Source organism: Pseudonaja textilis, chromosome Z, assembly GCF_049901715.1.
Source record: "Pseudonaja textilis isolate UNSWEBS1 chromosome Z, rPseTex1.2, whole genome shotgun sequence".
NCBI lineage: Eukaryota > Metazoa > Chordata > Lepidosauria > Squamata > Elapidae > Pseudonaja > Pseudonaja textilis.
Window position 1 is genome coordinate 96673099 of NC_142008.1, and position 144179 is coordinate 96817277.

General features: G+C 38.4%; 1 protein-coding gene across 4 annotated transcripts; it reads left to right on the forward strand.

Annotated features, from left to right (window-relative positions):
* Positions 1 to 14400: 14400 nt before the first annotated feature.
* TBKBP1 (TBK1 binding protein 1) lies at positions 14401 to 89710 on the forward strand. Of its 4 annotated transcripts, none has more exons than XM_026710845.2 (10): positions 14401 to 14820; positions 32331 to 32611; positions 33530 to 33652; positions 39601 to 39705; positions 48381 to 48522; positions 52087 to 52283; positions 55320 to 55381; positions 85288 to 85403; positions 86344 to 87065; positions 88790 to 89710. In XM_026710845.2, exons 2-10 carry the CDS (start codon positions 32390 to 32392, stop codon positions 88916 to 88918), a joined length of 1818 nt encoding a protein of 605 aa, XP_026566630.1. In that variant the 5' UTR covers positions 14401 to 14820; positions 32331 to 32389; the 3' UTR covers positions 88919 to 89710. The 4 variants fall into 4 exon arrangements, with proteins under 4 accessions (XP_026566630.1, XP_087773953.1, XP_087773951.1 ...); XM_087917827.1 differs by having other exon boundaries at positions 14411 to 14820; positions 86344 to 86759; XM_087917825.1 differs by having other exon boundaries at positions 14699 to 14820; positions 85261 to 85403; positions 88790 to 89058.
* Positions 89711 to 144179: the final 54469 nt, after the last annotated feature.

Consider the following 144179-nt stretch of genomic DNA (forward strand, 5'->3'; position numbering starts at 1 on the left):
AAGCTCCCGTCGTGACACTTTTTTCACAATCTTGTTTATTAAAAAGCGCCTTTCCTTCATGAATTTTGTTCAACTGTGAATGTAGAAACCCAGGGTTGGGTGGGGTGGGAGGTGGGTAGAGTGTCCAGAAGACTCCCACATGTTAGTGGAGAGATTAGGATCAGTTTTTCCAAATGGGATGTGAAGCTTTGAAACAATATAACTTTGCTTTTAATTCGTAATAATAAAAACAACCAAAAGGGACAAAACCCCTTTCGGTGTGAACAAAATAGCCCGAACCACACATAATTGTGCCAAAGAATTTTTAAAAAGCCTAAATAAAGAAGAAACCTTTCAGGAAATATTTTGGATTGCAAAAATGAGATTGACATTCAATGTTCAAACAAAGAAAAAAAAAAGATAAAAGTACAATTTGGAAACCGCTTGGCCTATTTGTTCTCTTTATTTGGTTCTGATATGGGGTTAGTCTTGCTACACTTCAAAAAAGGAAAAAATTATATAAATATATATATATATATACTGACTTGAGCTTACACAGGATGGCACTTGTAAAAGGTTATATTTTTCCACTGCAGTTGAAGATTAATAAAAAATGGTGTCAAACATTCCCCTAATAACTATTTTTTCTATTACTCTTTCCAGTAGTAGGAAATCCTCTTTTCACTCCCAAAAGCAATTCAGCTGTATGCTATCTATACTATATCAGTTAAAAACCTGTAGTTTCAAATATTTTTAAAAAATATTCTGTTGTGTTATAACAAATGAACAGAGACAACTGTTCTAGATATTAAGAATTCATAAAAGCAGAGAGAATGAGACACACCAGCTTCTATCTATGCAGCTATTGATGCTTAGGGGCTTTTAAAAGATGGGTGCTTTTCATGCTTGCCTTGTAAAATAGAGAATCTAATCCTTTCAACAAGCATTAAATTTTTTTTTTTTTAAAAAAAACCCTCACTTCCCTGTACTTTCTCAGGCTCATCATGGGATTCTCTTTGGTTGCCCATCATTGGAAAGCAGACAAGCCAGTTTCTTACACAGGGTATCTGATGTTGTGCCTTTCAGTGCCAGGTTCAGAATTGTAGCCCCAAGTGCCGATTTCTTGAACCAGTGTACAAAACAAAAACAAAATATAAGACCAAGTAGTTAAGCAGAAAGTTCCAGCATGTGTCTGAAAGAGGGGCTTTTATGAACTTGGGTCCACCTTTTTCTTAATGCCTTTTTTTCTTTGGGATAGAGTTTTCTTTGAAAGATGCCCACAAAACGAAAGCCATTCCTAAACTGGGGAAGGGGTGCGTGAAGGGAAATTCTCATCATTCCTCAGTGCTACTGAACTCTGTCCAGTGTTGGCTATCTAGCTGTAGGCTGCAGGCAAATAAAGTACACTGAGTTAGTAGTGGAAACCAAAAATGTGTGTCTTACTTTTTTTTTCCTCTTGGCATTCAGTGCTTATTTCTGAAAATGGTGAAGATCTATACTGAAGCAAACTTCTGTTTTTAATTTTTGCCTGAGCTTATGCATCAACCTGCATGTATTCACTGTATATTTGGAAAGGGGGAGAGTACCCTGTACCTATGCTTCAAGGAGGACTCTGATAAATGAATATTTTATTATGTCTCCTAATTACCATGTCAAATTTGTACAGTTATACATGAACAAATTGTTCCTACATTTGGAGGAAGGTACATGGCATCTCTGAGAAGCTTTAGAACTAATGGAATGTATTTTGGAGCATACTATTGTGGCCCTTACTGTGTGACTTACTTTAGTATGGGTAGAAAGTTTGAAGTTTTTAGAATCAGGGAAATACTCCTATAATCTGTCCACGATTTGCCATCAAATTGAAATTGTTGAAAAAGTGGAAGGAGAAAACCGTAAATATACAGAGAAATATTACTTGAATATAATTTCAAATGTTACATGTTTTGCCCTTATTTTTTGAAGTGTGGCCTTTAGCCAGAATTTACTTGTTCCTAGTGAAATAGGAATGTATTCCAGATAATCTTGGATGGCATTTTGCGTATCATCTAAAATACTTATTGTGAAGCCAATTAGCTGTGAATTATGGTCTGTCAGATGCTTTGAAATTACTCCTTATGAATGCATCTGACTCATAAGTCACATGTTGAATTTGTCTCAACATCTGTGAGGTATAACCATATGCCTACTTTCAAATTCTATATTGTCAGAAACTTTCAAAGATGTGAATTTCCAGATGTGTTGCTATTTAATAAAGAGTGTTGGAAGGAGAAAAGGAAAACTATACTTGGGAAGAATTTAAATTTAGCTGTTCTGTGTTCTGCAATTTGTGGAACATAAATTATTTTCTCAGCAAGTTTCCAAAGTGGCATTCAGTTAAAAAAAAAAAACAATTCAAATTGCCACCAGATACCAGACTATATATTAAAATCACCTTGTAGTCACAAAACTTCCATAACCTGTCAGAAAAGATTTGCAAACTAACACACAAATGGACTGAAACCTATATCTTGAGGATCTTGACACAAACCACTGTGTCACATTAGCTCTCAATAGGGTCCTCCAGCATGCCTAATTGTAAATTCAACTTTTTTTTGCAGCTACTCAGATTATAAATAGAATTATTTTATGGAATTAACTATTCAGTTATTAATTTGTTCCCTATTCATTAAATTTATATGCTGCCCATTTCATTATTCAAAGCAACTCACAGCAAGTTACAGTAAAAGCACAAATACAGTGGTACTTTGGTATTCAACTGCTTCAAAATTCATCAAATTCAGTACTCGATGTATTTTGAAGCAAAAATGTCCTGGTACTCGATGCACAAGGTAGAACTTCCTGGCATTGGCTGCCTCATGATTTGTTTCTCCTTCCAGCTAAAATAAAGGGTCATGTGGTAAGTCATGTGATTTATTCACTATTCAACTTTAGTACCTATCATACCTCCAGGAACAAATCCTGGACAAATCTGAAGTACTACTGTATAAAAAACATTAACAAGAATTAAATTAGGAACTAAGTACTGTTAAAGTTCTGTATACTTTCAAATTAATTTAGGAAAGTTTCCTTGTGATGCATTCTCAAAATGTAAGATAACATTAAGGAGAAAAAAATCCATCCTGTTTGTCAAATTATAAAATTGGTTGTAACAATGTAGCAATTATATAATATTGCATTAAAATATCTGACGTTCAAAAATTTGCTTCCAAACTGGTTAAAGTGTTATACTGAATAACCCAAGCATGAGAGCATCATAAAAATTTATGCAATTCAGTTTTATTTTTAAAAATAATGTTTCCTTTCAGCAGATAATTTATAGCTTATTTTTAAAAATAAACCAGTTTATTATTAGGCCTGTTATCTCTTCTCTGGTAGCCTGCAGTCACTTTATGATGTTAATGTTTTCAACTTCTTTCTTTGCAACTTCATGAATTTTTATGCCTATGCATTCTGCTTCTTGTAAAATTCATTCTTCCATTCTCATGCAGTGCATTTTAAAGATTATATGACTGCATAGTGAATGAGATTGCCACAATTTGTTTTGATTACAGGTTTTGGGGCAAAGATACAAAAAATACCAAAAATGATGCAGACCAAATAAGCCATTTGGTTTGCATTACTTTTTTCAGGCTTCCATTACCATCTGAAAAAACTTCTTGAAACTGTTGGAGAAGGTCTCAGCAGTGAGCAAATCAAAATATGATTGCTTCTGTTTTAGAAGTAGAAAGGAGGCATCTTTGAAAGAAATGTTTGTTTAACCTTTTGTAAAACAAACTCATTTGGAAATTTACACAGAAATGGCAGCAATATCATTGCAGGAATTAGTATGAAACCAGTAGTTAATGTGAGCATTTTAAATAATATACGGACAATATGCATGAGCAGACCGAGAAGGTCTGCTTTAGCCTTTAGAAAGTGAGAAGGCAGTGAGGCAAGATTTTAAAATACCAGTTTGTTTGAAAGGGTAGTGACTAAGATTACAAAGATTTTATTTATTGAGGCTTATCCCATGAATATTTTTTTTATAAAAAAAATCCATCGTTCCTTTCAGATCAAATGACACATTTGATCACCCATACTTAACATTCTTGTGAATAAACCCATTGAAAGCAATATTTTCAGGAGCTGTGTTTGAGTTGTGATTAAATCTGAACCAAGTTTGAAATTTAATATTTGGATGTGAATTATCCATCATTTCAAACTATGCCAGTTTTCAACCAGAAGTGCAACATGAACCATCCCCATATGGATGACATCATAGGATGCTAAACAATGAGTTGTATCAGGAGAGAAAGGTCAAGTTCACATGTGAAAGTTCAATTAAACTAATGTCTGCACAATTTTAATGAATGATTCTCACCTGCTTGAGGTTAGATAAAAGGTCAAGAGAATTCAAAGAAAGTTAAATTTAGTTTGTGGCTATGTAGAGATTCTAGGCTGATCGTTCTTTAACTTCCACCCCCAGGTTCTGCCATTCCTGTAAGTAGTTTTGTTGAAGCTGTAGGCTGAATAATTTGTGACATTAAACCATAAATTTTTACTTATTGTGATTGCTGGGTTCACATGACAAAACTCCGCCAAAGCAGTTCAGAATGATAACTAAATAATGTGTGCATGTTTGTCACCGAATGGCACTGTTAGAGGATCCATGTTCAGTCCACAGGACATCCAAAATCTAATGTGACGAATAAGTCAATAAAATAGTACTCAAATTCTTTAAAAAGCTTCATCAGTCTTCCATTGCGAATTTGAAACCTGATAAAAATTAAAATTGGCTCCCTGTGTACTCATTTTGTGTTAGAATATTTTTAACATTAGAATATAATTAACAATAGAACAGTATCCATAAAAATGGACAATTAACACATTTTTTTTATCAGAATGAAGCAGTATTGGGTCCAAAGCCAATCAAGTTGAGATTTTACAAGCTTCTCAAGTTTCTTAGTACTGATTTCAAGTTCAGTCTTCTCTAACCAGGATCCTCTTCATATCTGGATTTTCTAATCAACATGGCCATTGGTGATAATTCTGATAGTCCACACATCTAGATCATATCCAGTTAATAGTAATGACATGATTGTATGCAGGATTTTAAAAAAACTACAGAAGACACGGATGGATATGGTCATCATTCTTCCCCATCTTGTGGCTGTCAGAGAACCTCCAAATCATAACTAGCAAATGCAGAAGTAAAGTGGCCAATTTTCAATGATACTGTTTGTAATCTAAAATGAGTTTTGAAAAAGAATTAGACCTGCCATCAATGTAAACTGGGAAACCATCATTGTAAAGCTAGCTTTTCAATAACCAGATATTGGGATGTGTTGGTATCCATTCACAGAAGAGTAGCTGATAACTCTGACATACTAGAAAGAGGAAAACAAGTGACAGAAAAGGAAAGTGGCACAAATATTGCCAAAAGGTGTCAGGCTGTCCAACATCAAAACAAAATGTCCAAAATCCAAAACAAAATTCAGATTTACTCATCTGAATATACTGATGTGAATTATGCTAGTTTCATCACAAAAACATTAAAGAACAAACAGTTTCACTCATGAGCTGAAAACAACGACAATTGCATGGGAGGTGAACAACCTTGTGGTCTGCAGTACAAACACCCATTTCTCTCTTCGAACTTCAACTCTCCATCCTTATAATATCACCATATCAAAAATTGCCTTCAAAACACTAAACATGGGATGGAAACCAAAAAGCAAAACAAAAAAAATCCAGTTCTAGGTCACAGGAACGAGGCATATGAAATTGGATTATGCTAAGCTCTACAGGTTATTCTCCCTGCTTAAAGCACTATATGAACTGATCTCAGATTTGGTTAAGGCACTAGGCTATTTTTTAGTTTAATCTTAATATCCTTAACTGAGTTTTAAAATCCAAGAAAAATGGTCCAAAGCTTACCTTGGTACTTGGGGGGCGGGGAGGGGGATAAACAGTAAAATTAAAAGCATATATTTATAACATTTAAAACTAGAATGGCATCCACATATACTTAATATTACATAGCAAGGCAAATTATAAGCATTTAGAGTGTATGGCTTTTGAAGTGGGGGATTGCAAAGAGAAAACTAAATTAGTTGAAGTACAAGAGTTAAGGCACTAGTGAGAAACTGGGAGACTGAATTCAGGTCCAGCCTTATCAATGAGTGGGTGCAGTGGGTGACTAAGCCAGTTACACTCCACTTAACCCACTTCACAGGGTGGTTATTGTGGGGAAAATGGAAGATGTGTTGGATATGTTTGATGCCTTGAATTATTTGTAAAAATAAAACCAGAAGATGATAGAAAAAAGATAATATTTTAATATATTTTAGTTATTTTTCTTTTGTATTCTTTATTAACAATGATAATTTTGGCATTTATCTCAGATATTCACATTTTTTTCTGAAGTTAAAATAATTAAATGTACTTGTTTTTTTATGGTTAGTATGCAATCTCAATAATTCTTTTGTCCAGTTACTGATACCAGTATATTTTTGAATCGACTTTTTTCCTTTTTCCTTTTAAAAATTATCAATAGATCAAAAAGAAGGAGGGGTTAATACTCATAACAGCTGAAAATCTACATGCTTGAGTAGAATGTAATATAAAATATTTCTGCCACATATAGGCTAAAGCAGGATGGATAGGTTAGATCTTTCTCTACTATCTCAGTTGAACAGGGACACATCTATAAACATGTCCATTTCTAATTTGTTGATAAATGGCTGTTCATCTTTCTAACTTCAGTTCTGTTTTTCTTCTGAGTCACTTGTGTATTGTCACATAATAAAATTAGGCTGGCTGGGGAAACATGGAAAGAGATTGAATATGTAAATTTAATTTGCCATTCAGCAATCCATCCATCCTACTTCTAGTCATTCATTTTAGCCCCAGAGCTGATGGCATGTCTCAGTCTGAATGTCAAAATATTCTATAATAAACAAGGAAAGAAAAGATCCTTGTGAAAATAATGCCTGCCCTTTTGTCTTCTTGCTCCTTCTAAGTTCTTATCCCTCCCCATTTCTGTAAAGGCAGTTTAATTCTACAGTATGATTTTTTTTAAAATCTCCACACATCTTTGTTATTTAGCATGAGGGGGAAAAAAAGATTGGTTTAAAAATGCAAATGCCATGTAAAGTAGAGTAGGTCCTGTGATTATTTAAAGAAAAGCAGTCCTATGGAAACCAGCCATTGTCCAAAGAAAGACTGTCCAGGTTTGGTTGAAGTAGCTTCTAAAGATTCTTGGACATCATCAGGCTATGCAACCAGCCCAGAGATTACCAGAATTCCAACATCCTTTCCCTCTTACTATGTTGACGTTCACATTTTGAATTTGCATTTCATCTGAGTACAGCACTTTATTACCTAGAGCCAATACAGAAAATCTATAGGTTTAAATTACAGGCTAAATTTGCATATCCATTTACAAATCAATAAATACAAAACAAAGGACATACAGTAACTGTATCAAACTAGCAACTTCTGATCTGTAGGCCAGTTCCCTTTAACCAATGGTAAAAAGATTCAGATTTCCTGCAAGACTTCGTCATCAGGAGGTACCAGATTTCATATAACATTTTGTTTTGCTTGAAAAATCCCTCCATCTTCAGAACTTCTACCTTTTAACCTTTACTTTGTGCATATAATGTGGGAATATAAAGGTGCAGCCTAGAGGCCTACTATATAATAAGCATACAGTGCGATTGGTTTGATTTTGACAGCATGTTATGTGAACTAAGACAGTTTGGCTTTTAAGTCATGCTTACTGGCTAGCTTTATGGGTGCAGTTAATCATTAATGTTTATCAAAATATTTTTTACATGATGTGGATTCCAAGAATGTGGATTCATTCTTGGATTCCAACTGATATTTTGCAAATTATATTTTTTTTTTTTTTTTTTTGCAAAGCAGTATTCTAAATTGGTTGTGCCTGTAGCACAGAGTTTGAATTGCTTGCATAAACATGTCTAATAATTTCTTATATACAATCCTTTTGTATAAATCAGTGCTTCCCAAACTTTTTTCTTCATTACCCAAAGCCACATCAAAAATCCTCTACTCAATGTAAGTAAAACACTTCAAGTCAATTTAAATGTCCATATTGTGATTGGATAATGGGTTGTGTTACCCAAAGAAAAATCACTTTTATCCAATTTTGGATAATTCACTCAGGTTTGGGAAGCACTGTTGTAAGTAATCTCTACTGCATTCTGATACAGAGAATTGATGCTAAGGTGCTGATATCATGCTGTCTTTTGGCTCAAGAGTAAATAAATTGGTCCTCAGAATGTATCTTTACATCATCTGATGTTTCTGTGTTGCAGAGCTCTTAATCTTTACCAGCAAAACAGTAGTTATGAATACAAACTACATAATGAGCTGAGCTTAGTTGAGTAATGAATTCATTGGTTAGTTTGAGAGAAGTTCTCTCCGTTTCATTTTGTTTTCTGGAGTATGAAGATACTAGATCTTTTTTTTTAACAAGCTTATAAATATTTCTGTTCATAAATCAAATACGTTTTAATATACTGTTAGCTATTTACCTATGCAACATAGTTTTTATGGCTGTGTGTTATAAACACATATTTTGCAATGATTCTAAGGACAATGAGCAGCTTGTGTAAAAGTTTTTGCTGCAATTCTGCAACATTGTTTAGATTTTACTTGCCTCTTTGATCCTATCCTGACCAATATACCCTCTTTGTAAAAAGATTAAAAGATCTGATGTTGTAACTTCTGCCTTAAAGGTACTTTATGGTCAGTAGACTGGCATAAAAAGCAACTTACAGCATAAGCAGGAGAATGCTTTTGGGTAACCAAGACGGGGGCACATACTAAGGGAACTTTAACATTTTGGAGTCTTGAAATCTTAGCTACATTGAAATTGTGGGAGGAAAGAAAGTGCTTTGTATGTGTATCTGTATGTGTTCATAGATCTAGTTAGACATGTGTATATGTATGCTCTCTCCTAAACTGTCTGGCGTTGCAAGCAGATTTCAGGACTTTCTTCTGTCATGGATTTATATAAAACTATCACTTTAAAATGTCTACCAAAGGGAATAGACAAATTTAGCTAAACGGGTGGAATGGTTGCTAAAGAAGATAAAGATGTCATCCTGATGAATCTGGCATCTTCCTTGAGCCTTATGTACTGTTCGCCTGCTTCACTGTCTTTGCTGCAATTCCTGTGGGATTTCCATTGAGGCTGGATCAAATTTCAATGCTATCTTCTGATACAAATAGCTGTACTTGCATAGCCATTCCTGATATTTTTCTGAATTTGCACAACATGCTAAAATAACTTCAGCGCTGTGGTTGACTTGTTTGTGGCTTGCCAGTGCAATTATTTGAAGGTTTAATATGCAATATGAACTCAGACAGTTAGATAAATTCAATTCACTATGGTACAGAGGAGAAAAGGGGGAATTCTGCTTCTACGTGGCATACCACTTCTGAAACTGTACTTATCAAGTCCTATGAAAATTACTTGGTTTTTAGCAAAAAAAATAAATTAACAATTGTGTATCTTAATGCTGTCTTGCATCTTTTACAATAGATTATAGTTCTGCCAAGCTTATATTTAAGATACACATTACCATTCCATTAAAAATATATAAAGTGTTCCCAAGAGTGACATTATGTCATACTGTATTTCTAAAAGGTCTTAGATGCTTTTCAGTTACTTTGAAAATTAATATTCTGATAATTAACCCCCTGGATATTTGAGGTGTGAATTATTTTTATATTTAACATAAAACTTTAATAATGGCATTCCATTTTCTTTTCTTTTAATCTATGCTGAGAGATAGATTTTTATATGGCCCTGCTATAGATCCAGGGAACCACACAATTGGGCCAATATCAGAGGTTCTGACAAACTAGGAATAAAGATGGAACTGAAAAACTCCAGTTGCTAAAAATTTTGAAGAAACAAGATCAAAAACTGTAAGATCTTAGTACCTGTACAAATAATAAGCCTGGGGGAGGGGAATTCATGCTTAATGTCCAGCGTATTAGTATTGCTTAAAGATTGGACAGATGGACTGCAGTGACTCTGGGAGTTAGAGAAATTAAAGAAAAACTATTTCTTTCCTAGACTGATTTCTTGAAACTGCCTTAAAAACTGTTAAAACACAGTTTATAACTACATAACAGGTAGCAGACCTCCAAGAAATTGTGAGATTATCCCAACCCAGTGGTGGCTAACCTTTTTGGGATCCTGTGCCAATAATTGCTTGCGTGCTTGTCTGCTTGTCCTCGCATGCCATCACCTAGAAGGCAATATGTACAGCACCCCCCCCATGCCTCCTGCACATGCGCGTGGAACCTGCGCAACCCATGCTGCACGCTTCTGCGCATGTGCATGCAATCCGTGTGACCCCGCTACGTTCTTCTGCACATGCGTGTCTCCTGCATGCCGCCATGACCCCGCACATGCACGCCAGATACCTCACTATCAGCTGTTGGGCAGGCAGTGCGCACGCATGCGCAGTAGACCTTTTCTGGATGAGTGCTTGCGTGCCAGCAGTTATGGCTCTGCATGCCACTTCCAGCACGTGTGCCATAGGTTCACCGCCAAGGTCCCAGCCTGACTAAATAAGGACTGAGTTTGTTACCCTAAGTGTTTTTGTTTTACTGTATTGTGGGAAACCAGATGATTTTGAACTATTCAGTATATTATATTTGTAAAAATCATGTATGGTTATGTGAATCCGGACTTTTTTTCTTTTTTGTTTTGTTTTGTTATGCTTTACCAAATAGTCAAGTCTTTCCACTGTCACATGTTGTATGTAAATTGGCCACTTTCAGATGGGTGAACTTTTAACTCCTACAATGGATTGCAACTATCATATTGGCTATGAAATGTTGGGAATTGAAGTCCACCCATCTTAAAAGATTGAGAAATACTGGATAGATAAAAGAGTTTGGAAACCTGGTTTATTTGAATAAAGGAAAAATAATATCTAATTGTTTGTCTTGACTTTATTTCTGATTTGTGAGGAAAATATCAAGTTAAGGATCCCAATGTGGCAAAAATATGGCATTTTCCAGATTTTGTCTGATTGTTTCTCAGGAGCATCTGTACTTCAGTTTAATTCACTTTCCCAATTTAATCATGTTCAAGGTAGATTAGGAAGAAAGATTATGAGTTGTGCAAAGGGTCACATTTGACACAGGATAGTTCTACAACTATTCATTCTACATTCTACAGTTTCAGCAAAATTGTAATGGTGAAACCAGAAAAAAAAATGTTATTGTAAATATGTGTCATTTCCACCATCTTTGCAGAGATGTTTGCAGAAAAAGTCTTGTTTTACACTGTGAAATTACTTACTATAGTAATGAAGTCAAGAATGTGCCTCAATTTTCTCATGTGAATAAAGGGGAAAAAAAACACATTACACCATTCCTAGATGATGATTTTCCAGAGTTGATGTGAATATTTGATAAACCAATCTTTTTGCTGTTTGAGAAATACAGTAGAATAGAATTCTTTATTGACCAAGTGTGATTGGACACACAAGGAACTGTCTTAATGCAAAGGCTTTCAGTGTACATAAAAGAAAAAATACATTCAAATATAAATTTAAGTGAATCTGGCTTCCCCATTAATTTTGCTTGTCAGAAAGTCGTAAAAGGTGATCAGGTTGCCAAGTGTGTGAATTTTGATCATGCGACCAACAAGGATGCTGCAACAGGTGTAAGTGTGAAAATGATCGTGTCATTTTTTTCAGTGCCATTGGAACTTTTAAACAGTCACTAAATGAATGGTTGTAAGTTGAGGACTACTTATACACAGTTTTAATTATTGTTGTCATGTAGATAATTTTGTAGCATAGATGGTTTTGTACATTTCAGAAGCTTAAATAAAGAAGATGCATTTATGGTCTGCAAAATAACCATATGCTTTTGAAGACATATATTATGCCTGATAAAATGATTATGCATTGAGCTGTGAGGATCTTCATGTTACGTTATATCAAATAAAGTGTACAATATTTTTGTGACATAATTTGTAGATATCCTCTATGAATATTTTCTGTAATTCAAAGGTAGTGTCAGTTTTAAACATGATACATGGCAATGAAAATTAAGAATTGTCCATGTTGCATGTATTTAAATGAGGCAATTGGGCTTTGTGATGTAACTTATTTTCATTTTTAAAAGCCTTTTCTGATCTTGTCAGGTATAGGTCCCAAGAATTATTTCGCATCTGAAGTCTTATTGTGAATTCAAATCATGTTAATCAACTCATTGCTTTTGCATTTCCACCTCTCCAATCACAATATACACTGCTCAAAAAAAATAAAGGGAACACAAAAATAAGACATCGTAGATCTGAATGAATGAAATATTCTTATTAAATATTATTTCATTAATAAGAATGAAATATTCTTATTAGATATTCTTATTAAAATTCTTATTAAATATTCTTATTAAAAACAATTACATAGTTGAATGTGCTAACAACAAAATCACACAAAAATTATCAATGGAAATCAAATTTAGCAACCCATGGAGGTCTGGATTTGGAATTACACTCAAAATTAAAGTGGAAAAAAACACTACAGGCTGATCCAACTTTGATGTAATGTCCTGAAAACAAGTCAAAATGAGGCTCAGTAGTGTGTGTGGCCTCCACGTGCCTGTATGACCTCCCTACAATGCCTGGGCATGCTCCTGATGAGGTGGTGGATGGTCTCCTGAAGGATCTCCCACACCTGGACTAAAGCATTCCCCAACTCCTGGACAGTCTGTGGTGCAATGTGGCATTGGTGGATGGAGCGAGAGGTCTGGGGAATGGGTGGGCCAGTCCATAGCATCAATGCCTTCGTCTTGCAGGAACTGCTGACACATTCCAGCCACATGAGGTCTAGCATTGTCTTACATTAGGAGGAACCCAGGGCCAACTGCACCAGCATATGGTCTCATCTCGGTACCTAATGGCAGTCAGGCTACCTCTGGCGAGCACATGGAGGGCTGTGCGGCCCCCTAAAGAAATGCCACCCCACACCATTACTGACTCACTGCCAAACCGATCATGCTGGAGGATGTTGCAGGCAGCAGAACGTTCTCCACGGCGTCTCCAGATCCTGTCACGTCTGTCACATGTGCTCAGTGTGAACCTGCTTTCATCTGTGAAGAGCACAGGGCACCCGTGGCAAATTTGCCAATCTTGGTGTTCTCTGGAAAACACCAAACGTCCTGCACGATGTTAGGCTGTAAGCACACCCCCCACCTGTGGACGTAGGGCCCTCATACCACCCTCATGGAATCTGTTTCTGACCGTTTGAGCAGCCACATGCACAGTTGTGGCCCGCTGGAGGTCATTTTGCAGGCCTCTGGCAGTGCTTCTCTTGTCTCTCTTTGCACAAAGGCAGAGGTAGCGGTCCTGATGCTGGGTTGTTGTCCTATGGCCTCCTCCACGTCTCCTGATGTACTGGCCTGTCTCCTGGTAGCGCCTCCATGCTCTGGACACTACGCTGACAGACACAGCAAACCTTCTTGCCACAGCTCGCATTGATGTGCCATCCTGGATGAGCTGCACTACCTGAGCCACTTGTGTGGGTTGTAGACTCCGTCTCATGCTACCACTAGAGTGAAAGCACCACCAGCATTCAAAAGTGACCCAACCATCAGCCAGAAAGTATAGGAACTGAGAAGTGGTCTGTGGTCACCAGACCACTTTATTGGGGATGTCTCGCTAACTGCTTATGCTTTCCACCTGTTGTCTATTCCATTTGCACAACAGCATGTGAAATTGATTGTCAATCAGTGTTGCTACCTAAGTGGACAGTTTGATTTCACAGAAGGGTGATCGACTTGGAGTTACATTGTGTTGTTTAAGTGTTCCCTTTATTTTTTTGAGCAGTGTATATCCAACAATATCCAGCTTTGTGAGTAGAAAGTGGAAGTAAATGTATGGACAAGTTTTCAAGTAAAAACACTACTCTGGGTATGAAGGCATCAGAAAGTAGACTGTGATCCACAAAACCCTTGAGATAATTAGTCTAGTAAGTAAATCCTACTAAAGTAATCATTTGCTTGAAAAAAGACTTGAATATCCACGGAAGCTAGATCAGCATGCTTATGTGTGTGGTTTTTAAGAATTATCTGAAGAAAAGAAAACGTATTTGGATTTTTACCCTGATTAAAACTCTTGAGGCAACCTTTTTGGAAAGATTCTTAATGTTATGTAGTTCATGCTACGATCTGTTATATTTTAAGGGCAGGGGAAGGAAAAGTACTGTTTTTGAAGGTTCTCTTTAAAAAAAAAAACACCCATAGGTACTTCTTGCTCTGCGACTGTTTCCTGCGTGTGTGTGTGTGTGTGCGCGTGTTTCTGTGTACGCGCGCGTGTGTGTGTATGTTATCAGGAGCAGGAAATAGGAGCTGGAAGAGCGAGCGAGTACAGAGGCTATTCCAGGCTACCGAAGGAAGGCGGAGGCGGAAGGGGACCATTTTAAATCATTTTTTCCCCTGTAGCAATAGCGAAATCGCCCTTTCCCCTTAATTTTCGGCCACGGGGAGGTGTGGCAAAGCTGCCTTAGGCCACAAAAGGTGAAGCCACCACGTGGGATGCATTATGGTGTTGCCAGTCTGACGGCGGCACATTTTGTGGTGTTAGACTGGAGGAGGGGAAAAGGAGAGGGCCGCTGGAAACCGAAGAGGGATAAGAGCCCGAGGAAACAACAGCAAAAGAGGAAGAAAAGCACCGGAGAAGCTCCCCCCCCCCCTACCGCGCACCCATCTCCTGCAAGCACCTCCCCAAAACAGCCACTTCCATGGTCTACAGATGCTAAAGATGGATTTTCTTTGTCAAGCAAACTGGGAAGTGATGTAAGTCCAACCCCCATCTCCTAATCAGGATCAGCCGGGCGAACGGGGAGGGGGTTTCGTAACGGAGCAGGGGAATTTTTGAGGGGTCAGAGTGGTGCTGCCTCCCCGAGAATGCGCTCGCTTGGGCTGCTGCCGAGGATGATGCCGTTGCTCTCCCGGGAAAGGAACGGTCCATGATTCTTCCTAGGGGGTTGGGGGGACATCGCCGGGTAGCAAACTGTGCGCCCCGTAGCCTCGGCCCAGCGCCTCGAGTCTCCGGGGAAAGGGGGGGGTATGGGGGGATGATGCGCGATTGTTTAGGAGAGAAGCAAGCGCTTCCCCATGGTTATTTGTATCATTCCTCCTCCCTACCCCATCTATATTTCTGAACCCCATTATTCTCGCCCCTGGATTTCTTTCTTTTAGGATCAACTCCCCTCCCCCTGTCGTTTCTTCCTCCCCAAAAGCTAGAAGGCTAAAGCCCTCATCTAATATTTGTGTTGACTATCCCTTGCTAAATCAGTTCTCACCCCTTCCTCAATTTAATGTTACCCATTCAACTTTGCTTTCCATTTTATATCAGGTTGGGGCTCCTGTCTTCCACCCCCCTTTTCCCCAGAAGGGCCTGTGGTGTTCCATTTCTCCCCCCCATCTTATTGCTGACTAATCTAAATTAATATTGTGTTTTTCCCTCTCCCCAATTTGTAATTGCACATCTCTTCTCCATTAGACTGGGTTGTTCCTGTTAATTGCTTTCCTGATCCATAACCCCCCTTTTCCTTTCTATTTACCTTTCTAATCCTAGGACCTGTGTACCACTCTCCTAATCCAATTTTCCGTATTAAATTATGTCTAAAAAAGCTCAATAATTTGACAGCATCCAGGATTGGAAAGGTTGGAAATAAAGTAGGAGGGTAATCGGTAGGGATGGAGCACCCAACAAAGGGGCCAATGTCATTAAAGATATAATTGTTTTTTTTAATGGAAAACATAACTAAAATATCAGTGAGATGTATAATCTATTTTCTGGCCACTTTCCCCATTACTTGCCATACGGATGGTAGGGATTGTGCCTCTACATTCCCTACTGTATTTACTGCCCTTTCCATCTGCTGTTCCTTTACTTTCCCTGCATGCCATCTGGGCTTTGTGTTTTCTCCCCCCCACCACCACCACCTTTTCCTAGTTTGCCTGTCTTTTGTGAGCCTCCCTATATTTTTTAATGCAGACTGTACCCTCATTCTATCCCATACACAATTTTGGTCTGTATCTTGATACTTAATCTTGGATTTGTTCCCTGCCTAGACTTCTAATTAATCAAAGTCGGGATGTGAAACTAAGTAAGAACTCCAGATGAGTTGTGTTGAGTTCCATAATGGAAAAAAGGCAGAGCAGGAACATATTAAATAAGGAGTAAATCGACCTATATTGATCTTCTAGTTTGCAGTTAGGCTGCAATCCCATTAAATTCCAGGGGTGCTCTTCCCCCCCTCCCCCGATTCCACATCATGCAGCTAGAGGATGGATTGTTTGTTTGATTCCTCCCATTGCTGTCATAATACTTCCAGCAAGTTCCTTCTGCTTTTCCATTTGTTACATAACTTTTAAACCTATTCCCCATTCTACCTAATCAAATTCTACCTTATTAGGGTTCAGTCTTCAGACACTGATTCTGAAAAGATGCTGAGAATTTGCTGAGAGTTTTTGCTTGTCCTGAGGTATAAATGTGTGGCTTCCTTTCTATTTCATAACCCCAGAGGCATCTAATGCCCCTTATTTCATGGGTGGGAACTTGTAAGGAGGGACCAAGATGATGATGGGCGTTTGTTTTGAGTTCTTGCTCGTCTTTTTCCCTGAGCTTGATGTTGACTTTACTATGAGGCAATGGTAAAATTGTTGCCTCTGGAGGCCAACTTTAGATTTTGTGAATAGCAGAAGGTAAACAGCAAATCTCTAGGGCAGGGGTCTTTAACCATGGCAACTTTAAGACTTGTAGACTTCAACTCCCAGAGTTCCTCAGCCAGCAAAGGAACTCTGGGAGTTGAAGTCTACAAGTCTTAAAGTTGCCAAGGTTGGAGACCCCTGCTCTAGGATACAATCTGGTGGGACAGTCCCCTCTACAAGTTACGTTGATATGAATGGGGCACCTATTTAAGGCCATCTCGTGGTTCTGTTTTCAGTGTTGATTACTTCACACAATACTATGAGACATTCTTGCAATTTTGAATGCCCAAATAGGCACCATAGTTCGAGAAGTGATAAAACTGCATCCATGTACCTGACATTATGGAGCATTATGGAAATTACTTGGGTATGCCTTTCTCCAGTATGCCATCAATGGGATGAGTTTATGAAGGGTAGTTTTTTCTCTCACATTCTCCCTTTGTTTTGTTTTAGTTTTTCCTTTTAGTAATTCTTGGCCTTCTGTAGCTATCTATGGACACTAAATCTCTTTATTGTAGGTTTTTTAAATAGTAATCTTGTTAAATATTATAATTAAAAGGATAAAAACTAATACAAGAAAAAATAAGAACACAGTAAACAAGAAGAAAAAAACCATATAAACAAAAGACTTTCCCTTTATCACAACAAATATAAATAATTTTAGTAATTTATCAACTTTTAAAATACAGCAAATAATCTCTTCTTCCCCTATCTCTTCTGTTAACTATAAAAATATCCTACAAACCTCGTTATTCAGTCCTAGTTAGCAAATCTCAATTAAAGGAGATAAGAGAGATAACATCTATTTTAACCTTGATCAAATAAAACAATTTTATATTCCTTCCTTTACTTTTAGCAATCTTTAATCCCTTCAAACAATGTCCCAAAACTTTATTTCTTTTCATTTTTTCTTTGATCCGTCTCACAAAATCCTTTAAAAGTTTAACAAGTCCCTTTTGTAAATCCAGTGTAGAAAATTATCTTTTGGTTTGTTATTTACATATTCCTTTTAATTATTAAAACATCCAGTTTCATTTGTACATCCAATTTAGCATCTTTTTCTACATCATTGTTGTCGCCTATCATATTTAAATCCAGTTTTAGATCTGTCTCAGTCTTGTTCAGAAAAAGTTGTTCCTCTTCCATATTATTTTTTAAACACAGTATATCTATAAAGGCAGACACCGTTAAAATTAATTCCTGCGTCAATTATTCCCAGATATTCTTATTTCCCTCTAGTATCCAATTTTCAGAGTTCAAACCTATCATTTTTTTTAAACAATTAAAAACAACTGCTTTCCCATGGGAAGGATCTTTTTAATTAAATTCAGAGTCTTATTTCAAATCCATCTAGACCCTTAATCTGTTTGTAATTTTCAAAAAACAGTGTTCTCACCATTTTTTTTCCTGTTTATTCCAAAAAAGAGTAAGCGTGTTTTTTTTTAAAGTAAACTTTTATTTATTTATTTATTGTTGAAGGAAATGTATACAGTGCTGTAAAATCTGTCACTTCCAAAGTTCCTAATCGCTGAAAAATAGTTAATAAATTATTTCCAAAAGTTGCTAGAAAACAGAAGTTTATTAACCCTGGGCCAACTATGATTTGAGTGAAGCTGGCATTCTCCGCTCCCAGAACTCTAAACCTGCCAGATACCAGTGCTTTGTTACCTCCTTATGGGGAGCAACTCTCTGGAGCACTTGTGGGAGATCTCAAGTCTTCTCTTTTTCTGGAGAGGAATCCTAATGATTGATCTATTCACAAATTCTTGATTCCACTGGAGTTATTGGCTCCAGTCTCTGGACTGGAGCTGTTTTCAGTTCAACATTTCTTCTCCAGAGGTGATCTTTACTGTACACCTTGCCTTCTGGAGCAGAGGTTTCCCTCTAATTTCATTTTTTGTGTACTTCTCCAATATTTAATATTTCTACCTTTATTTTGATATCTTCTGATTTTTATTCCTGTTGGTTAGGAGATTAGGAGGAAGAAACAAAGCAGAGTCATGGTTCTAAGATAGTGAAGTTTAAAGAGGACTGACAGAAATTCATGAAAGTAGCCAACTATGACTCAGGCTTTTATGTCGCATCCTCCCCTCTCCAATGTCAAAGGGTAATCTCAAATGTTAACCTTTTGATTGTGTCACTTATGTGCTGGATGTGGAGAAAAGGATCATTTACAGCTTTATTTTTGCAGTTGGGAAATGGGTCATTTCAGAACATTTGCTGTGTGGATTTAGTGGGGAGACCTGACCAGTCTAGACTTTCCAATCTATATGGTTTAGATTGTCGAATGTGCATTTCTTATATGCCTATTTCCCACATTTAATATATAAATGGAAGGAATGGTCTTTGAACACAATCTTTGGAAGTGTTCCTGGATTTTATCTGGATTTTTCCATCACATCATGTGGATTTTTATATTGGCTATAAATCTTGGCTTTCCTTTTCTTTTATTCACTTATGCAAAATTTCTTGTACTTAGAATATCAAAAATAAACTCGAATGTACCATGTAGTAAATTATTTGAAGTATACAAAGAAGACAGGTGGTTACTTACTGGACGTTTATAGTACTTTGAGAAGATTTGTTATAAAATGCTTCTTTATAAGAAAATCCCCTCTCTTAGTCAACAGTGCCCTCTGTATATATGATGTATACATTATACTATAGATGTTTTTGTAGATTTTCACGGGTATAGGTATGTAGGTCTAGGTGTGTTTGGGTCTTTTCCCATGTAAGATTAAGAGTATCTTGGCAATGTTTCGGCAAGGTCCCACTCACCATCCTCAGGCTGGTGCTTTCGACTTCATGCCAGTGCAAGCAGTGTGTGATCGGAGCTGCTGTCTCTCTATAAATACTGGCGGGTGGTGGTGGTTTGCTGGTCTGGTTGGCTGTGCTGTTGCCTCTTGATTGGTTGATGGAGTTGATGTTGGTGTAATGGGCTATGTGATGGTCTTGTGAATTTTGTTGTGGAGATATCCTGGATCTTGTGCTTTAAGCTCCTGGGTCATTTGTCACCACACAACCCATTACCCAAGCCGTTACAACACAGGAGGCTAATGGAAAAGAGATCAAAACACAACGACCCAGGAGCTTAAAACACAAGATCCAGGATATCTACACAACAAAACTCACAAGGCCATCACACAGCCCATTACACTAACATCAACTTCATCAACCAATCAAGAGGCAACAGCACAGCCAACCAGACCAGCACACCAGCCCCCCCACCAGTATTTATAGAGAGATGGCAGCTCCGATCACATACTGCTTGCACTGGCATGAAGTCGAAAGCACCAGCCTGAGGATGGCAAGTGGGACCTCGCCGAAACGTCGCCAAGATACTCTTAATCTTACACGGGAAAAGACCAGAACACACCTAGACCTATATACTATAGATGTGTCTAGCAAGGCATTTATATATTTTAACACATGATATTCTCCCATCATTTGTCTGTCTGCAGACTCCTACATTCTACCTAAGTGTGTAACCTGATGTTGTCATGTCTTAAACACCAGCTGTTTCCCTTTCCTCTCCCATTTTTTTTTCATCATGTCTGGTGAAGCGCTTTTAGCTTGCATGTTATTTTAGAAACTTCAGTTGGCCTAATAAGAATGTTACCTTAAGATGGCGTAGGTGTTTTTATTTTTACTTCATTACTTTTATTTTGCTTTGCTTTATATATTTATAAATGCAGCTTTCCTAAGGATACATTTTTGTATATGGCTGCCATTTTTTCTGTTTCAATGTTGGAGATCAGAAATCTAAGATTTACTCTGATCCAAAGATTAATCTGAGGAATGGGTTCAAAGCTACTCATATTGAAAAATGCAACCTACACATGAATATACATGTATTATAGGGATACAAGTCTTTTCTCTCTTCTAGGTTTAAAATAAACCATTGTTTTACTTAGATTTGTACTTTTGCCATTTTTTAAAAAATATATTATTCTCCAGACATTCTCCCCCACCCCCTACCCCAAGCTCTCCGATTCTCAATTATGTGTTCCTAGCAGGTATGGGTAGGCTTTTCTTTAACTGAATGTCTTTAAATACAGATCCCTATAGTAACTGCAAAACTCCTTTACAAAGCACAATTTTAAAAATAAATGATTGAATGGTAAAAGAAAATGACATTTACCTGCAGCAGAAAATAGCACATGTGCATGTGCATGCATTTGTGCCAATACCTGGAATGACCTTGAAACTGTAGCATATTGAATTAGCTGGTTGGGTGTGCAAATCTAAATAGCTGTTGACTGCCAGTAAATTTAATTTGGACAGCTTCAGTTTTTAGAATTAACTCTTTTCCCTTCCATTACTATCTCACCTCTATTGCCGTCTGCAAATGCAACCAAGATAGCTCTGTGCAATGTAGTTTTAGCCAGGTTACCGGAGCTGAAACCTGGAGGGTTAATATTCAACACACACACACACACACACACACACACACACACACACGGTGGCAGGGAAAGGGCACTTGGGAGTTCTGAGCACTGAGTAGTTCCTTTATTGTTGCTTCTCTCCTACAAACAGAATCTTGCCAGACTAAAGCAATTATCTGTTATAACTAGTATACTAATATATAAGGTATATTCTGTGACTTATAAGGGAGGGTTCAATTGCCCTCTGGGAATTGGCCAATCTCTCCTATGTCTCCTGATTACATTCCACTACATCAAGGATGTCAAACACGCGGCCTATGGGCTGGATGTGTCACGCGCTGGTAATGCCCATCCCCATTTTAACAAAGGGGGGGAAAGTCACGATACATCACGTGACAACGCCATGATGATGTGAGTTTGACGCCCCTCACTATTTCTATTTTTTTAAAAAAAGTTGTGATAATGAACCTCAATAAATATATAGCATGGGCTATTCAACCATCTGATCTTTAATTAATAAGAATGAATTGTTAAGAATGGTTAAAAAAAGTTGTTGGTAAATTTACAAGGAATAAGAAAAAAAAAAAGTAGTCAAATTCAACATTTTGTAAGAATCAAAAGGTAGAGGTAAGTCTTGCTCTTCCAAACTATATTACAGGACAAAATGTTTGTCATTGCTAATAAAATGATAAAATCTTCAAATAGTACCCATGTCTTCCCCAAAGTACGCCTACCCCAAAAGTAAGCCCTTCCTAATCTTTTGGGGTGGGCCTAATATAAGGTTGGTATGGCCAGCCCAAGAGGCAGCCCTTCCCTTCCCTGCTCACCTTGGCTGCTTAGCTGCGGCCCGCAGATCAGCTGATCCAGCAAGGGATCTGTCTCTTCAGGTGCCTGGAGATGTTTCTGGCAATAAGGCAGAAAGCCATGTGGCCTGTCAGAATTGGCTGCTCCCGCTGCCTTCACCCAGCTGCTGCTGCTTGAGAAAAGGACGACAAGGCAGACAGTTCTAAAAGACTGTGGGATGCATGTGCTTATGTAGAAGCAAAGTGCAGCCTGTCCCTTTCAAGCAATCAAGTGTGTGTGTGTGTGTGTATGTGTGAGAGAGAGAGACAGAGAGACAGAGAGAGAGAGATGACGGAGGGGAGTAACAAGAATCGCAGGCAATGCTGTTTGAAAGGGTTTCCTCTCTTATTTTTCTCACACACACAAACACAAACACACACAGAGAGACATTTGTGGAGAAACGGCGGAGGGCAGGCAACTAGGGTGGCGAGGCTCAGCGTTTGGGCTCCGGCACACTCTTGTATCCCCGGGCAGCGGCTGCACATACATGGTGCCTCCAGCTCACTGAGTGTGGCCTGCTGATCTCGGCTGATGGCAGCTCTGACCCAACCCTGGATGCCAATGTTGCAGGCAGGAACCAGCTATGCCGATCCTGCTTCATGGCCGCACAGACGGAACCCACACTGGCCACTGCTTCACATGCGAAAGGAGGCACTATGAGGGAGCCCATTTGTTGCATTGGCTGGGTGGGTGTTGCCCATACAGGTGCTGGGCCTTGGGGTGCCACCCTGAGGAGGTGCCAAGCTAGAGGCAGGGGTGGATCAGTCCCCTTACCTGGTTGCCTTCCCTCAACCGTTTCTTTATGTGTGTGTGTGGGGGGGGGGATGGCAGAGAGGAAACCCTTTCAAACAGTGTTGCCTGCAATTCTTGTTACTCCCCTCCATCGTTTCTCTTCTCTGTCTCTCTGTCTCACACATACAGACATTTGATTGCTTGAAAGGGACAGGCTGCGCTTTGCTTCTACCATAAGGCTCCGCTCCAAGCCTTCAGCATATCCCAGGATTACAACACTGAAGGCTCACCAGGAAAACGGGTAGAGGGATTTTTCTGCTTGTCCTCCTTTTCTCAGTCTGTGCTGAGCTTAAGAAAAGGAGCACAGGCAGGAAAATCCCCCTACCCGTTTTCCTGCCAATCGCCAAAAAAAGCTTCCCCCCAAGCCTTCAGCGTATCCCAGGATTGCAACCCTGAAGGCTCGGCAAGAAAATGCTGTTTCGAGAAAACATGCAGAAACAGATCAGCAGAGCTGCTGCCCTTTTCTGAGCCTGAACGTCCTCCGCAAAACAGCTGAGCTGAGCTGAGCCTGCGTGGCTTCACTAAACAGCTGATTTTGTTTTGCGGAACTGTTTAACAAAGACTTGCAAGCTCAGCACAGCTTTTTTGTGGAGGACATTCAGATTCTGAAAATGATTCAGGTCAGCTGGTTTGGTAAGGCCATGGAGGTGCTTCCTGGTACTGGAAAAAAAATGGGAAAAATATAAGACTTCCCCAAAACTAAGACCTGCTGTCTTTTCTGGCGGTCTAAAAAATAAGACTCAGTCTTATTTTCAAAGAAACACAGTAGGACAGTGGTGGCTAACGTTTTTGGGCTCCTGTGCTAAAAATTGCACACACGTTAGTGCGCACACACTTGCGTGCTAGCACTCAGAATGCAATTTGCACCCCCCACGCCTCCTGCGTATGCACATGCAATCCCCACCCCCATGTCAACCCCTGCCACCGCCTTACCTGCACTGTGCCTCACAGCTGATTTTTCGGTTGGTTTGAGGCCTTTTTTGGCCTCCCAGAGGCTTGGAAAAAGCCACTACAAGGCTTCTCAGGCCATATAATATGCCTGTTTTGTCACTTCCGGTATTATAGGAAGTGATAAAACAGGCCTATTCATCCTGAAAAGCCTTGCAGAGGTTTTTTCAAAGCCTCTGGGAGGCCAAAAAAGACCTGAAACTAGCAAAAAAATCAGCTATTCACCATCATGCTGGTAGAACATAACACTGAGAGGAGCAATGTGCACCCCCAACGCCTCCTACGTATGCACACGCAATCCCCCCGTCATGTCACCCCCTGCCGCCGCCTTACCTGCACTGTGCCTCACAGCTTATTTTTCGGTTGGTTTGAGGCCTTTTTCGGCCTCCCAGAGGCTTGGAAAAAGCTGTTACAAGGCTTCTCGGGCCATATAATATGCCTGTTTTGTCACTTCCGGTATTATAGGAAGTGATAAAACAGGCCTATTCATCCTGAAAAGCCTTGCAGAGGCTTTTTCAAAGCCTCTGGGAGGCCAAAAAAGACCTGAAACTAGTAGAAAAATCAGCTATTCGCCATCATGCTGGTAGAACATAACATTGAGAGGAGCTGGTGCAACTAAGGGGTTTAACAGATACTTATGATACAGGGACAACAAAAAGTACAAAAATGTTAAAAAAACATAATGCAAAGTTTGATAAAAAAAGTATGAAATCTTATGAGAAAAATAATAATTCAAACAATCTCACTGGTAGCCTCTCCTTTAAAATTTGCTTTAATTTTGGAAACAACTATAGTAAGAAAAATGCAACTACAGTACCATCCATTTATACTCCATGAACAGATCAAAGACATACCAAGAACTATTTGGTGAAGCTGGAACATGCCATTGTTGATGTCTCTACAGGGGAAAATAAAAACTGACCTCAAGAATAAGGGACAGACTCTTTAAAAATGCTAAGAATTTGGAATGCTCATGCATAATCAAGAGCATATATTAGAGCATATAAATATAGGTTAGTCCTCAACTTATGACCACAATTGGAACCAGAATTTCCATTACTGAGCGAAGTCATTTTAAGATTTTACAAACTTTTCTGCTTCGATTGTTAAGCAAATTACTAAAGTTAAGAGCATCATGTGGTTGTTAAGCAAATCCAACTTCCCCCATTGACTCTGCTTGTCAGAAACTAGCTGGAAAGGTGACAAATGGTGATCCTATGGCTTTGGGATGCTGCAACACTTCTAAATACACACTGGTTGCTAAAGTGCCCAAAGTTTGATCATGTGTCCATCGGGATGCTGTAACAGTTGTAAATGCAAGGATCAGACCTAAGTCTTTATTTTCACTGCTGTTGCTAAACAAATGGCTTTAAGCTGATGACTACCTGTATATAAACTGTTACTCAGCTGTCACACTGAGACAGAACAAATAAAAAAACCTGCATAATAAATTGGTTGAAAAATTTTAAAGAAACAGTTACAAAAAAACAATGAGAAAAATTATGAAACAAATGTATAAAATTTGCTCCAAGTAATAACTTATGACAAACTTTGCATAAAATATATTATAGGTGTTATACAACTGTGTCAATAATTCCTAAGATAGATAAATCATATATTAATTAAAGTTGAAAATGCTATAAAATAGAAAGAACATAATTGTGTGGCAGACATGTAACCCTCAGGCCCACCCTGAAAAGTATGACAGAAATATACAGCAATATTCAGAGAAATCAAATATAAAATAAAACTGCAATCCTCACTAGGCATAATTCCAAAACATATAACAACATATAATTTACTAAGATGTGTTTAAAGTGGAAGGATAAATTTACCACATTAGAAAAGAGATATGTTACCAAAGACATCAGACTGGGACATTAAACTTGGAGAATATGCACTAAGGGCAAAATTAACAGCATATATTCACAACAGAAGTTTAATTAAATTTAAGCAAGAATGGCTTCCATTTATACTATATATCCGTGATGGTGAACCTGTGGCACGTGTGCCGGAAGTGGCATGCAGAGCCATTTCTGCCGGCACGCGAGAGGTCACCCGCATGTGTGTGCGCGCCCCTGCCAGCCAGCTGATTGTTGGTTATCTGCTGCACATGCACGGAGGGGGGAGTCTCACGCACATGCACAGAGGTGCAAGGCATGTGGGGGTCACACATGTATGTGCAAGGGGGCAGGGAGGTCACGTGCACATTGCATTATGAGTGGAAGCATGTGTGTGCATGCATGCATGCTCGTTTGCAGACTTTCAGCACGTGATGAGAAAAAGGTTAGCCATCCCTGCTATATATTATGCAACAAGGCAAATATCAGTATCAATAAATGTAGTTTTCAATAGGAAAAGGAACTGTTTAAAGATTTGAAATCAGAGACGCACAAAAAATTTAAACATCTATAAGTTTTGTACATTATTTATTTATCAAACAAATAATGTCATATTGAAAGGAGGACTATTTTGAACTAATTATTTAGCATTCCTCTTTAACTGTATTCTTATAATAGGACTAGTTACACAGACCAGACCGGACTTTTATTTTAGCAATAAATTGGAAAGCCATTGAAAGGAACCTTTCTTGTTCTTTTTCCCCCCTGCAAATGATATCCCTGCCACTGCTGTCCTTCATCTAAAGCTGTTATTAGCGATAAACCAGATGTGTGCCTTTAGTTCACAGCCATTGTAAGGGTGAGACTAAAATAACATGCATTTATCTTTAACTGCAGGGCTATAAAAAATAGCCACCTATTCTTCCTCTGGCCTCTTTTGTCTTCTTCTCATGCAATGAGCAGTTGCTTTAGAGGACATATGTTGAAATATGTCCACAAGGTATTGAAAGAAAAGGCCTTCAGTGCCCCTTAGGCGGGCAGCCATCTGCACATGTAATGGGAATACCACCTTACCAGTAGGCTTGAAGGAAACTTCAGTCACTGCTCTAAATAGTTTTTATCCATGGGACAAGAATAGGAAGAGGCTCCATCTTGTTTTCCTGTTCAGACAACAAACATTCTTGGACCAGCTAAAGATATTGGGTTGTGCATCTGCATTTGTTTTTAAAATTTGCATTGTAAGCCAAATGATTAGGAAAGGAGCAAACACAATCACTCCCCATACCATTATATGCATGTAAAGATACATATGGGCTGCCTACATTATAATCTGAAGAAGTAATTTAAGTCCTATTATGGTTAAAATGTTCAATATGTGTCATCTCTGATAGTATATGCATAATCTCTCAGAATAAAAGAAAAATCATTTGGTTTTAAAGGCTGTCTCACAATGACTGTATTTACATAGTTTTGAAAAAAATCATATTGTCTGGTCCTCTCTTGCAATTGTGACCACTGAAACTGGCTAATCTAGATCAGAGGCCACATAGGGCATCTATCAAAACCATGCCTTCCACTTTCAAGGTCAAGAAATGAATGACAAGAAATTTGCTATCACATAAATGCAAGAGAAAGAGATATAGGTAAAACTTAAAGCCAGTGTGATATTTAAAAAATAATAAAAGAAATTCTGTGATGTGGACTTTGTGATGTTAATTATCCTTTGCCAACCATTTTATTCTCCTCAAGAGTTTTCCTCATTCTATTTGAAATGTATATTCCTCTGCAAACTTTCATAAACTCTAGCTGAAGAGAAATTCCCAGATTCACTCCTCATTGTGTTAGGAGATTTCAGCAGTGCTAACTTAAGCCAAGAACTACCAAGATACTTTCAGCATGTCAAATATCTTATTAGAGGCAAGAATACTTTAGACCACTGCTACACAACATTAAAAGATGCTTATCGGTCTTTACCATGAGCATCGGTGGGACACTCTGATCATTGTATGATTCATCTTGCACCTGCTTATAAACAAAGGCTTAAAACCATAAAACCAACAATTTAATCAATGAAGTCTTGGACTGAGGAGCCAGAGTTAAAGCTACAGGCTTGCCTTGATTGCACAGATTGCAACGTTTTACAACATACCTCTGTAGACTTGGATGGACTCACAGATACTGTAACATCATATGTTAGTTTTTCTGACAACCTATGTGTGCTGACCAGAAACCTGTAAATATATAGTAACAACAGACTTTGGTTCACAGCTGAACTCAAGCAGGTACATCGTGCCAAAGAGGAAGCCTACAGGAAAGGAGATAGAATGCTGTACAATCAGGCCACAAATGTATTAACAAGGGAGACCAGAGTAGCAAAAAGAAACTGCAAGCTGAAAAGCAGAGGAATCAGCCCTTAACAAATGAACCAGCAAATGTGTCGAAAACTCTTAAAAATATCACTGGTTCCATGCTGAAGGGAATCAACAACTGATAAATGATCTGAATGTGTTTTACTGTAGGTTAGAGAGGAAATCACTGTCACCTATCACCATCATCTCCTTCTCAGATACACCAACAACAGCCAAGCCTCCTACAATTGACTCCATCCCTTTGAACCCCCTACCTCTGGTGATCACAGAAAATGATGTGCAAGGTCTATTTCACAGACAAAAGCCTGAAAAAGCACTAGGTCCAAAGTAACTCCTTCTTGCTTGAAATTTTGTGCTGACCAATTGGCTCCCATCTTCACCCTTATCTAGAGATGTGTTATGTTCCTTCTTGCTTCAAACACTCTACTGTCATCCCAGTGCTGAAGAAACCCCCCATCAAGGAGCTAATGACTACAGGCCGGTTGCTCTGACATCCATAGTTATGAAAACCTTTCAAAGATTACTGCTGGCCCACCTGAAAACCATCATGGATTCTCTATTAAGATCCCTTGCAATTTGCCTACTGAGCAAATAGATCAGCAGATTATGCTGTTAGTACGGCATCCTACAACTACATCCTACAACATCTTGAATCTCCAAGGACTTATGCAAGGGTTCTTTTTGCAGACTTTAGCTCGGCATTCAATACCATCATTCCAGATATTCTAGTAACTGAACTGATTCAGCTTGTATGTGAAACACAAGCTTTCTAACAGACAGAAAGCAGCAGATGCGGCTTGCAAGGCACATGCAGCTCTTTCATCCCTCTGCTGTGACTCCCTGTCAGGTGAGCCCACCAGCGTCATCACGGCAGGAAAGGTTTGTCTGCTGCCTGCTTCGCTCTCTGCCCTGCCACCTCCTAGCTGGAGAGCTACATTTGCTTGCTTGCTGGCCACCTCCGAGGAGGGAGCTGCACTCAGGCTGCTTGGGTCCCTGCTGTGGGAGCGGGGAGAGGGAGTGGGAAGGGGGTGTGTGTCTCCCCAACAGGATCCAGGTTGAAGTTGCCTTATTTTCCATGGTTCTCCACTCCCCCACCACAGCCCAAGTGGTTTGATTCACACAACACATGAAGCTGGGCAGGAGAGGACGGAGAGATGGATGGGAGGATGGTTGGAGGGATAGATAGGTAGATGGATGCAGGGATGGATAGATAGATGGAGGGAGGGAGGGATAGATAAATAGAGGGGAGGAGGAATGCAGAGATGGATGCACAGATGGAGGGATGGATGGCGGGATAGATGGAGGGATAGATGGGATAGATGAAGAAATAGAGAGGTAGAGGGAGGGATTGATAGAGGGATAGATATTTGGAGGGATGGATGGATGGGGGATGCAGGGATGGAGGGATAGATGGAGGGATAGATGGGGGATAGATGGATGGATTCAGGTATGCAGGGATGGATGGAGGGATAGATATAGATTAATAGGAGGGGAGGGGGATGGAAGGATAGATGAGGGAGGGAGGGATGATGGATAGATAGATGGAAGGATAGATGGGACAGAGAGAGAGAGAAAGATAGAGGAAGTAAGAGAGATGGAGACAGAGAGCAGAGAAGAGAAAACTGGGAACCACAAAACCTGGGTAGGCATGGCTGGGGGGTGGAATGAGTGGGAGTGACGTCAGGTTGGCTACACCCACTCAGGTTTTCTTTTCTGTGGGAAACTGTCCAAATGGCTCTTTTGAGTGTTTAAGGTTGCAGACCCCTGAGCTAGGCAAAATCATATCAGATACCTGTACAATTAGCACAGGGGCCTCCCAGGGCTGTGTCCTCTCCCCACTTCTCTCTATATACAAACTGCATCTCAAAGGATCCCTCTGTTAAAGTACTGAAGTTTTCAGATAATACAACAGTGATTGGTCTCTTGTAAGACAACGACGAATTGGCATACAGACAGGAAGTTGAACAACTAACCTTGTGGTGCAGAACAATCTTGAACTAAATACACTCAAAGCCATAGAAGTGGTGGTAGATTTTAGAAGTTCTCCTATTCTACCACTCTTACAAGACTAGACAACGTAGTATCAACAGTAGTGACCTTCAAGTTTCTAGGTTCTATACTATCTCAAGACTTAAAATGGACACCTAACATAAAAAATATCATCAGAAAAGCGCAATAAAGAATGTTCTTCCTGCGCCAACTCGGAAAGCTCAAATTGCCTAAAGAGCTGCTGATACGATTCTACAAAGGAATTATTGAATCTGTCATTTGCACCTCTATAACTGTCTGTTTTGGCACTACAACCAAACAAGACAGACATAGACTTCGGTGGATAGTTAGCACTGCAGAAAAATAATAATTGCTACCAGCCTGTCTTACATTGAGGACCTTTCTTGCACAAGCCAGAAAAAGAGCTGTGAAAATATCTACAGACCTCACACATCCTGGACATAAACTGTTTCAACTTCTTCCCTCAAGTTGCCATAGGGCAGTGTGGCTAGCCTTTTTGGGCTCCTATGCCAAAAATTGCATGCACGTTAGTGTGCCAGCACCCAGAATGCAATGTGCACCCCCATGCCCCCTGCGCATGTGTGCACAATCTCCCCATGCCACCACCTCCACCCCCTTACCTGCACTGCACCTCACAATTTATTTTTTGGCTGGTTTGAGGCCTTTTTCAGCCTCCCAGAGGCTTGGAAAAAGCCTCTACAAGGCTTCTCAGGCCGAATAATATGCCTGTTTCACCACTTCCAGTATTACAGGAAGTGATGAAATGAGCCTATTGGGCCTGAAAAGCCTTCAGAGGCTTTTTCCAAGCCTCTGGGAGGCTGAAAAAGGCCTAAAACTTGCAGAAAAATCAGCTGTGAGGCGCATGCATGCACAATGAGGTAAGTTTGCCTGTGGCTTGTGTGCCAGCACAAGTGGTTCTGCGTGACACTTGTGGCATGCATGCCATAGGTTCGCTATCATGGCCATCAGGCATTACATGACAAAACAGTTAGACACAAGGACAAGTTTCCCCCCCCCCCACCCCCCATGCCATCAGTCTGCTAAACAACTGAATTCTCTCAACACTGTCAAACTACCTAGTAGGGCTGTATTACTATTCTTCTTCTCATCTTTCCTATTACGTATTTCCTTATTTTATCATTATCTTACAATTTATATTAATTGTTTTATTTAGTATCCCAGTATGATTTATATTGATTGCTTATTTAGTATCCTATGATTATTCTAAGTATTGTATCTTATGATTTATGATGAATGCATTTTTATTATGATTATGATCATGATATATAACTTGTTGCTTGTACACTGAGAGCTTATGCGCCGGAAACAAATTCCTTGTGTGTCCAATCATACTTGGGCAATAAAGAATTCGGTCAGTAGGGAAGCCTCTGCACGTGTGCAAAGCACGCATGCATGCACAAAGTATGCTCACCAAGCCACACCCACCGAACCGGTGGTAAACCAATTTGAATCCCACCACTGTTTTGAGGGGTGACTTATGGGGATAAAGTGGGTTGCTTGAGAGTTTAGATCCCAGATGTCATTCAGGACAGTAAATAATGGCACACAGTCAGATCTGGATTCTTGATGAATAAAGATCCAGGCATGCTTTGACACAAGACCTGTAGGGGTGAATGAGAGATGTAGTAAGAGTGTTTCTGACAAATTTCATGCTCCCTGAAAACAGTGGGAAGGACATAAGGTCATGCCAAGCAAAGTCCTGTTGGGTCAATTTGTGCTTAACTTCCTTCCAAACACACATCAGTAAATATAGTAGGCACTTCTAAACTGCTGCAATATGTGATGGGTGGGACAGCATAGTTGGTAGATACAGCTGGGGGAGAGCAATCCACCACAATTCTTATATACTAACAAATGAAGGGTTAGAAACACGAATATGTACTGGAGTATGACACTAATATAGAGTAAATATTTAAAACAGAAATGATATGCTATCAATAGGAAGCATATAGTTTATAATCAGAAGATGTAAACAAAGCGTGAATAAAAATGTTGATGTAATTTCTAAAGAGTAGCCTTTTTAATATATATCTTTTGCAATACAATATATCATCTTGTGGGAGATAAAAATTAACATATATTTTGCTAGTTAAATGTCATTAAACTATGATGATTTTATGAGGCATCCTATGGTATTACATTATCATTATTAAGCTGAATTTTTGCATCATTTCTTTATTAGACCTTATCCAGGATTCCAAACAGATATTCTCCCTCAGAATAGCTTTCAACAATTAAAAATCCATTTACAAATATGTACATCTTTTTCTCAACTTATAACAAAAATGATAAAAAGAAGCTTAAAAGAAGTGAAATGGTAGGGGGAAAAGTATTTTGATATTTCCCTTATTGCTCTTGTTTCTTGTCACCTCCTACAGCTGGATTTGGCCATGCATTGATATTTCCTGTTAAATGCTCACTCCTTCCAGTCTGTGTCATGGACTCCATGTTTGAGGATGACATCAGCATCCTTACCCAAGATGCCTTGGCGCAGGATGATGAATGGTTGGACAGTCCGAACACCGACCTCTCCAGTGAGATGTGTTCTGCTTCTCACTTTGCTTTCATCACAGCATATGATGACATCAAAAATCGCTTGACAGGGCTAGAGCGGGAAAATACTAACCTCAAACGGAAGCTAAAGATGTATGAGATCAAGGTGAGTGATAGCTGTTTAAAATAAGGCCAGCCAGAAAAATAGCATATGCCAATTCAGAGGGGGGGAGGGAAATGTTGTTCCTAACATGGGCAAAAATGTAATAATTACCTGTTGCTACAGAACATTGACCACACACAATAGGGACCTAGGGCATCCCTCCTACTTTTTAATGTGTTAGTTCCTGTTATGCTTAGGGCAATCTTCTCCAGCTGCCTATGTTGAGACTGCAGCTTCAGAAATTTCCAGCCAGAATAGTTTTGGGAAATTATATTCTAATACCTCTGGAGGATACAAAGCTAAAGAAGGCTAGAATAGTCTTTAATTAATTTACTATTTTTTTTTACACGTCTTGATCATGCCAAAGCTAGATGGACCAATGTGCTGACTAGGCATCAGCCAATCTGTTTAATTTTTTCCCTGTGAGAAATGTCATATTGTTGCCTATGTTCACATGTTGTAAATCTGTTCAGAAGTTTTTCTTAGTTACACAACACCTCCCTCCTTTTGTTTGATTTTTTATTTTAAATAAAATGAAAGTAACTAAATAAATAGCCTCCTCCTTAAACCATAGCTCTCATTTTGTGGCCCACAGATTACTATCAACTCCAATTAGAAATTTCATGGAAAGACAGTTGAAGCATTGAATATATTTATATTTTACCCAGTATTTGATATTTTTTTAAAATCTACTTTGTCCAGGCCAGATAACTCTTAGAATCATTTTTCTGTTTTTTTTTTAATGGAAGCTAACATTGTAACGCTCTGATATTTAAATATTGCGTGCAGATTTACATGTTATTGCTTCCCATTTTGTACAAATATTAGTGAAATATATGTGTATGTATGTGTGTACATATAGATACATAAACACACAATATTTCCCCCCACACACATACTTTTTTTGGATCTGTCCTGCAGTTCCCATTGATCAGTGACTTTGGAGAAGAACGTATGTTCCCAGTTTATGAATCCAAGGAAACTTCTCTTCTGAAGAGTGAGAAAGCCAACCTCCAGCAGCAGTTGAATCAATTCCAGCGTGAGGTGAGGGGACTGTCTCAGCAACCTTTGAAAAAATGGATGCACTGATCTTTTCGTGGAATTTTTTGTGTCATATGGTGGCTTTTACAACTGCCTCATGAACTGAAATAGGGTTCAAGGCTGAGGCTTTGTTTTGTTTGTTTGATTTTAGTAGTATGTGACTATGACAGCATACAAAATCAATAAGAAAATGACATTCCCAATAGCTGCAGTTGACTGAAGAAGGACTCTCTCTCCATTTTAATTAAGGATACTTTAATGGGGTATATTCATTTGATGTGCAGTTCTCTGTTGTGTTCTGGAATTTTAATCTCTACACATTTGGAAGAAGGGTCCTGTACAGTTTCAATTTCAGAAAGCACAGTGAGTAAGTACTGTAACTAGCAAAGACATAGAAAGAGATAGAGTTTCACATGTCTCAAACCACACCTTCAACTAGGTGAGACCAGTGGTACATCTGGATCTCAGATTCCAGGGTTCTGTTTGTACACCAAGCTCTCAAATGACAACAATCCAAAATTGTGCACATAGAGACACAAGTGTGTACAAATACACACACATACACACACATGGGAGAGGACTATGAATGAAATTCCTTAAGAGAAATTTTATCTCTGTTGTCTTTGCTCCTAGAAATAGATAATTGAGTAACTGAAATACTAATACTTGTGTTCTCAGTTACAGTAGGGAGCCCATAGGATGCAATGGATAATATGTCAGGTTTAAATTAATGATGCATTTAAATTAGTTATGCACAATATTTTCTGGGTTTTTTTTGGTCCTGAACAGGCATGTACCTAGTAGAATTTTATGAATTTAAAATGAAACTATTTAAGTATTCTATAGGAGTCTTAATTGTTATTTAACTCATCATAACCAAAGTAATACAATGGCAATAGAGATAAGAGGACCTAAAATTTCAATTCAATCCTAGAAGATTCGTGAAATGATCTTGGGTCAATTGTTGTTTCTCTGACCATTGCATACTTCATAAGGCTGTATAGGTAAAATGGAATATCTCCCTCTCTCCCCCACCCCCCATCTGGTATGTACATTCTTTTTCGTTTCTTTTCTTGTATTTTATTTGATTGTTAAATATACAAGTTTTATGTAGTAAATAATCAAGTGATTATATAAGAAATAAGAAATACAATCAACCACCAATAATCACAACAAACGGACTCTTTTGGACAAAGAGTCTTTATAAAGGGCCCTTTTTAATTCTATATATTATTAGTTTTGTTTTTATTGTAATTTTATAGATCTTGATACATTGCATTATTTCAATGAATATTTTAGTGCAATTATATATATGTAATATACATAAATTATGAACATTAGATTATTTAGGAAGTTTAAAGTATTGAAAATAAGGAAAATATTATTTAGCAATACCAATAGCACTTAGACTTATATACCGCTTCACAGGGCTTTACAGCCCTCTCTAAGCTGTTTACAGAGTCAGCATATTGCCCCCCCAACAATCTGGGTTCTTGTTCCTTGTAAAAGAAGCAGCTACAGAAACAAGAATTGGACTTTAGTATCTTACTTGGTTTGTATGCAGACTTTTCCCATGGAAGGAGTAGCAGCATTGAACTAATGATTAAATATTGTTAGGGTGGGGAAGAGAAAAAGAGAGAGAAGAATTGAAATGGGAATGAAGGTACTATTCCTTCTCTTGTTCTTTAATAATTTGGAATGGGTTTTTTTTTGGTATAGTTGAATTATTCCTTTTTTAAAGTTTTATTGGATTTTTATTTTTAAATATACATCAATATCAATGCATGAACAGTGTGGCCTCTGGGTATAATTCATTTTGATACAAACAGCAATAATAATAGTTGTTACATTAATCAAACTTATATAATCCTAGTATTGATATACATGATTATTTTAGACTAGTTATTTAATATTTCAATATTCCATTTTAAATCCAATGATATTATTAAACATACATAGTAATACCACCTTTCAACTCTAATCTTTCCATCTAATTAGTACTTATATTCTATTATATAAAATTATATCTGCTAATATTCTACCTATTTCTTATTTCTACCTCTATTCTAACTTGTAGTCAGGCCACCATTACTAATCCTAGTGTTAATACACATGTTTATATTAAGACATAGTCCTTCATTATTTAGTTGTTCAAAGTGACAATACTCCATTCAAGTACCAGTCATCCTATTATTTAAACATACCTAATAATACCATCTTCAACCTCCAATCTTTCTATCTAGTTATTGCTTTATATAAAGGTGGGTTATTTCTACCTCTATTCTACTTTTTAATCAGACCATCATTATATTAGAAAAAAGGGAAAAAACCATAATAATAATTATTTTCTATCCAACATCTCTCAATAATTTTAATACCACAATTCTTATTTGTTTTTTTGGCTTGCCTCCTATACTTCTCTTTTGGATCTTTGTCTCTATCAGCATCTGTGTCTTCACTATTCAATCTGAATATTTCTCCCATCTCTATCCTCCTAAGCTGCCAGGTATCCAGCCTGTCCATCCAAACCCCTATCTCCCTTTCAAAAATATCTTCCAGGTTATCCAATTCCATTTTTAAGTCTCTTAAAGTACTTTTCCCTTGCTTTATAAGACATTATTATCTTTATCATCTTCCCCTTCTCATCTTCTTGCTTTGTTTACTGGTTTGTCTGTTCTACCTTTTCCTCCATTCTTTCTACTGTCTCCTCTCTTTCCTGGACTCTTTGATCTTCATTCATTATCAGTTGTAGCATATTTTCTATTTCCCCATTTATACCTTGCATTAGGTTTTTTAACTCTCTGTGATTCTTTGTTATAATACCCCTAATGCTTTGAAACATCAATGCCATTTCTCTTGAAATCTCACTCATTTCCCCCTGATGGAGCATCTTGTCTTATTTTAATAAGTCCCGCTTTTACTCAAGTCCAAAAACAATATATTCAAGTCCAATATTGTTCTTCAGAAAGTTCAATAGTCATAGATTTTTACATCTCAGGATTAAGAATCAGTTCCGTTTAAGTAGTCTAGACAGCTTTCATAAATCAAAAGTCATTTTAGTTTACTTAAGAGTCTTCCTTATTCTCACAATAGAGTCTCCAGAAATCATAAAGTAGATAGTTATAGAACAGTTATGAAAATTTTTCCTAGACTTGTAGGAGTATGGTATACTTTCCATTCACCAGTAGATGGTGCCCTCAGCTTAGGTTTCAGTGTTGTTTCAAGACTGATAAATTGATTAATCCAAGCTTAGTTCAATTTATCAATTTAGAAGCAAAGTCGGCTAACCAAATAGATTCAAGTAATAGTTCCAGCATTTCATAATGTCTTTCCAAAACAATGCATACCCAGTTTAAAAATCTAATTTTCTATGTTTAGCTTTCTCCCCTTAATTCCTTTCTTTCGGGGCTAGGATTATTCTCTATATGGTTGATCGCTGCTTTAAGGAATAGTTCTAAGAGTATCTTTTCCTGGATTTTCCTTTTTTTTCCTTTTAAGGTTAGGGTCTAAATAAAAAAGGAATCTTCTCACCCAGCTCCAGTCACTGTTCATCTACACATTCCTTTGTTACCTCAGCTGTCCCAGCTTCGTGGCAGCCATGATGGCTACCTCTTCTCCTCATCATGGGTGAGAGGAAGAAGTCCTGGTTCCAGTAGGAGAGTTGCTGCTCTCCATGACCTTCAGGGGTCCCTTCTTCACCACCCCTACTGGGTGGCTTTAGCTCCTTTAGGAGCCCTCCAACAGGGAGAACTCAGCGTGGGAACATGGAGACCTGCTCCTCACATCCGATCTTGCTGCAGCATCAGCCAGAAGTTTGGTATAGTTGAATTCTTATTCCAGTGACTTTCATAATTTAGTAATGGACCATCTGCATTCCTTGTCTTAAAACATTTTTAATTCTCTTGACACTAGAAGAGAAGGATAAAGCAAAGATTCTAGTGGTTGATTTTCAGTGTTTTGTGTCAAACTTCACACCCAGGCTAGGAAATAAACCCAGACACTTTGTCCTAAATTCAGCTTTTGGCCAGACTTGGCAGGAGACTTCCAGGCACTCCTTGGCTCAACATTTTTATTGCAGACAAAAAGAAGGCCTCAGATACAATGATTCATTGATCATGACAGTGCAATAAGGAAGGAAGGAAGGAAGGAAAGAAGGAAAGGAAAGAGAGAGGAAGGAAGGAAGGAAAGAAGGAAAGAAGGACATGTTTTGTAGTAAATTTAAATTCTGGCTTTTTCTTTTTATCCTTCTGAATAAACAGATATGGTATTTAGCTACTTTTTTTGGTGGCCCTAAAAGGCAGCTTAAGATATTTTTACTTGATGTCTCTTTCTAGTCTTCTACTTCGTACGGCTTTAGCTCTCACATTGTGGACCACTTTCAGGAACTCCTTAACATTGATGGAAATTGAAAAGAAAATTACATCCAAAAAGCAAAATATATAAAGATAATATTTAATTAATATATCTTATTCAGGATACAGAATTCACTTGTTTTTGACTAAATGGTTTACTAATTGTACTTGTATTTCTTAATATGGCTTTTTAAAAAATCCTGGTCTATGGCTTAGGAATTAATATTGCTAGATGATCTCTACCAAAAAAGGTTTGTTGAATATTCTACATTCTTGGTATTGTGATTTTTTAATAGAATTACTAGTGAATTAGGATCCTCCCACAGGGATTCAAGTTCTCACATAATGGCTTAAAATGGTGATATATGCTTAATCCCATCCTTCTCGTGCTAAATCAGGAGGTCTGAGGGAGAATTTCTGCTCATATCATTTGAATACAGTTAAAAACCAGTGCAGTCAAAAAGAATGCTTACTTGGAGGAGAAAAAATCAAAACAATATGTGACAGCAATGATGCTGCAACTATTTCCCTTATTCATAATAACATTCTTAATAGCTTTTTCTTTGAGATTCAGGAAAGCTAGAATGATTTCACAAAATGATTTTGTAAAGCCAATCTCAAATACATCTCCAATATGAGTTGCTGTAGCAATGAGTTAAATTAATAAATGCACAAAGTAATCTAATCAAAAATTTAGCCACTTTGACTTTTTTTCTATGGAGTTAATATGTTTACAGTGATATTGGGACAATCTTGGAGTAAAAGATGCTAAATTCTTCACTGTGGGGCATTTTAAAATATTTGGATGGGGGATAAGTAGAATAAATATTGGATAAGTAGAATAGATATTTTGGATGAGAGACTTAAGACATCCATTGGCAATTAATATCTCTCCCGATAGGAAAAAAATAATCAAAAGTTTTTGGGACTGGGTGGGTAGTTTTTTAAATGGATTTTAACGTCTGCTACTATACCTAGTTTTGCCTGATAATTTTTCCCAAAAATATTAGTTGAAAATATATTATATAAATGTTTTGTTGCAGCAATGGGGATAGTTAGCTATTAATTACTATGAAGTAATTAATATTCATCCATTTTTCTCCTCTAGTAAATAGATTTTGCAAGTACACACAATTGTGTAGATGGAAACTTTCTCAAGACATCTTCAGCACTTTTCTATGTGAAAATAGCTGCAGCTTGAACATTTTTTTCACTGTAAAATGGGTTCTTCTGCATTTCATTTCTGAAATGACACCTGTATCCGGCTTCAAATTCAATATGAATTGCTGCCATTTTTGCTGAATGTTCTTCCTAATTCAGGAGGACCATCCAGGTTTGCTTTGTTTTACTACAGCAACCCACACAGTTATCTGCTGATTAGCAAGCTGTCTGAACACATCTGACTCAGGAGCCAAACAGAAATAACAGATTTTCCTGAGTTTAATATGGAGCAGAAATGGTATACAGGTCTAAAATGCAGGGAATGTACAATTGCCTGTCTCCAGCCTTTGAAACTGGCGGTCACAGATTTAGATAATTAGTGGCTGCTGAATGTGATTTTTGCTCATTTGTTTCCTATCTTTTCTCTCTCTAAACCAGCTGCAAAAAAGCAAGGAAAGGGAAGAACAGATGGAGGAGATGATCCAGGCCTATGAGAAGCTGTGTGTGGAGAAAACGGACCTTGAGTCAGAGCTGGGCCAAATGGTGGGTTTCAACTACTTTCCTGGTCATGCATTCCCCCAATATACTTGATGCTGTGATTTGTTAGACTGAGAAAATAACCATGTTTGCAGCTAAAATACTATTTCACTGGGTAAAGACATGCCAGCTAAGGGTATCTGCAAGAGATGACATTGTTATCAAAATACTAAAGATGGTAGCCACTAACATATGATTGAATCTCCCCCTTTTTATGAATATCTCACTTGTAAAACAGGGGGGAGGGCTTCAGTTGCACGATCATGACTATCCCCTTGGCCTTTCCTATACCCTCACTCTACCCCACTCACCAATATGCTGGTTAACAGGCCATTTTGTTATGTGGAATACAGCAAAAATTATAATCAAGAAAATGGATGGAGACAGGACTAGAACCTATTCATAGATTTAATTAAAGCTCCTTGAAAATAATTTAATACACTGAACATGATTAATGTTATTTTTTATTTTATTTGTATTTATATTAGTTTACAAATAACTCAGAGCAGTGAACCTATCCACAGATCCTCCTCCTGTGTTCCCCACAACTAGCCTGTGAAGTGGCGTGCACTGAGAGAGAGTAATTGGACCAAGATATCCAACTGACTTTCATGGATAAGATAGGACTAGAACTCACAGTCATGTTTTCTAGTCATGTTTTCTACTGCTTTAACCACTTGTCTAAACTGGCATCGTACTGTATTTAATAGAATCACTAATATTTTTATATGCATTGTTTTAATTTTTAAATTTCTACCCTGCTGAAATCCAGAGACTTGGTGATTTACAGAGATTATGATAGAGTCAAACTCTTCCAACTCTTTTATAGAACAGTTATTCCTCCTCCAAGATCTGTCCTTAGATATTTCTATCACATTTTATATCCTTCAGGTAGGAGACTATTTATTTTGATCAAAATTGGGTACTAAATGTTAGGGCAACAACCAGTAGATCTATATGCTTCCCATATGAAATCCAATTTTGTTTCTATTAAGACTTGGTTAACATCCATTTCACATGTGCTATTAAAATGCCCACTGTATACCCAGGGACAATGAAGTTTAATACTTCCAATTGTTAAAAACACAATAATTGCTATTGTGATCAGGAAGTTATTACCCTTCTCCTTGGTGACCATTCTTCTAAGAAGAATATAAAACTCTTATTTATAGCTGTAGCTGTTAGAAGCCATCTGGTTCCTCCCTCATGCTATTAATTGTTAGCTGGACTAATTGTGTTAGGATTTTCTCACATTTTTTATAGTTATTGATTACTTGTCTTTTATTGTGTTTGGTCTTGGACTTTAAATAAATTTTGATTCATTCAGATTATAAAAGCCATGTTAAACAAACAGCAATAAGAACAGTAAAACAGTATGAGCCAAACATAGAACTAATGACAGTTTTATTGTTTTAACTTCTATCACATTAAAAAAAAATTACACAGCTAGTCCTTGTTTAACAACTACTCAATCAGGGATTTTGAAGTTACAATAGTGCTGAATGAGTGGTATTTATGACTGATCCTAGAAGTTCCAGCCATTCAAGCATCCCAGCACAGTCACATGATATCAATCTTGGCAACTGGTTTGATTTATGATGGTTGCAATGTCATAAGGTTAGGTCATTGCCATTTGCAATCTGTTCTGCTGGCTTCCCAAAGCAAAGTCAATAGGGAACAAGGAAGGTCGCAAGTTGCTTTTGGTAGGTTTTTTACTCTCTCCCCCTCCCTGCAACAGCCATCGTTGGCCTCACCATGATAGTGCTTTATCTCTTCAGCCACTCCTCATGTACCCTTTCCAGCAGCTACCCGCAGGTCCAACCATGCTTGTGATCATCTTGCTTGGACTTGGCAGAAGATACTTATTTGCCTCCTGGCCTTCTTGCAAGCCACCTGATGCTTGTTCAACAATTTTGCAATCCCCATTTAACAACAGCAACAGGGAGTGCTGAGACTGCTGTTGCTAATTGTCAGGTCATGTTGCTCTTTACAAGTGCATCATTTAGTAGAGGAAATCCCAATTCCAATTGCTGGGTTAATCAAGGTCTACCAGTAATTTTCTGGCAACTTTAGGAGGGCTCTGCAGTTACCACTGAAAATTTCAGAAGTCCCATTAGATTTTGCTGCCACAAACTGCAACTCTGCCTCAGATGGCAGAGGTACTGTATTTCTAAGATTTTTTGCTTCATTTCCAAAATAGCTTGGATGTCCATAAGCATTACGCATCTTAATTGAGGTGAATAAGGAATGCCATTTGATTCCCTGACTTTTGCCAAAAAGCCCCCATAAAGCCTTTCTGAATCACGCAGAGGCAATTTGCCTCATTCAGTGGGGTTGGTTTTGAATGGCAGAATTAGAACTCCTCATGAGTTCAGTGACTAATGGATTTAATGGTATATATTTTCTTTTATTCCCCACCCACGATAATCTGCTTTACTAATTATAAAAAGCTATAAGATTATTATTTAGCCAGTCAGAACTGTGTTGGCAAAGCTTGATCCCTTTTGCTCCCCCTTGAAGTGTGCATTAGGACATAACTTAATATAGAACTTGCAATTCTTGTTATCCAGTCTTATAAGCATCATAATCATTTGTCTTAAGTATGCTTTGAAGAAAAATACAATTTTACTTGGTGAGTCAAACTAAAGAGCCCTATTATTCAACATTTCATACTTAACAGCAGAAGTGATTTTGAGGCAGAAATCCAGGGTGTTACATAGCAGAACAAATTCATCAGGGCCATATTTTGAATTCAGGGAACTAATTTGAGTCTTTTAGAGTTACAAATCCAAAGCAAAGTCAACCAAAAGACATCCTACTGCTTGAAGGAAAGGGCAACATACAAAGCAATGGTGGTATTCAGCTGGTTTGCACCAGTTTGCACTGGTTCGCATGAACCGGTAGCAAGGATTTGGCATGGGTCGCCAAACCGGTAGTAACTTCTGACTCACCACGCCTCCGACCCAGTCTCCCCTCCCCTCCTCCCCGCCCAGTCAGTCCTTATTGCGCATGGGCAACATCGCGTGCATGCCTGACATCGCTGACCGCGTTATTCCCTGCCGAGTCACTCCTTAAGGTGTTTCTTTTTTTTCTCCTCCCGACAATCAGCTCTTCCGATGATCAGCTGTGTCGGGATTCCCCTTGCTGTCTTACTGCTTCGCCTAAGAAGCTTCCCTGAGGCCCAGAAAGGCAAAAAATGTCTCCCACCCCACTTTTTGCCTTCCTGGGAGCAAAAATGCCTCCCTAGGAGGCTTCCCTGAGGCCCAGAAGGCCCCAAAATAGAGTGTCTGGGTGGGGAGCTGCGTGCCCCCCTTATGCTGAGTCTTTTTTCCTTCCTGAGCCCCAGGGAAACTTTCTGGGAGAAAAAACGCCCCTCCCCCAGGAGGCTTCCCTGAGGCCCAGAGGCCCCAAAATGGAGCACAGGGAAGTGCTGCATGCCCCCCAACTCAGTTTTTTTTCCTTCCTGAGTCCCAGGGAAGCCTTCTTCGAACAAGCCTTCTTCTCAGGCAAGCCTTCTGCCCCTTCCCCCAGGAGGCTTGCCTGAGGCCCAGAAGGCCCCAAAAATGAAGGGTGTGGTTCTGTAAAACACAGAAAAACCACATCCACCCAGTAACATAGCCATGCCCACAGAACCAGTAGTAAAAAAAATGTGAATCCCACCACTGATACAAAGGACATACAATGCTAGCAAGGAGATGGGGTTCTTCACTATTTCTGAGAGTTCAGCTCCGCTGTGCATGCGTGCGTGGGCCTCCCACCAGCCAGGTCATCTTTGGGGCTCTGTCACACATGAGCAGCGGGCAGGGCATGTGTGGGGTTGCATGTGCATGTGTGGGGACAGGACGCACCTAGGGGCATGCACACATGTGCAGGGAGAGAGGCACATGTGCGGGGTGCATGTGCACATTGCATTTTGGGGAAGTGCGCGCACTTTGGGCACTTGGTGCCGAAAAGGTTAGCCATGAATCTCGTCTATATCATGGGAGTCAAAGAAAGCTGGTTTCCGATAGATTCATCTTTTGAGCGCCAGTCATGATTTTCTTTTAGCATGTTAATGGATCTTGATGGCTTTTCTATTCAAGCCAGAGAATGAAGTTCAATACTACTTCATTGATGCCAACTGTGAAAACCTGCACTATATTAGATGCATGCGCGTGCACACCTGTCCCCACAGAGAATTTAAGGAATGATAAACATAAGTAAACATCCACATTCATTATTTCCAAAACATATTTTATAGATGGATGTCATGACTTAGGAATTTGTTTATACAACTAAATAAAAGACCATTCATTATGAATATTTAATTAAAAGGTTCCTCAAGATTATTGGCTGCTGTATAAATTTACATCCTTTGCTAATTCCCATATTTTAAATTCCATTGATGTAGTTAAGCTTTGCAGTGTTTTCTTGTATTAAAATTGGCACCTCATAACAACGTTGGATTAATTTCTTGTGTTATACCATTTTATACTTCCTAGAAAAGATGAAAAATTAATCAGATCAAATCAAATTAATTATTAAATGTATTATATAATTTTTCCATTTTATTTGAAAATCTTCCAACCCAAATGTATAACTGTACAGGCTTTTTCACCAGAAATGGCTGTACATAATGATTAGATTATACTCCTTCAGCATGATGAGAGTAAGTACTATAATACAATTTTATGAGAAAATAGTAGTATAAAGAATAGTAATATCAGGGAGAAATGATATTGCTTTGCAGGCTGAATATCTAGCAGTAGCTCATTAAACCTCATTTGAGATCTGAATAATATGTGTTATTCTTAAATTGAAGTAACAATAAAATTAGTATAGTTTTTTATTATTATCATTAAAGTTTGGTGTAGTAGTAAAAGTGCTGACTAGTAACAGGACACGGAGTCGTAACCCACCCTCAGGCATGGAAGCTGGCTGGTTGACTGGAGCCATCATTCTCTCTCAGCCCAATTCAACTTACAGGGTTGTTGTTGTGAGGAAAATAGGAGGCAGGAGTATTATGTATTTTCACTTCACCTTGAGTTACATATAAAAAAGGCATAAAATAATAATAATTCTAATATTTCAGGTTGCTATACCTAAATCTGTTTTCTATGCTTTGCCTGAGTCTTTAAAAACTAATTTATATAAATAAAGGTTTCCTTGCCACGTAGATGTCAATTAATTAACATGAATTGGAAACATTGAAACAGGAATACAAATTAAGGAAGAATTCTAATTGCAGTTTTTCTATTCAGTAATGACAAGGAAAAATGTTTCCCTGACTTAAGTCAGGAATCTGAGTTGGTTGCTTTTCTTAGAATGATGAAAGGAGCAGTATGACACAAGCTCTAACTCTTTTAAATGTAGCATGCAATGTCACAGTACTCGTACAAAATAGGATCAGTTTGTATCATTCCTTTCATTATTTTGTTCCCCTATTTGACCCTGCAGATGCCACTGATCAAATACAAAGTGTTCAGCCAAAATGTTCAGTGTTCCATGTGACTATAGAGAAAAGAAGAATGATGTAGTGCTTTATAATTGCACTGCTTAGCAATGGCATTCCCAGTCCTAATTGCCATTGTAACTTGCAGATAATCTCTATTTTATTTCCAACAATGTTTGGAGAAATATCGTACACATTTGACTTCATCAGATGTGGGAAGATATCCAGGCAGAGCAAAGCAAATAGCAATAGCACTTAGACTTAAATACTGCTTCACATTGCTTTACATTCCTCTCTAAGCAGTTTACAGAGTCAGCATATTGCCCCCAACAATCTGGATCCTCATTTTACCGACCTCAGAAGGATGGAAGGCTGAGTTAACCTTGACTGATGAGAATTGACCTGCCAAACTGCTGGCAGCCAGTAGTCAGCAGAATTAGCTTGCAATACTGCATTCTAACCACTGCGCCACCATTGGCTCTTGGAAATAAAATGGGATTTATTATGTTTTGCATAACACATTAACAACATATAATATGCCTTTAATTTAATTTTATTCTATTTCTTTTAGGAATAAATCCAGATTGATTAGGAAACATTTATTTATAAGCATATTTAGCTTATACGTTAATGTGGTGAACTTTTTTTCATCTTGATTTAGCAATGTAATAGGCTTTTTATTGACCTTCTGTGGAGATCTTTATTTGGTTAAAGAATAAGAAAACACTCCTACTTTAGTTCCACAAGATAGGAAAATATGTGTAACTTTTTACATAAATAATATTTATTTTGTATTCACTCATTTTTAAAACTTTTAAACAGTTCAAAGCAGCTTACCATTTTAAAAATGTGCTATTTCAACTTCTCTTAATTGAATAAATAAATTTCTATTATCATCAACTAATTTAGTGAGATTAGAGTTTATCTACAATCTGTAAACTTAATATTTTCAGAATTAATAGAAAAAAATGCTATAATTATCTTGCATGTCCTTTGGTTTACTTAATGGAACTCAGTTTTTCTTCCTATCTACCAGCTATTTACCACTATCAATAGAGTAGGGAAGAGTAGAGTAGCGTAGAGTAGAGGTAGAGCAGAGCAGAGCAGAGCAAAGGAAAGCAAAGCAGAATAGAACAGAATAGAATAGACCTTGGACGTCTTCTAGCCCAGTGGTCACCAGCCGATGGGCCGCGGTGGTCTGCAAGAAAATTTTGGTAGTCTGCAGAGAAATGTCACACACAGAGCACCCCCAAAACAATCCAGACTGCGAGGGAACACAAGGCTGCACCACCCACATGGCCCCTGGGAACCCTCCCTGCCCACTCACTCCTTACCTAGCAAACTTGCCTGCTAAGTTGCTATTTTTCCTTTATTTTATCCTGATCATCAGCTGTTCTGCTGTGCAGGGAGATTTAGATTAGCTAGAAAGCAGGAAACCGTTGGATTTCTTGCTTTCTAGTTAACCTTTAGATCTCGGGCTCTGCTTTTAACTGACAGACTTAGGTAGCTGATGGCAGAATCACAGATCTCTGAATGAATCTGTGATTCTGTGAGCAACTCAATCTGCCTGCCTGCTTTGCCTGACTTTGGGTAAAAGTTGCTCCTTTTTTAATAAAAAATTAAATATTTACATAAATATTTATAATATTTACATACAAGCTATGGCCAGCTAGTCACATGATCACCAATCCACACCTACAAATTAGGCCATGCCCACAGAACCGGTTGTTAAGAAATTTGAATCCCACCCCTGCCTCTGTGTGTGTGTATATGTGCGAGAGAGAGTGGGGGGAGGGAGAGAGAGGTTAGATCATCTCTCTCTCTCTCTCTCTCTCTCTCTCTCCCTCCCCCCACCCCCCACCACCAACGCCAGCAAGCCACTGTCAGTCAAAAATCATATTAGTGGTCCCCGGGATTTAAAATTATGAGTTTGGTGGTTCCTGAGGTCCAAAGATTGGCAACCCCTGTTCTAGTCCAACCCGCTGCTCAGCCAAGAAGCCCTATACTATTTCAGACAAATGGTTGTCCAATCTCTTCTTAAAAACCCTTGGTGTTGTTGGAGCACCTACAACTTCTGGAGTCAAGTCATTCCACTGATTAATTGTTCTGTCAGAAAATTTCTCCTTAGTTCTAGATTGTTTTTCCCTTTGATTATTTCCTTCCATTGCTTCTTGTCTTGCCTTCAGGTGATTTGGAGAAAGGTTGACCCCCTCTTCTTTGTGACAGCTGCTTACATATTGAAACACTGCTATCATGTTACCTCTAATCCTTCTTTTCATTCAGCTAGACATACTCAAATCCTGCAACCTTTCTTCATGTGTTCTTCATTCAATTGTATTATGTCCTTGGAGGAATTTTACAATCCTTTAGCAATGTTGTCTTTGAGCCAAACATTATGTAATAATGAGATATTTAATCTCCATTTAAAAGGAAGCAAAATTGAGATCATGGATTGAAAAGACTTAATACAATTGGAACATTATCAGAAATGGCTATTGTTTTAGCTATACTCTTGCTTAATATATGAGCCCTAAATGAAATTAAGATGCTATTGTTGAGTAGATTTGATTTTTAGCTGAGTGCAACATAAAATCTTTAATTGAGAGTTGTTAATTACTGTGTGCCAGAGAAAGGAAGGATATTTTGATTCCCCAAATGAATAAATGCCTGCAAAGTTGATGGAGTTAGCAGAGATGACTAAATTGACTAATTAAAAGAAGAAAAGAACTGTTTCTTCTTGGAAACCACAACTGGACTTTGTGCTTGAGATTAAATAAAAATGAAATGAAATTTAGATAAGTTTGTTGTTATAGAAATGGTTAGTATATATTATGTATAAGTAAAAAGTTGAGATCATATGTTTAAGAATACCTTATTCTATTGTGCTAAAAAGAGTCGGAAATCAATACTTTACTCTTTCTTTCTCCCTTTTCCCTACAGCTTTTCCTCTTTCCCTACCTTTCCCTTATTTTCCATTATTTTTATTTTTTTTCTTTGTATTTCTGTATTTTATATTCTGATGAATTCATAAATAATTGAAACCAAAAAGATAAAACTAAATGAAGGACAAGTTGATCGGGATCAGAGTGAACTCAGAATGAAGACTTCAGAGCAGAAGAGTGGGGTTTGGCCTTAGATTGGAGGCGAGGCGAAATGGAGGAGAGTGTCTTTGGATTTGGAGGCTTCTTTGCTTACTGGATTAACTATCCTTTCTATCACAACATCTATTTCTATCTTGGTCTTTCTGCAGAGAGCACTTGTTGATACACATTTGAACCGCATTCGGAACCTGGAACAGCAGTTAAGGCAGAGAGATGGCAGCACTTTCCAAAATCTCAACTCTCAACTTCAAAATCAAGAAATTCAGTTCCGATCACTTCATGGCACTCATGGTGATTTTTAAAAAAATTTCTAGTCCAGAGAACAAGGTATTGACTATTAGGTTTGAAACCAGCTATACTCAATTGATTCCCTCCAAAGTTTGGAACTACAAATCCCAGAGTTAGATACTCTGGGTAGACATATTGGGAAACGTGGCTGCAGAACATCTGAAGGTACTTGTTTGGAGAATGCTGCATGTACCAAAATGTGGCACTGCAATTTGGGAAAATCAATTTTGGAACCAACAGTGCAGGGTTAAAAGGATTGCAGATGGTTGAGATGCATCAATTGTAAGCAGTAATAATAGTTCATGAAAAACAGCTGAATGTCTAAAGGGTCAGTGAAAGGAGATGTGATGAGAAATAGGTCAGTGGTCAGATTTCAGACAGGCAGAAGATGAAGTCAGATAGTTGTTTTCAACCTGTGAGGTCAGCTGACTACTCAGAGGCTAGACCTAGAGACTTTAGGAAAACCTTAACCTTGAAAAATTTTGCCTCCCAGTAGTACATTGATTCATCAACATTTATTTGTTCATTTATGCATAAATAGAAGTAAAATATATAATCAATTATAATATTAATATCTTCATTTTTTATTGTGCAACAATCTCGACATTTAAAATAAAAAAGAATTAAAAATACTGCATTAAAAACAATAATAGTTGAAGTATTATCCAGTAAGAATTTGTAATATACCCTGTTTCCCTAAAAATAGACTTACCCCCAAAGTAAGCCCTAGCTTGATTTTTACACGGGGCCCCAATATAAGTCCTACCCCCCAAATAAGCCCTAATTAAGACCCCACTCACTCCAGAGTGCACAGGTAAAAATTAAGCTAGGGTGGGGATGGGGAGGGGTGGAACTGCCCTACTATTTACCTTTGGACAGTTGTAGCCAGGCCTCGCACACTCTGACACCTGCCTTGCCATCCCATTTCTTCTGCAGCCGGCAAGTCTGGCAAGGCTTTCCTGAAGGCCTCTATAGCTGATAAAAAGGTCCTGATCAATCTGGAGCTCTGTTATCAGCTACAGAGGCCTTCAGGAAAGCCTTGTCAGATGCAGAAGAAGTCCCTGAAGGCCTCTAGCCTGGGGCGATGCGCATGTGAGGTTAGTCAGTGAATAACATCCCCTAAAAATAAGACCTGGTACCTTTTTTTGGTGGCAAAAAATTATAAGACAGGGTCTTATTTTTGGGAAAGCATGGTAATATACAGACATACAACACAGGTTAATTTGCCAGTGTAGTATAGCATTAATGTCCAGTTGAAAATGTACAGCAGTGCCAATTATTCAAATGGTGTTGTGAATAAATACACTGAATTGTATATATAATGAATGTATGAAAATTGACCTAAACATGATTAATATATCATGTAATCAATTGAAACTATTTCAAATTTCTAACCGTTCTACATTTCCAAAAGATTATTTTAAGTTTTATACCAAGTTTATCCAAAGAGCTGTGTTGAATTTAAACTATACCTCAGAACTATCCTAGGAGGCTAAAACAAGATTGACTGTAGGATAATATGATATTTGTGAAATATTTTAAGTTCCATGAAACTTGGTATATCAGAAATGTGGAATTTGTGGGCATTCCAGAAAATGCTGAACTATAACTCCCATTGTGCCTCATAGTCCACCACGTTATGTGGAACTCGTGGGGATTAAAATATTTTTATTTCTCCAGCCTAGGCTGTGTAAATGCTAAAAATAATTATTAATATTAGTATTTGGCAGATATAGCCATTACTTTACGTTAAAACACAGAAAAAATATCCATTCATCCATCCTAAATATTTGAAAGAGGTGTTATATGCAAATAGAAAAAATGTTTCAGATTGAAGAGGAATTGTGAAACACAATCATGACTCCTATATGAATATTTCCTCAACCGTATTCAGTAATTATAGTTGTCAGTCCAGTCCCTGATGTTAATCCAGTCCCTGATACCACTTTTCTTCCTGATTATCAGTATAAAGCATTCTTCATCTGGGATCCTGTGAGGATGAAACATGGCCTGTACCTGCTAGAGATCCATAATTAAGTTTTTAGAGGCTTGGAAAAATGAAGCAAACACATTGATAATTAAGAAAATATGTCAGGCTGGCATACTTCAATCTGTTTCCCATGTGTAAATGGAGATTATTCACATTATGGCATTAATATTTGTCAGCCAGTAGATGGTGCTATGATTCCCTGAATCTTAGGTGTGCAGACTAGTCCATTTCCAAAATATTGCCTTCCCTTTGACCTTTACTTGCATTGAATTCCTAGAAGAAGCATAAGGAATACAGAAACAGGATAAAATGGTTCATTAGTGGATCTTTTTCACAGACCAATTTTCTGGATAATTTTACCTATTATCTACTCACTTTTTGGAGCAGCAGTCCTTCATTTTCATAGAGGGCAGCTGTTCATCTCTGAGAAGATCTAAAATGCTTGTTGATCCTGACAGTATAGACTCTAGAGCTATCAGAACGAAGGCTTAGTTTCTCAATTTTTAAGTGCTGGCTTACAAACAGAACTTAATAATTGCACAGTCGATCCCTATAATCGAGTTAGCTGATCTTTTTCAGACCAAAGACAGTAATTGGTTTTTGAGATGTATGCTGTAAGCATGCCCACCACTTGTAGGGCCAGGATAAAAATTAAAGATCTTTAAATTAAATTCAAATAAAAATAAATTATCCCATGAATTTATAGTTTAGAATGGGCTCTGGAAGCTGTATGTAAAGCTTTGGGGCCTGAGATCTGTTTTAGTGAGAATACAGTCATAAGTGTAGCTAAAGCATCTTTTAAAGACATGGAAAAGCAAACTTGAAAGATCGTTTGGGTATAATAGGTCTCACTTTAGGATTCGCCATCTCTCACTTTTTTTCTTTCTTTGGTTCCAGCACCTAGCAGCGCCACACTTTTAATTTTCCATAATTGTTCTGTTTTGGCATTGTCTTAAACAATGCGGAAATTAACTGGATGATTAGATGCACCATCCTTGTGATACTTCAAGGGCTCCCAGCACAACCAGATAGGCTAACTGATGGAGGAGAGGCTCTAACAGGGAAAGTAAGCACTGTTGCAGGGCCCATCTCAATCTGGGAGCCAGTCCTGTCCAGAACTCTCCAAACTTGTTGCAACAGATCATGCCTCCATATCAATAATTGTTTATTCTCTGCCTTTTCTTCCCAATTTCATCTTTATAAATATTTAAAATCAGTCATTGAAACCAGTAAGATGAGTTTTCTGTTATTAATTCTGGCCTAATCCTTAGAGATTAACCACAGGTCTGTTTTCATATTTTGAAGTCTGGCCAGATTGTTGTCACATAGGGGTTATTTTTGAAAACTATTGCCCAGTATTGTTGTTACAAATTACTTGCCCTTAAAAAATAAGAATCTCATTTCTTTGCAATTCCAATTCTGAGAACCTCAACATAATAGTCCTTTATCGTTTTAAGAAGCATTTAGCCCTGCCAGTCTATCTTCCATCCTGACCGCTTTGATAATGACTTTCTCTACCTCTCCTCCCACTCTTTTTTACTCCTTCACAAATGCCCCCTCTCCCCACCCATCCATAGTACTGGATCGCTCAATGAACTGGCCGAGTTCACGGAGCCTGGAACAGGCAGAAGCCTTGGAGGTCCAAAGATTGGAAATGGAGCTTGAGAAGTCAAGGCAGGAAGTCCAGAACTGTCAGCACCGTGAAGAACAGAGGAAGGGTGAATGTGAAAGGCTGCAGGCAGAGGTGAAGCAGCTGCAGGAGACCAGGGCACAGGTATTTCTAACTGGATTTCCCTGTACTGTTTCTTAGTGCCTCTTAGTGCCAAGGGACAAACAAAATGTCTCTTGTTTGAGACATTTAATCACCTTTATAAAAAAAAGATCAAGGCAGTTTGAAATGTTATTTGTAAGAGCTCCATAGCTGAGGTCTCAAAACATGAAACATAAAACTGGTGGAAATTATGAAATAGCATATACAAGTAGTTCTCAGCTTAAAACCTTTTGTTTAGTGACCAGCTAAAGTTACAATGACATTGAAAAAGTGACTTACAACCAGCTGTCCCATGGCCATCTCAGTATCCCCACAGTCATGTGATTAAAATTTGGGCTCTTGGCAACCAGCATATATTTACAATGATCGTGGTATCCTGGGATTAGCTGGCTTCCAACAAGCAAAGTCAAATGGGGGAAGCTGGATTTGCTTAATGACTATGTGGTTCACTTAACAACTGCAGTGATTTGTTGAAAAAGTTGTAAAATTTGGTGTGACTTACTTAACAACCACTTTGCTTAGTAATGAAATTCTGGTCCCAATTGTGGTCATAAGTTGAGGACCACCTGTAATTTAGAAAGAGTTTTCTGTCTGCAGTTTTTAACAGTATAGCATTTTGGGGGATGTCCATGGTGCAGACTGTTTGGTATTGAAAATTATTTAAAATACCCTTGGAAAATCCCAGGGTTGTATTTTTCTGAAGTTTCTGTGACTTCTGGGTATGAAAATATCTCTGGGTACCATACCTCCCACCTTCAGAATTTAATGAGATAAGAGCTGATAATTGCGGCTAGGAGTGTTATATGCAAAGACACTTGCTGTCATGGAATTATCCTCATCCCTCTAATTTTAAAAAAAATGTAACAGAGAGGAGTTTTCTGTTATCTGCTATAATCCCAGAAGTTTCAATGAGGAATATCCATCCCTGGACATTTGTATTCAAGCCAATGAAACTAGACCACATTATAAAACAAACAAAAATTTCTACTTTGTGGGCATAGCCTGCCTCAGTCTTTCTCAGTCTTGGCAACTTTTAAGATATATGGCCTTCCCAGAATTCCCCGCCAGCTTTGTCTATTGACTTTTGTATCCAAACTCTTCAACTTAATGTCCCCATTCCCTGATTTTCTGAAAAAAATCTGCCTGAAGTTCTTCAGATATTTTCCACCTATTCACTTAATCTAACTCATGGATTAGTTAAAAACATTGTTTATATAAAATAAAAGTGCATTCTTTCTTTTAAAAAATGTAGGAGCTGAGCTCACGGGAAATATAACCTTCCTGTTCTGTATTTGTAATATCTTACTTGACAGCTTTAATTTTTCTAGTGTCCTGATTGGAATGAATGTTGTACAGCTAAAGCAGAAAGAAGTAGAGAAGATGCTGTAGCCTTTCCAAGCAGTGACATCAGACAGGGCAAGAAGAATCAGTCTAATACCAGCAGTACCACAACACAACCCCCATCACTTCTCTACTTTCCCCCAGAAGAGTGAAACTTGTGATGTAACATTGTTTTGTCATTCCAAGGAAAACTGTATGCCCCTGTGGATGTTGTTCACCTTTTCTTATATTGTTAAATTTATAACCGCCAGCATTCTTCAATCCTGACTATGCTTGGTTGGAAAACATAGTAGGGACAATACAGCGGACTATAGGCAAAAGCTTCAGACATGAAAGATTATGACAGTCCAGTTAAACTAATTTATTGCCAATCATGCCTATATTCCTGAATCTTTTCAAGTAACAGTTAAGGGGTTAGTTAAGGGTCAACAGACTTTAAGGAAGGTTGAACTTTGTTTGTAGCAACGTAGAGATTATATGCTAATCTCTATTTTAACTCCACCCCAGGTTCTGCCATTGTTTCTCATACAATAGCAGAATAATTATTTTAGTCAAATAAATTAAGTCTCATTTTCAGATTGTTGCACTCAATTACTGAGTTACTGATTGAAACATCTGAAAATCACTCATATTTATTGTATTTGTTAAATAAGTTTCTCTTTTCTAATACATGGGTCTTTCTTATTTTATAGTAACATAATTGGGATTTAATTGTTATTACCATAAATAGTTATCTAACTTTCTTAATAATATATTGATCAATATATCAAATAATAATAGTTGAGGGACAACCACAAAGATGAGTGAGTCAATCTATTTTCAAAGCACCAGAAAGCAAGACAAGAAACAATGGATGGAAACTAATCAAGTAAAGAAGCAACCTAGAACTAAGGAGAAATTTCTAATGGTGAGAATAATTAACCCATGGAATTCCTTGCCTTCAGAAGTTGTCTCATTACTGGAGGCTTTTAAGAAGAGATTGGACAGCCACTTGTCTGAAATGATATAGGATCTCTTCAAGCAGGGGGTCAGACTAGAAGACCTCCAAGATCCCTTGCAATTCTGTTATTCTATGTTCTATATATAATGATTCATCAGGCTAGAAATAGAGACTGTAAGTACTATTCCTCCCTTTGACATACTGTAGATCCAAGTGGGTGACTTTGGGTTAATCAGTCTTTTAATTCATGAATCACTTTTTAAAATGTTAACCAGAAAACTGCAAGGGGATGCCCAGGCAATAGCCAGGACTCAAGATTGATTCAAAAACTATTATATTTTGTATATATACAGTTGAATAATATGTAATATAGGTTTTTTTCCCAATGGAAACTTTGAAATGATAGAAGTTCCTTCCTAAGAAGGCATAACACTCCGATGAGTGTTAGGTAGCTCCTGAAAATTATTTTTCATTCTGAATTTCACTATTTCATTTTAATTTTTGTTACTTATATTAGCTTTAGTTGTGAGGATATGCTTTTTGCAATGATTTCAGACTCAAATTAGAACAAATTAGAATGAAAAAGTTTAATGGAAGCCATAGGGATAAAAATCAAATTGAAGTAGTGCAAATAAGACCTCATTTGTTCCATTTACAAAATGGAGCTTCCCTCTAGCTGTGTTCCCCTGGCTTGTTGTATTGGGGATTGTGTAACTGTGAGTATGTATTTATACAAAGTTTGCTCTAATTTTTCTTAGGATCTTGCAGCTAGTCAGTCGCAAAGGGATATGGCATGGGTGAAGAAGGTTGGAGATGACCAGTAAGTGCCACTCTTATTAGTAGATGTTTACTGGGGTGGAATTGCCTGGATATTCAAGTGCCAAAGTTTCAACTTGTGAAATCAGATGTATTGAGATTTGATTGACCAAGATAATCTTGTCCATTGTAAAGCTCCAATTCTAAGAGGTTAATAATGGTTGGTGCTTATTAAAGGAGCTGGAAGTGCCAGAGAGATTCCAAGAAGTTAGTGATGTGAATATATGTGGTGGATTCACTTAATTATTCAGGACATTTACATTTATATATTGCCTTTCTTTCTGAGAATATCTCTCCAGCATAAAAAGAAACAATTAAACAAATTCCTTGTGTGCCCGTTCACATTTGGTGAAAAAGAATTCTATTCCATTCCATTCCATTCTCTGGAGATCTATGAAGGCTTTAAGTATAATGACAGGTCTCTAAAATACCAATTCCTCAAATATTGCTCTTCAAAGTATGTGCTAGTTATCAATCAAAGCAAAGCAGCATTTAGCTGCTTTGATCCTTAAGGATGTAACTCATGCCAATATCTGGATAATTAACATACTGCAGCTAAGCAAAAATAAAAGGATTTTTAAAAATATTTTAAAGAATAAGCTGCTTATTACAGGAGACCCAAAGATGCTTTTCAAGAGGCAACTATCTGGTTTTTCGCTTCTCATCCAAGAAGCTTTTTCAGCTGTGACTAGATAGTGGGGAATGGAAGGATTAATACTCCTTGTAGACAGCTGGTCATTTGCATTTTTTTAGAGATTAATTGAAGTCGTTGAGGTTTATCTGTGTTGTCAGGGTCACCTGAGTGATGCAAATGGGTATAGAGCCGTGATGGCGAACTTATGGCACACGTGCCACAGGTGGCACACAGAGTCATTTGTGCTGACACATGAGCCCCAGCCAAACTTACCTCACTGTGCATCTGCATGCCTCCCAGCTGGGAGGCCAAAAAACAGGCTCGTTTCATCACTTCCGGTATTTCCAGAAATACAGGAAGTGACAAAATGGGCCCATTTTTCAGGCTCCAAAAGCTGCAGAGGCTTCCCTCGAGCCTCTGGGAGCCGAAAAAGGCCTCAACAGACCAAAAATCAGCTGGGAGGCACACGCATGTCCAGTGCAGGTAAGGGCAGGGGGGATCGCGCACGTATGTGCAGGGGGCAGGCCCCTCCCATATGCATTGCCTTCTGGGTGCTGTGCACGCATGCAATTTTCAGCATAGGAGCCCAAAAAGGTTAGCCATCACTGGTATAGAGCCTTCTTGGAACTGTTGAAATGACTGTTTTGTAGACTGGAAGTAGATTATGTCACAGCCCTCCCCTTGGTTGAGAGAGGACTTTTCAATTTTGACAAAGATGGCCTCTTTGACCCCTCTTTCAAATCACTCAGGTGACCCCGATGACACGGATAAACCTCCAGATGGTCATAATGATTCACTAAAATAATACAGATTACCAGCTGTCTGCAAGGAGTATAAATCCTTCCAGTCAGAGCTGAAGCAGCTTCTTGGATGAGAAGCGAAACGTCTTCAAAGAAAAAACAAAATCCAGTTGCCTCTTGAAAAAGCATCTTTGGAACAACCATGACCTGGATGACTGAGAATTTCCATAGACATATTACAGGGGAAGTCCAGAGATTCTTATTTATACTATATGGGATAATTAATTCAACCAAAAATGCTGTAATGGTTTTGTAAACAAAGAGCTGTGAAAGTTTGAAATATCTATTTCTTTATAAATAGCTCTTTGAAGAATTGACAAGATTATTTCATAATGGCTTCTATATCTTTTCTGCAACAAATTTACTTATTTGAACTTTCACATCCTTGGAAATTTATTCTTTTAGTGTCTCACTCACCAGCTAGGTGAAGCAATCTAACTGTATATTAGATAAATTTTATAATGCCTAAGCAGAACAATGATGGGTACAAATCTTAACTTTAAAAAAGTTGTATCTGAAAACGAGCAAGTAACATTTTTCCGGTATTGTCTGATATTGACTTCAATCAGTCAATCAATCTTGAGCTAAGGAATTCAAAGTCCAATTTCATAGCAAAAGAACAGATTTGAAATTCTAGGCATTTTAAGATTTAGGTAGGTTTAATGGATACCAAATCTCTTATCTTGCTCCATATGCTATTAATCAACACATCAGCAAGAATATCAGTGTCGTAATCAGCAACTGCCTTGTAAAAGGGCACAAGACAGTAATTATTTCCTGTCATTTTTCCTGTCATTTTAACAATTCCTCTTCCCGTTTATTCTATTGGTTTTATTTATGTGTCTGTTTGATTTATATTGTTGCCCATTTCACACAAATGATTCTGGTCTATTTACAAGATTAAAACAAATATATCCACCAAATAACCCTTTGCCATCCAAAGATAAACTGTTAAATCACATCACTGTCAATAGGAACAGAACTCACCTAACCCTTGACCCAAATGGCCAAAGTATCAGTGTCTTTTGTGTAAGGTTAACAGGATTGTAATAATATACCAAAGTTTTCATAAAATTGCAGCCTGTTAAAAATGTCACAATAACCGTGTTACCTTTTAAATGACCATGAAAGCCTGTGGTTTTTATTGTAGCAACAGCACATCAAGTTTTCTGGCTCTGGAAATTCATAGAATTGAAACAGCACCCTGTATTTTCCAAAACTAGATCTCCTTATGCCCTTAATTGATAAACTAACAAAGTGATTATCGCAAAAGTTTTTTGGGGGTAAGTGTTTTCTGGAAAAGCAAACAATTCCACTAAAACTTATGCTGTAAAAGTTTCTTTGCAACAGGGTGAATGGTTTTGCTATTGCAAGCCAACAATAAGCCATTTGAAAGTTTGGAGACATTCTGGGAGTGATTTCAGTTAGTTACACCATATTTCTCATTTGATACTAGTGTCTTCTAATAGTAATTTCATATAACATTGAAAAACAGATGTATGTTTAATCAGTGAAAGTCCAGCACCTCATACTGTGCTTTTTTAAAACTAGGCACACAATTCTTAAGAATAGTATTGTTTGAACGTACAAAAGAAAGGATAAAGCACAACTATAATAATGTAAAACAAGAAATAAACAAGAAACCCTCCAAAAAAAAGAATTAAAAAGTACATATTAAAATACATACAAAAATCACTATCTTTACAAATATCAGGTTAAACTTTAACCATACTAAATATTCATGAATGAAGGCAAATATATGTGGATAATGTTGCAGGATCCAATCTGGACAGGTCACCAGGACCAAAGATTTTGTCTTCCGACTTGTGCCCATCTTCAGGGAACTTCTCCTGAATATGAAATATTGTTGCTTAATTTTTTTAATTTAGTGATAATAGGACTATTAATACATGGAGAATGAAGACATAACTTCAATGCATGATTTTAAATCTGGTGTAGCAGATACTTTACATCTAAGTAAAATGATATTTTTGCTTATGCTTCATACATGATTAATCTAGAGATTTTCATGAACCAATATGTAATCAAATGTTTGGGATACAGTATACTTTGGTAAAGCACTTAATTTTCAATCATTTGTTTCTCTTAGTATATTAAGCCAAAATGGGAAAACTAAGCAACAAATTCAATACTTATGCGTCAGTGTTCCCTCTGCCATATTGCATTTTTGAACGTACTAAAGTTGATAGCCAGGCCTTTGTAAACATCTTCTGGAGTGTGCAGAAAATACCCAAAGATTATTTTTGAATTGTATTTTAATGCCACACAATTTCATAGTCTTTAAGTAGCCCATTAATTTGTTTAAAAAAAGTTTCTTGCAATTTACTTACTCTGTGTACTATACGTTATATTGTATGTGTATGTGAAAGTAATACTTATCATTTGTTTATAAAAAATAAATTATGTATCTGGAATTACCCAATGTTCTGTCTCATGGTAATAAAAATCTATGAATTTCTAATGTTGCTAATAAATCCACTCCCAATGGACTAGGGAATAAATATTTTAATTGAATGTATTGCTATTCAGCAATTTTGGACAATTCAGATTGCAACATTTGCAGAATTGTAGTCTGTGGCTATTTCCCACAGAAAGACCAATCAAATTTAAATTACTTTTCCAACCTCATACAATCATGTTTTGCAACCATTAATTCTGAAAAAATAGCTCACTGTTAGTCAAACCAGGAACCCGGCCAGGAAACTGAAGGGTTCAAACAGTATTTAATTGGAGATCATTTAAATCTCTTAATTTCCACTAGAAAACAGAGGTCAAAATATTAGCCAGTTGACAGTTGAGAATCAAGAAAAATCCCACAGAAATTGTCTCAGTATCTTATCAATGTGTTTAAATTATTTGACAAGTATTAAAATAGGATACTTCCCAAGGGTTTCTGTTAATTTGAATTAACATTCATCAGAAAGTCCAGCAAGTCTATATGGAATTATGGCTCGTCACACAATCAGCCAGATGTTCAGATTGCATTTGGCTTTTTTTTGTCTACCTATCAAGTCCTTCTCAAGGACCTGGGATAGGCAGATGTGGATTATTGTGGAATTATTAATAACAACAACAACAACAACAATTATTATTATTATTATTATTATTATTATTATTATTATTATTATTATTATTATTATTATTATTATTATTTGCCATGTAGGCTCATAAGATGTTCAGCTGTCTATCATTGTTAATATTATGTTGAGATTTGCTTTACCTATTAGCATGTTGAACCTGGTAGAGGCTTTGGGAGAAGTGAGGTTTTGGCTTTTGCTTTTTTTAAAAAAAATCTAGCATCTTGATTTGCATGTTCTTTTTAATTAATCAAGGTCTGACAAGGGAAAGATTACAGAAAAGGGGTGTGAAGTGTGAATTTAAAATGTGTCAAAGAGAGCTGCTGTAACACCTTCCTTGCTCTTTATTTGTGCTGAGTGAGAAGAAAGGCCTCTGAGCCATAGATTTCTAAACTCTGCATGGAAGCATGAAGGGAAAACAGAGGTCCATGGTTTTAAAGGAACTGTAAGTACATTGGCTCTGTTCTTCCACAGCTCTATAAAATAGAACAACTTAGTCATCTGCCTGATTCAGCTGAAATCTAGTTCAGAGAATAACTTAGGGTTTGAAAATAGTCATGCTGTCCTTTCCTATTCCTTACTTTTTTCCTTCTGTTGGATCTAGGCTTAGTTCAATTTGTACGGTTTCCTTGCCATATTTATATAGATAACCTCTGGCTTATTATTAAAAACTGCATTAATGCATACTTTTAATGGAGATACTTTTGTACAGTGTCACAAGCTTGTTGTTTCAGTTTGATATCCAAAGTCAATTTACCAATTAAAGCCCAACCCATCACTGATAACTTTTGCCCACCAATTAGAGGTAGCAAAATCTGTGCACTCTAACACCCTCCTGAGCATTTGTTCACTAGTATCTGGTTCCTGCTATGACTTGCTTCCTCCCCTCAAAACCAAGCAACAACTGGCATGGCTGTTTTCTTTAAGGTGATACCTGTGGCCTTGAAGGTGAATAGGAAGGTGCACATAAATGATGAGAGTGGGTGTGGGTGTAGAAGAATATGTGCATATGTATAAGTAAGAGAGGAAAAAAACAATCATGGGATAACAATGAAGAAAGCCAAACGATAGGGAAATATGAAAGAAAATGAGGTAAAAGGATGAGCAGAGCGAACTGGTGCCTTTTGCTCATATTCATTCTTTCTGAGTAAATATGTAATCCAGTAATTTTAGTCTTTATATAATTTTTTGTAAATATTCAAATCATTTCCTATTTGACCATTGACATTTTCCCCAAAATAATTGAGCTGGTACTACTTATGATCGAAGAGTGTCAAAGGAAGAAAAAGATAAAGATGCAGGAGGAATCTAAAAAATTATTGGGGAAGATTTGAATTGGAGACTTCCAACATATCCACTTAATTATGTACATTTGGGCTGTACATAAAGCACATGGGACATATTTTTATCTGACTGGCCTTCATCTGTTCTGTTCTCTGAGATAGATAGATAGATAGATAGATAGATAGATAGATAGAGAGAGAGAGAGAGAGAGAGAGAGAGAGAGAGAGAGAGAGAGATAGATAGATAGATAGATAGATAGATAGATAGATAGATAGATATAGACATAATATTTGGTGGAAATTTCTTTCACAAGGTAGAAAAAGTACTCATTATTTATTAGTTTGTTATAACAATTTTTATTCCCATATTTACCAAAAAAAGTAACATTTTAACTACCTTATAAATAGGTTATATGTCTTTGGATGTCTGATGCTGTGGTAAAGACTAATTTTGAACAGCTGTAGCAAATTCAGGACACTTACGTTTATAGAAATCTAATCTGTAATCTAAAGCAATATAAATTCAAGAAGGGCACACTGTAGCTGGTCCGTTTGTTCTTTTCACCTCTTACTGCTATTGCTTGACAACTATTTTATAAGGAGCTTGATTAAAAATCCAGTTTCCTCCATTCTGTAATATTCACTGGTGAAGGGGAAAAGGAGGCCCTGCCAAAAATACAAATACTACTTTGTACTTTCCTATATCACTGGTATCAGTGACATGGTGCTACTTTTTAACCTGGTGGTTTGTCTGAAAAAGTCTCTCTGTGACCTGGTAAATACGTTCATCATCACTTAATGTTTAGTATAGTTGCACTGGAGAAAAAATAATTTTAGAAACACTAGAAAAAAAGCACCAGGGTAGAAGCTAGGAGACTATGAGTTCTAGTCCTACTTCAGGCATAAAAGCCAGCTAGATGACTTTGCCTTAGTCTCTCTTTCTCTCTCTCTCTCTCCCTCTCTCCCCTCCTCTCTCTCTCCCTCCTCCCCCCCCCCTCTTTCTTTCTTCTTAATTTACCATGCAGGATTGTTGTTATGGAGAAGCTTGGAAGAGGGCGAAATATTAGGCATGTTTGCACCCATGAGTTATGTATAAAAATAATAAAGGTGTTATATAAATAACATAAATAAATAAACAAGTACATAAATAAACAGCAAACAGATGTAAGATACTAAAAATTGATTTTTTTAAAAAAGGGATGGTTTTTTTTAAAAGATGAAAAGACCTGCAATAATAAAAGGCTGATATAAGGTATCAAAAAGATTACACAATAGTATGTTTTATAGTTTAGACGTAGAAGAACCTAGTGAGAGCCAGATGATTGAGACACCAGGCTAGAAAACAGGAGAATTGTGAGGTTTTGTTCCGCCATAGATATGAAAGCCATTCTCTGTCAGCCCAAATCACCTCACAGAGTTGTTCCGAAGAAAATGGGGAGAGGAAGGTAGAAAGAAATATTAGATTCACTGCCTTGAGTTACTCATAAGAAAAATAAAGGGAAGATAAAAATAAATAATTTTTGTGGACTATGATATAACAATTACTGAAATAACTGTTGCTTGATCTTGAAACTGATCAACAGATCAGTTTGACACAGTCTTTGCTTAGCAGTTTCAGTTCTTGTTAACAGAAACTTGTTAAATTGATTTATGTTAAGAGTTAATATATGTAGATCTTTCTTTTCTAGTTCTTCTCATTGAACTAGCCTAAACTCAAACTAAACTGCAGTTCATACTACTGTGCCTGAGATTTCTACCATTTTGTTTACTAATACCAACATGTACAAAATATAATTTTCCCACATTGCATAAAGTGTGAAGGGACATTCCTTGACATTAGGCAATGTTCAAATAGATCACCTGTGTACCAAAACAAAAATCAAGGAGATAAAGTGTGGATTGATCATGGCATTCGAGAGAGCAGTTAATAAAGGAGGGTTTATTTGCTGATGGCTGAAATAATTTTTGTTTTCCTTTAGCTCTGTTTTCCAAATAGCGATGTAATGTAAGATTATAAAAGGAAGACACCTGTAGGACCTTGTATGTTAGAGGAAATGGACTATTTTCCTAATGTTTGTATTATTGCAAGATTGCTTTTCCCATAGTGCCCTCAGCTGCCTACATGCCTAGTCAATTTTCCCAGTTTGGCCGAATAGTCGTGCTGGCTGTAAATAATGGTTATTATAGCCTAACAACAACAAAAAAAATACAAACGTTTGAGGATTACCATGGTGAGGATTAAATCTATCACTTGTACAAGCCTTCCAGAACTGAATTTTATATTTCATCAGCTCTTAGCCCAAGGAATCCAGGGTAATGATTATTTTTGAGATACAGTTTAAAGAGAATGTAATCTAAGTTTACTTTGGATGTCAGACTGACCCAGGCATGGTGAAGTTCATAACACAATACATGCTGTATGGAGTGGATATCACTAAGTTCCTTTCATCACTAGCCACAATTGACTCATTCTATGGTGATTGGATTCATTACTCTAAACCATGATTGATAGTCACAGGTTATTTGATGAACAATAAAAGATTATTTGGTTTTGTTCCAAACCAAGGAAAAAAAGGACTCTTTCTGATGTTAAGAAACAAAAGAAATAATTAGAGGGACAATTTTAAATATTGGTTGCCTACAATTTGCAGATGTTTATTTTCATTTTATTGGATATAAAAATTACAGTGCCAGTTCAGAATTCTAGAGTTCTAGCATTCTGGTTGCAATAGCACTGTGACAAGTGGTTTATGAAGATAGGTCAATAGATAAAGACTGTCAGATTATAATTGATGGTTATGTTCCTCATTTCTTAGTGATATGTCATATATGGAGAGTGAGGATTCCCTGGGAAATGAAGGGTTTTATTTACTATGATGGACATAGTGTCCATGAATATAATTGTCTCAGCTTTCCTATATCTATCTGATCTATCTCACAGAGACACATACATAGAGTACCTGTTTGTAATTCTTTAAGACAGCCATTGACCTTCCACCAAAAGCTGTAGACAAAAGAGATGAAGAAGAGTGTTGTCAGATCTGAAATACATACACCATCCCCTTTTTATGTCTAAACTTCTCTCTGTTAATTTTTCTGAGAGCATAGTAGTACAGGGTGCTATGAAACTTATATCTGTAAAAGCATTATGATAGCTCATTCATTAATGGCAGTGAAAAGTTGATTTGTCCAGAGATATTAACATGTTCTGAATTAATGTGGTGACCTAATATAAACATACAAATACACCTAATATAAACATACAAGTAGATTTAATTAAGAACCAATTTTCTGAACTCAAGAGGGTGAAGAAAAGTGGAAAAGAACAAAAATATACACTATAGACCATGCCAGTCCTTGAGAAGAAGAAACAGTCTTTTTTACTTTCTTGTAATCGGTGTTCTTGTAACTGCAGTTCCGTTTCTTGTCAATTATGCTTTTTCATCGCTTGGCAGTAGAATGTATTATTTTTTTTAGGTGCCAATTTCTTTCATTTTGTTCTTTTGAACTTCTTGAACTAGTCACTTCGCTCCCAAACCTTACCACAAAGAGGCGGAGAGAATTATTAGTTTTAATCATGTTCTCCTCATTCATTGTCTTTTTCTTCCTTTCATTTCTCTTTTTGGAAAATAAAAATGCAAAGTTGGGAGGGAGGGAGAGAGATTTACTGAGCATAGTGGAGACGAACTAATGATGCTGCAATTGCCAGCTTAAAACAAACACATCCGTTCTGCTTCTTTACATGTGAGTGGAAATAGTAAATTTCCATTTAGTTTTATTTAGGCTACTTTTAATAAGATTGCTATTCTAAAACAGTACAGAATGTCAAATTATCACTAAATTGCACAAATAAAGAATGCAATCCTGTAAGTAAAAGTAAATTATATTGATCACAATCATCTTATTTTCAAGTAAGTGAGCATAAGAGTGCTCTTAAAATATTTTTAATCAGACAAGGTTGTATTTAGAAAAAAAGAGTGAATGAAACTGTCACCAGTGATTTGAAATACTTTTCAAAACCTAATTTCTTTTTGACAGCAGCATGAGTGGAAGAGGAAACTGGGCAGATCCCATATGTATTGCACCCCCTAATTTGGATGCTAGCCCACGGGAAGATATTCCTTTGATGTATTTAAAGGAGATCTATGTAGTAGAATTTATTACTGTTAGAAATCCAGATAAATCTCCATTTTTTGCTAATTGAAGCCCAAGAAATAATAATTTATATATTGGATCTTGTGCTGGAATGTTTGCTTTATGTTTGTTTTTCTAGTGGGACGATAATCCTTATGCCATGGTCAAATTGTTAGCTTTTAAATATAATTTAAATTTAAATATAATTTGTGCATATGGCAGATGGTTTCATCCTCAATGGTTGAGTGTGGCATAAAATCTACATATTTAATTTATGTTGGACGTTGGACATTATACTGAAAGGGCAATAATTTATGAAAATCAATAATAAAAATACAAATAAAGTAGCTCGTATGTAGCTTTTGAAACTCTTTTTAAAATGTAGAAAATGGCAAACTCCAAAGCATAAAGCTTAATAATCAAAAGCCTAAGAAATGCTTTGGTGGAGTACCAGAAATGTAAGATAGCTTTTCATATTCCATTAGAACTGAGTCTACAATTTAATTGAAGACTTCCAATTTCAATCTAACTAAAATTCACTGTAATGCTTGGCAACACTGCTGTAAGAGATTGATGTGGTAAAACAATAGGACTATTTTTATGAATAAAACCCAACCATTTAAACCTATCTTTTTAGAACTCTAGCAATATTAAACTGCAATAGAGATTTGATTTTATATCTATATTTATTTATTATACAACCTTAGGATAAATAGGAATACATTTTTAAAAAACCCTTACAATTAAAAAAAATAAAACCTAGTTTTCCTCTGTTGTTGAATTGAATTGTCTACACATATTTAAAAACAAAAATATTGTAAGATCATTTCTTGAAAGGTCCATGAATTTGGAAGATATGCCAAACAATTTAGCTATTATCAAGCAAACATAGAAATTACAATTTTTCTCTTGTGGGGATGGAGGAGGCAGGCAGGATATAAGTTTGATAAATGTTCATTTTAATTGATGTTTAATATATTTTAAGTCATCCTCCGTGCGCTAAAACATGGAGTAGAAATAAATAAACTGATAATGTTATGCAATATGCAGTATGCAGTATGCAATTGCACATATCTACACTTCTGGAAATTACACTCATAAATGGGTTGCAGATATCCAGAAACACTAAATGACTATTAGTGGTCATCTGCATATTTGCAGCCCAAATACAGAATGCCTATGCAGCCCCAATACATTTGACAAGCACCAGATTTGGAAGGTTAGTTTGACTGAACGCCCAAATGACATTTTTCCCCCACCTCCTCCTCCTCCTCCCTCTAATCATTATGGGACATGATAGTCAGGGAAAAAAACTGCAGAATTTTCTTTAAAATAAATGGAGACTGCACAAAAAACATTGTTCATTTTTATGGGGGTTTTGTCAAAAAATTTCCTGCAACCCACAGAAGTGCAATAAAAAGAGACTTGACTCATAAATACTTCCTCTTTCATTTTCTCTTGGGCTCTGGGCTACTCTGAGTCCAAGGAAAATAAAAATCCATTGATAAAAACTTCTGGGGCAGTTTTCATCTTGTACTCAGTTGCAATCCTGTCTTGATGCAGAGGTGGTAAATTCAAAGAACTATTTAAAAAAAACCCTTTTAATGATAAGTGTAGCTAACAACTTCTGGAAAACTGAAGATTGCTCACTTAAGTTCTAAAAGATATGTCAAACCCTAAATTCAGTTTCCACAGTGTTCAAGGAGAATTTTGCAAGCTACTTCCGAAATCAAATTATATTCCGACATAACTTCCTATTTTGGGGAAGATCTGTTTTTTTGGAAGTGGCACAGGAGATTTACACAGTGTTTCCAATATCTGCCCTTTGAATTGTGCTCTGCAAATTACAGCATATCTGCTTTGCAGAAGTATTTTTCCGATCTTTCTTCAATCTCTTGTGTAGAGATTGGTGAACTCAAGTTATTTTGTTACTTCACTGAACAAAATTAAAAAGAAAAAATAATTTTAAAGATTAGCAAATCCATGGAGTAAAGTGTTTTTCATAATTAAATGTTATTGCATGGCATATTATATCACAGCTACAGCAAAGAAACAGTGGTAAACTTTGGTTCTTATAGAGTATACTTCATTTAAAAATGTGCTCCAGTTATCAAGCTTATAGTGCCATGGTATATGTGTATTGATTGTTTTTATTTATTTATTTATATTTAGTTTGTCAAACATGTACAAGATAACAAGTATAAGTAGGGACATAAACAGGAACAAAGGAAGTAAATACAGATAAATGGGATAGTAAGAGAGGGACAGTAGGCACACTGGTGCACTTATGCACGTCCCTTAAGGACCTCTTAAGAATGAGGTGAGGTTCACGGTAGCTAATTTGAGATTGAAGCTGCAAGGATTTGAGGCTGTAACAATGGAGTCAGATAAGGCATTCCAAGCGTTGACTACTCTGTTGCTGAAGTCATATTTTCTACAATTGACTTTGGAGCGGTTTACCTTGAGTTCGTATCGGTTGTTTGCCTGTGTATTATTGTGATTGAGGCTGAAGAAGTCATTGACAGGCAAGATCTTATAGCAGACAATTTTGTGAACTATGCTTAGATCACACCACAAGCGCCGCAGTTCCAGATTGTCCAGGACCAACATTTCGAACATGGAGACATAGGGAATTCTATTGTGAGTGGAGTAGTGGAGTACTTTTCTCGAGAAATACCTCTGAACCCGTTCAATTATGTTAATGTCCAATATATAGTGCAGGTTCCAGGCAGATGAGCTGAATTCGAGAATTGGTCTGGGAAAAGTTTTGTATGTCCTAGTTAACAATTCAATGTTGCGGGAGAAGAAGCTTTGCCAAATAAGGTTAATAATTCTTAAAGCCTTTTTGGCAATGCTGTTACAGTGAGCTCTGGGGCTTAGATCGTTTGAGATAAGTACTCCTAGGTCCTAGGTAGCATGAGGGTCGTCTACGAGATCGCTTCCGCCTAACTTGTATTTGGTGTTCTGATTTTTTTTTTTTGTAATGGTATATATGTGTTAATTGTAACACACATGATTGTATCTCTCTGTGATTTTTTTCACCAAAACTTGTTTTCATTTTGCAATTTTCTTTTTCTGTTATGAGTTCACCAACATAGTTGTGCTACTTTAAAAAGAAAACTGCACGTAATAATATTACTTGGGTGGGTATTTCTTTCTGCCCTGTTTTCTGCACCATTTCAATGTAAGGTTTTGGTTTCATTCCAAAAGTACAGTGGCTTATTACTCTGCTTGGACTTTAAAAACAATTTTTTGGGTTCAGAGTAGGTCCAGGGATAGCATAAGGAAAGCAGCTTGACTTGGTCAAGGAAAGCCAAGCCCATAAAATAAGCAGAGAGCTCATAGTAATGAAAACATCTAAAGCAACATCTGAGATCTGGGATTATACAGATAATCTTTATTCTGATCACATTTTATATCGACTTGCCTGGTTTTGTTACATAAAACCAACACGAGCACTTAAGAACTGTTTTTTTCCCATAAAGTTTTCAATATATTTGTCTAATAAAAGGTGTAGGGTTGCTTATGAGTTATTATTTATTTGAAATGCATACTTTTAGTTGAATATTGAAACATGTAATCTAAATTTAAATGTAAGAATTTTGGGGAATATTTTTTTTAAAAAACCACCAATTGATATAGAAATAAGATGAACCAAATTTAAGGTTGAAAACAACAGAACATCTCACATGAGTATTTCCTTGATTGTGCAATTTGGAGCACTATCAATTTAGACGATGGCAAGATATCCAAGGCTGCAAGTGAATTATGAGATAGCAGTACTTGCTCACAGCACGTTCTTTCTTTTTATGGACTGCTTTTGAAAGTGATTGGAACACATGTTTCTTGGATTAAGTTAATATATTCCTGTTGGTAATCTTAGCCTTCAAATCACAGAAATTTAGATCCAGTTTTGAAGCTCTAAATTTTCTTGTACTACTTTCATTATTTTTTTAGGAACATACAACAAAGTCCATAGTGGTCCTCATTTCTAAAATAAGATCATATATAATCTCAGTGGTCATTGTCCCACTGACAACCTTAGCTGTTAAATATATCACATGTGCGAAAGCTTAAAAATAGCACTCTTAACTATATGTGACAAATAAAGGTTTTGTGGCTCCATTCATTCTCAGCCTTTTTTAAAGGGTGGTACTTCAGTTCTGCCTTACTGTTTCCTCTCCCACAATACTCTGCCCATTCATCCGCCCTGAGTTGGCAGATAACACTGTGGTTTCTGCTCTCTTGTTTGATTGTGTATAGTTGGTCTTGTTTATGAGGTATACTTTTTTTCCTTCCGCAATAACTGAGGACTTAGAATTTTTCTAGCCACCTAGAAGCCACAAAGAAACCCTTGTGTTCCACTGCATAATTGGGGAGAATAGAGGAGATTTAGGAAAGAGAGATATAAAATTGGGGGAAGAGAGTATTATAGATTACTCAGTGTTTTCTTAGCCCCGTAGGGACTCCAGTTGCATGCTTAGAAAATAAAAATGACAATGTGTACATGTGCAGAAAAAGGCAAACATCAATTTGGGCTGAAAAAAACATGTCTCTGTGTTTGGGCGCACATATGTTTTTGTATATGTGTGAGTGGCATAGAGCAATCTTGCATTAAAGATGTTATTTACCTTGCCATACATAGTCTGTATGACAACCATCTGAGAAGTAGCAATAATGCCAAAGATGTCTACAGAAAAGGTAGCCTGTTCCACTTCTAACCCATGGGACATCTACTGATTACTCGTATTTCCAGGCTGGTTATTTCGGTCAGTTATAAAATTCTGACCTTTTTCTTACCTCTGGATAAAATATGTTGAACTTTCTTAAATTCTGACATATTCTGTGTGTGGAATTTTTCTGTGAGTGATATTAATTATAGTTCTTAGGACCCAGGGGGGAAAAAAAGTGGGGCATATTCAATGGCATTTTCCTTTCCATTTTATTGCTACTATTAATGGTTGCCTTTTTATGTATTGATGATAATATTGTCGGTTATATTTTCTTGGACTTTTAAATACTGATTTGTTATATGTTAATAGTCTTTTAAATATCTCTTCTACAAGTCGTCTGGAATTTTGCAGTCCAAGGCAGACTACTCTTAACTTGAATGGCGAATCATCCATGGGAGAGGGGGATATGATTGAGTTGTATTATGTCATGGATGGCAGGGAGAAATTGGGGAGGTTTTCCTTCTCTCAAAGTGGCAGAACCTGAGTAGGAACCACAGTAAGAGAAACAAACAGGTGCCTTCTGCATGTGGGCACCTCAAAGGCATCTTTGTAAGAAACAAAATACTGGATATCTCTGTGACCTGATCCAATAAGACAACTTCTAGGTTCTTATTGATGCCAACTGGCCATTAAGAAAGTACCTTACACTCATTATCAGCAATTAATTACATACACGAAAAACAGTTAACTTAAGATAGTCTTTCCCATTCTGGTGTCCCTCAGATGTGCTGGAGTACATTCTTGACCATTCTAAGAAATATTAGAATTGTAATTTTAAGATGTTGAGAGTGTACTATATTGGAGGAAAGGTGGTTGAATGGTTGTTCCAAAGTATTTATTGAAGTTTTTCTTTTCCTCAGAAGAAGGGAAAGACAGTTTTTGAAATCTGTTCCAGCTAGATCCCCCACTTTCTTCATACAGGACTTGGTCATCATTATCTGCTCAAGGGGGTGAATGGATTCATGAACCAAAAGAGAGGAAGGCAGGCGGAAACAAAATGGAGAAGTGTGCTCAGTGTGATTCTTCTTCCCTTGTGCCTAGTACTATTTTCACCAACAGCTCTCCTCAGAGGGCCCTGAAGAAGAGAATGTAAGGGAGGCAACAGCTTCCATGTCTCTTCCTCTGGCATCAGATTCCCAAGGAATAAGGGCAGCTATTTTTTCTAGGAACATATTGTTTTTTGTGTTTTGATTTATGACTATTGATTTGATCGATAAGTTGTTTTGGTAGGGATTGATCCTGAAAGCTGCAATAGGAGGAATGATGATAGATAATAGGGGGGGTTTGGTACTCTGTTCAAAATCAAGACAGTTGATTTTAATTTGATGATCCTTTCATCAGGCTATGTGGCATTTTATTAGAGTACAAGGAGGCAACTTTCCCCTATAAATGTTAAAAGCCTAGTAATATGCATCAAATCATTTACAGAACAGGGCAAGAGTGAAATCTCTTTCTATCTCTCTTTTGATCTAGTCCCAGGCTGGTTTTCCCACATTTTGAAAACAGGTAGTTCTTGGTAGAAAAAATAGGATATAAAGAGAGGCAAAATTATAAAAATGTGTTGGCCAAGAATGACCTCTTTTTGATGGTTATCATATGCAAGGTCAAGAGGCAGTGAAAGTTTTGAAATAGACAGTTAAATTAGATCTGGAAAGCAGACTGAAAAGGAGCACAGGTCAGCTAGTCCCTGTCTGGTATCTTCGGGGGTGGGTGGGTGATGAGGCAGGCCAAATGAAAAATGCCAGGGCACAATGCCTCACTGCAAGTTCTGCCCCCTTTGTATGGGTGCTGTGTTGTAATGTGCATGCAGGTATTTTAAAAGGAAGGCTGCTTGCATTTGAAACAGCATACTTCTTTCATTTTGGCTTTTGTGGATGACTTTGTATAATATTTTTATTTAAGTTACTTGCAATAATGCTATCATTAAAGTATCAATGAAAGCTGGCATAAGTAAATTTTATGTGGATCAACCCTGGTTTGTTCTGATTTATTTATTTCGGGCACTCTTCCTTAAGCAAAGGGAAAATAATCTCACAAATCTCCTAAAAATTGGATATAAACAAATGGAGCAACAATGGAAGACAGGTCAAACTAATTTTAATTCTTGTCTTGCAGCTACTGTTATAAGTAGTTTAATGTTTTTCTTTCTACTGCTTTATCATATTTATTTTTCACTGAGTAAGGCAACATGATTATATTGATGAATACATTTTCTACTTCATTATACATCATACACATTAAACATTTTCCATTTTTACTAAATATAAATCCATGTAAAATGTTAATCTGTTCATTCTATACTGCATAAACTATACCAATCCTTAGTCTATAGTGAGTATGAACCAAAAACCAGTTAAGTCCTTTTTATGAACAAAACCTTTCATCTACATTATCGAAAACCATAAGGAATAGAAACTTAGAAAAGAATGAAATATACATTTTTTCTGATTATATTCTGAGGTTTCATTTGTACACAAATAGAGATGCTGTTCATTGCTTGTTTGAATTTTAATCTTTATGCGTATTTCCTCTTGAGGTTACTAATTCTTGAGATTAGGGTAATGAAAATAATGATGATAATGTCAATCTTTGTGGGAAATGTTCAGAATAAAAAGATGAACTAAGCACTGAAAACCATTGCTCAAACATTGTTTAAAAAATAAAAGGGGCTATTTAATTAATTAGTTTAATTATAGGAAAGTTCCTCCAGGAAGATCAGAGATGATTTCCATATAGTGGTTTTCATTTTATTTCATTCTGAATAAGCTCATTTTCTGGGTTTGCATATTATATTTAACCATAAACTAAGTAAACAACAGGATTTTCACACAATATATTAAACTACAAAATATTAAATATGGATAAAATCAAGCAAGCTTCATGTGCTATGCAAGTATAACTGTTGCCCCTTTAAACATTTTATGTGAACAAATATTTTTTTTTTATTATGGAATTAAATATATTAATCATTGGGCTTTTCTGTGTAATGTTTTGATATGATTTAAAAGTTCCCATATTAAATATGGATTCTTACTGTAGTGAATTTGTTTAAAAAATAATAATTTAGAAAATGTATTTTAACATTTTTAAAAAAACGAATGAGTGGATTTTGAGATATATAGCTGTGGTTTGATGATAAAGAACTAAAAGAAAAGATGTGCTTTTTGAGATATTTTGAATTAAAAATTCAAATAGGTGATTTTTTTTCTTAACTGAGAGCAATATAGTGAAGCATTACAAAAGTAAGTTAATATGGCGATCTAAAATATGTCTTTACAAACAGGACTGTGACATTGGTAGCAAACAGTCCCATGAAATAAAGTTTATTTTGACATATACTCTCTTCACAAGAATCCAGTTCGTCTGCTATCTTAACTGTATTTATTTAACATAAGTCAAGGAATTTTAATAAAGACTATAGGCTAAGTTTTAAAGAAGTATTGATGGTCACCTTGTTTTTTAACAACTGAAAGATTTTACTTGTATTATGGCAAGATTTTATTTTAACTGTAGAGGTATGTAACTTTTTTTTGATTGTAGACGGTTTGCTTGTTTGCTTCTTTGTTTATTTGTTGAATTTATAGTTCCCTGTTTCTGTTTGCATTAACACTCAAAACATAAGCCAAACATGGTTACAACAATTAAACTTAAATACAAAATATAAAATTTAGCAATAACATCAGTACAAGTGAAATAAAATAATAAATAATAAAATAAAAGTTAAAACTAAATGAAAGGCAACATGTTGTTTTTGAGTGGAATATAGGAGACCATACTGTAAATATTGCATTAGATTATTTAAAGCAGGAGTCCCAAATTCCTGGTCTGTGGACCAGAACTCGTCTGTGGCATGCCAGAAACCGGTCCACCAGGGGTGAAATTCAAAATTTTCCCCTACTGGGTCTGTGGGCGTGGCTTGGTATAATAGTAATAGCAACCAGGGGTGATTTTTTTACCGATTCAGATTGTCCCTACACAACTCCTGAGCCAGGCCAAGGTGGTTGAATTTCATCCCTGTGGTCCATGCAAACAAGGAAGCCCATCTACAGGATGTAGGCAGCACATGAAACCACACCCTTCAGAAAAACTACAGAAAAACTTTTTGTCCATGGAATCGGTCCTTGCTGCCCAAAAGGTTAGCGACCTTTGATTAAAAGGAATAGTTTAGATAAGCATAAAAATAGCTGTTATTATCCAAGATAAATTATTCACTTCAAATGACATTAATCAGAATATCAGAGAGAATGGTAATAAACTGTTAGTAAATTTATATGGAGTGAGGAAAAATCCAGAGGTAATCAAGCATTTTACAATAATCTAAAGAGAAGAAAATTAAAATTAAATTAATATAGCATTATATATTTCATATTGGTGCATGAAATTTAAATAAATTAAATACTACTATTTGACTCTTCTCCCTATGTTAAATGATGGTCCCTTTCTACCCCAATAAAATTAACAGTTATGGGACAATTTTTGTTGCAACTCTTAGAGACCCACACAAACCTTTTAGAAACCATGTAAAGCGCCTTCTCAGTTTATAAATTTATCATGTTTCTTTGATCTGGGTTTGCCAGTATATTTATGACCAAGCTACAAAACAGATATAGCAAAAGCAAGTTATATAGCAAGTTGTGTTGCATCAAATTACATATACATAAATATGTAGTATTTTAATATTCTTTATTTTTGGTTTTCTGATTCTGATTTTATCAAATTTGTCATGTACAGATAGATCTTTTATGTTATAACATAAGCATATTTTTCTAGGCCATTGAGATAGCTTTATACCTTTCTCTAAAAAGAACAATCAAAGTAGTCTTTGTTAATTGGAGATTAGCAGATACTGATTGGCTCAAAAACATCTGGTAAATGAATGGATATTTGAGTCTCTTCCACAGACCATTTTTGAGGGATTAGCTAAACATATTGCATTCATAATTATGTTAATATATTTCTGCATAATTTGCTTTTTTAAATATCTTCAGAAATTATAACAAATACTATATACAGCATCTTCCTAGCTCATCTCAAAGGCACTAGACTGAAGTTAGCTACCAAAGAGAGAGAGTCACAGAATGAAAACGGCTGCAGCTAAATTAATGAATGAATTGGTAGAGATGATATGAGCAAATGTTTACATGACCATAGACTGTATGAGGAAAGAAGCAGCTATTTAATTTAATTTAATTCTTCTTCACAATGTTGGCATGAGGAAAAAGTGCAGTTCCTTCTTGCTCCTGAAGGAATAAGCAATCTGATCAGGCCATAAATTAGTCATTTTGAAATTGTTGTTTTCCAGATATTTAGGCTATACCTACCAGTGAGGATACTGATTCTGGTCCATCATATCTAAGATGATCAGCCTTACAGCTGAAACCCCATAAAATCCAGACACTTGAAATCATAACATTTATGCCTATTTTGTTTGCTCTTTAAAAAAAAAAAGACTGAAGTCTTCTTAAGTGAGGGGACTCATACCTATTGTTAAATCTGGGAAGATGGGTCCAAGAATGGAGACAAGACAGACAGCAACAACAGCTCTTTATTAGTGACTTCAGATCTGAGCGAAATATCCCAGCCGCAGCAGCCCCTTATATAGGGTTGGCTGCGGCTAGGCAGCCAATGACTGCGATTTGAGGTTGCCGCGCTTGGCTGGGCCAATCGCGGCAGCCCGTTTACTAGCCAATCGGATCAGTCTGAGGTGACCAATCATGATCCGCTATTAGCAGGCCAATCAGAGTTGCAGGCTTTTGAGCCTGCTAGTCCGGAACACCCCTCCCCTCTCAGTTCCGTTTAAGGGGCGGGGTTATGTAGTCTCGCAGGTAGGCGGGTCTTCGCACCTGTCTACCTGACTTGCGTAATTCCAATTGTCCGTGTTCAATTTCGGGTTCAGACGGACTGCTTGCTGGATCTATCTGGAACGGTGAACCAGTGCCATAGTTATGACTCTCCTCTGGTGACCTCGGGGTGATTGAGTCATCAGCTTCGTTGCTACTGCTATGGCTCCCCGGGCTCGCTGAACCTGCTTGGCTGCTGCTTCTAGGTGAAGTGTTCATTTGCCCAGGCTCAACTACAGTTGGAAAGTATTGTAAGCTATGATGTGGTGATCTTCGGTTAGTTCTGGTGGGACAGATGTTGGTTCTATTACAGGATTCACGGCTTCCCCTCCCCCCCTGGTGTCGTTCAGCCCTACCATTCGTTCAGCCCTACCATTCGCCACTGGATGAGCCGGCGATGTCAGTGCGTGTCGGATGCCCCAGTATGCTAGGTATTGTTCGAAGGCTAAGGCAGTAAATTGGGGGCCATTGTCGGACACCAGGACATCGGGTAGGCCATGTGTTGCAAAGAGTCTGTTCAATTTCTTGATGACTGCATCTGTAGTGGTTGTTTTCATTTTATTAACCTTGAGCCAGTTAGAATATGCGTCAACTGTTATTAGGAAAGTGTGTCCTTTAGTAGGTCCCGCAAAGTCAATATGAATATGTGACCAGGGACCTCTGAGTGTTTCCCATTCTGCTGGTGGAGCTTTTGGTGGGGCCGAGCGGGTTTCTTGGCATCTGTTACAGGAGGTGACCCAGGTTTCAATTTGTTTGTCCATACCTGGCCACCAGGCGTAACTCCTCACCAGTGCTTTCATACGCACAATGCCCGGGTGTCCATCATGTAGCATTTGTAGGACCTTTTTTTTGTAGTTTAGCTGGTATGACCACTCGGTCTCCCCATAATAGGCACCCTCTTTGTGAGAAAAGTTCTGTTCGTCTGTTTTTGAAGGGTTTAAAGGTTTCCTTGGGCTCGTTTTCTGGCCATCCCCTCTCCACCCAGCCAAGAACTCGTGCCAAACATGAGTCTTTTTTGGTTTCAAGGGTGATGTCCTGTGCAGTTAGTGGTGGTGAGGGAATTGTCTCAATTTGTAGTATTGGTAACGTGGGAGCTGGGTCATCTTGCAGTTCAGGTAGTGGAGAGCGGCTCAAGGCGTCTGCGTGGGGAATAGATTTTCCAGGGCGATGCCTTAGTTGATAGTCGTAGGCAGCTAGGAACTCCGACCACCGTGTCATTCTGGGGGATAGAATGTGTGGAGTAGGTTTGTCGCCTGCCAGGATGCCAAGTAATGGTTTATGATCTGTGATGATGGAAAATGATCTCCCATATACATATTCGTGGAACCTTTTGATTGCAGATACAATTGCAAGGGCTTCCTTGTCTAAGTGGCTATAGTTTCTTTCTGTTTTTGACAAGGTTCTCGAAAAAAATGCAATTGGTGCCTCGGTACCGTTTGGTAGGATGTGGCTCAGGATGGCCCCCACCCCAAAAGGTGAGGCGTCACAAGTAACAGTCAATGGGAGTGTTTCGTTATATTGTATGAGCACTGCATCTGAAGTGAGAAGGTCTTTTACTTGTTGGAAAGCATGTTCCTCCCGTCATCCCCAAATCCAGGAGGCCCTTTTATCGAGGAGTCTATGAAGGGGTTCAGCAACGGTCGCCTTCTGGGGTAGAAAAATGTTATAAAAGTTAATGAGTCCCAGGAAGGCTTGAAGGTCTGTTTTGTTTTTGGGTCTTGGGGCATTTTTGATGGCTGCCAATTTCTTTTCTGTAGGGTGAATTCCTTGTTTGTCAAGGAGGTAGCCAAGAAATCCAACCCTTTCTGTGCATAACTGGCACTTTTCCTTTTTAACCTTGAGGCCAGCATCTTTGAACCTTTGTAGGACTGTTCTGAGGCATTTCTCTAAATGATTCTTTGTTGGGGCGGCTATTAACACATCATCAAAATAGGGCACGACCCCTTTTATGCCCTGCAATAGTCTCTCCATCAGGCTTTGAAAAATGCCCGGTGCTACGCTGACTCCAAACTGGAGCCTGTTACATTTGAATGCGCCTTGATGTGTAACTATAGTTTGGGCTTCGGCGGTTTCGGCATCAACTGGCAGCTATTGATAAGCTTGGGCCAGATCAAGTTTTGCGAATATTCTGCCACCCCCAAGTGAATGTAGGAGATGCTGAACGACTGGTATTGGATAGGCGCTCTGCTGCAGTGCGTGATTGAGGGTGGCCTTGTAGTCTCCACAGATTCTCAAGGACCCGTCAGGCTTTATGGGGGTGACAATTGGTGTCTCCCATCGGGCATGATCAATGGGCTCTAACACGCCTTGTGCAATTAATTTGTCCAGTTGCTCATCAATTTTGGGTTTGAGAGCAAAGGGAACTCAGCGTGGTTTTAGGCGAATGGGCACAATGTCAGGGCGGAGATTAAATGAAATAGGGGACCCTTTGTACTTGCCTAAATTTTCGCTGAAAACTTATCGGAAATCTTGGACGAGGGCCGCTTCCCAGTCATCATCTTCGGTATGGTGGATGCCAGCCATTCCGATTCCTAATGGCGTGAACTACTGAAGGCCTAGTAGGCTTGGTCAGTCTCTATCAACAATGGTGAGTGGTAGTATTGTAGTATGTCCCTTGAAAGAGACCTGGAAATGGCTGGTGCCCGTGACTGGAATCCGGTTGCCTTGGTAATCTTTTAGTATGAGTCTCTGACTGCTGAGATCTTGGCGGCGGATGTTGGGAATCAGTTGTTTGAGGGTTTTCCAGGATACCATGGATAGGGAAGACCCGGAGTCTATTCCATGATGCACGGTTTATTTTTGATGGTGACTTCTACACGGATTTTCTTTGTATCTAGTGATGAAGCGTGGCCGATGGTGATGGTCTGATGAGCCTCTTCTCGTCTGGGTACGCCAGTAAACCTTCGGGGTCTGTTGTACTGGTTCCACTGGTTGCTAGGGTGGTCCCTCTGCATGGTGGGGTTGCCATCGGTTCTTTTCGGGCTGTTCCCTCTCCGTCTGGGGCTGGAGCCTCTTTTATTTCTGCATACCTTAGCAATATGTCCTCGTTTTTCACAAAAACGACAGATGGTATCTAGGAATCTGCATTCGGATCGTGGGTGGTTTCCACCGCATCTGGCACATTGGTAGTTCAATTTATGACCCCGCTGGTCTGGTTGCTCATGTTCTGACCGGAGTCTGTGGACTTCTTCCTCCTCACTGTCTGAGGCGGATTCAACATCTTCATGATGGGTGGCCGATGTGTATTTGTCTGAAGGCTTCCCAGCATCGTTGGTGGGTTGGCAGTTGGCCCCACTGGTTCGGCGCATTCGTGCTGCTGATTTACGAGTGGCTTCAGCTGCAGTAGTGTCTGCTATGGAATCTGCAAGGGAAATGTCTCCTTTGGCCATGATCTTGCTTTGGACAGTTGGATCTCTCAGGCCAAGGACAATTCGGTCTCTCATGGCTTCTTCTAGATTGGCGAAGCCACATAATCCACCCAGGTTTCTCAGGTCAGCCACGAAATCCCCGATGCTCTCACCTTCACGCTGATCCCTCTGGTAAAACTCGTGCCTGCGAATGAGAGTCGGTACTGCTGGGGCGTAATGGTTGCGAAGGATGGGAGCAAGGGTATCCCAGTCCATCGTTTTGACTTCAGCCGGTTTCGCAAGTGCTTTAGCCATTTTAAAAACGGCAGGTCCGCAATGCGTTAGAAAGACTGCTCGTTTCTTGCTGGGCGTGGCATCTTTAAGGTTGTTGGACTCCAGGAACATTTGAAATCTGTCCATATATGAGTCCTAGTCCTCGCTGGCTGGATTGAAAGGGGCAGGTGGTATAGCACTGCTGGCCATGTCACCGATGTTTGCGCTGTGTCAGCCACATGCTCCTTCAGCTTCAGCGAGTGTTCAGTAGGCTTCGTTGTCTCCGAATCCCATCCTCGTCGCCAGTGTTAAATCTGGGAGGATGGGTCCAAGAACGGAGACAAGACTCAGATAGCAACAACAGCTCTTTATTAGTGACTTCAGATCTGAGCAAAATATCCCAGCCGCAGCAGCCCCTTATATAGGGTTGGCTGCGGCTAGTAGTTAATGACTGCCTAGCCACAGCTAGGCAGTCATTTGAGTTTGCCGCACTTGGCTGGGCTAATCGCGGCAGCCCATTTACTAGCCAGTCGGATCAGTCTGAGGTGACCAATCACGATCCGCTATTAGCGGGCTAATCAGAGTTGCAGGCTTTCGAGCCTGCTAGTCCGGAACACCTATCTTGGCATACAATATCATATACATGTATCAGTAGTGGTAGTCCTTTACTTACTATCACAACTGAGCCCAAATTTTCTGTTGCTCACTTTAAGCCTATCCAAACAAACAAATGTTCAGCCAGTTTGGAGTAATAATTAAGCATCAGGCTAGAAACCAGGAGATTGTGAATTCTAGTCCTGCTTTAAGCATGAAACCAGGTGGGTGACTTAATCAGTCAGTAATTTTCTCTTAGCTCTAGGAAGGAAGCAAAAACAAATCACTTCTGAAAATTCTTGCTAACAAAACTGTAGGGATTTGCCCAAGCAGTCTCTGAGAATTGGACACAGCTGAACAGAAGAATGTCCATAGACTTTGAACAGAATAAAAAAAATTCAAACAATCCAGCAATTTTATGCATAGATGCAACAGCAGAAGGATTCAAATATGCATAATCACAAAATACATAACTTACAACTTACATAGCTTACAACTTGCAGAATTCTTTGCAATTGCATGCTGGTTGTGGAATTCTAGGACTATAAAGTCATATCCCTGGCAGATACCATGGTTGTGGAAAACTGCCATGGAAGAATTGTTTCTTCAAAATCTTTCTGCCATATCAGTAGTGTGGGAAGAATAATACTGACCCAGTTTAAAGGGCTTTGGTAAGGACTATAAGAGACCTGGTACAACATATATATCTATTTTACATCAATGATTTTCTGGATTGGGGCCTTGACATGCAAACATAGTGGTTTCATTAGTCTCTAGGTAAAATTTAACTTAACCAAGCATGTAACTAAACCACATAGTTGTGCTAGTGGTTGCAGTTGAGGACACAAAACCACAATTGTTGCAGTTCTACTCCCTTCATTTGGCATTAGTACTTAAGGTTTATTTTTCCTGTTGTAATCATGAGAATCAGGAACTTATTTTCTTCTTATTTGTGTATTTTAAAAAAATCTCATCTTTAAAAATATCAAGTGGGTACAGCAGATGAATGAGTGAGAATAAAAGAGGAAGGTGAAAAAGGATTCATATTTCAGCAGACTTGCATGCAAAATATATATATATTCCATTATTATTATTATTGTATTGCCAACTTTTCTCTTAACCAGATTTCCTGGTTTTTGCACAGTACAATCAGCTACAATGTCTTGGTGAAGAAAGTTGTAACCTCCAGGGTTTCACCCTGTCGTTCTCCTATCAATCTCAGTTATTAATAAGCAGCACAAAAATTCTCAAGAGAGTTTAATCTTCTTACTTCTCTGTATCTTCCGGCTTCAACAAAGAAATATAGATGCACAAAATAAACAGAATAAATTGCCATTATTAAAGAAATTAAAAATTCAAGCTGGAATTAACTAGGTATCTTGCAATTGTCAACAATCAAAACAGACTATTAACTCCAACAGTCAAAACTGAAACAAAAAGAAATCCACAGCAAATAAACTAAACAAAAAGTTTTCCAGGGAGTGAGAGCAAAATTACCAAACACTATTTTGTGAAATAGTGGTTGAAAGTCTCTATGGAAAGTAATTAAGGAGTCAGTCTAATTTCAGCTGGGTGGCCGTTCCAAAGGGCTAGTGCTATCACTGAGAAGAAGTTCCTTCTAGCCTCAGCACCGCTTATTGCCTAAATATGGGGGATCATGAGCTGATTATCCTGGAAAAATCAGGTAGGTTGAGTACCTTTGTTGGTGAATTAGTATTCAGAGCAGCAGAGTTAGGATTAGTGAACTCTAAACAAGGCTGTTGGATGACAGCCTGCCAGTCAATAGATAAGGAGACATCATTGCCTTGCCCAGCCTGATCTTGGTTGTACAGGCCAGATCTGTCTGGCCATCATCAAGTTATGGGTGGAGAAAGTTTTGTTACAGTAGGACTCAGAATTGACCAGAAGTACCTTGAAGCTGCTCTATCACCTTGATCCCAAGATAGCATTTCAAATTGGAGATCCCACATCTCCCCTGGAAGGCTTACCTCGTATCATATATTCTGCTGAGTTACGGAGAGCCTTGTAATTACTGAGGTTGTAACAAATAGAGGAAGGGAAGTTAACAATTTCCTCCTTTGGGGTGGACCTAATTAAAAAAAAAATCATCCAAAACTTGTTTCGTAGCCTTCCAAAACGGGCTACAAATGGAAATTGTCCTCCTTTTTGCAGGCTCCAAAAAGAGTGAGTATCTTTCTCATCCTGCTAAATCTCTGATTTTCCCCATACTAATATCCTCCCTCATACCAAATTGTATTGGGGGGGGGGAAATCCCCAGTTTATTATAAGTTTGGAAAGAATGGGGGCTTCCCAGTTTCTGTGCCCTCACACAAATAAATTACCTTTTCAGTGGTGAGTACATTGGTAGACCCCTGGCTTTTTGTTTGCTTAACACACATGGTGTTTTGTTAAGTGGTTCTAAATTCCTAAATGGAGCTCGAGTTCAGGGGTATCAGACTTAAAATCAGACTTTAATAAAAGGTGTTATAAGGACAAAAGTTAGTTAAAATATGATGCTATCTTAGAAATGGAAGTGTTATTTTTGGCAGTAAGATTCATCGTCAAGCCCTACTGGGAACTTATTTTTTCTTTTATATGACACACTGCTTATTCTATAATAGTGATTCAATTCTTAATGAAATATTCGCAGCTGTTTAATTTCAGCATTGATCTTAAACTTCCAATAAAGCTGCTGAATATTGGAGAAACCATTATCCCCTCTGAAGGGATTCATGAGCAATATATTTTCTTTTTTAAAAAATAAATTTTATTTGGGTTTTCACAAACTATAATACAAATAAAACATCTTTTTTTGAGAATAGCATGATCCTGGGTTATCACTTCTCCATACAGACACAAACTCAATTTCATATTCATCTTTGTGTTCTATTCCATCTCTTATTAATATTTTAACATTTTCTCCGTAATGTTTTCTCTCCCTTAGTTTTCTCAACCTTGTTTTTAATTCTCACACCTATCTAAATTCAATTATATATCTTTCTCTAAGTTTCCATGTCTTTCTAATTATTATATTTATACTTTGTCTGTCCTATTTCAATTTCGTATATGAGCAATATATTTTCAACAGCAACAAAAGTTTGGCAGAACGGAATCAACCCTTTCTTTAAACCCTCCACTATACTGAGAAGATGGTTGTTGACATATCCAAGATATTATCCATGTTCAAATGGAAAAGCATTGGAGAACTTTATTATTATTATGATTCTATTTCCTGCTTTCTTTGCACACACGGATCTTGGATCTAAACCTACGTTTTATCCAAAACATTATTAGAATGTCGTACCACTAATGGCAAACCATCTAAGAATATTGTGACAAGGGTACAGTACCCTTGCAGTACACTTTTAGGATACTTTTATTTATTTATTTAAAAAAAACTGGATGGAAAAGTGTCCCAGTTGAAACTTGGACTCACTTTGATAACCAATGAAAATGTATGATCATCAAGAGTTGTCCTTGTCTTTACCTCAATGGTAGACAATTCATTTGGTCTGATAAATACTATTGTAATTGACAAAAGTAAGTATTTGGATACACAAAAGATTTCTTGGAAGAAGCTTGCCCATTTTTCAAAATGCCTCCCATGGATTCTTGTAAAAATTAGGTAGGACAAGGGCCTGGGGAATTATTAAACTTTTACCTTAATTATCCTTGCTAAAGTTATACCTCTGAAGTGAACTTTCAATCTTTCCCTCTCTAGCATTAAGTAATAAGCATTAATTAAGGCCAGGAATGAGAATTATCCCTACTGCTGCGATTATTGCTAAAATAATCTTGAGACCTCAGAACTAACTTCACAATAGCCTTTCTCAAGTTGATGCCTCCAATTGTATTTCTAGAATTCCTATTCCCCCTAGGGACCCACAATTCTGGAAGTCGCACTTCTGTTACATCTGGACATAAACCAGATTTGAATTATCCATGGCTTCATTCTCAACAGTTGCATACACCTGCACCATAAAATCTAAGCCATATTTTTATATTCTTTATTTGAAGACTATAAATGACAAACTTGGGCTACTGCTCTATTTCACTGAGATTCCTAGGGCCTCTGAAGAAAGATGACATTTAGGCCAATTAAATCCACTGCTCCATGCTAACTCCCCATCACCTACACATTATCCTTTATTTGATATTGGAGACACAACTGGGAGTAATCACTGCAGTGACTCTCTGTGAAGCATTCCTGATAAATTACAAAGGGAATTCACAACCTCGTATCAAGTTTTACTGATAGATGATTTTCTTTCATTTCTTACCTGTTTCCTAAGAGATGTTGTCAGGGAAGGGGATTTTCCTTGCAGAGGGCATATGAAATTAGGCAGAGCGCCACAATATAACCATAAATTTGCCAATTGCTTAATTTTTCATTACTGAAATAATGTTACTAAGCTGGTTTCTATATCAGCACATAAGAGTAATTTATTTTGTGATGCAATGTTGGCCTCATAAAGCATCCTTGGAAAATCCCCTACATTTATATGCTCCAGGACACTCTGATTTATTCATTTATAATGTTTATTTATAATATTCTGGTAATGTTGTTGACATATGTCACGTATAAGTGCTGAAATCATCACCCACTGCTGCTCAGAGCATTTCTGGTGCTGCTGTTGCTACCTAACTGCCACTAGTTATAAACCCCTGAAATTTGAACTTACAACTTAAACTTATTGTCTGCATTTTTTGTAAGATATGGCAAAATCTAACAAATTACATGTCCACTATTGTTTTGGCACAGAAATATTTTAGAGATCTACTCGCACAGAATCCCTTGTGAAGGAATGAAGAAATCTCCACTGCCTGAAGTATGAAATATCCTGAGTTCAGATAGTGTTTTATCTGTAGGGTTAATCAACCTTTTTTCCCTTATCTGTACAATGGAAGGATGAGGTAGTGCCAAGAGTATTGTATGTGGATCAGATTTTAGTATATTAACTCACTGAAGAAAAGATAGTTTGCTCATGATAGTTGTAAGTGAGACTGACTTCAGAAGTCAGCTCTGAAGGAAGTTGTTATGGCTTTTTCTACCAATAATGGCCCAGAAAAGTTGCAGTAAAAGGAAACAGAACAGCTGGGAGAAATTGCTTTCTGTATTCAAATATTCATTATTGACATATTTTCAGGCTTTGCCTATTTTTGTCTTTTGTTAGAGTAAACTTAGCCCTGGCCTACACAGAACTAACTGAAGAGCTATGCCGCCTAAGAAACCTAACTTCTCTTCAAAGTCAGATTCTCCGGACTCTTATGCAGGAGCAGGTCATGAATGGTGAGTGGAATTTGGGCATAAAGGAATGACTGTATAGATAGCCTGCAGCAAACTAGGCTTAAACTATGTTCACAGAAGGTTGAGGTGAGGTTTCTTCTTCTTCTTCTTCTTCTTCTTCTTCTTCTTCTTCTTCTTCTTTCTTCTTCTTCTTCTTCTTTCTTCTCTTCTTCTTCTTCTTCTTCTTCTTCTTCTTCTTCTTCTTCTTCTTCTTCTTCTTCTTCTTCTTCTTCTTCTTCTTCTTCTTCTTCTTCTTCTTCTTCTTCTTCTTCTTCTTCTTCTTCTTCTCCTCCTCCTCCTCCTCCTCCTCCTCCTCCTCCTTCTAGCAACAATCAAGTATTACGTATCTCTGTCAGACCAATGAAAAAGAACAATCAATAAATAACACATATTTATTACAGCATCACCAAATTTAGCTGCTATCAGTGATATAAAGTTTCATATTTGAGAGGAATAGATTCACTAAAACTGTATGTCTTAGTTATTGACGATACATGGTTAAGATATAAGTATTCTGACTATCTTTATAATAACATATGATGAAGTATTTCTATATGTCCACAGAGCATGGGTACTTAGCTAGTGGGATTTTAGAATACCTACCTTGTAAAAGTGCAAAGGAAAGGGTATTATGTTGCAGAGACAGGTGGTACTTCACCCCTTTCCACCTGCTTTGATAAATACGATGATTCTAATTTCAATCATGAGCAAGAAAATTTGAAAATCCTTTCGTCTTTGCTATTAACACATTTTTAAATAAAACATATTTTCTATTAAGAATTATGTAGAACCAACTAATATATAATGAGTGTATAGTACCAAAGCTTTAACTCATACAGATCATGTGAGGTTTCAAAATTATCTAGGCCTCTTTTGGAAGTTGGTCAGTCATGTGGATGACTTATGCATCCTTGAACACTTCTTCTTCTGTCCTTTGTTCCAGGTCAGCGGCATTCTCCCCATTCCCAGCGCCATTCGCCTGCCCAGCAACGTGGTTCTCCAGGTCCCCAATGCACATCTCCAGCTCAACAAGGGAGGCCTTCTGCTCCTCAAAGCCAATCTCCAGCCCTACAGAGGCATTCCCCAGGCCCACCTGGTCAATCCCCTGCACATCAACGTCGTTCCCCAGCCCCCCCTCCTTGCCAGTCTCCTGTTAGCCAGCGGCGTTCTCCAGCTCCACCACCTAGCCAGTCTTCTGCCCAGCAGCGCTGCTCACCAGTCCAAAATTGTTCGTCGCCTGCCATGACTTCACAACATAGATCTCCAGGGACTGACAGAAACATTATGGATCTGGGATATTCTAAGCCCTCCAGTCATCACATCAAAGCAAGCTTCCAAGGTCGTCGAAGCTACTCGGAGGTGAGCGACGCTGCTCTGTATCAACAGAACCGTTCTCTCTGGCTGCAGCCAGAAATATCCACCTTACCAAAGCATCGTCCCTACTGCGAGGTTTATGCCAGAGACAACTTCGAAGAGCACTTGCGCTTTGAGAAGCAGTCCTCGGATGAAGACGACTGGGCCCTCCCAAGCCCCCCCAGTCCTGAAGTAGGGGGTATCCGCTGCGCCTCCTTCTGTGCAGGGTTCCCCATTCCCGACACCTCCATGCACCGGATTGATGCATCGTACTCCAGGGCTGAGCATGCTCAGTCCTGGCCCTCAATCAATGTAAGCAACATCCAATGCCATGTGTATTCTCTGCCTTTTCCCCACCCCAATTTGAACTCAGTTCAGAATCAGTTAACTAAATGGTCTTTCATTGCCCAATTTATTTTACCTACAAAGATTTTCTAAGACTGCAAAGTGTTTATGGTGTATATTTTAATACCACAGACCAAACACTTAATCTTTTCTGTGAGAAATAAAAATTTGTGAGACCTGATGTTCCCAAGATAGTGATAACCATCTTTTAATTATACAATGACAAGGCCTCAGTGAGCCTGTTAAAATTTTATATTTTTATTTCAATTTCTCTGCAGATCCTAATACATCAGGGTCCCACTGTTATGAGCACAACCTCAAGCTTAGGAATTCAACTTTTTTTCCAAAAAGTTGATGACCTTTTTGGAAAAGATGCAGTGATCCATAGTATGAATCAAGTAGATTATTTAACTTTAATTTTTAAAAAATCTGTTCAAATTACATACCTAATCTTAGCAATTAACATCCAACCTAAGTGGTTCCTGATGATATTCTGGAAGATGCTTGACCTTTCAAAAGTGTGCAACATTTCACCACCTCTGATCCGAGTTTGCACTCTAAAGTTGCCCAGTTATTTTCAACAAAGATGGAAATGATATTTTGGTATCATGGTTATAAGCATGTTCATGATAGCTTAATTATTTCCTCATCTTCAATATTTATCTTGGTTAACATGGTTACATTTTATTGCTTACCTTGAATTGCATTCTCATGCTGGCTTGTGCAATAAAGCACCATGCAAAAAACATGTTTATAGTCCTATATAAAATAGAATTAACTAAAACAACAGCAGTGGAAGACAATTTAACTGTGGCCCCAAAATGCTAATCACTGTTCTTAAATACATATAATAGTTTGCATGTATATTTTTCAAGATTTACCCCACTCCCGAAGAGGGGGTACTAGCTAAGTAGTCTATACAAATTACAAATTTATTTGTAAGATACAAGTAGTTGCATCTTATAGATAAATTGGTAATTTTTATAGATAAATATTTCATGAAGATAAAAATAATATTGCATTGATGAATGAAATGCAAATAACTTTAGTGACACCAGTAGTATCAGATGACAGCAAAACACTACATGCTATAAAGTGATAGGGAAGATCTAATACTTGAAATAATTGCTACATTTGGTGATATTTAAAAATCACTTAAACTATCGGTTTTATTCTAACAGTTGATGTCAAATACAGGATGACGTTATTTAATTATATTGTTTCATGCTCAGAGATCAGAATGCAGATCCTAAAAAGCATAGTTCACAGAATGTGTATACCCTCTGGAGTTTTCCTCATCTAGTTATATGCTTTGCCTGTGACTGTGGTCACTTTTTTATAATGGGAACCTCTCATTTCAGCCACAAATTTATTTAAATATGATTACATTTTACTTTATAACTTCAGTTGTTACCAGCTAAATTGTTACATTAAGAATGAGAACCTGTGGCTCTCCCAGTGTTGCTGAATTGCAGTTCTTAGCATTCTTCACCATTGGCTTTGAAATTTCTGGGAAGTTATAGTTATATATGTATCCTAGAGAGTCATAGGCTATCCACCATTCCATTATGGGAGTATGTCTAAAAGGTTCACCTTTCAGAATCTTGGTAATTAATGTAATAGATACAAAATAAAGATTTAATAAGTTCACTTTTATGATACCTTTTTCTACTTTGCATTCTTTCCCTTAGTTGCTGATGGAAACAGTAGACTCTGACATCCGAAGCTGTCCTCTCTGCCAGGTGGCCTTTCCTATCGGTTATCCAGATGATGCTTTGATAAAACACATTGATTCACACCTGGAGAACAGTAAGATCTGAGGTCTGTTTCACCGTCCTTCTTCTTCTGGCTTCCTTAAAGAGATTGCCCACCTCATACCCACCCCACCTTTCTTGGATGCTGCATGAAAAGTGGAGGCACCACAAGGGGCTCTTTCTCTCTAAAATACCTCCAAGTTTCCATTGGACTGAAGCGTGAACATTTTTGCCTCTCCCTTGTCTTCTTTGCCTTGGTTTTTAAAGTGGGTTGCCTCTCCTTACTGCTCTTTATGGGCAGGATCTGCAATATTTCTCCAGTGCTTCAACCAGCTACAAAGGTGGGGAAAAGGAATGAGAAATATGCTGGAATTAAGCTTAGCAGGGGCCAGTCACCTTCACTATCTGATTGCTCAGTACTGAGGTTATTCTGGTGATGGTTTGACTCTATCTACATGGTTTAGTTTTGATGTCTCTGAAAGATCTCAGGGTAGGATGGGTAAAAAATAACCCAAGTTTGCGTGTTTTGGGGTGGGGTAGGAGAACAGATTAATGAACTCCAACCCACTGAAGGCACAACAAATCACAAAGTTTTTGTTTGTGCCTATTTTACACAGGGATATCCAAGTGGGTCTGATTTCTCTGCCTCTTATGCTACTACAAAAGGGTATTTGGGGGTTGGTCGTTTAACAGATGTAAAAAGCCTTGGCCTCCAATTGCTGGTTCAAGTGTCTTTGTGTTGGTCTTTTACATTAAAAGTCCACTTTTAGAAATGCTGCTGAGAAATAGAGCCAACTTCCAAAAGTGTAGCATGGACGTTCTTATGTTATTGCACTGAATAATAAGCTTTTTTTCCACAAAAGAAGCTCCTCTTTTTGTCTTGTGTTGGCTTCTTGTGAGTCGTTCTGGAGGGCTTGTAAACTGCACACTTAGGTAGAAGCCCAGAAAGCATTCCCATATTTTGGTGACTGTTTTACACATTTTTCACCACTTCACACCTTGCTTTAGATAGCTCTTATATAATAACTGTAGCTGCACATTTTGCCTCATTATTCTCTTGCAATGGCAGCATGTTAACATTATTGGGGTAACAGTGTAAATGTAAACATCTTCCCATATTTGACACCACTATATTTCTCCCTCTCTCTCTCTCTCTCCCTCTCTCTCTCTCTCCCCCTCCCTCCCTTTCTCTCTCTCTCCTTACAAACCTATATTTTATTATACTGCTCTAAGATAAGGGTCATGTACTGATTGATCTCTTGTTTCCAGATGTATGGTACCTCTCTATTATGAGGATAGTGTCCTTGGAACAGCCTATCTGTACATCAGGCTTTATTTTAAAAAAAAGTGGAGAAGGGGAGAAGAGTTGCATGGATTTTCTTCTTCTTCTTCTTGAGGCAACTGTCTTCCTATCTCCAGGTTCTATTAACAAATGTATGTGTTAAGATCTACAGCCTGCCTTATCTCAAGGTCTCAGATTGACAATGGGCAATAGGCATGAGTCTTTGGCACTTATAATCTTTTTTTTTTTTGGAAACTAAAGAGAATTTGAATTTTAGAAGTAAATAACAGAATAGAAACTTCTTTCAAGTATCATTTCTCTAGCTCCATCCTTTTGGCCACATAAAACCAGTTGGAACTATGTTCTATAAGACTTAAAGCAACCTCCCTCAGCCAGATACATCCATCTGTGCTGAATTTCATTCTGATCATCCTAATGTCCATGATGCTGAGGAATGACTAACCCAGTGCATCTGGGGGAGGCACTGGGTTAAGGGAGGTGAACAATAATTAACATTTTTTTTACTTCCCATCTTTGTCTGGTTAAGACTGCAAATCACCACATTCCCCCGCCCCTTGTCTTTAATCAGATTTTAATTCACTGTTTTATATGTATCAATATTTTGCCCATCCTTTATTTAAATTCTTCTCATGCTGAGGGAGAAACTAAACAGCAGGAGAATCAGGTCTTCAAACCTTCCCTGCTGTGAAACCACTGTCATACAAGAGAATGTCAGGGATTACATTAAAAAATAAAGCTGAAAAGGTGCTGAACTTCTCTGAACTTCAGTTACCCTGCTTGCTTGGGTATTTTTAATCTAACCTGTTTTTTTTCAATTTCAGAGGCCATAGAAATAAAACTGTGAGATGGAACATACCTTTTTAGAAAAGGAAATAGGCCACTTACTATACAAACAATTAAGTGGATTCAGCATTTATATATACACGGACAGAAACTTTCAATACTTATATCACATTCAAAGTAATTTGGCTCAAGATCCATATTTTAGAAAAGTAATTTGGCAGAATTATGTTGGTTGCAGAAATCTAAAGGACTGAATGGTTGCTATGGTCCTTTTCACATTGCCATTCTGATTCTTACAATACTTGGAACTGATTTTCTCTAATAAGTTGCACACCAAGTGAAAGTTCTAGTCCAGTGGGGTGACTTAGGAGCAATCATTCCCTCTAAGCCCAACTCAACTTATAGGGTTGATGTTGTGGTAAAGTAGCAGGAGTAAAGAATATTAGGTATGTTTGTTGCCTTAAGTGATTTATAAAAATAATAAAGGTAGGATAAGAGCAGTGTAGTGGCCTAGTGGTGAAGATGCTTGCCTCCCACTCAGAAGGTTGAGAATTCAATTTTAGGTAGCAGCAGATGTTTCTCTCCTAGGGTACTAAGAAAAAATATCTGCTGTGAACCTCATGTAGGTATCAGGAAGGGCATCCAGCCAGTAAATATTTCAGCTACAGGGTTGTAAAAATAAAAAATAAAATAAAGGTAGGATATGAATTCCAAAATTAAAAGAGACCAAATGAAATTCCCTGAAAATGTTTTGTTAGAGACCAATATTTAAGATGGCATGCTTCTGTCCTTGTGGCTAGAACAAACTGCAGCGAGGATCTCAAAATGCTGAATCCATATTGCCCTTTAATGCAGGATTTTAAATGTGGAGATAGAATACTGCAAATATCCAAAAATTCTAGCTGCTGTGTAACTATAGGAAACGAGTGTGTTGTTTTTCTTTGCTTTTCCCTCCTCTTATTTTTGTGCCTGTGATCAGGAGAAATGCACAAGGAAGCATGTCTTCTGATCTTTGTTTTGGGATTGGGGAGGTTGAGTCCCAACATGTTTCCTGCCTCCCAATGAAGCCTGGAACCATTTTACAAACTGCCTTTTATAGAGTTGGAAGAGACCCTAGAATACATCCAACATGACCCCCTTCTCAGTGGTGGTTCCACTGGAATATGTCTGACAAATGATATCCAGGACATGACATGTTTGATGAACTCAATACTTCATTTGCTGGTACACTCCAATGGCTAGCAACCTATATGATCAGAAATTCTTCTGGATGCAAACCCCTAACTCTGGAACAATAAAAAATAATAATGCTGCTCCTTCTTATAAGAAGCAACTCTTCAGATATCTGAAACTGCTATGATATCTCTTCCACAGGATAAATTGATGAACATATCCAATCTTTTAATGATTGCTCATAAAGCTTCCTAAGATGCCAAGGAAAAAAATCATCCTCCATTGAAAAAACCTTTTAAATCCAGTATTGCATTGAAAAACCTTTTAAATCCAGTATTGCATGGTTGGTAGAACTCATACATGGAAGTTATAGATCTGTGTCCTGGCAGCTTCCATAGGAGACCATCCAGTTGTGTCCACTTTGTCTCTGTCCCCATCTGCCATCTTGTAATGGGGTCCCATATCAGCCTTAAAGCTTTAATTATTGTTCCTGATAGACCTGTTTCTGTTGAAGCCTACCTTGGTCACATACGTTCTATAACAAATGGTTGCTATGTCTGTCATAGCTGTCATACACTAATTTTTTTCTTGGTGTGCTGTAGCTCAGTACAAGGGCTGAACAGATTTCCTAAATCTCTGCAAATGTTACAAGAAAATGAAAGAAGCCCTCCTGAGGAAGGCAATCAGGACCTGCAGCCAAATGAAGCAATTCAAAGAGACCTTGCATTGGCAGTGATATTCTCTGTCATGTAACTCCTGAAATTATTAATAGAAAATTTTCATCTGTATAAGTCACATGATTTCTACAACTATTTGGTTTTCTTTAAATAGGAAGAGAGCCACGTAAGTGGTATACATTTGAAAATGTATCTTGCAACTTTTCACCTCTCTTCCATTTTGTTAACATGAAATCTACCTCAATGTTTATGAGAAACAGGAATGATTACAAGCAAAAAACAAAAACAAAACAAAACTAACCAACCAACCAACCAAGAATGGGGGGAGGGTGGGCCTTGAATTAGGGAAATGTTTTTATAATTTCTTTTTTTTAAAAGAAAAGTCTATAAACTACTAAGGGCTCAAATAGCACTCAGATTGTTCCCCTTGCTCTGAAGCTTAATAATCTTTTTTAAAGATCTCAAGGAGCAGTCAACAAAGTTTGGGATGAGTGAGAGCCATGAAATGGAGATGTAAACAAGGTTTCCACCAAGATTCTTCACACTTGTTTCTGCTGCTTATAAAATGGTGGTTATGCAATTGATCTGTATTGGACAAGGTCCCTAATTTAAATTTTATATTTGTCATGAAGACAATATACTGCTTAGACAAGCTCAATGAATATCTATTGCAGGGGTGTCAAACTCACATTGTCACATTGGCATCACATGACATATCGAGACTTTCCCCCCCTTTGCTAAACTAGGCATGGGCATGGCCAGCGCATTACACATCCGGCCTGTGGATTGGGAGTTTGACAGCCCTGATCTATTGTCATGGTGACATTTTTCCTAAATCCCTTGGGAAAAAAGCTTCACCCCTATAACCATGAGATTGAGAGAATATTCCTTCTGTTTGGCACAATTAATACTTTTTCAGTGTATACACTCAACATAACATCTATGGAATTTACAATAAGTTAGATTTTACATAGTCAGGAAGTGGTTTCCACATATCCATAGTTGTTCATTCTGGAGTGTTTTACTGATATGTTAAATAAATTACCAATTCTGTTCTGATGTCAGCTGGAAATTAAAACTATCTGTATGGTAATTGTTAGGTTGATTGATGGCTGTTAGCTGTAAAACTTAAGTGAAACTGTCTTAAAAGCAGGATTCTGCTAAATACCAATTTTTGGTACAGGAAACTGTTGTCATGATGTCCTGCTGTTTTTCCTTCCAAAACCTCAGATGATCCACTCAGTTAAGGGAGTGTTGGATACATATAACTTTTCTTCTGAATAAGCAGGCCAGCTCTCCTGTTCCTAAACTAATGTCATGAAACACTAACAAATTAATATAATGCTAAGTTTACATCTCATATGTAGTGTGGTTTGCTTTTGAGTAAGGGCAATATGAACCTGCCAATTGTGGCTTAGTACTATGTGTGAGCTAGGCTATAACTTATTCAACAAGTCATCATAAAAATATCTTGGTTTGGCATAATAGACAATTTCAGCCATGATGTTAATCCTTGACTTTCTTATTGTCAATCAGCATGGTAAGTATCAGATAACTTATTTCACTTTCTCAAAATGCATGTTTAAAATATTTTTCTTTACGTTCCCTACTGATGTCTTTTTTTTTTAATTATTTGAGGATTTCCGCAAACATTAATGTAGACCAGAGTCTCCATTCCAATGTATTTTCAAAAGTTCAGAATATCCAACATTTGCCATTTTTGCTGCTGCTCATGCAACAAATAAAGATGGAAAGATATATTAAGAATTTGTGTTAAGTGCTTTGTAAGCGATTATAACTTGTCTTCTATCTAGTATTTTTTCTTAGGTATTTAATATTGACTTCAAATATTTGTAAGCCAAATTTCCTTACTTTCAGGAGGAAATGGTCGTAAAGATAATACTCATGCTGATGAATTTAAAGAGTTGTCAAATTTAATATATAAAATACATCAATTGGGAGCAGCTATGGTGTTGTTTAAATTAGTGCAAATGAAAACCCACGACTGTTGGTCATATAATTAAAAGATTAAGGTCTTCTGAAAATTCTTTAAATTCACTCAATTTCATGAATGTCTCTTTGCGGTTTTGCAAAGAGTTTCCCAAAAATGCAGGGGAAGATATTCAGGACACTTTGAAAATATAAAGTTTTTTTTTAATTACTCATTTCTCAGAAACTCAACTAATCCTCTTAGTAATCCTAATCCTCTTGCCAAATACAAAGAAGCAAGGGGGACCTTTTCTTAGCACTTTGAGTAAAATATTTGGGAGAGAGATGATATGTCTGTGTTGTCCCTTTCTTTCTGTACTCTGTGAAACAGAATAATTCAAATAAAAGTTGCCATTTTATCAATCATGGCTTGGGGTTTTTCTTTTGGCCAGTGTCATCTGTTTCTGTTATAATCCTTGGAAAAAAAATCACACTTCGCTAAGAAACAGTGCCCAAGTAGGAAACAGCTGTTTTTGGCTTTTATGTTTATCTGGGTCCTGATCTTAATCAATATTAAAAGTAAATGCTCACAATAGCCCATTTCAAAAGTTTTCACTTGTGAGTTGTAATCTCAGGTGTTCACAGGCAAATTTGAAGGGGAGTACAAGAGGCGGGGCTTTTATATGTAAACAGCCTTGGAATTTGTTGCCATTGCGGCTAGATAAACTGGCTGTCAGATTGTCCAAACAAAATGGAAAAGAAAGCTGGAACATTATAGGATACTCAATGCATCGAGACAGAGCATGGTCAGGATCTGAGAGGGCTCCAGATTTCAGTGTGTTCCTCCTGTTCAGAGCCATAGAATAAAAATATGGTAGGATCTGAAACAGTGGTGGGATTCAAATATTTTTACCACCGGTTCGGTGGGTGAGGCTTGGTGGGCGCACACCAAACGTGCACTTTGTACAGGCGCAGAGGCATTTCCACAGGCACACAGGCATTCTGACTCACCTCCTGCAAGCCTGCACAATCCTGATCGCTTCAGCAGCTGCCGTGCAGCACTCTTCTGTGCCATGGAAAGCAGCTGCGCTTCAAATTCAGAGGATAAAGGTGAATATGGGAGCTCAGGTGGGTGGGTGGGCCAACAGCAGAGTGGCAGAGGGAACCAATTCGGTCACTGCTGCTCATCGCTGCTACCGGCTCGGCAGAACCGGGCCGAACCAGTAGAATAACATCACTGATCTGAAACAAACAGTTCTTGCTGGAAAATATTAAAATGTTACTAAGATGAATATTAAAGTATCTACTAGATACTTTAATCTAGTAGAATTCATGTGAGAAATAAATTGTGATTTGTTTCTTACACAAATTCTGGCAGGTTCTGCTTTGCAGGAAGTGTTTGGTTGCAGTTATAGCTAGAGGTGGGTCCAACCAATTGCTGAATCTGAGCAAGCAATTATTTTTTTCACACTGCATGGTAGGTTGAATGTTCATAAAACAAATCAGACCACCACTAAACATGGATGTTGTTTATATGGGTCTTGCTTATACACTCAGATTATGTATCAGCAAGACCCATACAAAAACCTAATCTAGTGCAGAGTTTCTTAAAATGAGGTCCGGGGATCTGCAAAATCAAAATCATTTGCCAGCTGTGTTGAGAAATATTATAATATTAAATTCCATGAAACAACCATGAGAAGTTGCAGTGGCAGCAGCAGTGGCAGAGGAACAGACAAATAGCTTTACATGGGCCTATGTATGTGGAGGCTGAGGTAGATCAGCACGATGGCTGCAGAGAGTGTCATCTCAGCCATCAGAAGCACGGGAGAGTGTGGACTGATGCAGTGGGATGCTAGTAATACCTGGTAGGCTGTGGATCAGCCATTTCTGGGACTGCAATTTTTAGCCAGCCTCTGAAGGTACATCAGCAAGACAAGGCAGAAACTGAGTGAATTGCATCATACTTTCTATCTTCCATTCTGCAATGCAGATGAGAAATAGGATTGCAGCTCTCTGTGGTAAAGTGTCTGTTGCTAGGGCCCTGGGAGTAGGCGTCCTGGCTGACAAAGGACTCAGATGCCCAAGTGGATAATGGGAGTATGAGAACTTAATGGTCCCAATTGGTCAACTGCATGGCCCAGCTGCTATCTTGATGGCTTCTTCCATCTATGTGTGGCTCAGGATTGGATGGACTGTTTTGATTGATCGTGGTGGCTGGTGTTCTGAAGGGAAGGAAGACCTGGATTGGTAAGAATATTTGGGGTTTTGGACTGTTATTAGAAAGGGGCCAACAAAAAGAAATGTGTCAATATTTCAAATATCTACAGAACTCAGTGGACCAATATTTTCCAGCTAATCAAAGCACAATATTACAAAATCATGTATGGATAAAAAGATCCATTTAAAGTTCATGGTAGATCACTAGATATTAATATAGCTGAATATGAAAAGTTAACTGATACCAGATCTCACACAGGACTTTTGAGAACCTACTTATCAAATTCCTCTGTAGTATTGAAGATAAATACACAATTATATAAGACAGTAAAAATACTTTTTTCTTTCATTTTCCATACATATCTGCATAAAGCTTGATTTTCTGCGCATACTTCAAATAAAACAACATAACACAATAGATTAAATACAGAATCAGTCATGAGAGTCCAATTGTTTTCTAATAATCCATATATTAACAATACTTAACAAAAATTTAAAACAATTTCACTCTTATTAATTTTTTTTATTTCATAAAAACACGGGGGGGTTCATGAAAAATTGTACATTGTTATTTTTATGTGATTCAGCAAATACTCTATAAATGTATACATTTTAATTTTTAATACGGCAAACTTTGATCATGAAAACAAAAGCTCTTTTGGGGGCCTTCATAATTTTTTAAATATACATTGATACAGTACCAGAAAGTCCAGTTGCCTCTTGAAAAAGCACCTTTGGGACAACTATGACCTGGATGGTTGAGAACATAGACATTTACACTGATATAGAGGTGAAAAGTATGCAAAAATTCAGAAAATCCCAAAGGGGGAAAGTTTACTTTTTCACAGATATATCAAAAAAGTAATTATTAGAAAGGACTTCATGCTCTGGTTACCATACGCCTAACTTCAGATAGCAGAACCAGCAGGTGAACGGTCATTGTATGAAGACAAAAATGACTCATTTAGAAAAATGTGACATTTAAAGGACCATTTTCCTGTGTAGTGATAACTGATCAACAAGAGGGGATCTTCTAGCCTAAATGAATATTTATTCAAAGTGAATAATCCAAATGACATCTTTCCACTAAACACAGTTCCTTGCAAGCATTCCTCTGCCCACTTTATACTAAGGAAGGTAACGGGGTTAATATATTTTGTTTGTCTCACCTGGCACCTTTCAGATACATCAGAACAGTTGTAGAATTTGTAGCCAGCTTGGTTTTTGGCAGCAAGTAGAGGAAGGTGGATTGGGTCTATATGAATTTGATTCATTTGTAGCCAACTGCTGCCCTGAATGACTAGTAAAATCACGTCTTAAAATATCTAACTCATTCTTAGATGCAGTAGTATTTAAAGCAATAGCATCAATATTGTCAGGAAACAGGCTTGGCTTTTGATTTCTGAGGTAATAATGTTTAAAAACTAAAATAGAGCATTATCAAAAGCAGGTATTCTGAGGTTTAGCAAATTAATGAGTATGCCCACAAACTTCCTTGTTAGTTTCAAACTTTGTAAAATAAATAAATAAAAGTTGGTGGAAATGAGATGAATGGGGTAGACATTTGGAAAAAATAGATATCATCATGGAAACTGCCAACATCTACCCCATTCATCTTGTTTCCATCAACTTTTATTTATTTATTTTACAAAGTTTGAAACTAACAAGGAAGGTTCAAGAGCAATTTAAAAAAGAATTTCACATAGTGAGAATTAACTATTGAAATTTCATAAAATTATAGCCCTTGCAAAAAGATTCCTTTTCTTATTGATCTGTAAGTATGGAAATATCATGCAAAGAAAGTTCAAGTCTAGAGTGACATTTATATCTTAGGAAAGATGGGTTATTAACTTAGTGAACTAAGTTTTTAAAAAACAAAAATTCCTTTCAATCCTATCCATATTGTTATTATTAAGCAGAGTTTAAAAGAATTTAAGGAAAGCAAAGAGCTGTACCAAGAACTAAGCCATAAGATCTTATTGAAGCTTCCATGTTTAGGCATAGTGAATCTCAGTAATAGAATATCAGAGCAGAGGGGAACTGCTTTACGGTTTACCTGGCAGCACCTAGATATATCTGAGGAATATATTGGAACAAAATCCCAGATATGAACAAGATTTATCATGCATGAAATGATTTTCATTCTTTAAAAAGAAAGGGGGCACCATTGAATATCCAAAGTTCCATAGTTGAGAGTCACTTCTCACAGCTGCTTCTTATTTATACAATATAACAAGGACTACATTTTATGGTCCTGTGGTATTTCATGTTTTCTGTTTCGGGTACCACTTTGCCAGTTAATAAAATGAGCGTTCTACAGCAATAGAAAAAGAAAATATTAATTTCAAATCTATAATCAGTCAACTTTATAGTGTGTGTGTGTGTGTGTGTGTGTGTGTGTGTGTGAGAGAGAGAGAGAGAGAGAGAGAGAGAGAGAGAGAGAGAGAGAGAGAGAGAGAGAGAGAGAGAGAGAGAGAGAGAGATGGCTTCAGTCAGGAGTTTGGGGGAAGATGCTGTTTGGAAATTAACTGCATTTCAGAATGAATAATGCTGATCCAGTAAGATTAATGAGGCACTATCCTGGGCACTCAACTTCTGTAATTGATAGTGGAGATATATAACTAGCTAGAGAAGCAATTTTCAATCTTGGTAGCTTTCAGGTGTGTGGACTTCAACCCCCCCAGAATTCCCCAGCCCAGAAACACTGGGCTAGAGAAAGCAAGACCTTTCTCTTCTTTCCTACCTACTGAATTTCCGAGGTTCTTCTGCAAGTTTTGTTTCCTCTTTTTTGCTGTCCTGTATTTTTATCCTCATTTCCTTCCCCACACAACATCTGAACTACAAGTTCTAAGATTAATTTTCTCATGAAAATTAGTTTAGTAAATCTGAAACAATGCTAAGCTTGAGCTGATTCCGGCATTACAGTCACCAGGTTACAAGGGTTCCTCAGCAGTTTTGACCTGATGGTCTGACCAAAACCTTAAATAGTGTAGCATCCTGTTTCTCACATGGTTAACCAGATGTGCCAACAGAATTTCAGTGCATTTATATAGAAGGAAATGCCCAAGCATTCTTCCACAATTGTACATAATCTCACTTATGTGCTCAAAAATCACCTAAGCTACCATCATCTTCATATTTTAGGGCAGTAAACTCAAGATAATCATGCACTGTAATTAATTATGCATTGTATAAAGGCCTATTTCCTTTTGCCATTGGCAAAGTTTCTCAAAATGCATAGTAAATGGATGATCCTGAATTCTAGTGTTTAAAACTAGTACTTCAGTCTTCTACTTTTTTGACACTGCACAATTTTATAAATCTAAAACCTATGTATGCTCAACAACTATACTTTTCAGTCTTGGAGAAAGCAAGGATTGTCTGTGGAAGTGGTAGCCAACTCATACTCAAACACTGCTGCTGAACATTCCTTTCGCAGTTTCAACAGTTCAACTGGAATACAATTTCTCTTGACATCAACTTTCAAAACTCCTTCCCTGTATTTGGCAGGGGGTGGAAGATATACATAGTTCTTGGCTTAACAACCATTCCTTTAGTGACAATTTCAAAATACAATAATACTGAAAAAGGTTACAACCAATCCATTCACTTATGACCATTGCAGCATCTCCATTCTCCAGGATCGAAATTTGGATGCTTGACAACCAACATATTTATGATGCAATGTCCAGGGTCACTGATCAGCATTTGAGGCTTTTCCATCCAGCTCCCAACAAGCAAAGTCAATGAAGAAAGCTAGATTTATTTAATCATCACACAATTCACCCAACAACTGCAATGATTCACTTAATAACCATTGCAAAAAAAAAGGTTGTATAATGTCACAAGATTTGTTTAAATTGCACATGATTCATTTAAAAATTACCTTGCTCAGCAATAGACATTGAAGACTCAGTTGTCATCATAAGAACTATATCTGCTTTTGGGAAACAGTAGGGTGAATACGACTAGTGGTGCAGCTAACTAGGCTGCTGCACAGTTTGAAAGAATTAGGGGATAGTCTGGAACCTGCAGTGAAAGTATCTGACAATGGTGCAGTATGACTGGTTTATGAAGCTCTGGCTTTCAACATCAATCTTAACTCCTTATAATAGCCCTTGAATGTTGGACTATTGAAATAATTTATATTGTTTCAACAACTATAGCACAAATTATCCAAAGCTATAGTTTATATAGTTGCTCTTTGGGGTATTTCAAATGTTTCCAATATGAATAAAAATGATAGTAAACAATAAGTTTGTACCAGTTTTTAAAATAAATGGGCAAGAAGTATTTTTGTATAAAAAAACCATAGCTGCTATCTAAGAAAAATGTTTTCCTGATGGTCCATTATCTTTATGCAGACAGAAATCAACAGAAGTAGACTTAATTCATGCAAGAAGAGATTTACTTTCATGTTTTTGCCTGCCACACAGCTGCTAAGAAGGTAGAGTTTTTTTTTCCAGTGTGGTTTTGTAAAATTTGTATTCTATTTTTACAATTACTGGTGGAGGACATTTAAGAACAAATCGGCATATTTTGCAAATGTGCCAGAGGATATGTCAAATTATACCCTAAAACAAATAGATGTAACCATAGGAATGTTACCACTACAAAGATTGAAATAGGTATTAAAAATACTATATTCAAATTATATAATCATGCTTTTTACACAATTAAAAAATATCAAATGCTGTGTTTCCCCCAAAATAAGACCAGGTCTTACTTTCTTTTGGACCTCAAAAGAAGCACTAGAGCTTATTTTTTGAGGGTGTCTTTTTTTTCCTCCATGTACAGGAGGCCCACTACTTCTGCTTGCTCAGTGCTAGTGCCACTGCCATGAGGTGGGAGTAAAGTTGCCCCACATGCTCTGCACTAGCTTTACTCAGGGCCCCCGCAGCCAGACCACCACATGCCAGTGGCTCCAGCAGCCCCATCCAGCAAACCCTTGCATGGCCACTGGTCTACTTCTGCTTGCTTGCGGCTTGCAGCAGACCAGGAGGTGAGCGACGAGCTGGTGTCACGGCCACAAGGTGAGGCAGGGCAAGGGAGCTGCCCCTACGCACCCAACACTGGCTTACCTCGACCCCCACACCTGCTGCATGGCCACAGCATCATCACATCACTCAGCCTCCTCCATGAGCAAGCAAAAGTGGACCAGCAGCCATTGGGCTTCTGCTGCACATAGGTGATGCTGCTGCTGCCACAAGACAGGTGTCAGGGCATGGATGGCCTAGTTGCAGAGGCCCTGAGGTAAGTTAGTGCGGGGCATGTGGAGTAGCTCCACTATCCTCCTGCCTCATGACCGTGGCACCACAAGCAACCCAAGGGAATGGGTGGCCAGCCAACCACATAGGCTCTTAAATAGAGTGTCAGCATTCCAGGAAAACAAACTCCAACACCAAAACTCCGAGGCAGGCATTTTCTCAAAGTTTCATTTCATTAGAATTGTCATATTGGCACATCTGGGAAAACCCGAATCTAAGAGTTCCGGGTTTTCCTCCAATAATTAAAAATCACAAAATCCATCCCCTGCACCCATCACTTCATCACATGGCCCAACTTGAGACATCCCTTAAATCATTCCTCCTCCAGATGCAGGAATAACATGACCTTGATTGTAAAGAAAAATGTTATTATGTCTAACTACAACACTCTACAAAATCACCCCTCCTAATTTCCCCGGCACAGGAATGTGGCAGCATGGAAGTTTCTGGTGCTAATATGGCTTCCAAAGCTGACATAAAGCTTATTTTGAGGCTTATATTAGCGCATGCTTAAAAAACATGATAGGGTTTATTTTCAGGATAGGTCTTATTTTTGGGAAAACACTTATGCTTAATGCAAATTAGCCCAATATAGCATCCTTTTTATAATGTATACAATAAACTTTCATTTTCTTTTACATTTCATTCAGAAATATGCTGGGTAATAAACTAATGCTGTAATCATACACATTATTTAAAACTAGATCCAATGGAATTAAAATAGCTTCATCTCAGATAAAATATAGGACTGCAGCCTAATCGTCAAAGCCTATATATATTTACTCCACCATGACTTTTTTCCTGGTAAAAGTTAATAATAATGCAGTGTATTATTGTTAGTCATGTACCACTAAGTCCTTTTTGACCACTAGAAATTACATATGTAGATTTTCTCCATAAAATGAACTACATGAAATACAATGTGAACAGATATATAAGTATGGTTAGACAGAAATATATATTCAATTCTTCTTAAGAAGTATATCAAGAATACTTAAAACAAAGATACATTTTCAAAAAAGTTATTTTCTCTAATGAGCAGGAAACTCTACATAATTTCAGACAGGCAGCTGTCTAGTCTTTTTTTTCTTTATAATCTCCAGAGATGAAGCACCTACAACTTCTGAATGCAAGCTATTCCTCACTGTTAGAAAGTTTCTTCTTTTTTCTAGGTTGCTTCTCCCCTTGAGTAGTTTCCATTCATTGTTTCTTGTCTTGCCTTCCGGTGTTTTGGAAAATAAGTTGACCCTTCTTCTTTGTGCCAGCCCCTCCAATACTAATTACAACTCCACATGTCATTAGGTTTGTAAAGGTTTGAAAGCAGAGTTTATTATTTTATTATATGAAGCATAATTTTTTGAGTTTAATACCATACCAGCATGACTATTCTTGTTTAGAAATGCTAAAAAGAAGTCCTGTAGGACATATAAATACACAAAGAAATAACAGTTTTTTAAAAAATATGTATAATGTTTTATAAACGGTGATACTTTACACAGATTACTAATCTTATGATCATAGGTCATAAGAGCATTAGCGTTCATATGACAATTTTCAAATTTGAAATGCTCCATTTTATACATGAAACAGTTGTTTTATTTTGAAACAGCAGTTTTGCATTTGAAACAGGCTCTTTTGATAAGTTTTAAACTGTACTGGTACTGCCTAAAACACTTCTAAAGCAGGAAAAATAATGGTTTCAAATGTAAAATAATAATTTCAAATTCAGCAGAGGCATTTCAAATTCAAACAATTCACACTGGGACTACCCCATAAACACAACCACTGGCATCTATAAAGATCCTTTAACCCACTAAATTTATGTCTTAAGAAATATTTAATTGAAAGAATTGAAAAGTTAGTGTGCTTCAGGGTAGAGCACTAGTCTCTGGTATGTATTTATTTTAATATGCTCCAATGCATTTTTTAGAAAATAAAAACAGTAAATAACTGTGCTTTATGGGAGGTATTCCTACCTTGCAATAAAAAGAACAAAAGTAATTTTGGAACACCAGATTATCGATATACTCACTCTGGATAGATCTTTACTAAATTTCTAAATAGTTTCTTTGTAGGGTTCTACAGTGGGTCTTGTACAGAATTTCATCTATTTTCTCAGGCCTGACTCAAGTATTTCTTTCTATTATCACTTCAGACCATGGCATAATTTTTTGCATTAGGCGCTTAGATACTTGATATAGCAATCACTTGTGCTGTTTATATATATTCTAGCTAGCCAATACCCTATTGTTGAATGTTGAAGATACAACATTCCAGATTCCAGATAGTCCTTGACTTACAAACATAATTGGAACCAGATTATCTGTTGTTAACTTGTTAAAAAGATTTACACCCAATTTAATAATCTTTTCTGCCACGGTTGATAAGTGAATCACTGAAATTGTTGAGAGAATCATGTGGTTGTTAAGTAAATTTGGCTTTCTCTGTTGATTTTGCTTGTCAGAAGCTGGCTGGAAAAGTCATAAATAGCATTCATGTGATCTCAGGACATGGCAATCATAGTAAAGACATGCCGGCTGACAAATGCTCAAATTTGATTATGTGACCATGGGGATGCTGTGATGGTTATAAGGGTAAGAACTGATTTCAGTGCTGCTGGAGCTTCAAATGATCACCAAATGAATGGGCAGAAGTCAAGGACCACCTGTAAGTGCTTTCAACCCACCCAACCTCAAGAACCATTTAAAAGACTTCTTCCCTTTCTTACAAACATCCGCAATAAGCCACCCCTTCATTAAATTACCCTTTTAGTGGAGGATGGGGGGGTAGGTATAAAAGCACTTGGCTGGTTAGACTTCCATCTGTGACGGTTAGCAAGATGACTTCCCCTAACTTCCCCTAGCTTCCAAAAACAGATGTGGAGTAGTGCTAATGAAGTTTGCTTTAAGGCTAAGGCATCATACACCTGCTTGTGAATCAGACGTGTTAATGGAAATCAACTTGCCTCAGATAATTAGATCTTAATTGGAGGCTGATACTTCGTGTGCATTGTGGGAGAGAAACATACCACTCTAACCCACACAATACAGAGACCTGTTTCATTATTAGGAATGTGGGGAAGGTGTTAATAAGCTCTTCCTTCTTTGAGGTAGAGAAGGTAACACCTCTTCCTTGCTTTCCCTTCACAAAAGCTCTGCTGTTCAACTTTGCTTATTACTGCTAAGTGTAACTGACCCAATTTGAGTTAAACAAGAGTGCTTCTCAAGGTGATTTAAACAAAGTATTCATTTGTTATTTAAGAACTGATTTTACACATGCAATAGATTGACAAAATAGCAGGGTAGGATTGCCATTAGAGATGGAATTTGCCTCCTAAAGTTATTTTTAAAGCTGAGGAATATATAGATCAGCATTCCTATGTTGTCTCTTTGGGCTCTAAGCTTATATTATGATTACTTGCGTGGCTTCCAATGAGAAATATAGTTTATTGAGGTGCTGAGAATCCCTATTATTGCCTCACTGACTTTTTCTTCCCAAGAAAGGATTCCCCAAAAGAGGGATTTGCCACTCAACACCACACCTTTCTACTGTTTCCCCAAAAATAAGACCTAGCATGACTTTTTGGGATGCTTATAATATAAGCCCTGCCCCAAAATAAGCCCCGTTTAAGATCATCAGACGGGCACATTTAGTACCGTATTTCCCTGAAAATAATACCCAATCAGAAAATAAGCCTTAGTGTGTCTTTTGTAGCAAAAATTAATATAAGATCCGGTCCTATTTTGGGGGAAACAGGATATGTAGCTAAGAGAAATGAGGCATCCCTATATGTTGCTTTCTGCTCCAAAGTTGCATGTTTAGCTTTTTCATTTCTATTTTTCCTTAGTAATCAATGAATTGGAGTCTACATCTATTAATATATTTATTTCACAAAAATGAAACCTGCATACAGTTCCATTTATTTTGCAATGTTTGATTTTACATTTGTGTCTCTCCTCCTGCTGATATATATATATATATATATATATATATATATATATATATATATATATATATATATATATATATATATATATATATATATATATATACCCATTTATTGACCTGAATTGAATCCGTGAATCCTGTTTTATTCCCAGACAGAGTAACCCTTTAGGAAGAACAAGAATTTCTCATGGATCTACACTGGTCCACAGCAAATTACACATCATTGAGACATCCACAGGAAAAAAGTATAACAAAACTTCTATGATATGGTATATAGGAAATAATAATAATGGCACCAGCAATTTTAAACAACAAACTTTAATATCTAGCATCCAGTTCTAAGTGCATCTACTTGATCAACAAATGTTGTTCAAAAGATCTATCTTCAGTATCATCTGAATAAAGATTACAGGGACAGTCTAACTTTAGCCAGAATGTAGTTCCATATAGCAGGTGTTACCCTTAAAAAGAAATACCTCCAAATCTTAGACCTTCTTGCTTTATGAATGTGAAGTCCTTGTTTAATTATAATTTCAGCCTGCTTCGCTCCCATTCAGATCTTTGAAGCCTCCACATATCAGGGCATATTATCAAGGCTATATTGAGGAAGGCTAGGTGTGGAAATGTGAAGTTTTGAGCATCAAAACTGAGCTGGGTACCGCACCGTAGTCTGAAGAATTACTTTCATGTAAGTATTAAACAGTAGGAGACAGCAGCCCTTAGGAACCTCACAAGAAAGTAGCCACTGAGAGGACTTCTCCTCCCCTAAGCCCTGAAGGCAAAAAGGATAGTTAATGCTTGTAAATCCCCAATCCAAATACTGGAGTTGGAAAATTACTAACTACAGGTGTTAAATGCCATGGTGGTAAAAGCTGTCCTTAAAGTGTTATTTGACTATCAAAACGAAGCTGGCTTTGACTAAAAAAACCATGGGTGTTTTCATAAGGAGTTGTATTATAACTCAGAGGAATTGAGTTTGTAATGAAACATAATTTGCTAAGGTACAACAATGTCTTCCCAACACCCAGGTCACAGACAGGTACCAGTCTCAGCCCATTGGAACTGAACCACACAAGTGGTAGGTGAGCAATGCAAACCTTTATTTGTGCATATAGGGAGCTAGGTTGCACACGGAAAAGCATCCCCTTCCCCACTGCTGCTGGTGGTGTCCATTAAAAGTTTATCAGCTGCATCTAAATGTAATATGTAGTTTGTCTCCCTGTGCGCCTTCTATAGCAGCATTTCCCAAATCAGTTGGGAATTTGGTAAAGACTCATAAACTCCTAAGGAACATAGACAATACTAAACAACTTTTAATTTATTCTGGTTTATATGCCATTTCTGTCTGAAAACTTTCCAACAGCTTATTTATTTATTTAACAGCTTATTTTGTCCGAAAACAGTTCCTTTGCAAAACCTGGTTCTGAAAAACTTTTGTGGTATGTAAAGCAAAAACAAAACAAAACAATCCCTCCACAAAGCTTTGGCCAGATGGTGTGAAAGCGATAACCTAGCTTTTGAAGAGGTTGTGGCAAAGAGGCCTTGACAGAAACTGATTCTAAATTTTGAAAAGAGAATAGATTCCACAACAGTCACATTTATGATAAAATTTCTAAATTGAAATGCCTGGGTAATTACAATAAACATGAAAGAAAAGTTCTGCACTTTAATAGTGTGATGTGTTAGGTTGCATATACAATCCATATGTATAATTACACGTATACATGTCTTCTCATACGCTCACCTGTATTCAGAGCTCAGTTTAACTCAGCAGTATTTTCTATTTCTCTGAACATGCTAGTAGATTCATATGTCCACTATGAACGCAATTAGACCTAATGTAGTTTAAAGCAATAGCACCTAGACTTATATACTGCTTTGCAGTGCTTTACAGCCCTCTCTAAGCAGTTTACAGAGTCAGCATATTGCCCCAACAATCTGGGTCCTCAGTTTATCTCCCTTGCGAGGATGGGAGTCTGAATCAACCTTGAGCCTGGTGAGATTTGAACTCCCAAATTGCAGGCCGCCGGCAGTCAGCAGAAGTAGTCTGCAGTACAGCATTCTAACCACTGTGCCACCACAGGTTAACTAGCATGTTACCTTTGTTTATATATTTATTTTCCATTATTCAAACTTCACTTTTCTCAAAGCAAAACATTTAAAGTGGCAAAGAAAACTAAGATTACAATCTCACACATGCTGGAAATAAAAGGAATCCCTGCGGAACTCCGCTAGTCATTGCCAATGACTGGGGGTGATACTTATTTCCGTTTCAAAGTTCCACAGTCATGTGGCCAGCATAATGTCATGGAGCTCTGTTACCTCCCCCCCAAAGTGGTACCTATTTATCTACTCACACTTGCATGTTTTCGAACTGCTAGGTTGGCAGGACCTGGGGCTAGGGTGGGAGCTCACTCTATCAGATGGCCCTTGAGTCTTGAACTTGGGCTACCAGCTTTCCAGCTGACAAGCCCAACGTTTTAACCACTGAGCCACTGCATTGCCATTCTGGAAATAAGCAGGACTGAATTCTGCAAGACATATTTCTGGTTATAATTTTTTTCAGAAAATATATATGTGGACTCTGAAAAATGCAGAGGAGCATGGCTTCAGTTGTTGCCGTATATTCCTCCATAATGCCTTGGAAATCCTGAGACCCTGATAAGGATAATGTAGATAAAGGCCCTCCAAAGGAAGAATTAAGGTAATGAAGGTGGTGGTTATTTCTATGCACTATCTGCTGCCGTATGTCTATCACAGATGTGATACATGTAAAAAAGGAGGCACGGCTTCATTAGCCTAAATGTGGTCACCACAAAGACTTTTTTCACCTCACCTGTGGATCCTCTGGGAGAAACAGTCATCTTAATCAATACCTGTATATCCCTTCCTCTCAATTTAGAAACAGGTTATTAGGAAACCAACATCCGTATTAACGGGTATGTGAAAATCTGTATTCTATTCCAAAGCAACTAACTGTGGTTGAATATGTTCTGTATTTCACATGCAGAAAGAAAGAAAAAGAATAAAGGTGTGGGGGGGTTGGAATAAATTACAGTTCTGATTCTCCAATTTATGTAATGGTTATTGTTCTTTTCTTTGGTGTTTCTGATGGCTAGAATTCTTTGTTGGAATCTGCATGACAATTTTGACACTCTACACATTGTGAGATGCTTCTCCACCAATGGAGGCACATTTTACAAATTTTTGCAAGTTTTCAGTGCCAGTTATAAATTGACATGCTGCTGCCTCAGAAGTCTTCACAGTTGGCAATGATTTCCATAACACATTCCATGTGATAATTGTGCCAGCAGTTAAAAAGTGACAACATATATCTGTGCACATTCATCATAAAAATGCTAAAGAACATGGAATGATGCAAGATCAGAGGCTTGGGGAGAATTAAGCTTGGCAGAAGTCTACCAGAAACCTTCCCTTTATGTCCTCCCCCGTCTCAAAGAAAACCCAACCTTCCAACATGGAATGAACCAAGATGCAGAAGCCAATAAAGTTTCATTTGACCAATCTGGTCCTCAAGAACATAACCTAATTCAGCAAAGAGGATACATTTTTCTAAATCATGTGACAAGAAATCAAACCCCACCACAGTTGTTGCAAGATGACTTACAATTACTCACTCCTCACTTTCCAGGGCAAGCTTTCCAGTGAGGGCAAATTGCATGAGTCAAGAAAGTTCATAAAGAGGAGGAGGAGGAACAGAGAGAGATGGGGGGGAAAAAGCGACCTACCATCTCAGCTCAGAACATTGGAAACCTTTTTTTAAAAAAAGACTCTTAAGCAAACCTGAATGCAATACGTAAATTACCTTCCTTTTGCTCTTTTTTCCAGTGCTTGGTTGAAGATCTTTCTCTTCCCAGACCATACCCAGCTAAAGCTTGCTGTCCCTCATTGCCAACTTCTATTTTGCCTCTCTGGTCTCTGTTCCAAGCCACTTCTGTTTGGTGTTGTCCTGTTTATGTATGTGATAAGAGAAACAGGCTGTTGTTCCTTTCAGCTTTGTTGTGCTCTTTCTGGCATATTACCAGGCGACAGCATATTATTGGCCAATTCTACAGCACAAATGGAGAAAATGTCTGTTTCAGTCTTGTATATCTGTACCATTGTAAAGGAAATCAATTTATTCATTTAGTTCAATAGAGCATGCAAAACAATATGCATTTCTAACACTGCGAACATGATTTTGGTTTGGTCGAATGCACTTACGAGACAGTCCTTTCAGTGTAGGGCCTGTTGGTTGCTAGAATCATGGTGAAATGTTTCTTTTGGCTCTAGCTTTATGAAATTTGCTATGCAGATCCTCTCCCTGGACAGTTCTTTTGCTTATGGTTCTAATTTGTGGCACTCTTTAGAGCTAAGAAGAAAATTTGATATGTTCCTCATAACATTCACATCCAGCATTCTAGGTATCCCTTTTACCTGTGGTCTGTGTCTTTGTATGTCTTCATAACAAAGATTTTTGCGGGCACTTCTTAATGCCTATCTGTACACTTTGCTATAAATTGTTAATTTCCAGTCCATTGACAGCAATGGGTTTCACTCCATGTACCTTGTCCAATTGGTCATTTTGTATCAAATTTTTGCATTCCAAAATGATTTAGAAAAAAACTGTTCATGAGTTGTGGCTACATTTAACTAGAGTCTATAACACATTCCTGAGAATATAGCCCCTTTTTTTGTATCTAATTTTTTACTGAAACTTTCAAAAAAGATAAACACAAATACACATTAATATAAAGTAAGGATGAAAAAATGAAAAAAATAAATAAAAGAAAGAACAAAAGGTGCACAAAAAGAAAAAAAAAGTTGAAAAAATAGAAAGAAAGAAAAATACAAAGAAGTGGCTTCTGATATTCTTCATAGCAGTTATATCTAAAGTTATATCAGATTTTCCTTTCTGTAAATTTTCCTGATTAATAATCAAAGCCATAAATCACAAATTCATTTCAGTTTATCCATTAGTCCTAAAAGGAAGAATTCTGACTTCAGTTAAATACAAACATTAAAATCTTCTGTATTGTACCTGAATCCATTTTTTTAGTTTTTTAATATGTTCACCAATCATATTAAAATATATCTTCATCTGGTCTTATTTCCAACATACATTTGAAGAGTCTTTATGCATTCTACATCATTTCTCTGCCAATACATATCAGTGATACATCATCTTATTTTTAAAGAAATCACTTTACGATCACATATTTCATTTTTTAAATTACTTCTTCCTCTGTTTCAAATTTTAACAAAATATTATACAATTTAATAATTATATATTCAGCATCACTATACAGGTGTATTTCAAATTCTGCCTTATTTTGCTTTGTGTCATATTTTTGTTTTGTACTTTTTGAATCTTTCTGATATCTGTAAATGGGACAAACATTTCTGCTATTAACTGGACTCTTAAATTCTCATGATGTTTTTCCAACCTTCCATATATTGTTCCTGTTTGCTCTTTTCTTCTCTTATATGTTTCTTGAGCTGAGATCCATAAGATGTCTTTGAGTACCGTTGATTTTCAGGATTTCTAATAAAATGGTCAATCCACGTTAATTTAACTTTACTGTAACATAAATATCCATGCCATCTTCTCTCTCTAAAAGTTTCTCAGCAACATCCACTCTTTATTCAGACCAAACAACAGGCAGCAAAATACAATTTCAAAACCCCTATACTCCATCCTCTCTTTTCTTTTGCATCTTTTAACACCTTTATATTTAACTTGTGTTTATTTCCCTTGTCATATAAACATAACTTTTTGCCATTATTTAAAATGTACATCAGTTTTCATAATAGGTATTGTCTGAAACAAAACCTTATTATTGGCATTACATTCATTATTAGAATCTCCCTAACAATGACAATAATGACAACAATGACAATGACAATATTTTCTCCTTAATTTCATTCCATGCCTTAACTTAATTATTTTTAAATGACATATACTTTGTATTTAACTTTTTTCTTAATCTTCAAACCATTTTTTTCCATCAATTCTACTTGATCTTCTAATTTCACATTTTCTTTTTCTTCTGATTATTAATCTAAAATCTGTCAACATACCAAAGTCCTTTAATTTCCCATTAGTTTTTCTATTTGGTGTAATGGATTTTCAGAATTAACATCAAATCACCAAATGATTTAAACTTGTTTCTTTTTAAATCTCTTTTCCCATAATTCTCTCATCTTCTCTCTGCACTAAAAAGAAAAAGAAAAATGACATCCTTGTCTTGTCCCTTTTTTTGAATCTCACAAGTTTTTGCTAATTCTCCATTAATAATTTGTGCTTTGGGAGATTTGTCTTACCCAAGGCAACACACTGAAGAGAATTTCAGACCGGCCACTACACATACTAACTTTTCCCAAATTTTGATTTAACTGCTAATTATAAATGGAAAATAAATAGGGCAAATGCTCCTTAGAAAAGAAAAAATATTGCATTATTTGAATCATAATTATTAAAAATATTAGGATAAATTAACCAAGGTTTTTAAAATTATTTAATGGATAATTTGGAGTTTGTTGCTGCATAGATATATAAAATTATGATTCAAAAGAATACACTTATTTTTCTGACATACAGATCTTTTTCAAGAATAATTATGATCTGAATATTTAAGACTTTGGCTAAAATGTTTATAAAGTGGAAATTTTACCAAATACTTTTTCAGATCTCAATCCAATGACTTTAACTTTTAAAATAAAAAATTTAGGTGGAGATTGAATGGGATATTGTCACAGAAAGAAATGATATGAAGGATTGTAAAAAAAAGTTAAAGGAATTTTTTGAGAATAATCTTAATAAAAGTACAGAAATAAGGATGGTTTGGGATGCAATTGAAGCTTTTCTTTTTGAGGGAATAATTTGTACTCAAGAGTGAATTTAAGACGAGAAAGAAAATGCAAAATGATTTTGGATGAGATTTAAAAAAGGAAGAAGAATCTTAAAAATCCCCAGGGATGACTCACTAAATTAAGTTTTTACAGAGGCAACTGCAATCCATATTAACAGTGAGAGAGGTAAAAATAAAGATGAACTACATAAAACAAGAAATGAATTTGCAAATAAACAAATTGCAAAAAGAAAAAAAAAGTGCTATTGAACTTACCAGAAAGAAATATACACTGCAATAATAGATACCGTATTTCCCCATGTATAAGCACCCCCTTTGTATAAGCCACCCCCCCAATTTTTGGACAGTGAAGTTTTGAAAAAAATATTTTATTAGAGAAACAAGTTATGAAGAAAGAAAATTTACAAAGAAACAAAATTCGACGTCTAGATCTACAACTTCGGTCATGACGCCGAAAGCGGTGCGGGCGACGCTAGCAATCTACGCATCGGAACGAGAGTAGGAACGAAGCATTCAGGCCGATGCCTAGCGTATGCATTTCTATCGCGTACTCGCACTCGTAATCGTATCATCACGTACAATTTTTACAAAAAGTATAGCATACTGCTGGAAAACCAGTTTATTCCTACTTTATTATTTTATGCATTTTTCACGTATAAAAAGTGTACCTGCTTTGTATATGCCACCCCCCTACTTTTGGGGCTTGAAAATTTTGGAAAAAAGGGGTGGCTTATACATGGGGAAATACGGTAATGTAAATATGCAAAAAGTGTTTCATTCTGTTATACTGCTTATGTATACAAAGGCCAATAAATTTCCTCAGAAAAAGTGGGTGATATCTGCAGGAAGGATTTACTATAGTTCACAAAGAATCAGAGATCAATTTTGAATTGACCTTTAACACTAAAGAAATTGTGAAACTGCCAGATGGGTTGCTAACCCCTTATAAAAAATGTTTTGAGAGTTAGGGTGAGGATAGGCTGTTACAGCTTTTACAACAAATATGAATATTATCCTATAGAATAGAAAGATTCATGGTAGTTGGAAAGAAGCTAATATAATATTAATACCTAAAGAGGGACAAGATTTGATTTAATAAGAAACTATTTACAAGGCAGTCTCTGAGATTTGGACACAATTGAATAGAATAAGAAGAAAGGCTAATATCTTTTATTAAAATAATGTTTATTATATAAACTGTTTCTTATGACTTTGGATGATAGGTTGAAGATAAGTTTACAGGATTTTATTCATGAATATCAATACTTTTTTTAAACTTAAAAGACTACTATAAGTAAATAGAAATGATTTGATTATTTTGAAATAACTGTAGAAACATAATGAAAAACAAGGAGCATTGAATTTGATATTCTTAGATGTAGAGAAGGTCTTTGACAATTTGAATTTGATCCCCCCCACCAGGTAGTCCCTGAGTAATTCCCTGTTAGCAATTGTTTATATTTATGACTATGCTAACGAAGTAGCTTTATGACCAGTTCTTGAACTTTAGGCCATTGCAGGCTCCAAACCATTTGCCATATGATCACCATTTGCAAACCTCACAGACAGCTTATATCACTTAATTGCAGTCATTAAGTGAGTCTTAATTGCAGTCATTTAGTGAGAACTATCTGTATCCACCAACCATGTGAGAATATGCCACAGCTTCCTGGGGATAAAATTGTATATACTATACTGTTTCTAGGCTCCAGTTGTTATAAAAGATAAATTAGAAATATTCTCCATATTGAAGAGAAGGAATGGAAGAAGTAAAAGCAGAAGCTGAAACAACCATCTCTCCAGAGTAGAATAAACGAGTCCTGAGATCTCTTCTAATGTGATATTGTGATCTCACGAGCTATGTTTGCAACTTTTCCAAATATAACTTACAATTATATTTTAACTACAATTTCCAAAGAGATCATGGGAGAGTGTTTTCAAGCCTTTGGGAACTGCAGGGACAAGGGCAATCCATGCCAACAGCTTCTAATACCTTTTATCTCCCCTGGCTTTTTTCATTGCCAAGGCGAAGCTTCATCTTAGTTGCTAATTGGTTTAGGAACTTCAAGATGAAGGAACTATTGCTCCATACTTGCAAGGGGACTGGATTTTATGTAGTTTTTGAATTCTTCACTTCCAGTATCCCTTGGACAAATTAGAAAGACCAATCTGAGTCACAGGTGTAGCATTGTTGTAAGAGAGAATCTGAAAAAAAAATCCAGGTTGCCTCAGAAGACTTTATAGGTTCATGGCTGCAATGAAATTATGGCTTAGCGTAAATGCATACTGTATGAGAAAAAAAACATAATTAAGTAAATCTGTGTAGTCCTTGGTGGTCTCTGAACTGAGTTATTTGTCTCATTATATTACTTAATTTAGTAATAAAATAATGTAAGCAAACACCAAGCTCAGAGAGTACCGAGGACTCCACAGGTCATTCTGAGCTTCAGATATATCCTTCTGTTGAGTAAATCCTGGTTAGCGTAATACAATGGTGAACATAGCTATGTTACTGTCTTCCTCCCTGTATCCGAAAGGTGAGCATTAGAATATAATAACTAGAATTCATATTCCTTTAGTAGCTTTATAAGAGAGGGAAAATTGGCAGGCCAAATATTGAATGAACTGTGATGACCATATCATGCTAAGCCATAAATCAGACTGACAATTGACATTGGCTGGGTTTGTATAGTTTGAACTGTAGAAAAAAATAATTCATCTATGAGTGCACTATGGGAGTACTATTATGAATGAAAATGATAATTGGAGCCCATAGATTAAATAGAATGAGTCTCGTTATTCTGTTATGACTTTGATACCACTTAAAAATGTTTTAACTTATAGGAGGTGGTTATGGTTATTCCCAAAGACTTTTTCATGAGATTATGATAGCAAGAACTAAAACAAATGGTTCAGCTTTGTATTTTAACACCCTTGATAAGGGAGGGAAGCAATATGATGGAAGAGAGGGATACCCAGGGCTTCGATCAGCCTTGCTCAAGGTGCCTTCTCCAGCTTGAAAAGCCAGAAATAAATGGGCAGATTATTAAGGGAATTGTACATTTTATCTTGAGGAAGAGTGGAGTGAGATTGCTTTGTTACTAAAGCCCAACACACAGGGGTAGGATTCAAATTTTTTAACAACCGCTTCTGTGGGCGTGGTTAGTTGGTGGGTGTGGCTTGGCAGTCATGTGACTGACTGGGTATGGCCAACTCAATATCACTCACATCGAGGCACGCAGCTCCTTGCCTGGCCTCTCAAGACTGTGGGGATGCTGCAACAGTCATAAGTGTGAAAAATAGTCATAAATCACTTTTTTCAGTGCCATTGTAACTTTGAATGATCATTCCATATAAGCAAAGGAAGAGAAAAAAAAACTCCAGAGATGTTCCTGAGACAGGAAGTCTAATCCTGCCAAGAATGTAACAAGAATTAATGGAGAGACAGTTTCTGTAAGCAAAACCAGAATGTTTCCTTCCTGCCTTCCTTACAGGATTAGGCCAGCAATTTCTTCTGACAACCGGTTCTCCAAACTGCTTAGAATGTTAGCAACTGGTTTTAGCGAATAGGTGTGAACTGGTAGAATCCCACCCTTGCCAACACATTCTGAAGAATCTCCCTGTCCACCCCCACCCCACATCCTGCAGGAGGGAACACCTGAGCAACCACTATGTTATTCTTGATTTTCTCTCCACACATCATTTCCTTGGCCTTCTGGGAGAATGTGTGGCTTGTGTCATGGGACTTCAAGGCTCACACACTGCACAAACTTTGTTTCAGAGAAGCATCCTTTCTTATAAGAAACCAGATTCAAAGCTCTGCAGAGAAATTGCACTTTCTGTCTCTTTCTAGTCTGTTCACCTATCAAAACACTAAGTAAAAAAATGCTTTCTCTACTCCCACAGTTTCCTGTCCGTATAAAGGAAAGCATGAGTCAAACCTGAAATGTGTGATGTTTAACCACAGTTTTAACCTGCTGTGTCATGTGAACCAGCGGAAATAATTTTTAAGTTAGTTTTATTAAAGAAAATACATCGTATTAAGAACGCAATTATGTAGATTTTTTTAAAAAACCCAGTTCAACTAATGGTATAATGACTTAAAACACATACAAGAAGTCCTTGTAGGAAATGACCAAATTGAATCTGAAGGAGAGGTCAAACATGTCATCAGTCATGAGTCTCTTTGCATCCACAAATGATCTAAATCCATCCTACCCTGAATTCCTATAATTCTTTATCTAGTGCCATTTGCTTTGACCATTAGTGGTTTCAAATTCTTGTAGACAGCTTAAATTTGCAATAAAAATCTTTACACTCATTTGAGTGTACACTCCTGATTTCTCTGATGCTTGACATTAATCTGAACTACCCTCTTCATCAAAATTTTTCACAGATTCTGGAATACCCAATTTGTGGCTTCATATTCCAGAGCTGCAGCAATAGTGGATGAGCCAGACCTTTGCTCTACCACTGTGTTGGTGAACCTGTGGCACACATGCTACTGGTGGCACACAGACCCCTCTCTGTGGGCAAGCACGCCATTGCCCCAGCTCAGCTCCACTATGCACACATGTACACCTCCCACTGGCCAGCTGGTCTCTGGGCTTCTGCTGTGCATGGGCAGGGGTGGGGTGCATGCACAGGGCAGGGCACATACACGGGATGCACATGCGCACTTTCGACACTTGATGCCAAAAAGGTTCACCATCACTGCTCTATCAGCAAACGCCAAGACAGCATTGAAGATGAAATCAAGAATCTTGCAGCCAATATTCAACAAATGATTCAACAAATGAAGTCCTGACCCAACAATGGATTCCTTTGCAACTACCTGCTCCAACTGCCCAGGCACAACTGCCAGTTCTTGCCATGCTCATCTCCAAGACTCCCAGTTGCATATGGCAGAGATTCACTGGAGAGTCTGATAAGGTGAGAACATTCCTAGCCCAGTGCAATGTGTTCATTGGTACCCGACCTAGTGAGTTTCTAACCGACAGATCAAGAATCTCCTTCATCCTTAGTCTTTTAATCAACTCTACTGCCAAATGGGGGTTTCCATTCATTGAAACCAATGACCCTGTTCTGGATAGTTTCCTAAACTTCCTCACTAGGTTTAGAGAACAGTGGAGACCCTATTCAGATAGAAACTGCTGAACAATGCATCTTCTCCCAACTGTCTACAAGACCTCTACCCAGCCATTATAGCAGTTGAATCTCGCAGAACATAGAACATTTTTCAGCAGCCTCAGCCATTCACTTCCAAAGCAGACTCCTCTTGTCACTACCCATAGCCTCAAAGGCCCCCTTGAATTTGGATGCCGAAGACCACTGCAAAGAGACAAGCCCTAGGAGCATAAGAATGGCAACAGCACAGAAAGATCAACATTTGTTTCTATTGCAGAGAGCCTGGCCACATGGTCAAGAATTGCCCTCCTAACGTCCCAGAAGAGGCAATGTCTCCATTACTCACAGTTTCTTTGATAAGCCCCAAAGTCAAGGGAATGAGAAATCCCCCCATGAGTTCACTGGGGGAAGAGCAGTCCAGTGTTGGGGTTCAATTTTTTTTACTACCGGTTCTGTGGATGTGGCTTGGTGTGCGTGGCAGGGGAAGGATACTGTAAAATCTCCAATCAGAGGCGGTATTTGCCAGTTCTCCGAACAACTCAAAATGTCCACTACCGGTGCTCCAGAACTGGACAGAACCTGCTGAATACCACCTCTGAAAGGCATCCAAGTACTGAGTGGGACTCAATTATCTTCGTGCTAAGGTACATTAATAAAATTTGATTCTATAATGACACTCCCCAATGCTCAGGAAACTCCATCCCTGTTTTGATAGATTTTGGGGCAATTTCCAAGATCATAACCCCAGTCACAGTCTCTAGAAGATGCCCACAGTTCCTCTGAAGTCTTTATTGCCAGTGATAACTATTGACAGTTGAATTTGAAAAGCAGCCCCCCATTACTCACAGTAGTGCCTTTGAAATTAACAGTAAATCACCATCCTGAAGAGTTAACCCTTTTTGTAGATGACCACATCAATCGTAGTTTGGGAACTGCTTGGTTACAACACCATGACCCCCACTACTAAGTGAAAAATTGGGCTATTGCTTTTGATAGTCCTGAATGGCTTTCTCACTGCAATCGGCCTTCTGAAACCTCCCACCAGTCCCTCCTCCCAAAAGTTAAGGTTCCCAATCTGCCAAGGAAATATGCTGTCTTTGCTGATCTTTTTGGGGAGGAAGAAACCTAAGTCATCCCATGCACGGAGACTGTGATTGTACCATAAACATGGTCCTCAGCACCAAAATACTGCGAAGCGACAATACCAAATATCTACAACAGAAGTAAAAACTTTAAAACAATACTTGGACACTTATTTGTATAAGATCTCCCACCGTCTTCATACTCAAGAAGCAAGACCTCAGAACCCCCCCCAAATGAGAGCTGTCCATAATTTCAAAGCTTTGGATTCACTCATAGTAAAAGACCATTATCCATTGCCATTAATTCCAGACCTATTAGGTAGACTGCAGAAAGCAACCATTTTTAGGAAACTGTGCCTCCACAATGCTTACAACCCCATTAGGTTCAAAGAAGGCCATGAATATTTAACTGCCTTTGACATTCAGCTGTCCCAGGGGTGGCTTACTTCTTAGAGGAGCAACTTGCAGCCCAAGATCTTTTAAAACAGCAACTCAACCAAGTGAAATAGCCTTACAAGAAGGCAGCAGGTGTCCATGGGCAGGAACGGCCTCCCATAGTAATAGGAGACAAAGTTTGGCTCTCTACTAAGTTCTTGGCCACTTCAAGCTCTTCCAAGAAGCTAGATGTTAAACTTGTGGAACCATTCGAAGTTGTCCAATAAATCAACCTTAGTGCATCCAGTGTTTCACCTAACATTATTTTCCAAAAATATTTCCCCAAGCACAATATAACCCCAGTGCTATCCTCCACTACCAGTCATAGTTGAGGGAGAACCAGAAAATGAGTCTGAAGAAATCCTAGACTCTAGAAAAAGAGGCAAAGGTATCTAGTACTTGATTAATTGGAAAGGCTACCCAATTGCAGATAGCTCCTGAGAAAATGCATGGCCTTCCACATTTGGTCTTCAATTGCCAGGAAGGCGAGGAGAGGGAACCTCTAAGGATGTAATGTATTACAAGAACCACCATCTGACTCACCAGCTGCTTCAGAGGAAGGGGAGGTGGATTCCTGTGAGACCACCTCCCTTCTGCCCTTGTCAAGTTTCTAGGAAAACTCAGACTTTGAAGACACAATTCAGGAAGGAGAAAGCAGCACAGAAAAACTCATGAAAGAGAAGGGGGAGCAAGATGGAGGGATGGAAATGACCAGGCTGAGCACAGGGGAAGGGTCAAATACATCATCAGTCCCTTTGTGTCCATAAAAGTTCTAAGTCCAGCCCACCCTGATTCTTATCTATTGCCTATTTGCCTATTTACATATTCATTTGAACTGCCTGGATCTCCTGATTTCCCTGGTGCTTGACAGTCCCTGATTACAACCATTCATTCAATCACCATTCAAAGTTATGGTAGCACTGAATAAAAGAACTTGAGCCATTCTCAAAGTTACAGCAGTGTCCCTGTTATCATGTAATTGAAAGTTGGGTGCCTAGCAGCTCAACAAACTTCCAATCACAGGAATGCTTCAACTCCCCCACCCACCTAATTTATCCCTTCTATGTCCTTTTGGCCTCCTGCCACTCATATTTATAGTAAACAATTAATCTGATTGAAAGACTCAGTTTTATTTTACAAATTTTCTTATCTGCTTCTGATAATAACCTTATCTATAAACCATTTATTCCATAGATAACATCCCACAGTCTCTTAAAATGATTCTTAACTTTACCATCATAAATACTTAATCTTATTTCATGTGTAGATTTTAAAAGAAGATCTGCAAAGCATGTAATGATGTATCATGTATCTATAGAAATGTCCTCTAATGTCTTTTAAGATCTTGTAATGTCTTTTAAGATCTGACAATCACTGTTCTTGCTGCAGAAAATGTGTTGTGATAACTCAGTGATCTATTGGAGAAAAGGAATAATTTATAAAATATTATTTGTAGATTTTCACTTTTCTGTTTTCTTTTTTTGCTTGATAATCATACCTCAACTGCCTGGTCCCTAAGATGTTATCCTAAGATTTGGACATCTAAAGTTAAGTTAAATAAATAATTAAAAAATAAAAAATAAATAATTTTAGTATCTATTAATCATTGTAGGTTGACTTTTTATCATTGCATTGAAATTGGTTTAAATGATTTGACAGTCTATAATTTTGTTCATGCAATTCTGAACCACAGAATTGGTATAACCTACAGCCCATACAGCAGAATGAATAATCTTTATTAAGAGCTATATTTAATCAAATGTTATATATTTCAAAATAATACATTTTAATGATTTAGACCTAATATTAATTTTCACATTCAATGAATTCATTATTGCCAAAACAAATATTTTCTTTAGTTGTTAAGAAATATGATAGCTAATGCCAAAACAACCATGAAGTTTAAGCTAATTACATTTGTACATTTTATTTTTTCGTAGTGGAATTCAGTGTAATCTTTTTCTTTAGAAGTCTCTTAATTGGAACAGGCATCTCATATTATTAATATATTACTTCTAACTCTACCATTAGGAATTATTAGCTGGAGATTATTAATAGATCCAAATTAATATGTTTCATAATACAGCCAAAGGTTGACTGTACAAGAAAAGTTTTAGAAGAAGTCCTTTTGAAAATATATGAACCCAGAAGCCAATTTTTAAATTGAGATGGTGCGATCTAGTATGACAAAATACAAAGTACAAAATAAATATGCAAATTCTGGTAATACTGTTTATTTTTACTCCTGCTTTTTCTGCTTTATATTGTAAGATAGTGAAATTTAGTAAGAGACTAAACCTGTGTCATGATCCACAGTTTATGAGTGCTTACATTGGGTATCAGAAAAAATAGATAAGGCACATTTGTGTTACGATATTAGTGTACAAGTTATCATTAATTCTGAATTCCAAATAAAGACAGGCAGAATCCACGGGAACCAAATTACTCAGGTAGGGATCCTCTGTGTGTCCGTTCCTGACTCTATAAATAAATCAAATAAAATTTTAAAGAAATTATAGTGTTGGAAGAAGTATCCATCTGGATACTTCTTCCAAGCTGGTAGAAAAGCACTGGAGACAAAATGGAGGCTGGAGGCTGATTGAAAAGAGGGTCCATTTATTGATGAACAGAACCACATGTTTGTAGTTCTGGTGCAGCTGACCACATGGAGTTGAGAGTGGGGGGTATTTATACCTTCTCTTGGGTTTTGCGCTTGAACTTCCTGTTCAAGAGAACATGTATTCTATGGGCTGTTCCAGACTCCCATGGGCCCTGTAGAAATCTGAGGAGTTTGAAATGCTGGGAGTGGTGCAACTGAGATGATGCAATGAAGGGGCTTTGGGCAATTCCTATTGTGGCTGAGGGCTAATCCTACCTTTGTTGGATCTTTGGTGAGGGTATTTGCTTATGAATAGAGTTAGCCATCTCTTTATCCCTTAAGTGCTGACATCTGCTAAGCCCTATTGAAAAAGGTGGGGACTGCTTTCCAAGAGCGTGTTTCTCCATTTCTCATCCAGGGAAACATAATATTCTTCCTTTTTAATATTTCTCAAAATATTTCATTCTTCTAGGAGAGGAGTGCATGCTAACTTTCTACGATAGTTTTCTGTCCATTACACTTGGTATCAGCTGTCCATGACAGCTGCTTGTGTGATGGTAGTCCTAATTTTCACAAGATATTCAAGATGCTGGAATCTTTCTGAGGTTCCATCCTTCTATCCTTCTGAAATTGTAAAACGAGGGCCCAGATTGTTGGGGGCATTATGCTGACTTTGTAAACTGCTTAGAAAGGTTTGTAAAGCACTGTGAAGCGGTATATAAGTCTAAGTGCTATTGCTATTAACTGCAAGGAAACAGTGGAACACAGTTATGGAACTCACTATTTAAATTTGAAAGTCCCTGACCTTAAGAAATGGTCCTTTATATTTGCAAAGCTTTACAGCTAATCTGAAGTGAGAGTAAGAACTATGCTTCCTGCATTTCAGAAATAAATCACATCTATTTCTTTAATCCACTTCTTTAATGCCAATCTCACAACTGCCCTGTTTCCAAAAACCTCATAGGTTATAACTTCAGAAAATTGGGGCTTCGGGCACCTGTGAAGTTCCATCTCTCTGAAAAAGTATCAATATCTCAGTCTCAGAAAAGTTAACAATCTAAAAAAAATGGCACTAGCAAAAAATCTGCACGCAACAATAGATATTGTTAAGTGTCTATGTATCTACAATCTGTCTATCTGCCACCTATCCATCCATCTTTCTATCTATCTATCTATCTATCTATCTATCTATCTATCTATCTATCTAATCTATATGTATCTATCTATCCCTAAGCAAATTTCAAGTAGTAAGAATTCATGCAAAACAATACATTCCTCAGGCCATTGATTTGCTTGGCTCTGCTCTTTTGTAAGATCTTTGGGGGGAAATTTCTCTCCCTTGGGTGGGATTTATTTATTTAACATTTATTATTGTTCAGAGCCTTCAAAGGCAAGCCTCCATCATGACAGTTTATTTGGATGCCTCTTAGGATGATTAACCCTGGAGCACAAAAAATTGGAAAAGGAGCTATATGAATCTCCATTTTTCTTCCTTTCTCTTATTCAAAATCACAGCTTCCATCCATCACCCTTCCCATTCTTAATGTGAGAAAACAGAACGTGTTTCTCCTATTATCACCTTCTAGGTGATGATGAGCCTCTAAGGGACAGCAGGAAAGTAGAAGAAGAGAACAGAGTAGGAGGCACAGCCCAGATCCACTGCAGGAGACAGCACACCCTCCTTGTCACAACGCATCATAGACTTGATACTCAACTAGAGTGCTAAGCCTCCTTTAAGCACCAGTAGGCCAGAGGGATATTAGAAGATGGGTCTTGGTTCATCTAGCAAAAGAAAACATTAAATTGTTCAGTTTGCATCTGAGAGGGGGAAGAAAGCAATGTAGGCTAATGAGATGAAATGAAAAGAAAACTCCTTCCCTGAGATGAAATGGAACTCAACCAAGCTAATCAGGAGATGCTGAAAAAAGACAACAGGAAGTATTTAATATTAGCGTGTTGAAGATTTTCATGAAGAAAATTTCTGAGGCATCTCTTGTACAATCCTCACTGAGTTATGCAAGGTTATGTTCCCCTGGGGACATATTAGTATATTTGGATTGACTATCCCTAGCTTAGCGTTGTATAGGCTGAAATTTCACAATTACCACTGAGGAATGCTTAATTTCACTGAGAAAAGTCTGCTGATCTACAATACTCAAGTAGTTCCATTAATGGATTCCCAACTGACCAATGCCACTTAGTCTTTGGGAGAAGGATGTAGTTCCCAAACTTCTGAGCAAAAGCATTCTAGTAGGACATTCTGAGTGTGGTAATCCCAACACATTTGAAAACTTTTTGGCTGGGAAAAGCTATCTAAGGAAAATGATCCCCTTTCTCTGTTTTAATACTGCCTGCTTCTGCATCTGGTTCAGCCATGACTCTAACATTTTGAATTCAGACTAACCAAGATGATAAGGAATCTGTAGGGAATATCCAGATTTTACAGGGAATGATGGAAGATTTGAAATATGTTTAACATGCAGAAAAGACAATAGATATACATGTCTTCAAGTATCAAAAGGAATGCATGTAGAACACTAGACAGAATTTTTCAGAATTCCACAAGTTAGGATAAGACACAATTTAAATGATAAAGAACCAGATTTCAGCAGGATATCAAGAAGCATTTCCTAATGCTAAGAGTTTTTCAACAATGGAACAGATGGCTTCAGAAGTTGGTGGCCCATCCTTTGCTGCAAATATTTGCCCAGAAGCTGGAAAATGACCTGACAGAGATTCTTTAGCAGTGGACTGATGCATAGGGACATAGGTTGAACTACATGATTTTCAATCTTTATATTCTAATCCAGTGGTTCCCAAATTTTTCAGTCCACCACCCCCTTGGTGCTACAAACTCATCCTCGGTACTGGGATTCAAATTTCTGTGGGTGTGCCTAATTTGAGGGTGTGGTTTGCTGATAATGTGAGTGGATGGGCGTGGCTTGCTGGCTGGGCATGGCTTGGTGGTCATATGACTGGGTAGGTGTGGTTTGGTGGTCATGTGACTGGGTTGGCATGGCCAGGTGACTGGCAAAACAAATACAAGTGGTCCTCACTTCATGGCCGGTTGTTTAGCAAGTGTTCTAATTTATGACTAGTCTCCCCAGACCTGTTTTTTGGAGTTTTGACAGCCATGCACACACATACACACACACACACACACACACACACACACACACACACACACTCCCTTCTTACCCTGTTGGAGCAGGTCATTGGACTAGAATCGGAAAAGCATCTCTGATTAGCTTCTAGTAATGAATAGAATCTAATCAGAGATGCTTTGCCTATTCTTGCTGTTTGTTTTATTTGTATTTCTTTATTTTATGTTGCTGAATTGCATTGACATGTGTGTCTCTTCCTGTGCACAGCCCAGAAGCTTTTGTGATTCTTTGCAGCAAAAATTACCGACCTCTGGCTTCGCTCTACTTTTCAAACATGCCACCACTGCCATGTTCTGGGTGCCGGCCCCGCAGGTCCACCCCATTGAGCCCACTGCACCGGAGGGACCTGCCCAAGCAAGTCCAAGTGGAGTGGCAGGGAAAGGGTGCAAGCCATTTCCCACACACCCATGCCCCCTAACCCCAATTCCACCTCCATGCATGTCCACCCCTTGCCAAGCTACAGAAGGCTGCCGGGGGGGTCCCAGAGCCGGAGTGAGTGGGTGGGTGGATGGGTGGGTGCAGAAGACTCCTTAAACCGGATTGCAACCAAGGAAAGGGTACAAGCCTGTTCCATTTTCCCTCCACCCACCTATCTTCTCCCCAATTTTCCTGACTTGGGGGGAAAAAACCAGCGCTGTTTCCCCCCCTGCCGTCGGTCCATTCTTGTGCATGCACCTGTGCTCTCCCACTCACCCACCCACTTTGCACTGACAGGGCATCCTTCCCCCGCCTCCCCCTTTCACTCTCGCCCTTCACCGCACAGGCACCCTCCTTCCTTCGCTGCACCTGCTCCAGGCTGGCAGAGGCGCAGCACCACCGGCCCTGCCATGCATCTGTCCTGTTAATCCTGGTGCCAGTGGTAAAGGAAGAGGGAGGTCCCACTGCAAAAATGCGGCTCGGTCCTCCCAGCATCCAGAATTGCAAAGATGCTGCTGCACGGGCGGGCTAACCAGTTGCTTTCCCAGCCACCACTTTGCACCAGCCACCCCTCTCCACTGCCACCTCCTTTGCCACTTCCTCTGCCATCCAATGCCCCAGCCAGCAAGGCAGATCTGGCTGGCTGCAGCAAGGAGGAGCTGGTGTGCTGCTTGCACTGGAAGGAGGCCGAGAAGCTGGCAGCACTGGTGCAATGCTGCCGGCTGATCCAGGGTGTGAACTGGCAGCTGCAGGAGCATCTGCGTGAGGTCTGCAAGCTGAAAGCTGTTAATGGGAGGCTGCAGGTGGAGAACTGTGAGCTGCATGACTTCTGCTGCTTCCTGGATGAGGACCTGCTAAAAGTCAAATGCCTGGCCCACCACTGGCAGCTCTTTGGGAATCATGCAGTGCAAGTCCTGTATGACGAGGTGGCCAGCTGCCTGCACAAGCTGGCTGGCTTGGAAGGGCTGCTCACCCCATTGAGTCCCTTGCACCGCTCTGGTGCAACAGTCAATGGGGTGAGCCTGCAGGGCTGGCACCTCAAACGTGGCAGTGGCGGCAAGTTGGGAAAGTACTCTGGCTTTGCTCTACTGCCACGTTTGAGGTGCTGGCCCTGTAGGCACATTGGGAAAGTAGAGCAAAGCCAGTGTGGCTTTGCTCTACTTTTCAAACATGCCACCACTGCTGCGTTCGAGGCACCAGTCCCGTAGGTCCACTCCATTGAGCCCGCTGCACCAGAGGGACTTGCCCAAGCAAGTCCAAGCAGAGCGGTGCACCAAGTCAATGGAGTGAGCCTGAGAGAGGTAAAGAGAGAGAGAACCGATAGAATCCCACCCCTGAATTGCACTCTGTGAGGGGCCCATCTCCAGCATCCCCCTGCTGCCTCTTAGCACCCCCCTATGGCATCCCACCACCCCCAGGGGGCAGTACTACTCACTTTGGGAACAACTGTTCTAATCTAGGGCATTTCCTTGTCTTTTTCTGCTGATGGTAGATGTTTGCTGGCCTTTTAACTATAGAAGCACCTTGTGACTAGGATATTGAAGTATTTTGGAAGCAGGATACCACCTTAGTTGTGACAAATTGTGCCAGGGGTCTTTTTGACTTCCCTATTCCCAGTAACTGAACTAAGATCAATTTCTTTCAGATCACCAAAATTCAGCCTTAATCCTCAACTCCAGTAACTAATGCCTTATTGCATATCCTGACAAAACTTCAACCTGTGCCAAAGATTAAAGGCTAGTGGCCCCAAATTAAATATGTAGGCAGGCAGGCTTGAGTCTGACATCAATATCAGTCTCTCCCAGATCAGTGGCAACAGTCATGACAATGACACAGCTTTGGGGCAATGGCACATTTGGACCTTCTTTAGTTTAGATAAACTGTTCTAGTGTGTGTTTGTGTTTAAATACTCAAGACATGAAGCGTGTGGAAGGGCTGCAAGGCAAGTGATCTCTCCGTCAGGAGCTGACAGAAGTGAACTTCCCATGACATTACTATATATGACTCTTCTCCCCCCTTGGATCTCCCATCCTCCTTTTTCTTCTCTGCTGCAGACCGTGCCTTAGCAAACCCAGCCAAGGGGGCACAACTCAGCTGCCAGAATTGATCAATGTTGGGGGTAATATTTTCCAAAGCGGTAAGTGGGGTTAAATTTGGGGTCATAAATATCACACATCAAAGGATGTTTGCTTCTCAGTCCAGCCTCTTTCCCTCAACCCCACTCATCCTGCAAATTTCTAGTCTCCATTTCAGCTGCTGGCATTCTCTTCCTTACAGTTTTCCATCCTTGAATTGATCTGAGGCTTTTGGCCCCACAAACTTCACTCAGACTGGTTTGCACATGTCTTCTTCTCTGGTTGAAGGCCAGTGACTCTGGGAACGGAGCCAGGCCCTCTGGGAGCAAAGCAGCAAAGTCTTTGGTAATCACCAATGGGATATAAAATTGCCATACTGCCACCAGCTTCCTTTCTGGCAACTGGCTGCTGATTTTAATATCATTAGATCATTGGTGATGTCCAGCTACTTTTTATCACAATTTATCAGAAAACTAGAAAGAGCAGAAAAGATCATTTCCAAAGAGGAAATTAAGCTCATTTCTTTGTTATGAAATGGGAATGGAATAGCTTTATTTTTTAATAAGATATATTAATCTACTTAGAATAGAATAACAGAGTTGAAAGGGACCTTGGAGGCCTTCTAGCCCAACCCCTTACTTAGGCAGGAAACTCTACACCACTTCAGACAAATAATTATCTGATCTCTTCTTAAAAACTTCCAGTGTTGGAGCATTTACAACTTCTTCAGTGAAACCTGATTTGTTCTTCAGCGCAACCTGATTGTCTCCCCAAAGTCCTATGTTTGATAAACAATTTGGTTTTTAGAGCAAAGAATTTAGATTAGCACTGGGGAATTCCATTTTATTCTGTTGATTTTGTATTTTTACATTTTGTTACCAATTTTGCTGATTGATATTAACCCAGCTGAGATCTGCCAGCCTAACCTATTTTACAGAGTGGCTGTGAAGATAACATTGAAGAGAAAGTATTACATATTTTATTACTTGCAGATCTGGTATCTTTCCATCATATAACTGGGTTTTATCTTATTGTTATATTTTGCTTTCAACAACCAAGTGTAGGATAACAGTGGTGCTACCAAATTGCAAATAAATTATTTTGTTTATCCTTTCACCTTATTTGAAATGTTGGTTTTTGCTATCACCATAATATCACCATAAGTCTATGGTTACAACCTTGCCTTTCTCAAGCTTTGCTGGGTCAAGAGTATCGTAACCGCTGCAATTTAAAATAGGGTTATCTCCTTATGTATCAAAAACAGGTAGTAAACTGTGCTTGGTTAATCCAGTACTATGGTAGAGAAGGCTGCTTACAAAAAATTGTAGACCCCTGTGCTGCCTTCTTCCCCTCCTATGTGAGCCTTCTCACAAAACTTCAACACAGCACAGTTTCTAATAGAGTCACAACCTTGAAACAGTTGTGGGAGGACACATGTGTTTTGGAAACTCCAGCAAACTGAGTAAGAGAGCCAAATAAAAAGAGGTACTTTTCATTCAAAGGGATTAAACAGACCTGAGGAAAAGAGGCACAGCAAAAATAGGGGCTTAGCAAGGAAAGGTGCAAGTATTAAAAACACAACGTGCAAAGTCGCAAGTATTCTATAAATTGTTGGAAGAAATATCAATCTGGTTCCAAGTGGGGAGAAAGACACTGGAAACATGGAAGCTGATTGGAAAGATGGTTTAATGGTGAAGCAAAACCACCAAGCACATGTGATTCTGGGTAGGTAACCACATGGAGTGGAGAGTGAGGGTTATTTATACCCACTCTGGGCTTTGAACTTCCTGTTCCTGTGGCAAGAATGAGTATTCTCTTGGTTGCTGTAGGGGTCATAGTTGACTTTTTAGGTTGTCTGAGTTAAATTTGATTGAGCCTGGACTCTCTGAGATGATGTAATGAGGAGGCTTGTATCTTGAAAAGGTGTTGGACCATTCTTATTGTGCATTAATGGCTTTCCTGGTTCGGATCTTGAGTGAGGGCTGATCCTATCATTCTACCTAATTCTGCCTTTGTTCAAAATATCCTATCTTGAGTGGATTACCAAACCTGCATTTCTAAAAGCTGGCCTCAGCTTAGTATCTGCTTAGGGACAGGGAATTGTGACTCTGAGTTTCTGTTTCCCTTAAGATTTCTATTTCTCTTTTAAGGGAAATATAATATTCTGCCTGTTTAATATTTCCTAAAATATTTCATTCTTCTAGGAGGGGTGGGTGCTAACTTTCTACACCAGTAACAGAGAAGAAAAAAACAGGGGGGGGAATCCAGAAAGAAATTAAGGCAGAACCATGTTTGTAAGAAGAAAACTAATGTTGTACTGTTACAAAATAATGTAGTATTGAAAATAATAATTGAATAATAATATTGTAATTGTTATAGTAATAGTATTTATTGTAATATTATAGAAATAATAGAACTATACTATAAGATAGAGGCAATAGAAAACAGTTACATAAAGACTAGTAAATTTCATATTTCACTTTTGCATCTTGATTTTTAAAAAATAAAAAGCACCCCCCAATATAAAATTGCCACTTGTCCAGAGTCCAGTGTTTGTATGGATCTTTTGAGTATGGATCAATCTAATTGGGTTAAAAAAAACATGACAAGTATCTGTTGCATATAGGTGACAGTTCTTGAACATCTTTTTCCCAAAAAAGCTTTCACTGGTGGTCAGCTTTATTAAATATGGAAATAGATTGTACAATCTCACTGATATGTATGAAAACCTATAACATTTCTTTTTAAGAGTTTGTAATAAGAATGAATATGTATATTAAACAATCTATTTCAATTAAGTATAGTTGTGGTTCTTCTCATTTCTCTCAAAGAAATGGAAAATTCTAAAGGGTTATTTTCCTTCTGGAAGAGTATTGAATCTTCAACTGAGTTTACACTTCAGTTCATGAAACTTCTAAATTTTACATCAGCTCTATTAGCTTAGAATAACTTTTCTCTGACCAAAGTCATATTAATGCATTCACCTGGCTCATAATCTTCTGAATCAGACGAGATTAACCAAATTCTTCCCTATGTCCTGATGATAGGGCAGTTTCTGTTAGTTTTTACAATCTTAAATTTTTATTAATGAAAAACCTATAAGAACACAAATAATTTGTTGTGAGGAAGGGAATATGTTCCCCAAGGAAGCTTGTTCCCAAATTTAAACCCTTTGAAATGGTTTTGATTATTCAATAGCTAGAAACCAATTTTGCATATGTTAAAATGCGCTATTTCCTCACCATTGAAGCCTTTAAGATAATTTCATGAATAAATAATATACATATTAAAAACTAAATAAAATATTGGCAGTGAGGGAAAAAATTTTTTTTATGTCATTTAAAAAAAATACATTATACCATAATTCCAGTATATGTGTCAGCCTAAATGTCATAAAACAGAGAGCAAATTACCAAAAGAACAGCAAATTCTAGTTTATAGAGCTCACTATAGACAAAGAATGGCCCAGATGGTGGATGAAATGTGTGGGATTGCCAGAAAGATATTGAGGCCTAAATCTCAGTGCCCAAGCAAGGAATTCACAATTTCTGTCAGCTTGAAAAATTAGTACTTCATTTACTTGTTCCTTTTTAACAAGTGAAATGTTAGTTAAAACATGGATAAACTTTTTTCTTCTTCTGCATGCCAAGTTTTTTTATTAAGAAATTTTCAGACCCCTTTCATTTTTACTGGTCAGAATTCGACTGTTATTTCCTTTAAGAAAACATAAAGAGCTCAGGAGAGAATTTGGTGGTTTACCATTGAGGTTTAGTAGTACCATAATCTAGGTGGCTACGGGCAGGGGTGGGATTCAAATTTTTTAATAACCGGTTCTGTGGTCATGGCTTAGTTTGTGGGCATGGCTTGGTGGTCATGTGACTGGGTGGGCATGTCCAACTCAACATCACTCACATCAAGAGACACTTTTCCTCGACTGGCCTCTCGGAATGCTGCAATGGTCGTAAGTGTGAAAAATGGTCATAAGTCATTTTTTTCAGTGCCATTGTAACTTTGAATAGTCACTAAATGAACTGTTTTAAGTCAAGGATTACCTGTGCAAAAATACAAAAAGCTTATAAATACAAGTCATTAGATTAAAAATACCTGCAAGCCAGAGTTACAAATCAGGCAGGATGCCAGAGCACCTTGAGGAACTAAAATAGTTAAAATGCAATAATAACTATCAGCAACCAACTCTTGCTCATAAAGTGAAACTCTTTAGCAGAGAAGTCATTTAAGTTCTCCAGAAAGAGCACACCCAGGAGAAGCAATCCTTAGATCCATTTGTACCACTTAAAGACAACAGCTGGTCAGTCACCTCACAAGATATCCTAAGGAAATCATCCAGATTTAAGGAAAGATCACATGCCCCCCAGAAATGCAGTAAAAAATCAGTGCCAAACTTGCATCCTGCTCTTGAAAGTACACCCCAAAAACAGAGGTGGTATTCAGCAGGTTCTAACCAGTTCTGCAGAATCAGTAGCGGAAATTTTGAGTAGTTCAGAGAACTGGCAAATACCACCTCTGACTGGAGATTTTACAGTATCCTTCCCCTGCCACGCCCATCAAATCACACCCACAGAACCAGTAGTAAAAAAAATTGAATCCCACCCAAAAGGATAGTGCCAGATACCACTAAAGCAGTGAAGGAAGACCCCTTCCCCAGATAAATGAAGAAACTATGAGGCAGGGAAAAATTCAAACACAATACAAATAATTAAATCACAACAGTAACTTTTGCTTGTTAAACCAATTACCAGAACAAATAGACATTGGAACTAGCAGATTTCTCAACCAAGTTTCTTTTCAGGAACAGAGATTAATCTTTTTCCTTCCAAACAAATCTGAATAGGGAAAATTATCCCATCAATAAACACAGGATTAAACATCACCAAGCACAGAATTAAACTTCACCAAAACCAGTTTTAGACCAAAACTCAGAAAGGGTATGTAAACTCACGTTTGAATGTCAGTCTTTCTAGCTAGCCAAGAAGCTTTGCTGAATGCCACTCATCTTGGTTCCTTGTCATTAAAAGCTTCTTTCCAACAGCTCTGCTTCATTATTCAATTATTTCTTTAAAGTGCTAATCATTGCATCCTAGCTGAAAGTATTTCCTCCCAACAGCAGTATAAAAAGCTTAAAACAACCCTTCTCCTTTAAGAAAGTCAAACAAAGTACCAGCAAAGGAGAAAAAAAACTCCAGAGAAACTCTGGAGACAGGAAGTCTAGTACTGCCAAGAATGTAATAAAGGTTAACAGAGAGGCAGCTTCTGTAAGCAACAACATCAAAATGTTTCCTTCCTGCCATCCTTATAGGATTAGCCCTGCAAAGTGGAAAAAAAGAAAAGGAGATTTCTTCCAACAATCGGTTCTCTGAACTGCTTAGAAAGTTAACAACAGGTTCTAGCAAATAAGTGAGAACTGGTAGAATGCCACCCTTGGCTATGAATGATGGATTAACCACTTCTGGATTAATCAAGATCATGACTTTAATTTAAAAGGGCACAATCCTCCAAACTACAAGACTTCAAGAACTATACCATCTCACACTCTAATTTTACTACAGCTATTTTATCAAGTTTGTTTGTTTACACTATTAGAATGCTGCCAAATCCAGCAGACTCACAGCTTATAGAAAATCTAAAATTGAGATCAATAGTAGTGACACCCACAATATTCTATCATTCATATGTATTTCACATGCATGAAGCAACTTACAGCATAAAACAAACACAAACAAAATAAAAAACTAGAAATATATTTTGGATAAAATCAGAACCTTAAAGCAGTACAACTCCCTATCTGAACAATAGTCACTGGTGATGTTGTGCCCATTATTTTGCAAGATAATTCTCTAGAATTTTATTAATATCTTTTGTAGTTCAAACATTTCAGATTTGTCTTGTTTTTCATTTAACACAGGAGCATTAATGAATATTTAAAAACCCTAGCCTTTCCCAGTATTTATATAAATGTCTTTTGGTGTAGAATTATATGAGTTAGAATGCTTTCTCTTTTCTTCAGGAGATTTTAACAACTTACTTGTGGGGATTTTATGTCAAATATATTTGCATCTTTTTCAGATTTGGTCTTTCCTGATCTGGAAGAGACTCCCGTATGGAGAGAATTTGTAGCAGCAAAAAATTAAAAAACTTCTTTTGGGATTGGCTGTTTGGAGCAGAACAGCAATATTTAAGAGATGCAACCTGAAAAACTAAATTACACTGTAACTCTTAAATAAGAGCACCCTCTCAGATAGGTTGGAGTTATTATAGCTGTTGGATTTGTCTATTTCTATCCACAGAATCATATTTTGACATAGCAGCTGTTTTTGATATTGTGAGCCCAGCCTGCATTACTGAACTTCACCCTCATTATAGCTGTCTTTAAAACTGTCTGTTATGACAAGCTCTAATGTTGGATGCTAAAACTGCCCCAAATTGGAAAAACTCGCATTAAATAGCACTGAAGAGTTATCCAGGAAATAATCTTGGTCTGATCTGAACCCCAAATATCTTTGATAATGATTTTGAGTCAAGGTTGGTTGTAGTGACAGTTTTTAATGGGACAGAATGGGACTCAGGTGGGAAGAGTGACCTATATGGGAGCCTTAATTGTGGCCCTTAAAGAAGATTGCCATGATTTTCAAGTACATTGAAGGTCCCCATCGTATCAGAAACATGGAAGCAAAGAACAACTATTTCTGCCCATGGAATGCAAATGAGGCCATCTTTTTTTTCTCTTTGGGCAGCAAAACTTTTTGCAAACCAGAAGATTTCAGAGTTTCTGATCTGACAAATTGTCACAATAATCACATGATACTGAACCGCAACTACTTCGGGTGAGCTAGCAGCAGAAAGAGATTGGTGGGTATATGAATGAATGAAGAGACTAAGGGTGTTTCCACATGGCAATCTTAAGCTGCTTTGTCTTCAGTGGTGCATATGAAATTGGTAAGAAAACACTATTCACATTATATCTTGAACAGCAATGCTGGCTAGATCTTCTATCAAAATGGTAATTACCATTGGCCTGGATAGATGAAATTTTCTGTTTTCTTTCCTGTCTTCTTCATGCACTATTGTGTTCCTTTCTGGAACTAGATACATGGTTCCTATTTATAGATCTTTCCCTTTAGTTATCTCTGTTGACTCTTCTAGTACTTGAATTTTTTTGAATTTCTTTGTTCTATGGAACAAATAAATTCAAAATTTTGGATATTATCTGCTTACATGAGAATTTTTCTGATTTACTGATATAAGAAAAAGAAGAAACCCTTTTCCTGGTTTGAACTAATTCAACAATCCACTGGTCCATCCAAAAGGAACTTACATTCAGTCCAGTCCACCATAGAATATTATCATTTTAGACAAACATTTAACTGTTTTACAGAAAACTAATAGACTGTGTTTGTTGTTCCTATCACTTAGGATTGAATGAGAAATTGGCAGAATTTTCATTCCAGTTCCAAAATATCCAAAGTTTTGAAATACTGTAAGGAAATGCCTGCATTGACTCAGTCAAATATTGTGGAAGTGAATAGTTTCAAGTGCCAAAAGGGTGCATGACTGCAAGTGTTCACTTTCCTCTCTGTTGTGGATCGAGGAAATGAGAGGCTTAGACCAGAGCATAGTTGGAACAAGCTTTATTCTAAGAATAAAGGGTCGTCGCGTCTGCTTGCTAACAGGCAGACTTGCCAGCGAACGACAACTGGCTCAACCCGACAGCCGGCTTTTATAGCCGACTGTCAAACGGAGCCAGCCAATGGGAGCTGCTGGTGCTCCCGCTTAAAGAACGGACCTGGTTGGGAACCCCAACCAGTCCCAAAGACATAACACCCATTCCCCCTAGATGGGAACACGTATAGTCCTTGAGATACGCCGGTGGTCTGTGTTGGCGACCGGAGCGACGTAGCTCCGGAGAGTCACTGGGCGACAACAAACCCGTGGGGCCCTGGTCAGAGTACGTAGGGGGGCGAGCTTGGCTCGATGCAGGATCTGGGACCCGGGGAAAGTCTCTGCCTTCAGGCTGGGTTGGAGAACAGTCTCTGCCCGAATGGCGAGTGACTTTGCTGGGGAGAAGTGGTGGCGTCTCCGGCTGGCAGTCCCGGTCTACTGCCTGCTCCCTCTGCTCTGTTGGAGGCAGCTGGTCTCTCTGGAAACTCTCGACTGGACCTTGGTAGGGAACTTGAGAGCTGTCCAGTGGAGACGGATCTGGGTTGGTCAGGCTGCTCCATCGTCTCCGCAGCTGGTCCAGGTGCCTCCGCCATACCCGACCGTCTTCTAGCTGGACCCGATAAGATCTCGGACCTGTGACAGCCACGACCTTCCCTGGCACCCACAGAGGATCCCCCGCGTAGTTCCTAGCAAATACTAGGTCCTGTAATGCGAAATCCCTGGCCAGACTGTCAGACCCCAAAGGGGTGTCTGGGCAGTAGTGGGGGTGTAGCCTGTCTAAAGTAGTCCTCAGGCGTCTCCCCATTAGCAGTTTTGCCGGGGATTTGTTCGTAACTGTGCACAGTGTGGTATGCTGGCTTAGGAGGAAACGAGACAGTTTAGAGTGCCAGTCCTCTTGGCCGAACCTGGCCAATGCCTCCTTAGCCGATCTGACTGCCCTCTCAGCCAACCCGTTGCTAGAAGGGTGAAAGGGGGCCGTGAGGACGTGTCTGATACCCAGATTGGTGACATACCTGCTAAATTCACTTGAAGTGAACTGGGGGCCATTGTCAGAGACCAGAGTGTCAGGAAGTCCATGAGTCACGAAAAAGCGAGTCAAGGCTTGGGCAACTGCTTGGGTGGTGGTTGTTGGGAGTAATGCCACATCTATCCACTTAGAGTACGAGTCCACGACCACCAAGAAAGTCTTGCCATGCATTGGCCCAGCCAGGTCGATGTGAAGCCTTGACCACGGGGCATTGGCACTTTCCCACCTGGTGGGTGTGGCGGCTGGCGGGGCTGCCCTGGATTCCTGACAGGGTCGACACGAGCTTACCCACTTGGCAATCTGGTCGTCCATCCCTGGCCACCAGACGTAACTGCAAGCCAACGCCTTCATCCGTACGATGCCCGGATGGCCCTCGTGCAGCACCTTCAGGATGGGTGTGCGAAGGGTGGTTGGGATGACGACTCTGGTACCCCACAACAGGCATCCCTGCAGCTTGGAAAGCTCCTGCTGGCGAGTTTTAAATGGGGTGAAATCAACTGAATAGTTAGTTTCCGGCCACCCCATCCCTACCCAGTCCAGAACCTGGGCGATTGTTTTGTCCGCTTTTGAATGAGCCGCGATGTCATCGGCAGTCACTGGCAGTTTGAGCTCGTTGATCTCGAAAATAGTGTGCACGGGAGCTGGGTCCTCGACTGGGGCTGATAAGGGGCAGCGGCTGAGGGCATCTGCATGGCTCAGATTCTTCCGGGACGATAGACCAGTTTATGCGAGTAAGCCGCCAGGAACAAGGTCCATCTAGTCATCCTGGGGGACAATACCTGTGGGGTTTGCTTGTCCCCGGATAACAGACCTAGAAGTGGCTTGTGGTCTGTGGCGAGGTTCGAAATGGTGCCGAATAGAAATTCGTGGAATTTTTGACTGCTGCTACTGCAGCCAGGGCCTCCTTATCAATTTGGCCGTAATTACGCTCAGTCACCGAGAGAGTTCGTGAAAAGAAGGCAATTGGTGCTTCAGAGCCATTGGGAAGTCTGTGGCTTAAGACAGCTCCTATCCCAAAAGGGGATGCGTCTGCAGCTAGGACCAAGGGAGCGTTGGTCAAATTGAATTAAAACGGCCTCAGAGGTGAGTAGAGATTTGACTGCTTTAAATGCATGGTTTTCCTTGTGTCCCCAATGCCATGGTGAGTTTTTATCTAAGAGCCTGTGCAGCGGTTCAGCGACTGAGGCTTTGTGTGGGAGAAATGAAGCATAGAAGTTCAATAACCCCAGGAAGGCTTGTAACTCGGTTTTGTTGGTAGGCGTGGGCGCCTCATGAATTGCCTTGACTTTAGATTCCACCAGGTGGATGCCTGAGGCGTCTAGCCTGTATCCTAGAAAGTCCACCTGTCTAGTGGCGATGGCACACTTCTCCCGTTTTAGTTTGAGGCCATGCTGCCTGAACTTCTCTAATACTGCCCTGACTCTCTGGATGAGTTGGGGTCTGTCCCTGGCTGAGACCAAAATGTCATCGAAGTATGGCACTACACCAGGGAGGCCTTGGAGAATTCGCTCCATCAGTGATTGAAAAATACCTGGGGCTACACTTACGCCAAACTGGAGACGTTTACACCTGAATGCCCCTCTGTGTGTTACTATGGTCTGTAAGTCAGCCGTTTTATTATCAACAGGGAACTGTTGGTACACCTGTGACATGTCTAGTTTGGCGAAAATGGTGCCAGGTTCGAATGTGTGTAATAGGTGCTGAATAACTGGAACAGGATATGCGCTAACCTGTAGATAACGGTTTATTGACGTCTTGTAATCAGCACAAATTCTCAAATTACCGTCTTTTTTAAGTGGGGTGACTATGGGGGTCTCCCACTTAGCGAAATCAGTGGGTTCAATCACCCCCTGTTTGAGGAGCTTGTCTAGTTCCGCGTCCAATTTTGGGCGGATGGCGAATGGTACTCTACGTGGTTTTAGGCGGATGGGAACTGCCTGGGGGTCTACTGAGAAGGAGATGGGCGTGCCATTATAACAGCCTAACTCGCTACTAAAAACGTCAGCGTAGTCTGAGAATAAGGAGTCAGTATCGGAAGTTGAGACAGCATGGATCCCGTTACACTAAGGCCAAGAGAGGGAACCAATCCAACCCCAAGAGACTAGGGAGGGCACCATTAACAACCACCAAAGGCAGATGGCCTTTAAAGGTTTTAATTGGACTAGGAACTTGCCTTTCCCAAGGACAGGGGATGTTCTTTCCTTGGTAGTCTCTCAGGGTGAGGTGGCACCTTTGTAGCTGCTTCCTTGTCAGTCTGGGCTGGATCTTCTTAAGCGTGTCCCAGGAGATAATTGAGAGCGCTGACCCCGTGTCCACCTCCATGCGGCAGGGTTTACCTTCTAAGGAGACAGAAAGTGTAATTTTATTGGGGGTATGAAACGTGTGGTTAGCGTGGTAGCAAGTATAGCAGTTCTCTACTTGCCTTTGGGACCCAGGAGAAGAAGATTTTTGTGGAAGAACGCGCGCAGCTTGGCAGACCCTTGCGAGGTGACCTTTCTTGTGACAGTTGTGGCAGCTGGCGTTTCTGAACCTGCAAGATGCCCGGGCATGGGAACCTCCACAGGTTAGGCACAAAAGGGTTTGTTTCGGGCCACTGTTGTTTCTCTGCCTGGTCCCTACCTGCGACTGTCTCGCCGGCTTGAGGCGATGAATGTCAGAGTATTCTGCAGGGTCATCTTCGCTCACCACTTCTTCGGAGTGTATGGAGGAAGTGCTGGGCTTGGGTGCGGTGCCCTGGATCTCAGCTGCTGACTGGGCTGAGAGTTCAGCAGCTAAAGCTTCCTCAACAGCCTGGGGAAGGTTTAAATCTTTCCTGGCCAGCAGACGTCTTTGGAGCCTTAGATCTTTTACCCCACAGACGAGTTGATCGAGCAGCATGTCGTCCAGATAGTTCTTAAACTCACAGTGAAGGGCTGCTGTCCTCAGGGCGGCCATGTATTGGTTGATGGATTCCCCCTCGGCTTGCTTCCTCATTCTGAAGGCGAAGCGTCTAGCAATCTGGGACGGTTTCGGTGAATAGTGGTTGGAAAGTGTTTCCAGCAGCTCAGACCATGGAACGTTCCTGATCTCTCGTGGTGCTAAAAGTGCTGTGGCAGTATCGTAGACTGCAGCCCTGCAGTAGCTGAGGAAGTAGGATTTCTTCCTCTGCTCCGTAGCATCAGCCAATCCGATGGCATCGATGAAATGGTTGAAGCGATTCTTATAAGAGTCCCATTTCTCTTCATCGGGCTTGAATGGTGGGAATGCCGAATTGACATTCATTCTGGATCACTCAGTCTCTTGGCAGAGTGGTTTGTCTCACTGGGTGTTCGTGGCCCTGGTTTCACGCTAACCGTGAGCGTTGGCGGCTGTGGCTGCAGCGCCCTTAACTCGCTCAGTGACTCCAGCCTCGAGGAGGCAGTTTGTATTTTTGCGCTCTCTGCGAGCGTTTGGCGGCTGCGGCTACAGCGCCGTAACTGACAGCAGTTTAAATTTTGCGCCCCTCTGGAGGCGTCGGCGGCTATGGCTATAGAGCCGTAACTGACAGTAAATTGAATTTTCACGCTCCCTAGAGAGCGTTGGCGACTGTGGCTACAGTGCCGAACTTCGCTTGAGTTGCTGAATTCAAACGACAGCGGTTTGAATTTGGCGCTCCTTTGCAAGCGTGGGCGGCTGCGGCTTCAGCGCCCGACTTTCACTAGCTGTAGCGTTCTAACTTGAGCGGCTACAACGCTCGTGACTTTCACTCTTGGTCAGCAGCGATCTGAGCCTGAGCTCCCTGTGAGCGATACGGCTGTGGTTCAGTGCTGTGACTCCGTGACTTTCAGCTCTTTTGAGTGCTTCTGGCTAGCCTTCACATCCCACCCTCGTCGCCAGTGTTGTGGATCGAGGAAATGAGAGGCTTAGACCAGAGCATAGTTGGAACAAGCTTTATTCTAAGAATAAAGGGTCGTCGCGTCTGCTTGCTAACAGGCAGACTTGCCAGCGACGACGACTGGCTCAACCTGACAGCCGGCTTTTATAGCCGACTGTCAAGCGAACCAGCCAATGGGAGCTGCTGGTGCTCCCGCTTAAAGAACGGACCTGGTTGGGAACCCCAACCAGTCCCAAAGACATAACACTCTCTATACAAGCTTTACCTAGAGCCGTGATGGCGAACCTATGCCACACATGCCACAGGTAGCACACAGAGCCATTTGTGCTGGCATGTGAGCCCCAGCCAAACTTACCTCACTGCGCATGCGCATGCCTCCCAGCTGATTTTTGGTCCATTTGAGGCCCTTTTCGGCCTCCCAGAGGCTCAAGGGAAGTCTCTACAGCCTTTGGAGGCCAAAAAAACAGGCCCATTTCATCACTTCTGGTATTTCCAGAAATACAGGAAGTGACAAAATGGGCCCTTTTTTCAACCTTCAAAAGCTGCAGAGGCTTCTCTGGAGCCTTTGGGAGGCCAAAAAAGGCCTCAAATGGACCAAAAATCAGCTGGGAGATGCACACATGCCCAGTGCAAATAAGGAGGCGGGGAGGAATCACATGCACAGGGGGCATGGCAGGGGTCCACACGCATTGCCTTCTGGGTGCTAGCACATGAACAAAGAGGCAGAGATGTTGATCAGGACGCTTTCCAAAATGTTTTTTGATTCTGCATTAATTAAGAGTCTAGAGTTAAATTGTTTCTCCTAGGTATACTTTTGACAGATAGACATAATGTACTTCCTAATCTGAACATTCTTCACCACTACAACCTCATCTTCCAGAACTCCAAACCAATGTGGCCTTTGATTAGAAATCTAGGTTATGATTCCAAGCAGTTCAAGGGTATTAAAATAGAGGAACACCACAATAAAGATGATTTCTAGAGACTGGTTTGGGAGTAGGAGCAGAGAGTTCTTGGGTTATATCTTTATTCAACACAAAACATTTTAAGCCAAACATTCTTTCTGAGTCCACCCAAACTCACAGGGTTTTGTGAAAATAAAATTGGCACACAGAATGCAAATCATCTTTAGCTTCAGCAAAGTAAAGTAAAATATAAATAAAGATCAATTAATTATATAATAGATGGAGAACAGTGCTTCAGTCTACACTGTTTAAATATAATCATATTTATATTATATTTACATTTATCATATTAATGTTTATTATATTGAAGTTCCCTTAACACAATTATCAGCTCTTGGGGGACTTGGAAAAGAAGCAGAATGCACAGTTTCAAATAGATAGCACTGCCAATCTGTCTCTTTCTCTTTTTCTCCTGCTATCCCCTAAATATAGCCCATGCCTGGTAGGTTGTAGGAGCCATATGCCTCAATATGAAATGCTGCTGTTTCTATTGGTCTGAACTTATGGCCTTTCTGAGGTTGTCAGGGTGATTGACAATTGAATGAGTGCCACGTAATCAAGAGGGTTAGATCTCTGAACTTAATAAATGAATTTAAATACATATGCTCTATTTCCAGACGCAGCAGTACATTTGATCATCCGATTTATTCCCAGTCTAAGGCTGCAGACCTATATTCTGTGCATTTATCTGGAAGTTACTCTTATGGCAAGTAAGATATCTTTTTGAAAGAGTGTCTATAGAATTGCAATGTAGCATATGTTGGCATGTGATATTGGAATGTAAACATAATTCTTTTCTTTTACTAATGAGCATAACATGCAGGGGAGACATTCTGCTCATGGATTTCATTGAAATGGAGACGAACCTTTGTACTGACCACATTTTTAACACTGGGGACTACCAATACCACCACCACCCTTGTGATCTTCCAAGCAGGCTAGCAAAATAAAAAACAATATGGAAATTTTATGTTCAGGCTTGACATCATTGAGACACAGTGGTGCAGTGGTTAGAATGCAGTATTGCAGGCTACTTCGGCTGCCTGCAATTTGGCAGTTTAAATCTCACTAGGGATCAAGGTTAATTCAGCCTTCCATTGTTCTGAGGTGGGTAAAATGAGGACCCAGATTGTTGGTGGTAATAGGCTGACTCTATAAACCGCCTAGAGAGTGTTGTAAAACTCTGTGACGAGGTATATAAATCTAGGTGCTACTGCTATTGCCAGTTTAGATAGTGTGGTCTGCACTTGTGTGTTTCCCCTGTACTTGTGCGTAATAGAAAAAAAAATGCAAAAACAGAATAACCAGTGAAATCAGAATACAAAAGCAACATGACTAAGAAGCATGAGTTGATTGCAATTCTTAAGAGTTGAGATTGTGAGAGGTCATCCAGTACATGTAGCGGCACCAGGTATCTAGACGTAACTATACTTCTTCACATAAGATTCTGCAAATGCTCTGAGTAGATGCATAATTACACTAAAATGTAATGTTCTCTGTATTTAGAAAGCAAACTGCTGCTGCTGAGGTTGTGCTACCTTTGCTTGTTTATTCTTTCTGCTACAAACTTATTTCCACAAATATGCATAGGTTCAAACCATCTTTCATTGATCCTCAGCATTTGAAGTAGCTGGAGAATCAGCAGCAGTTCATGATTCCCCTGGGGGAGCATAGGTTATGACAGTGTCACTTCCTTCCCACTTTCTTCTTGATGCTTTGCCATTCTCTGTTAAATTTCACAATCCAATTTTATCAAAGAACCCATTCTAGTCAATTTCATAATCCCTTAGTCCAATTTCCTATTCCAAGCTAGAAAGTCCTTATACCAAAAGTGTACCCTCCCTAGTAATATCTTGTAAATAAAACTGATAGCCCTACAATTTTGAAATAAATGGTTCTTGGCAGTGCACAGAAGATGTGGTCACATGACAGTTGCATCTTAAAAGCAATGCTTTTTTAAAATAAAAAAAAAACAGTACATAGTATAATAGCTGGAGCATGTATCATGTGTTCTGTGAGGAAAACCAAAAGCAGATTGATAAAATACAATGTACAGTATATCTCATCCGCAAAATTTGGGGCTGCATTGCATTTTCCTAAGCCTTTAAATGGCCTCTAGCTATATAGGCAGTATTCTTTAAATTGGAGCACAGCTTATCCCAAGGTTATGTCTGGCTCACCTGGCATCTCTCTACCTTTTCTTCTCTGAGAATCTCACAAGTCTTGCAATATGCCCCAAGTGTCGGAATTTCATAGCATATTTAGATCAGCCTACTTTATCTCTTGCCAGAAAACTTATTCAATATTTTTAATCAGGTGATGCTGTCTAGGCTCATATATGGAGCTTTGTAAGCAGAGAGATGAGAAATGTAAAGGTTTCAGATTTTACTGAACTACAACTGAAATTAAACTGCTTTTACTTCCTTCCTTCTGACCTATTTCCTGACTTGAACATTAGTCATCCTTTCTTCTCCCCTTCCCCTCTTATCTTCCCCCCCAACTTACAATGTCAGCCTAGTGTCACATCAATTAAAGCACAGAACCCGTCATTTGTCACTTTGAATTTTGAGAAGCCCTTTCCCTGACATGAAATAAAATGCCTCTCCATTTCAATTTTAAATAAAGATTAAAATCTGAATGAATTGGTCACTAGTAAATGTGGCACATCTCAGAGTCTTCTTAACATTGGAGGATCAAGAAGCAATCACTATATCTTGAATGCTGTATTCTGATG

Excerpts from the sequence above, each read along its gene's own strand:
- TBKBP1 (XM_087917825.1), top strand. The coding sequence starts at position 32,390 with ATGGACTCCATGTTTGAGGATGACATCAGCATCCTTACCCAAGATGCC. Across the intron at positions 39,706-48,380 it reads AGTCAGAGCTGGGCCAAATG|AGAGCACTTGTTGATACACA; the intron begins GTGGGTTTCAAC and ends GTCTTTCTGCAG. Across the intron at positions 87,066-88,789 it reads AGTCCTGGCCCTCAATCAAT|TTGCTGATGGAAACAGTAGA; the intron begins GTAAGCAACATC and ends TCTTTCCCTTAG.